We start from the raw sequence: 112,994 nt of genomic DNA, 5'->3' as shown, positions 1-112,994 counted from the left end.
CTCAAAATAATTAACTAATTAATCATAATAAATTTTAGAAAAACTTACACATAAATGTGTAAGTATTAAATCGAATAATTACCTCAATAACTAACTTAACTCTAACCAACAAACTAATAAATTAGTTAACTAACTTGAATAAATTTAAAAGAATTTAAAGGAAAACTCACATTAATATAGAAGTGCTGAAACCAAATAATTAACTCAACAACTAATTTAACTCTAACTCGTAAACTAACTTATTAATCAGAATAAACATGAAAGAGAGCTCATACTTTTATTTAGAAGTACTAAATCTAATAATTAACTTTATAATTAACTAGAACAATTCCCACACTTATATATAGTAAGATTCGAACATGGGAGATTAAAGTTTCAAGGTCTCAATATTGTCATTTAGCCAAGGAATATAATAACGGAAATCAAGTCATTTTATGCCGAGTCATGCATAAAATTTCAAGTTTTAAATTTTGTGGATAAAAATTTTTTGAAAGAACTTTATCCTTTTAAGAGTTCAATCAAATTCAACCTCAAATATAATTAAGATCTAAAGTGATTATAATAAAATGGTGAAGAGTCTAAAATTTTAAATTTATACATAAATAAAATAAAATAGGTATATATGTACAACTCATAAAAATATAATTTTAGGTTAAAATATGTCATTAATCTTCAAAATTTTGGAATTTAACCATTGCACTTTCATTTTTAAAAATTTAATCTCTTTATTTTTGAATTTCAAAATTTATTTTTGACCGCTAAAACTTTTTTTTTGTTTAATTCAAGTTCATTAAAATGTCAATTTTAATTACATGGTTACCAAGTGATTATTATTTTTATTTCAAAATATCACACTAATAAATTTAATAGTGTTAACATTTAGACCTAAATTTTAAAATCATGAAATAAAGAGATTAAATTCTAAAATTTTAAAAAATATATGGATTTATCTCATATTCATAATTTTACGAACGAGTATTTGGTACACTGTATACTTTTTATTTCATAAATAATATTAAAAATTTATATATGTTTTTATTTAAATATTTAAATATTTATTTATTTATAATATTTTACTATTTTATATTATATAGTACATTTGTCACCTTTCTTGCAGTCTAACAAAATAAATTCTCTAATAAAAAACTCGCAAGCACCCACTTTTATATACTGAAAGAGAAACTTGTGAATAGATGTTTTGCCATTGCCAAAACCAAAACGAATGTCCTTCCTTCTGCCGCTCAAAGCGAAGCTTAGGGCATTTAATCTTTAAATTAAAAATAAAAAAGCCCCTTCAATACACATTTCATTAAATTCTTGAATTGATTAATAAAAATTTGATTTTTTTTTACAGACCCTATCTATTCCCTTCCATACCCTGCATTATTCCTTTCCTAATAATTCCCGGGTAAAGTTCAATCTTTTGGTTTTGTGTTCTTTTTTTTTTAGTGGAATAATCTTTAGTGGGTATTGGCCAAATTCGGGCTTTTTGACTATGTCTTTGTTCTTTCGGGTATTGTAGGAGCTGCTCGTTGATGGGTTGGAGGTAAATTTCGAGAACTTTTTGTAATTTACTGTAGAAAATGAATAGTCTTGGCTTATTATTTATTTATTTTTGTTATCTTTTATATGGATAAATTTTGGGTTTATTTTAGTTTATATTGGAATATTTGGTTGACTTAAATGGCCAATTTTAGCATGTTTTTGCTGCTAAGCTTTTGATAGATATATGGAGTGAAGTTTTGTTTTTTGTGATATTTAGGATGTTATAGAGTTGAGTTTGGGAACTTTTAGATCTTAAAATAATGGACTTGGATTTTGAGAATAGTGTAATTGTGTAATAAAGCACCTGTAAATGTAATATTTATGATTATTTTCTTGAATTCGTGGATTTGTTGGATGCTTATTTAGTGGTAAAGTTGAACTACTAGTAGATATCTGTAAATTTAAAGTTCATGTTGTCTTATATGCATTCCAAATTCATGTTACCACATAGCATATAACTGCTGAAATTTTTATCCCGGCTTAATTCTTTTTCCTATTTGCTCTTATGGTTTTGCAGACAGTTCTTGCTGTCGGTGTTCAAAATCGGCAATTTAAGTTTCTAGATTCAAAGTGTTGCATCTAGTAACTTGTTACTAGCTGGTTGATCGAGGAAACGGTCATGCTTCTGTTCCAACCCATGATTTGCAGGTATTTGAACTTAATTAATTAGTGCAAGGATTTAACATCTTGCTTTATTGGTTTTTACTTGTTCCAGTAATTGCTTTATCGGTTTTTCACTGTCCATAATTTTGCTTAATCTGTTTCTTGTCCTATCCTCCATTATGATCGATTGGTTTTCACTTTTGCTTCTATTTCCACATACTGATGAATGTCAGCATGTGCATATGTACATCATAAAAAGGTAAATTCTTTGATTTTCTTCTTATTGGCAGAATCTTTTCATAAAACATTTGCGTATTTTGGGAATGGACTGGTTGTTTTTATCTGCCATCAAGATTTATAAATGATGTTCTGGGGGCAAAGGGCTGCAAATGCTCTTGGCATGTTTAGGTTGAGATGGGGTGGTGAATCCTCTTTGACAACAGGCTTACTAGGTGATGTGCCTCATGAGATTGAGGTGTCTGACTATGGAAGATTACCAGCTAGTCCTCGTAGCGAATGCCCTTCAGGGCTTCTCAATGGTGAGAGTCTAAATGTGGAACCGATTGCTGACTTGGACTTGTTTTTCGAGCGGCTCTATATCTACTATTGTGAAAAGGGGCTTTGGTGCATAATTATAAAATGGATAGTTGAACTTCTGAGTGTGGGCTTTACCATATGTTTCTCAGGGTTTTTCTTATTGTTTGTTGATTGGAATGGTCTCCACAATGCAAAATGTGGGATGGATGCGGTTGAGTCTGGAACTAAACCGTGTGATCTTGCTAAGGAAGCACTTCAAGAGCACCCATTAACTCCCTTAACACTTTCAAAAGCTATTGTTGTTGGATATTTGGTGCTTTTTTCCGTCTATTGGGTATTCTGTTTTTTGAGGTTTTTTGCACAATTAAAGGATACCCTCGGTATGCAACATTTCTTTTATAACAGGTAAGTTACAAGATTTGCATTTGGTAGAGCATTTACGGCAATAGTGCCTTATAATTGTTTAATGATTTTATAATTATTTTAATTTTATTTTGCAGTCTCCATATTACCGACAGTGAGATTCAGACCATGCCTTGGGCAACGATACTTGAAAGGGTTGTCCGATTACAAAGTTCTTCACAACTCTGTGTGGTCAAGGATCTTTCTACTCATGATGTGGTTATGCGATTGATGCGGAAGGAGAACTACTTGATTGGAATGCTTAATAAAGGAGTGCTTGCTTTTCCTATTTCACCTTGGGTTCCAGGTGCTGGTCCAACTGTCAAATTTGGCTCTGGTGGAACGCGACATCGTCTGATCCTGACAAAGTCACTTGAATGGACCTTAAATTGGTGTATATTGCAAAGCATGTTTGACCGGTATGTTTAGCTTTACATGAACATTTGGCTCTCTACTTTCTGACTAAAGATAAAATTGCTTATTTCTTCATTTTTCTAATGTATTATACTTACATTTCAAGATTATTATACAATCCTTATCATGTGAGGAAGTATAAGAAGATACATTTTTGGTGTTGAAATATGAACAAAAGTGATGCCATTGAATTGTTTTTGCTTTTCTCTAGATAAGTTTTGCGGGGCTTTTGTAGACAAGTTATCAAGATATGCAGTTTTTTCATATATATGCGTGTGCGTGTGCGTGTGCGTGTGCATGTACGCGTGCGCGTATATATATATATATATATCAAAATTCTGAAAGGTTTTACTGATCCATTGTCTTTCTATGTTTAGGAAGGAAATATTTTATGAAGTACTGCAAGTTTCAAATGTAACCCTGAAATTAACCTTGACATATTTATGAGGTGTTGCTGATATTAGTAGCTAAAAGCACTTGTGATTGGTTTTTCTTTTCTCTTCTTTTTTACTTTTAAGAAACAAAATACACCTCAATTCTGGGGTTTATAACCAACTTCCTTTTGGAATGCCTTTTTGTTTTTTTGGCAGAAACTTTTGTGTTAGAAGGGACTTCATTACTAATCCTAGAACATTGAAGAAGAGGCTTATAATTGTTGGGCTTACTATGCTTCTACTCTCTCCATTTCTCGTCATATTCATGCTGGTTTATCTCTTCTTAAGGCATGCTGAGCAATTCTATAATCATCCAAGTACAGCTTCTTCTCGAAGATGGTCTAATTTGTCAAAATGGATGTTTAGGGAATTCAATGAGGTATTATCATCTCCCCTTCCTCTTTGCCTATTTTCACAAGCTCGTGTTATTACTTTTTATCCAGTAATCTTAAGTGTTAGTCCATTGTTCAAGTTTATTCATACAGAAGAAAAGTTGTTTAGAATCTACCGTGAGAATAAGATGATAACAATTTGTTTCTTGCAATGGATATTTTACACTTATAGATTCTCTTGTTTCACATGCCGTCATGCTGTGTTTTTATTTATACTGTTTATCTTTTTTTTTTACAGGTTGAACATTTATTTAGGCATCGGATTAATAGCAGTGTAATGCATGCTTCCGAGTACCTAAAGCAATTTCCCTCACCGGTTATTTCCATTATCGCAAAATTTATCTCATTTGTATCTGGCGGCTTTGCTGCTGTCTTGATCATCATTGCCTTTGTGGAAGAATCTTTGCTAGAGGGCCATGTAATATTCTCAAGCTTTCACCCTTTCGAATTCTTTTATTTTCTTTTCCGTTCAACTGTTCTATATTTTTGCTTTTTAGTTATTTACATGTTTATTTGAAATTTGTAGATATTTGGTCGGAACTTGTTTTGGTATGCAGCTATTTTTGGAACCATAACAGCAATTAGCCGGGCTGCTGTTGCAGATGAACTTCTGGTCCTTGATCCAGGAGGAGCAATGTCTATGGTGGTACAGCATACACATTATATGCCGAAGAGATGGCGTGGTAAAGAAAACATCAAAACAGTCCGTATAGAGTTTGAAACTCTATATCAGGTAAACCCCACTTAATCCCTATTTTTGTTATACTCGTAATCTCGGAGTTGCATGCTTGTTTGATTATAAAAGTCCGGGAAATATTGTTTCATTCGAGTATTTTGCTACATCAAGTGCTTGTTTGAATCAATGTTGTGTCGTTGTGTTGCAGTACACTGGAATGATATTGCTAGAGGAGATGGCCTCGATTTTCCTCACTCCATTGTTGCTTCTATTTGTTGTCCCAAAGGTTTTATTTCTGTCTCTTTTCTTCTATTGTTGATTCTCACACCCTACATCTTGCTTTTCAAGTTAAAATGTTGACTGTTAGAATGTTCATTTTGCAGCAGGTGGATGACATTTTACAGTTCATTGCCGATTTTACCATAGATGTTGAAGGTGTCGGTCATGTTTGCAGGTAGACTGCTCTTTTTCTTCTAACTTCTTTTGGACCCCTTTATTACTAGTTATATCACATGCCTATTAAATGATATGACGTGCACGATTGTTCCCTTTGTTTTGCAGTTTTAGTGCCTTTGATTTCCAAAACCACGGAAATAGCAAATATGGGTCTCCACACAATGTGCCTCGTGCACAAAGGAGTTCCCAAGGGAAAATGGAGAAGTCATTCTTGAGGTATGATTTTGCTCTGTCCTACAGCTGCACTTAGAGCTATTTATGAGGTGAATGTAAATCGGAAAACCCAATATCAGCTCAAAATGTTATACTACTTATTACATTTGCCATGATAGAAGTTGACGGTTAGTCTCGGCTTTAACCTTAAACTGCTATCTGATGAGACATTATATGCTATTGGTTTGTACGAAATACTGTTTTTCTGCTACTTGCGATTTATTTATTGGTTGAGTGCTTCGAATGCATTCCTCTCCTTCTAGAGCCATGATTTCCCTTTTTCATGGTATTCTTTAATTATGGTGTTTTCCCTCTCTTTTCTTCTTTTTCCTCGTGTATAATTTCTTTGTTTTTGCGTGTGCAGTTTCCAGAGTAGCTATCCTTTGTGGGAACCGGATGCTCAGGGTAAGCAGTTCCTGTCAAATATTAGAATTTTCAGGGAGCAAAAGTTGCAAGGGCAAGGAACTGGACACACATATTCTGTGGATAGATTGTGGCGTGGTAGCCCACAGAGAGCTTACAGAGATAGAAACGGCCTTTCATCAAGAGAAATGCAACACAATATTCCGGGCTCCGGCAATGATTCGAGGTCTTCATGGATAATTGATGCTGTTCAAAAGAATCACCCGTGTCTTCTCGATTGGTATTATACCTCTCGACCTCACCATGTGAGAAGTCATAGGAGAGACACCACAACAAGGCAATTTGAACTGGCCGAGCAACAGCATGGGGACTATTGGGGGCCAACTAGCCTAGCACATAATGAAGGAATAGATGAAGATCACTGGCTACACCACTATGACAATTGGCCGCAGTCGCAACTTGAAGCTTCGACATCAGCTCCTTTCTTCCATGACAGTGTACTTCAGCATCATGATGCAAATGACTTGGCACACCATACATGGAGCCATTGGTGGGACCGAAGTGGCTTGCACGGTTCACAGCCCCAAGCAAGTTTTCTTGAGCCTCCCGATTTCAACCGCTATCCTGCAGACTGTCAGTACAATAACTTATCCGAGAGAAGCATACAAGGGCAAGATCAATACCTTGATTGGCGGGATTCTCGGAGGTTATCCCATATGTCTTACATGGACGATCTTGAAGCTGGAGGGGACATAAATCTTCATTTTGACGGTATCTATACCACATCTCCCGAATCTCCCACCGTAAATTTAAGGCCCCCGGGCTTCCATTAATCAAAGAAGCTTTAGTTTCTGGATTGGTACTTACCTTCAGATGAATGGAATGGAAATCAAATTCCAACTTTCCATATTCATTGTTGTATATATATATATATATTCATTAAGAGGTTCATTTCTTTAAGGCCTAAACTCCATTTTAGGGTAACATATTGCACACCAATTCAGTGTTAGCCTTTTGATATGTATAAACGAACAATTGTAAGCCATTGATCGATTCAAATGATTCATTCAAATCCATGTGTTTTTTTGTTTATGTTTACGTATTTGCCATGATTAAGCTTTTTTTTTTTTCTGGGGTTAATATCACTAAACATCCTCAAATTATTTCAAAATGATCAAATTGAATCATCAATATATTGGTATAGTATTAATTAGGAACATGTACGTATTGATAATTTGATTCATGTGTACTAAATATGTTGCATGTTATGTCTGAAGGACTGTTTAACGCCCAAACTAATTGTTAGAGGTGAAAAAAAGGTCTTAATTGATACAATAATGACACTTCCAAGGCTCAATTAAAATATTTTGAAATTTAAAGAACAATAAAAATCTGATTATAGTTTAAGGACGCATAGCACAATTAATCCTTTTCTTTGTTTGTCTTTTTGGTACTAAAGCATTGGGTCAAAGACAATTCTAATAAACAAAGGTAGGATTAGAAACGAAACGACAACGTTTCAGTGCTGTTTCCCTTGCGAAACCTTGAGATAAAAACAACGGGTTTTACAAGGGCTTTACAAAAAAAAAAAAAAAACCGTGCTCCAAAGCTTGTCAAAATCCCCAGAGAATTTCTCAAATTCAGGATGAAGAAGGCTTCAAAGCTTCAAATTTACTTTTATCAAAATTCAATCGTCAAAGATCCATAAAGGCCGCTCCTTTACTCTCGAGAGCTTACATTTCTGATAATTCTCCATCATCATCATCATCTTCTTCTTCACAGTTTCACTCAACCGGCCGTCACCTTCAATGCTGTGCAAAAACCCGAGGTTTAATTTTCAAGCTACACCAATTCAAAACAAACCCGTCTCGTAATCTCGACACACTTGTGGAAAAACCAACCCAATTTCCTTCTAGCCAGAGAAAACTCAGAGAAAAATTCGATCTTGAGGAAGCTTTTGAGTCTGCTAAAACCTCTGGGGAAATGTTCAGAGTGTTTAAAGATATGGAAGCTTGTTTTGACGAGAGAGAGCTGGGAATAGCTTTATTAAAAATTGGACTCAAACTTGACCGAGAAGGTGAAGACCCTGAAAAGGCTCTATCTTTTGCTGACAGAGCATTGAAAGTATTGGATCAAGATGGTAAACCTTCTTGACTAGTTGCTTTGGCTTTACAATTGATGGGTTCTGTTAGCTATGGTTTAAAAAGGTTTAATGATAGTTTAGGGTATCTTAATAAGGCTAATAGGTTGCTTGGTAGGTTAGAGGAAGAGGGTATTGCCAATGTTGAGAATATAAGGCCAGTGCTACATGCAGTGCAGCTTGAATTGGGGAATGTGAAGACAGAAATGGGGAGGAGAGAGGAGGCTCTTTTAAATTTTAAGAAGGCTTTGGAAATTAAGGAAATGACTCTTGGGAAGGATAGTAAGGAATTAGGGGTGGGATATAGGGATTTGGCTGAAGCTTACGTTTCGGTTCTAAATTTTAAGGGGGCCTTACCTTTTGGTTTGAAGGCATTGGAGGTTCATAGGAAGGGGCTAGGGCATAATTCAGTGGAGGTTGCACATGATAGGAGGATTCTTGGGGTTATTTATACAGGTGTGGAGGAGCATGAGAAGGCATTGGAACAGAATCAGTTGTCACAGAGGGTTTTGAAGAATTGGGGTCTTAGTTCTGAGTTGCTTCGTGCGGAAATTGATGCTGCTAATACGCAGATTGCATTGGGAAAGTATGATGAGGCTATTAATACTTTGAAAGGTATAGTTCAGCAGACAGAGAAAGACAGTGAGAATCGAGCTCTGGTGTTTATTTCAATGGGGAAAGCTCTTTGTCATCTGGAAAAATTTGCAGACTCGAAGAGGTGTTTGGAGATTGCTTGTGGAATTCTTGACAAGAAAGAGACTGTTTCTCCGATTGAAGTTGCTGAGGCATACTGTGAGATATCAATGCTATATGAGAATATGAATGAGTTCGAGACTGCAATTTCATTGTTGAAGAGAACATTGGCTATACTTGAGAAACAACCTCAAGAACAGCAATCCGAGGGAGGTGTTTCCACTAGAATAGGGTGGTTACTCTTGTTAAAAGGTGAGGTGCCACAGGCAATTCCTTACTTGGAGGATGCAGTAGAGAAATTGAAATACAGCTTTGGCTCCAGGCATTTTGGGGTCGGGTATATTTACAACAATTTAGGGGCAGCATATTTGGAATTAGATAGGCCTCAGTCAGCAGCACAAATCTTTGCAGTTGCAAAGGACATCTTGGATGTCTCTCTTGGTCCTCATCATGCAGATTCAATCGAAACTTGCCAGAATCTTTCTAAAGCTTATAGTGCAATGGGAAGGTAAAATGTTCTTTTAGTCTCTATGCATCTTGCCTTTACTAGTCCAATATCTTGCTTTTAATGGGGCCCGGTCATGAGAGATAGCCTGGTGCCATGCTGAAGTGAAACCTGTTCATGGCTGAGAGAAAATTGCATTTCAAAGTGGTATAGGTGATAGTCCAAGGGTCAATAACGGAAGTACCACTTTGAAGAATCTAAAATTTGATGTTTCAATAGAAAACTTTCATGCATGTTACACTGATTCATCTAGATGGACAAACATATGCGTTGCCTGCAACTATACATTCTCATGGTAACGTCAACTGAAATGAAAATCAGTTAGTAAATGTGTATTAAGCCTTTAGGGTTAAATTCAGATTGGAAGAATTCATTTTCTCCGATGTTGCAGTTACACCCTTGCAATTGAATTCCAGCAGCGAGTAATTGATGCCTGGGAAGGCCATGGACCAAGTGCAGAAGAAGAACCCCGAGAAGCTCGGCATGCTCTCGAAGAGTTAAAGACAAAAGCCCGTGGTACATCCACTAACCGAGTTCCTACAAAGGCCTTGCCTTTGCCACAACATAGTCTTGCTTCAAGAAATTTGCAACCCAGTATTCCTCTTACCCAAATTCAGCCAGCTCTATCCGGTAGACTTGGAGAATCGATAGCTTTTGCTCTGCTATCACATTTCACAGTCTGAGACATTTGTTTTTATCTTTAATTCTTGTAAATTTCGATATTAGTTTGATATGTCATTTATATATGTGCTATTTGCCTCAAGTATATACTTGCTTATACCAGTTCTTTTCCTTTTTGTCTTACCATAAAGTTCAAGTGTCAGTCATTATCAATGATTCAACTAATGACTATATTATGATTATTTTCGAATAATTGCGGAGTCAGACACCCATCTTTTTGGATAATCTATATGAATATGCAATGATTTGAAAATAATTAATTGGTTTCTGAAAAGGACTATGCAACTTGTTTTTGTCCCTGATATGTATATATTGGATTTTTTCAATCGGCTGAGCATCCTATACGAACCCTTTATATTGTTACAAATATTTGCATCATAATTATCAAAAACAGATCAAAGGTCTCAAGAGCTTGAACATTCAAGAGATGGAGAAGCTTGTTTCAAGCTGGTTCAGTAATAAAACCTTGCCCCAGTCTTACATATTCCCCCCTGAAGCAAGGCCTGGGAACCATGTCATTCCTAGATGCAATACCATTCCGGTAGTTGACCTCAGCAAGGCGTTGGCTCATGACCGAATTGCCATAGCTCAACAGATTCTGAAAGCTAGCCAAGAGTTCGGATTTTTCCAGGTCAGTGCCTTTTTGCTTTACTAAATTACAATTTATTGCAGAAAATATTTTGTCAATGATAAAAAGATGTTCAATCAGTCATCATATTGTTCTTCTTAAAACAGGTTGTTAACCATGGAGTTCCAGAAAACCTGGTAACTGACACCATGAATGTCTTCAAGGAGTTCTTCGAGTTGCCTGCAGAAGACAAGGTCAGCGTCTACTCCAACAATCTAAAAAGGCCTTGCAGGCTTTACACAAGCAGTTCAAACTATGATCACGAAAATGTTCACCTTTGGCGTGACAATCTGAGACACCCTTGTCATCCTTTAGAAGATTGTATCAAAATTTGGCCTCAAAAGCCTACTAGATATAGGTACTAAAACCCTGCACATACATACATGGTTTTTATTCCCCATTTCTCTTACCTTCATTCCATTTCTTATAACCTTTGCAGGGAAATTGTGGCTACATACTCGATTGAGGCAAAGAAACTAGGTCTAAGGATCCTGGAGTTGCTTTCTGAAGGCTTGGGGCTTGGTTCAGGGTTCTTTGGGGATAAACTAAGTGAATCGTCGTTACTATCAGTGAACCATTACCCGCCATGCCCAGATCCAAGCTTGACCCTTGGAGTATCTAGACATTGTGACCCTAACCTTTTAACTATTCTACATCAGGGAGATGAATATGGACTTCAAGTCTTCAAGGATGGGGAATGGATTGGTGTGGAGCCTTTGCATAACGCATTTGTGGTTAATATAGGTCATCAGTTGCAGGTATATCTTAATTAAGTCTAAATAGACCTCTCTCGGCTCGGCCTATAGACATTTTCATGTTGGATGCTGTTAATTTGGTGCCCCATAGCTTGACCTGATTTGAACTAACTATATGTTGGGTTTGTTTGCACTTTGAATAGATTATCAGTAACAACAAGCTGAAGAGTGCTGAACATCGGACGGTGACAAACTCGAGAGTTGCTCGAACGACGGCGGCCTTTTTTATTAACCCATCTGATGATTGCGTTATAGAGCCTGATAAATCTCTTATTGACACCAACGAGTCTCCGGCTTACAGGCCTTTCCAGTTCAAAGAGTTTCTGCTTAACTACTCATCCTTGATGGGGAACCCTGAAAAATGCCTGGAACCCTTTGAACTACATGCTTGATTAATGGCTCTGGACCACCTCCACAGCTTCCATAGCTTACCTCTTCTAAACGCAAAACTGTTATTTAATGATTATTGCAAAGACATCTTGCTATGTACTTTGATTGTTTTGGGGAATGTATTGGGTCAAAACCCCCCAAATATTTTAGGATCAAACATAAATCCCACTCGTTAATCTGTAGAATCATAGTACAGGTACATATACGCACATGTATGTATATATTTCTGGGTTATTTGCAGTGCCATGAATGACTCATTTTCCTTCATAGATTAACATATAGGTAAATCAGTAACACCGTGTTGAAGGGTGCAGAACATTGGGCCGTGATGAACTCAATGCTCAGATATCGGTCCCCTCCCGGTGACAGCATTATAGATCCTGCAAAATCTCTGGTTTTTGTGTTTCATCACAGCTTGTTATTATACATATGCTATTTGAATCAAGTGTATACTTTGCTTATGTGACAATAATTAATTGATCTAATTCTAACACTTTAGGATCAATATGTCAATACCTAGAATATTTCTTTTCCTTTCAGTTTTGTCTTATTAATTTGTCTTACCATCAAGGTCAAGTGCCAGTCATGATCAATGATTTAATTAATAAAACATAAGACTATATTAGGATTACTTCATAAAAAAAAAGGAATTTATACATATTATTATAATACTATGCAACTTGTTTTCGTTCCGGATATGCATGTATTGGATTTTTTCAATTGGCTGAGCATCCTAGATGAACCCTTTATATTGTTACAAAAGTTTGCATCATAATTATCAAAAACAGATCAAAGATCTCAAGAACTTGAACATTCAGGAGATGGAGAAGCTTGTTTCAAGCTGGTTCAATAATAAAACCTTGCCCCAGTCTTACATATTTCCCCCTGAAACAAGGCCCGGGAACCATGTCATTCCTAGATGCAATACCATTCCAGTAGTTTACCTCAGCAAGGCGTTGGCTCATGACCGAACCGCTGCAGTTCAACAGATTTTGAAAGCTAGCCAAGATTTTGGATTTTTCCATGTCAATGGCCTTTTTTGCTTTAGAAAATTACAATTTTTTTGCAGTCAAATCATCATATTGTTCTTCTTGAAACAGGTAATTAACCATGGAGTTTCAGAAAACCTGGTAAATGACACCATGAATGTCTTCAAGGAGTTCTTCGAGTTGCCTGCTGAGGACAAGGCCGGCATCTACTCTGAGGATCTGAAAAGGCCTTGCAGGCTTTACACAAGCAGTCCAAACTTTAATAGCGAAAAAGTTCACCTATGGCGTGACAATCTGAGACACCCTTGTCATCCTTTAGAAGATTGTGTCAAAATTTGGCCTCAAAAGCCAACTGGATATAGGTACTAAAACCCTGAACTTACATACATAGTTTTTATTCCTCATTTCTGTTGGGTTTTTCACACATTTTTATTCCTCATTTTTGTTGGATTTTTCACACAGGAAGAAAAACAGAATCAAGTTATCTGGATGAAATATGAAGCTCTTTTTGAAGCTAAAGCAACAAAACAATAATTCCGGATAAAGTATGAAGTAAGTTTGAGATTCAAGGACTTAGAGTTGCAACCAAACGAACAGAAGCAAAAGGGATGAGAAATTGAGAGAACAAAATTGGCTATATTCATTACATTGATCATTAATATATGATGTACATAAAAAGAACTATTACATTAGAAGAGCTGTAACACCCCAAACCCGGCCCAGACGTTATGGCCGAATCTGACGTGCCACATTGGAGTTTAAAACCCACGTTCCGTTTTAGTGTTTTAAAAACCATATTTTTTTGTTGAGTTAACAAAGTGTATGGAAGCTGAGCACCAGGTAGGTATCCGAGACAGAGGAGGTGAGCTATGAACGCCGCTTAAGTACCAAACTCTTTGATTGGATCCAATCCTAGACATGCCCACAACCATAGCCACACTTTGTTATATCGTGTTTAAATTCGTTTAAGTGGACGTCTTTGATAAATCGATTAATCGTGGCGTTGAGATATTTTGAAAACAAGTATCGTTTTGAAAACACGTCCTAAGTCTAGCCCATTTGAATAATTATCAACCAGGTTTAAAGTTATTAAAAATAAAATAATCCGAAAAGAAATAAAAGGAAAGTTAAAATGGCCTTATTACAACCCAAAATAAATAATAATTAAAGGAAATTTAATGAAAACCAATGCTTATTTAAAAGCCCAAAGACGATCACCGTGGCTACTCTGAATCCTCCGCCCAAGTCCCCACATCAAGGCTCACTGCGAGGTTAAGGAAAGGGGTGAGTTTGGAAACTCGATGTGCAACAAGCCCTTTCGAGCAGAAACAATAATAACTGTTGGGCTAAGCCCAAATCAATCTCAACATGTCTTTGGTCAGTAGCCCTTTTCATATTTCATATTTCATAACATTGGGCGAAGCCTTTTCATATTTCATATTACTGGGCCGAAACCTTTACTGTAACCGGTATGGCCCATAGGTCCATTTCAATATCACATGTAATGTCAATGAGAGAATGCAAGCCCATTTGGGGAGACTACTCAACCCACCATCTGCTACTCTCCACCTGTACCAACGAACACACCATGTGGGGATTAACTCGACCCACCCCGCCATAACTCTCCACTGGCAGCATAGCTGCTTTATCATATAACTGGAGGCCTAGCCTCTTTTAATAACTGGGGCAAAAGCCCTTTTAATAACTGAGGCATAAGCCCTTTAATAACTGGGGCATAAGCCCTTTTGCACTTCCTCCATCCATATAAAAGCCCAACCCAATGCATTTATGAATACATCATGTGCATATCATACATATCATGTGCATAGCATACATGTCATATGCATATCATACATACCATGTTTACTAAAGTCCCATGTATCAAAATTCACATTTAAACCCTAGGGGTATAATGGTCATTTTTACTTAGGGGCAAAAACGGTCATTTTCATATTATAAGGGTAATATCGTAATTTTACAAAAATTTAGGGATTTTTCCATGTTCATCATCAATTACTAACTATTCATTTGTTTAAGCAGTAACTTCGGCCCACTTTTAATAAACCAGAGTTATTGGGCCTAAAACCCCTAATGGGCCCTACTTAGCCGATTTTGTCATCTAGGCCCATTTAGCCCATATCTATAACAGTATTAACAGTCTTAACATGCAATTTAACAGATTTCCGTTTTCTACCAATTTTTCCCAAATGGGCCTGAAAGCCTATTGGGCCCTATTACAGCCCCTCGAGGCCCAACTTACCGTGAATGCCAAAAATCACGATCTTACCGTTTCCAATGTTCCTGATCATCATCACAATGAATCTAACTAACTAATGAGCGTTTGCTTGCTCACAAGTCCTCGAAATGCCAGAATTTCGGCATTTCGGCTTTTCGGTATTTATCGCTTTAAGCTATGAAAAAGGGTTTGTTACACACCTGTTTGGCGATATTCCTCGACGAGATCTCCTACACGATTTCTCCTATATCCATCGTTAATAATCAGCTTCCCATAATTGAACCAAACCAAAAATCATCTAATATTAATACTTACACATTCGGCCACCATCCATAATGGCCTTAGGAATCTTACCTTGCCGCGATTGATGACTAGGTCTAGTCACTCCGGTGATCCAAGCTACTCCAAGTCGAAACTACACCTTGCTGCTCCTCCACTAAATAAACAACAAAAATATTAAAAGAAGACCCCATAAAGCCTATACCCATATTCGGCCACCTCCCTAAACTAGAGGGGTTTCGGCTTTTGGCCAAAAGTTACTCTAGGAATCGTTTAGAGTTCGAGCACTTACCACAGTCTTTCTTCTCTTGAATCTATACGCCTAAAAGGTAAAGGAATTGAATGCCAACAATTGAAAAGGAAAGAAAAGGTTACTGGTCACAAAGAATCGGCACCCCCCTATCTTCACTGATTTCGGCTTTTTGCGGTATCTCGGTAGAAGTAGAGATAAAAGAAAAAAACAATGGGTGAATGGAGGGAATAGTGGGCTGGTTTGAAAGAAGGAGAAGGAAGAAAAGATAGAAAAAGAGATGGTAGATTCGGCTGCAAAAGAAAAAGAGAGAAAGAGACTAATCCTCCAGGGAGAAAATGGCACACAAATACCTAAGTGCCGAAAATCCCTAACTAAACCCTCTCTGAAAATCCCCCTCCAATCTCCTTATTCGGCCAACTCTATCTTCATATCAAATCCCTAAAATCTCTCCCCTTATCCCTCCTTAATCCATGCATTTGACTTGATCCAAACTCTCCTCTTACAGAATCCACTTGGATTCCAACACTTACACTTCCTGCACATAAAAATAAATACTCTTACTTGCCAACACAGGGAATCGATCCCCTGTCTTCCCTTATGCTTCACACGCCACCTTTTTAGGAGCTTAGTGGCGTCACCCTTGCCACTTTACTAAAGCTCTTTTTGTGATACATTTTACCCACAACTTTATATAAGGGCACCTAGCCAGAACCCCTAACTCCTAAGTCCAAAATTTAAAAATTCTACCAGATTTTGGCCAACTCATGGGCCTTCCATAAGCCCATTTACATACCCAAATTATGAATTCCATAATCACATACCAAATTTTAGAAACTTACTTAAAATATCAAGAATCGCGAAAAACCCAAAAATTAGGATGTTACAAGAACAATATTTTTGACTTGAATAAGTGAACAAACATTAAATGCATCCTAATGATATCCTAGGACCTGTTTAAAACTGAAAAGTACTTGACCAACTTTATCCAGTCAAAAAGTTTTCTGTCAAATCATAAACAGGTCGCTTGTTACAAAAAGGTACTTCATCCAGACAACATATGTACATTTGTAGCTGTTGTATTTCATCCGGGTAACATATATACTGCTGTTTGTTGCCACCTTTAATACTCCTCCTTGGCTACAAGACAATAGACTCCAATTTGCTTCTTCAAATACTCGAACCTGGTGGCAGCTAACGGCTTGGTCAAAATGTCTGCCAATTGAACTTCTGAGCAGCAATGGACCAAGCTAATCTCATTTGACAATTCTGCCTCCCTCACAAAATGGTATTTGATCTTGAAATGCTTAGTTTTGCCACGAAACACAGGGTTCTTGGTAATTGCAACAGCTGACTGATTGTCAACTTTGATCTTTGTTGCTGCTTGACCAACATTCAAGTCATCCAACAACTTTTTAAGCCAAATTGCTTGATTAACAACAGTAGTAGTTTCAATATACTCATCCTCTGCAGTGGATTGAGCTACTATCTGTTGTTTCTTTAAACTCCAGCTAAAAACTCCTGATCCTAGAGTGAAGAAATATCCTGATGTACTCTTCATGTCATCAACTGAGCCAGCCCAATCACTATCTAAATAACCAACTAGCTTTAGTTTTTCAGCTGTCGCAAACTTCACACCATAACCTAAGGTTCCTTTGACATACCTTAAGACTCTTTTTGTAGCTTTAAAATGAGCTACATTGCAACAATACATGAATCTTGATAGAAGACTAACAGCATACAAGATGTCTGGCATTGTTGCTATCAAATAGAGTAGATAGACAATCAAGCTCCTATACCTCTTTTCATCCACTCGATCATACTCACTGGTGCTTGAGAGTTTGGCTTGCACTTTGACATGCTAAATTTGCTTAGAACTTTCTATACAAATGCTTGTTGGCTTATGAAAATGCCATGCTCATTCTGATTCACTTCCATACCAAAGAAGTAGGTCATCAAACCTAAATCAGTCATCTCAAAAACATCTTGCATCTGCCTTTTGAATTCTTCAATCAGCTCATTTCTGCAACCAGTAACCAATAAGTCATCCACATAAAGTGAGACTATCAGTAAGGTTTCTTTTTCAGCCTTCTTCACATAGAGTGTGGGCTCACTAATGCTTTTCTCGAATCCCAACCTTGACAGGTATGCATCAATCCTATCATACTAGGCCATTGGAGCCTGTTTTAGGCCATACAAAGCCTTCTCGAGCTTGTAGACTTTGTGTTCTTCATCAGCAACCTTAAATCCATCAGGCTGCTCTATGAAGATTTCTTCATTGAGAACTCCATTCAGAAATGCTAATTTGTCATCCAATTGATGGACTTTCCACTGCTTCTGAGCAGCTAAGGCAAATAACAGCCTTATGGTGTCTAACCTTGCAACAGGTGCAAAGTTTTCAAAGAAATCAACTCCTTACTGCTGACTATACCCCTTCACAACCAGCCTAGCCTTATGCTTGTTCATAGACCCATCAGCATTGTTCTTGGTTCTGAACACCCATTTTACACCTATAATCTTCCTACTTACTGGCCTATCAACCAGCTTCCATGTGTCATTCTTATGGATCATTTCCATTTTAGCTTCCATGGCCCTTTTCCAACATTCTTCTTTAGCAGCCTCTTCAAAATTTGAAGGTTCAACAATTGCAACATTACATCTTTGGTATATGTCTGTAATGGTTCTGGTGCCTCTCACAGGAGCATCATCAAAGTCTTCATTACTAGGCTCGTTTTCAACTAGTTCCAAGCTGTTGTCAACATGATCTTCTTCAGTCAACTTTGCATCAGCATTGTTCCAGCTCCAAAACTTCTCTTCATCAAATATAACATCCCTACTCACCAATATTTTCTTTGTCGAAGGATCATACACTCTATAGCCCTTCTTAGCGCTGCTGTAGCCAACAAATATTCCTAGAACAGCCCTTCTCTCGAGCTTGGTTCTCCTTTCAGCTGGAATAAGAACATAGCAAACACAGCCAAACACCTTTAGGTGTGAAACAGAAGGCTTGATTTCATACCAGGCTTCAAAAGGAGTCTTTTCTTTCACAGCATGAATTGACAGCTTGTTGAGCAAGTAGACTGAGGTATTGATAGCCTCAGCCCAAATTTTACTTGGCAGCTTGCTCTCAAATAGCAAACATCTAGCCATATCAAGTACAGTTCTATTCTTCCTCTCACATACTTTATTTTGCTAAGGAGTATAGACTATTGTTAGCTGATGGTGAATCCCAGCTTGCTCACACAGTTTCTGAAACCTTTTAGACAGGTACTCAGTGCCATTGTCAGTTCTTAAAGCCTTAATCTTGCAGCCAGGCTGATTCTCAGCCAATGCCTTGAATTTGTTGAAGGCTTCAAACATTTCAGACTTATGCTTCAAGAAATAAACCCAGTAAAACCTGGTCAGATCATCAATAAACAGCACAAAATACTTACTATCATTTAAGAAAGTGGTCTTCATTGGTCCACAGACATCAGAATGGACTAAATTAAGCCTTTCTCGAGCCCTCCATGCCACATTAACAGGAAAAGGTAACCTGGTTTGCTTACCAAGCTGGAAAACCTTACAAACAGTGTCTTTGGCTTCAACTTTTGACATGTTTTCAACCAAGTTCAACTTGTGCAACTGATCAAGTGACTTGTAATTAACATGGCCTAATCTCCTGTGCCATAGACCATCATTATCAACAAGGCTGGTGTAAGCCTTCTTCTCAAGTTGATTGATATCAAGCATAAAACACCTATCAGTCATTGCTACTATGACCAACTCCTGACCATAAGAGTCTTCAACAATGCATGAGTCATTCTTAAAAGCAAGTGAGTAACCTTTTTCTACAAGTTGACCAATACTAAGTAGATTTTGATCTATGTTGGGCACAAAAAGTATATCAGAAATCACTTTGTTACCTGACTTTGTGTTGATCACTACATTTCCCTTGCCTTTAGCTTCAATCAGGTTCCTATTACCAATCCTGATTTTTGAGGGAAAGCTTCTATCGAGCTCCTTAAACAGTCTTTCATCAGCTGTCATATGGTATGTACATCCACTATCTACTAGCCAGTCACATCTGACCTTGCTTGAGGTTGCAAAGCAGGAGGCTGTAAAAACATGATTCTCTTGAGCTTGAAGATCCTCAACAGCCTGAGCTTGCATTTGCTGCTGAGCTTGTGCCTTCCCTTTGTTTTTGCACACCCTCTCAACATGTCCTAAGCATTTGCGGCTCCACTGACTGAACATCCGTCTGTGCTGCAGTTCTTCTCCAAATGTGAAGTCTTCTTGCAGTGAATGCATGGTGGAAACCTCTTTTTCCTGCATCTCTCCTTGATTTCTCCCTTCTATCGACCTAAGGTTTCTTCCCCTTTTGACTAGAACCTGAGCCTTTCTTGGCCTTTTTTTGGAAAGCTCTTTCAGAATGCTCTTCCTGCCTGTTGGCCCTCCTTTGCTCAAGTGCATATAGGGAATTTACCAACTCAGACAATGAGATGGCTGATAAATCTCTCGAGTTCTCCAATGAAGAAATCTTTGACTCAAATTTCTCAAGGAGAGTTGTAATGACCTTTTCAACAACTCTGCTCTCACTGAAATTATCACCAAGGAGCCTAATGTTTTTGACTATGGCCATTATCCTATCAGAGTACTGCTTGATGGTCTCTGACTCCCTCATCTTCAGGTTCTTAAAATCTCTTCTAAGGTTGATCAGTTGCAGCTACCTTGTCTTGCTTGACCCCATAAACTCCTTCTTTAGCTTCTGCCATGCTTGCTTTGGCGAGTCACAAGCTATTATCCGAGTGAAGATCACATCAGATACTCCATTTTGCAAGTAAGCCATTGCTTTATTCTTCTTGACACACTCTTCACTTTGTTGCCTCATTTGAGCAATGGTTGGATTGGCCATCAATAGAGGTGGTTTAGCATTATTCTCGATCACACTCCACAAATCATGTGCTTGAAGGTATGTCTTTATCTTAACTACGCAAATGTGGTAGATTTCACCAGCAAACACAGGTGGTGGTGATGGTGGTGGTGGTGTAAAACTCATCCTTGCAGCAAACAAACAGACCAACAAAAAACAACTTCTGCTTCTTTTTTCTCAAACATAACTCACCAACAAAACACAACCAAAGTCCTCAAAGACTTAGGCTCTTGATACCATTTGTTGGGTTTTTCACACAGGAAGAAAAACAGAACCAAGTTATCCGGATGAAATATGAAGCTCTTGTTGAAGCTAGAGCAACAAAGCAATAATTCCGAATAAAGTATAAAGTAAGTTTGAGATTCAAGGACTTGAGAGTTGCAACCAAACAAACTGAAGCAAAAGGGATGAGAAATTAAGAGAACAAAATTGGCTACATTCATTACATTGATCATCAATATATGATGTACATAAAAAGAACTATTACATTAGAAAAATAATATTTTTGACTTGAAGAAGTGAACAAACATTAAACGCATCCTAATGATATCCTAGGACCTGTCTAAAACTGAAAAGTACTTGACCAACTTTATCAAGTCAGAAAGTTTTCTGTCAAATCATATACAGGTCACTTGTTACAAAAACGTACTTCATCTGGACAACATATGTACATTTGTAGCTGCTGTATTTCATCCAGGTAACATACATACTACTTTTTGTTGCCACCTTTAACAATTTCTCTTACCTTCATTCCATTTCTTATAACCTTTACAGGGACATTGTGGCTACATACTCGATTGAGGCAAAGAAACTAGGTTTAAGGATCCTGGAGTTGCTTTCTGAAGGCTTGGGGCTTGGTTCAGGGTTCTTTGGGGATAAACTAAGGGAATCGTCGTTACTATCAGTGAACCATTACCCGCCATGCCTGGATCCAAGCTTGACCCTTGGAGTATCTAGACATTGTGACCCTAACCCTTTAACTATTCTACATCAGTGAGATGTATATGGACTTCAAGTCTTCAAGGATAGGGAATGGATTGGTGTGGAGCCTTTGCATAACGTATTTGTGGTTAACATAGGTCATCAGTTACATGTATATCTTAATTAAGTCTACATAGACATCTCTCGATTCGGCCTATTGACATTTTCATGTTGGAGGCTGTTAAATTGGTGCCCCATAGCTTGACCTGATTTGAACTAACTATATGTTGGATTTGTTTGTACTTTGAATAGATTATCAGTAACAACAAGTTGAAGAGTACTGAACATCAGGCGGTGACGAACTCGAGAGTTGCTCGAACTACGGCGGCCTTTTTTATTAACCCATTTGATTATTGCGTTAGAGAGCCTGATAAATCTCTAATCGGCACCGATGAGTCTCCAACTTACAAGCCTTTCCAGTTCAAAGAATTTCTGCTTAACTACTTACGCTTGATGGGGAACCCTGAAAAATGCCTGGAACCTTTTGAACTACATGCTTGATTAATGGCTCTGGACCACCTCCACAGCTTCCATAACTTACCTCTTGTAAACTCAAACTGTTATTAAATGATTATGGCAAAGACACCTTGCTATGTACTTTGATTGTTTTGGGGAATGTATTGGGTGAAACCCCCCCCAAATATTTTAGGATCAAACATAAATCCCACTGGTTAAGCTGTACAATCATAGTACAAGTATATAATCGCACATGTACGTATATATTTCTGGGTTATTTGCAGTGCCATGAATGACTCATTTTCCTTCAGAGATTCACATATTTGTAAATCAGTAACACCGTGTTGAAGGGTGCAGAACATTGGGCCGTGATGAACTCAATGCTCAGATATTGGTCCCTTTCCGGTGACAGCATTGTAGATCCTGCAAAATCTCTTGTTTTTGTGTTTCATCACAACTTGTTATTATACATTGCTATTTGCCACAAGTGTATACTTTGCTTATGTGACAATAATTAATTGATCTAATTCTAACATTTTAGGATCAATGTGTCAATACGTAGGATATTCCTTTTTCCTTTAAGTTTTGTCTTATTAATTTGTCTTACCATCAAGGTCAAGTGCCAGTCATAATCAATGATTTAATTAATAAAACATTGACTATATTATGATTACTTCGTAAAAAAAGGAATCTATATAATACTATGCAACTTGTTTTTTTCCCTGATATGCATATATTGGATTTTTTCAATTGGCTGAGCATCGTAGATGAACCCTTTATATTGTTACGAAAGTTTGCATCATAATTATCCAAAACAGATCAAAGATCTCAAGAACTTGAACATTCAAGAGATGGAGAAGCTTGTTTCAAGCTGGTTCAATAATAAAACCTTGCCCCAGTCTTACATATTTCCCCCTGAAACAAGGCCTGGGAACCACGTCATTCCTAGATGCAATACCATTCCGGTAGTTGACCTCAGCAAGGCGTTGGCTTATGAACGAACTGCTGTAGTTCAACAGATTTTAGAAGCTAGCCACGAGTTCGGATTTTTCCAGGTCAATGGCCTTTTTTGCTTTAGAAAATTACAATTTTTTTGCAGTCAAATAATCATATTGTTCTTCTTGAAACAGGTGATTAACCATGGAGTTTCAGAAAACCTGGTTAATGACACCATGAATGTTTTCAAGGAGTTCTTCGAGTTGCCTGCTGAGGACAAGGCCGGAATCTACTCTGAGGATCTGAAAAGGCCTTGCAGGCTTTACACAAGCAGTCCAAACTTTAATAGCGAAAAGGTTCACCTATGGCGTGACAGTTTGAGACACCCTTGTCATCCTTTAAAAGAATGCATCAAAGTTTGGCCTCCAAAGCCAACTAGATATAGGTACTAAAAACCCTGCACTTACATACATGATTGTCATTTCCTCACTTCTCTTGACCTTCATTCCATTGCTTATAACCTTTGCAGGGAAATTGTGGCTGCATATTCAATTGAGGCAAAGAAACTGGGTTTAAGGATCCTGGAGTTGCTTTCTGAAGGCTTGGGGCTTGGTTCAGGGTTCTTTGGGAATAAACTAAGTGAATCAACTGTACTATCATTGAACCATTACCCGCCATGCCCAGATCCAAGCTTGACCCTTGGAGTATCTAAACATTGCGACCCTAACCTGTTAACTATTTTACTTCAGGGAGATGTGTATGGGCTCCAAGTCCTCAAAGATGGGGAATGGATTGGTGTTGAGCCTTTGCATAATGCATTTGTGGTTAACATAGGCCATCAGTTGGAGGTACATATCTTTCCTTCCTTAAATATATCAAACTAGACTTGTCTCGTCTCGTCTTATGTTCATGCTGAAGCCTGAACTTGATCCGAACTAACAATATGTTGGATTGGTTTGCACTTTTGCATAGATTATCAGTAACAACAAGCTGAAGAGTGCTGAACATCGTGCCGTGACAAACTCGAAAGTTGCCCGAACGACAGCCGCCTTCTTTATCAGCCCATCTGATGATTGCATTATAGAGCCTGCTAAATCTCTTATTGGCACCGATGAGTCTCCGGTTTACAGGGCTTTCGAGTTCAAAGAGTTTTTGCTTAACTACATATACATGGAGGGGAACTTTGAAAAAAGTGTGGAGCCTTTTAAATTACATGGTTGATCATTAATTTCCATAACTTTACCTCTTGTTATTGAATCAAACTGTACTTTATAATGATTATGGCAAAAGCACTTTGCTATGTACTTTGAATGTGTTAGGGAATGTATTGGGTAACAAAATCCCAAAATAGTTACTATTTAGGATCAAAACATAAACCCCCACTGTTTAAGTGGTCAATTGATTATGGTGTACAAGAATATAACATTTCCACTTTTTTCTTTAATATCCCAATGTCTGTTCATCCAATTTGGGCTCAGTTGGGCATCTTCTTTGACTCTTGTTGAAATTAATTTTGAAACAAAAATGTCTGTTCATGGATAAGCTTATTTCAAGCTGGAATAAGGATCAATCTTTGCCTGAATCTTTACAAATTCCCTTCACATGTAAGACCTGTCAAGCTGTTTGTTCCAAGGTGCAACACCGTGCCGGTGATCTATGTGATACGCTTGTCATCTTTTAAGAGGACTACATTGAGTTATGATCACTGTAGTTCAAGACCTGTGATTACGAACTTGGAAAAATTCACCTCTGGCATGATGTTCTAAGATATCCTCATCATTCTTTAGAGGAGTACATCGAATTTTGGCCTCGAAAGTCCCCCCGGTTACTGGTATTTATATGCCTAAAAACCGATTTTTGAGCTGCTTCAGGTTTATCGTTGGCCTAATGACTTAATAATAACTTTGCAGAGAGGTAGTAGCAACATATCAAATTGAAGCAAAGAAATTAGGACTAAGAATCCTTGAGTTGCTTTGTGAAGGCATAGGCATCTAACACGGGTACTTTGAACACGAACTAACCAAAGATCAGCAACTAGGGGCTAACCATTATCCACCATGCCCTGAACCAAGTTTAACTCTAGGAATTCCTACATATTTTGACCCTGATCTCTTAACCATCCTACTTTAAGGACATATAAGTGGCCTTCAGGTCTTAAAAGATGGGGAATGGATCTGTGTTGAGCCTATTCCTAATGCATTTGTAGTTAACATAGGCTACGAATTACAGTTATACATATATATGTGTGTGTGTGTGTGTATTTGTGGGTTATTTGCAGGGTCATGAAAGGCTAATTTGTCTTACCATCAAGGTCAAATGTCAATCATGATCAATGATTCAATTAATAAAAACATTTACTATATTATGATTACTTCATCGAAAAAAAAAAGAAAAAATAAAAAAAAGAACAAAACAAGAGAATCTATACATATTATTATGATTGTCTTCAAGTAGTTGCAGACTCATACATCATTTTGTGGGATTAATTTATACCAATTAGTCCTTTTCTGAAAAGGACTATTCAACTTATTTTTGTCCCTGATATACATAATCTTGTATTTTTCCAATTGTCTAAGAATCCTATATGAACCCTTTAAATTGCTACTAATATTTCCATCATGATCATCAAAAACAAGATAAAAAATCTCAAAAAAACTTCGACATTCAAGTAATGGAGAAGCTTGTTTCAAGCTGGTTCAATAATAAAACCTTACCCCAATCCTACATATTCCCCCCTGAAACAAGGCCTGGTAACCATATCATTCCTAGAAGCAATACCATTCCGGTAATCGACCTCGGCAACGCGTCGGCTCATGACCGAACCCTCGTAGTGCAACAGATTCTAAAAGCTAGCCAAGAGTTCGGATTTTTCCAGGTCAATGGCCCTTTTTTTTCTTTAGAAAATTACAAATATTCTTATTTTTGCAAGTCAAATTCAATCATATTGTTTCTTCTTGAAAAGCAGGTAATTAACCATGGAATTTCAGAAGACTTGATGAATGACACCATGAATGTGTTCAAGGAGTTCTTCGAGTTACCGGCCGAAGACAAAGCCGACCTTTATTCCGAGGAGTTCAATAGGCCTTGCAAGCTTTACACAAGCAGTGCTAACTATGATGGTGACAAGGTTCATCTATGGCGTGATAGTTTGAGACACCCTTGTCATCCTTTAGAAGAATGCATCAAAATTTGGCCTCAAAAGCCAACTAGATATAGGTACACTTACATACATAATTGTTATTTGGAGAATATAACTTTTTGCTCATGAACTTGACAACGCCTTTCTACCAATAAATTTTTTTCACTTTGGTCCTTGAATTTAGCAACTAAACCATTTTGGTCCCTGAACTTAAATTTCATCAAGATTTAATTATATGACTAGTGTTACAGGAATAAGACCAGATCGAACAGATTGAGAACTTATTGATATAATGGTTCGAACAAGCAGTTGAACTGATTGACTCGAAAACTACTTGAAATTGGTAAAAATCGAAAACCAATAGTTGAAAAGGTTGAACCAGTCTAATAAAATTTATTATTTTTTAAATATTTTTAGATTTTTAATTGTTTATTTAGTTATTGTTAGTCTAATGATTTGACTGATTAAACTGATTGAATTGAGAATTGGTGGTCTGACCTATTCAACCACCAGTTCGATTATTAAAATCTTGAATGTGGCATTCAACGGTTAGTTGCCAAGTTCAAGGGCATTAGCCCTTGTTATTTCCCCAATTCTCTTGACCTTGATTCCATTGCAGGGAAATTGTGGCTGCATATTCAATTGAAGCAAAGAAACTAGGTTCAAGAATCCTGGATTTGATTTCTGAAGGGTTGGGGCTTGATTTAGGGTACTTTGGTAATAAATTAAGTGAATCAGTTGTAATATCAGTGAACCATTATCCACCATGCCCTGATCCAAGCCTAACCCTTGGAATAGCCAAACATTGTGACCCTAGCCTCTTAACTATTTTACTTCAAGGTGATGTCTTTGGTCTCCAAGTCCTCAATGATGATAAATGGATTGGCGTTGAGCCTTTGCATAATGCATTTGTGGTTAACATTGGCCATCAATTAGAGGTACATTATCTTTCCACTTGTCTCAGCTCGACTTATGTTTGAATTTGATCCGAACTAATAATATGTTGGATTGGTGCATAGGTTGTTAGTAACAACAGGCTGAAGGGAGCTGAACATCGGGTGGTCACGAACTCGACGGTTGCTCGAACAACGGCAGCTATCTTTCTCAACCCATCTGAGGATTGTATTGTAGAGCCTGCTAAATCTCTTATCGGGGCTGATGAGTCTCCGGTTTATAGGGCTTTTAAATTCAAAGAATTTTTGTATAATTATGTAACAATGGGGGGAAATTCTGAAAAAAGTTTGGAACCCTTTAAACTACATGGTTGATCAATAATGTTTAAATTATGGGCCATCTCTGCAAATTCTTCAAAGTTGGGGAGATGTATTGGGTAACAAAATCCCAAAATAGTTACTATCTAGGATCAAAAGAATAAACCTCACTGTTTAAGTGGTCAATTGATTATGGTGTACAAGAATAGATCATTTTCACTTTTTTCTTTAACATCCCAATGCCACATTTGACATTATATACATATGCACATATGAGGGATCTGCTGAACAAAAAGTAATTTTTGTTCCAATTTGGGTTGGTGATTTGCAAGATAAAAAATGAGTTAAATGGTGTCGGAGTTTGACCTCTGAAGCATCCTCCAATGAGAAAAAGGCACCTCCACCACCGGCTGCTTAATAGAGGGGAAGAAGGTTTAGTGTGGAAGCTTAGTTAGTTCAATTAATTCAGAAATCAAGGTTAGCAATCATGATTTTTGTGAACCCAAGCAATTTTTTTTTTTTATTTGGAGTGAGGTTTTTGGCTTAGACCGAATGTAGAGAGGAGCAAGGATGCTTGCTGCAAACCCTTTTTCAATTAGTTAAATTCTAATGTTAGATAGTACCATGGGTTGAACTTTCTTGTTGAGCATGTTCAACTATATGTGTGATTGATGAAATTTGAAGTGTACAAATGGCTTGGGTGATTCGGTTTTAAGGGTCTGCTAAATAAAAAAAAAATTGATGCAAAGATTTCTTAAATGTGTTAAGGAGAAGGAGGGGTACGAAACAAGAGCAAGGAGCTTCATAAGGAATGAAGCATGAGCTGAACGTTTTGGTAAGTAATTTACTTACAAGTAATGTTTCTTGTATATGCTTATATATATATATATGCATGATTGTTTGAGGCTGTTAATCTTGCTTAGTAAAAATGTATTCACTGTTCATGTATATGGCTTTATGTGTTATGGATAAAAGTTAGGTCAATGTTGCACCCTTCAAATTATATTGTATTCATAATTAAGAATTTTGCTAATTGGGAATGAAACATTGTAGATGTCTTGGTGAATGTGGATCCTTATTTTTGTGGACTTCCGAACTAGGAAAAGCATCACTTGAAGGAAATCCTACTTTTGCGATTGTAAGTATTTATATTGACCACATTCATGTTTCAATATTTATATTCGAGTTATGATTTGTTTCGGTTGTGAAACGGTGTAAATTTTTGTTGTATTTGACGAAATTGAAATTAAACTATAATAGAATGTTTAGTAGAAAAAAAAACATGGAAGAACTCGTTGTTGGAACATTTTCAAATATTTATAGTGTTCCAATAACTATAAATGAATGGGTGCAATTAATCAACAGATTATACTACTTGATTTTTTGAAAAAGAATTATAATGTTCCACTAACTAAAAATCAATGGGTGTACTTAATCAAACGATTATACTACTTGATTTTTTGAAAAAGAATAATAATTTTTTGATCAATTGCATCCATTCATTTATAGTTATTGGAACACTATAAATATTTGAAAATGTTCCAACAATCTCCTCCCATTTCCAAAATATTTAGATTTTGATATTCTTGGAAATCAATTTGCATAAATGAAGGTACCTTACGATTGAACCTTCATTTAGTGAAAACATGTTAAAGCTAATCGAAATTGCATGGTAGACTAAGCTTTGAACCAACTATTCCATTTGATTAGCTGAACACATCTCACACAATAATTTCAACATCAATCAATGCATAGTATCTACACAGTGAGGATACATTGCTCAGTGTGTAGTCGGCTATTCTCGTTAGTGCAAAACGCAAATAGTCATTGGCTTTATTGTATCATTGAGGTTAATTTGCTTGGAACTCGTTTGCACACCAAGGATAGGTGGGGGCGAATATAACCTTAAAGATAGTGGCTTGATACACACCTTGGAGCCTTGGAACCTTGTCCTATTTCTTTTTCTGTTCGAGTTTCGTTCGTATGTTAGACATTTTCCTCACCGGAGATTTATACTAACACTCATGAGTGTTGAAATGATGCTTGTATATTGAGAGAGGCATGTACAAATGATTTAGTAGGGAAATGAAGCAAGTAGGTGGCAGTCTTGCCATAATTTGAATCGTGGCCATTGAGACCACCATAGCAACATGGTAGCCATGCCACCACTGAACCGTGTCATTTGAGGCCGCTATGGAGTCATAGCAACTTTGCCACTATTGAACTGTGGAAATTAAGGTCATTTTTTAGGCCTTTATTTGACCGTGACAACAGTGTCACTACTGTATTTGCTGCCTAGGGGGGCTCCGGGAGGGGGGTTCACTATTGTACCATCGGTCTAGTCATTATAATACAAAGGCCATTGAGATCCCTGCAGAACCATGGTGGTTTGGTATCCGTTCCTAGGTTGATCATAGGCCACTCTTGGATCATATTCATGCATTTAAATGTAAAATTAGGCTCTATTTGGTAACATGTAAAAGCTTTTCCGTAAAAGCTTTTCAGGCTTTTCTGATGTTTGGTTGGGTGAAAATGATTTCCCAGGTAAAATATTTTACAAACACGGGGAAAAAGAGAGTCCTTTTTTAAGGAAAATGTCTTATCCTTTTGAATTCAGTAAGACATTTTCCGAAAAATGACACATTCTTCTCCCCTTCCCCTTCCCCTTCCCCTTGGGTTGCAAATCAGTTTAGTCAATGAGCTTTTCCGGTTCTTCCTTCATCCAGGTAAGGCTCCTTCTCCTTCTTCCGTTCTTCATTCATTTTCCTTCTTCTGTTCTTCATCTTCTCTTCCAGGTAAAAGTCCGTCGCATATTCTGTTCTTATGGAGATAAGTTTCCACATACCCAACGCCAACACCCAATTTGTTGGTGATGAAAATCATCCTCCTGCTCAGGTAAGTCTATTGTCACTTCTTTATTAGGAAAATGTGAATTTACAACTAATGATTACTTTGGTGATGCTATGTACCATTACCTTCTAGGTTTTTCGTGAAAAGATCATGTCAGTGGCTGATGTTGGTACTAGAGTTGAGGAAGCTGTTGTCACTTTTGAGGGCATTGCAATCCTCACACCAAGGTAGCACATTAACATTGGGATGAAAAATCACCTAATCAGAACCAATGTGTCATTTGTGTATATTTGATTTTTGGTTTGTTTCTTTTGGTTTATACAATTTTGTTTTCTTCCTTTAAATGTATGATTTAGTATGCTCTTCATATGTGGAATTCGGTATAGTGTTAAACTTCATCTGTCATTCTTGCGACTCCAAGGACAGGCTAATGATTTCAAAATTCAATATAGCAGTGTTGTACGTCTTTTTTTGCTTCCCAAGGTTCAATTCTTTTACTGATATAAAATAGTAATGTTCATTGGTATAAGAGAGGCAAAATGATAGTGTGGCTGAGATTCTTCAAAATGATGATGATGATGCAGTGGCTGAGATTCTTCAAAATGATGATGATGATGCAGTTGATCCACATCTTGAACGCATTAAGAACGAAGCTGGTGTGAATGAAAGTGATGATGAGGTATTTTTTTTCTTTCCCCATCTTTATTTAGGTCTTTAATATGCACATGGTTCTCTGTTTTTGAAATATGCATTGATTACTATTTTCACTTGCTCATCAAGTGACCCCTAAACACATTGGTTTTATTAGTAGTTATAGGAAAAATATCTAAACACATTCTAAATATTGACATCTGAGCTATTAGCTTCTGGCTATCCCTATTGATGAAGTTGTAAATGCAGGATGAGGACATTGTTATTGACAAGGACGACGAAGGTTCTCCAAACTGATGATTCTGGGGAGGAAGAATCTGATGCTAGTGAAAGTGGAAATGAGAAAGAGGTAAGTCATTTTGTTCCTTCACATAGTTTATTCTTGTAAATGGAAATTGTCGACAAAGTATAATTTGGTATCTCACATTGAATTGCCAATTATAGAAACCTGCGAAAAAGGATCAAAGGAAGGAAGCTGCTGTTGCTGCAGCTGCCTCTTTTTCTAAAGAAAGTAAGAAGAAAGGTAGAGATGGACAAGATGATGGAAAGAAGAAGAAAAGGAAAAAGAAGGATCCTAATGCACCAAAGAGGGCAATGACCGGCTTCTTCTATTTTTCACAGGCAGAAAGGGAGGTGGGTCTTATATATACACACACACATTTATAGTGAAGAAATAGGGCAACCAATGAACCGAATCCCTTGATTTGTAATGCTCATCTGCATTAAAACACACTATTTCGACTTACATATCTATCTACAGTGAGTAAATTTGGTAACACCTTGGGCTCTACGTCAAAGGTTTAACTTTGCAGGCTGCCTTAATCTGATGTATCAGACAGATAAACAGCAAGAACCACAATTACATCAAACTCTGCAGCTTCTTAATTACCATTCTTGCTTGATGTTTGTTCCAAATCGATCTTTTCTTGCCATGACCGATTCATGGTATTTAAGTTTGATATTAGTATTTAAGTTTGGAAGTAGACATGATTGTCTGGTCTTGATTGTTGTCACTCTGAGATTGATGCCTTGCACCATACCGGACAATCACTTTTGAAACAAATGAAATCAGTAATCACCCTTGTTAGGCGTGTAACTATGTGCAGCGCTAATTGTTGCAGGCCAATTTTGGCCCAAATACAACAAACCCATTTTACATTAATAACCACTACCCAAAAACCCCAAAACCCAAATACCTAGAGCCCAATTAAACCCAATGACTAAACCTAACCCAATACTAACCCATACCCACTAACCCAAACCTACCCTCAGCCCAATACTAACCCATACCCACTAACCTAAAATTTAGCCCAACAGAAGCCCAAATCCTACCAAACCCTAGCCCATCCTAATCAAATCAACAACCAAACCCTAGGTGCGCCGCACCTAGGGTCTTCAGTCTTCTGCCGTCTGCCATGGCCACCAACTCTCCTCACCTGCCCTCTGCCACCGGACTGCCCTACCTGCACAACAAATGAAACACGCAAGCAGCAAGAATAGATTAGAGAGCAATGTAAATGGCTATAAAAGCCGATCTAAACAATTGTAAAAAGGAGGAGGGTTCTTAAAAAAATATAAAAATCAAAAGAGAAAGGCAGGCCATTCTACATCCATACAAACAACAGATTTTAAAACAAAGAAATCAGTTCAAATCGAAGGAAGAAAAACAATAAAGCAAAAAACAGATTCAATCTAAGGTAGCCAACATTTTTCTTTCTCATACGCGCATCAATACATCCATATATACATAAAGATTTCATTTTTATACGTATATATACATAAAAACAAAGAACATATAAAATAAAAAAAGGAACTAAAAAAAATACCTTTTTTTAAAAGTCCGGCCACCGTGTACGGTGGCCGGCGGTGACGGAGGTGCGGCGGCGACGGTGACCTTCCGGGCCAGATTCTGGACTTAGTCCAGAGAAAATGGCTCCCTCTCTCTCTTTTTTTCCTTCAAGTTGCAGAAATGACTTTTTTTTCAAAAAATTTTAACTTATATAGGGGTCTGGAACAGCGTCGTTTTAGGCCCTGCACTTAAGCACTGAAACGGCGTCGTTTCATCATGGGTCGGACCAACCCGACCCGACCCGTTAGGATCCGCGTGTTTTTTATAAGGGAGGGGTTATTTGCGCGTTTAACCCCTCCGCTTTTTTGATGTTTTGTAATTAAATATTTCATGTTTTTTAATTTGGCCCTGAAGGTTTTCACGCCTTACAATCTAACCCCTACTGATACGCTGCGTTTTGATCAAGGGATTTATTCTGCTTTTGGCCCCTCCAGGTTACGCGCGTGTTGAAATTTCATCCTTTTCTTTTGTTTTTATTTAAATTCGCCCCAAAACTTTGATTTTGATTCAATTTTCATCCCTTTTCATTTTATTTATTTATTTATTTTATTCTCGTTTTTTATTATTGTTATTATTATTCCTAATATTAGTAATAATATTATTTCTATTATTATTATTATTATTAATATTCGGTTATTAACCTAATTATTTTCAATGTATTATTATTACTATTTTTAGCATTATTATTATATGTAATATTAGTATAGGTTTTATTATACATGTATGTATATATATGTAGTATTATCTTAATTACTTTATTTTAATATTATTATTGAACTATATTTACCTTTTATATTGCATCATTATTTTTAGTATTACTATTATGTATAATATTAATGCATATTTTTGTCATATATGTATATACATACTCTTTATATGTGGTAACATTATTATATTTACTATTATATTTACCATCTTTAATACATTATTATTTATTACTTTATTTCCTTACCTTACAATAATGTCATACTTTCTTTATACTTTTACTAATATTGTTATTAATATTATTTATTATTATTTTTGCTTGTATATAATATTCATGCTATCATTATCATTATTAACATTATTGTGAGTCTTCATTATATATAAATTCTTCATGTCTATAGTATTATCTTAACATTAATGTTTACTATATATGTTTACCCTTTATACCATTGTATGTATATTTCTATATTGTATATTTCTAACACCATTATTATTTATATATATGTGTATGTATTTACATGGTATATGAATAGTTTTTATATATTTATCACTTCTAATGTATATTATATATTTTATATGTTATGAATATATTTTAATGTTGTTAGCTACATAGGTTTCTTATACTATTCCATGTATGTATTTTATATCATCTTATGTATATATATTCTTAAATACTATTATATATATATATATATATATATTTTAATACCATATTGTGCATATATTATCATTACATTTGTTTATTCCTACTATATTTATTATTAATATCGGTACATATATTTTATTACACGTATATATATACTTCTTATTAGTATTATTATCGTATTATTCATTGGTATACATGTATACATATATATAGATATTTTTAGTACTTATTATAATATTTTCTTATTATATTATTGTGCATATTATTTTATTCATTTCTTCATTATTTTATTTATACTTTTAATACTCCTATATTCTTATATTACGTATATTATTATTTTATTATCATTATTACGTATATATATTCTTTTAAAATATCATAGTATTCATGTATTTTATTATATATGCATATTGTATATGTTCATTTTAAATATATTATGTATATATATATATATATATATCTATATTAGGTACCTATATTTAGAATTATTATGTAAGCATCTTTCATCTCTATGCACATACATCTTTCAATATATATATCATTATGAATATACTTTAACATTAATAGTTATGTATATTTTTATCACTCATGTATATTTGAATATTATATGTAGTATATTTCCAACATTATTACTAATTATATATATATGTATAAATATATATTATGTACATACTCTTAATGTCATTTTTACATATGTATATTCATTGTGTTCTCATTGTGTTCTCGTATTTGATACTATTGTTACATTTAATATCGCGTGCATTGTCATTGTCTTTAATATTATTGTCGTATGTATTATGTGCCTTGATGTATTTCCAACTATTATCTTTCGATTCCCGCCCATTTTTATACATTATCTCGTTGTTCATTATTTCAAAAGGTTTATTCGTGTTTTCATTTATTTCAATAAGCAAGGCAACGTACCGATTTAAACACTATGTCATCGGTTTCATCGCTATGTTGGGTGAATATCAAGTGACTCGTGTTAAAACAGTATGTCCTTCTCAAAAACATAAAAATTAAAATTTCTCGTCTTTTCAATTGGATCACGATTAAATCTTACATTGAACTCGTATTTTTTAAAATCAAGACAACTCGTGTTTATAAGATACCAATTTTGGGCGTCGCGAGGGTGCTAATACCTTCCTCGCGCGTAACCGACTACCGAACCCTAATTTTTATCTGGCTTTTAACGTAGACCTAAACTCGGCCTTCTTTTTGTTTTAAAAATAAATTTATTAGGTGTCCGATCATACCTATAAAAAGGATCGGTGGTGACTCCCCTTTTTATTTCAAAATCAAACCTCGGTCATTAAATCTTCAATCAAACACCCTAATTAGTGACCAAGCTAAAATTTTTACGTCGCTACACTAATATTAGAGTATAAGGCTCCTGAAAAACATCAATGACTGTCATTTTCTACTAGCAGCCTCGTATGTGGCTTAACGAAGTCCACCTATGTTCGCTACTAGTCTTACAATAAATACAAGAGTGGTTGTTATTATGTTTTTATTTCTCAGGTTGGAGTTAGACCTGTGTTTTACTTAAGAATTACTTTGAAACACAAATGAATGGTTGCTTTGATGCAGGGATCTCTTTCATCAACCTTTCCTATTGAGAACCAGAACAACCTCGTGACAATGAGGACACTGAAGAATCATCTAGATAGGACAAAGAGCCTTCCATTCGTGAAGTGTATCGCGGATTTCCATTTGCTGTTGTTTTTAGCCATGTCTAATGGCCTTGGTTCCGATGTTCTAGCACTAGCAGCGTGTGTTAGCACAGAAACAGCAGTACCAGAAGGTTACCATCTCCTAATCGAGTCCATGGCCAACACATCCTGATTCACTTATTATGCTTGGTCGTCTATTGGAAAATACTGTATATTTATGATCATAACAACTTACTCTTTGTCATTGTTTACTAGCATCATTACAAATCTTAGTTATTCCTAGAATCTTAACAGTATGCTTTACATTCAAAGCTGAAAATTGGTGAGCTATCTCTGATACGAAATTTATGATAAAAAAATGTTTTCAAGTAAGAAGCATAGAAAAATTTTGGCTTCAAAAATGTTCTCAAGATTGAAGATATTGATACTTTTAATGTGGTGTAATATTAGTTATGCACTTGAACAATATTATTGTTATTATGTGATATATTACTAATTATGCATTTGGATAATATTATTAATTTCTAGTATCAATTGTGGTTTGGAAGCTAATTTATAATTATTCAATCTTTGTTTTTTATTTTTATAACACAATTACAAATAATTTATTTGACTTTGGTTGTTTTTAATTTATGACGGTTTATATTCTAACTTAATAATTGAATATTATTATATGTTTAATTTGATTTATTTATAATAAATCATTACAATATATGTAAAAATAATTTAAAATATAATTTTATTAATATATATATATATATATTTATTAATATATGTAAAACAGTTTTTTCAGAAAATATTTTTAGGAAATCTGACAAAAAATAGAAAATATTTTACACAGATTCATCCAAACGTCAGAAAAGTAAATCATTTCCAGAAAAGTAAATCATTTTTCAGAACTCATTTTTCGGAAAACATTTTACTAACAAATAAACAGAGCCTTAGTGTGTTGGTTGCTTTATTTGCGATAAACAGGAATAAATCCTTGGTTATGTGGAATTTAAAACCAAAGTTCTATACAAGGAAAAAATCTCACTGTTTTAATGACCTTTTTATGTCCTTGGCATTAAATCTCTCATCCGATTCTTGAAATAAGAATAAAAATATGGGTTAGATCACTTGAGCGTGATGACTAATCTTCTTTACGTGGTTTCAGGTGGATCCGGTTTCTACTCGAAATAGATTGCTGCCAAGGAGTTGCCAGACCAAGCATGTGAGCAACAATTTTGTTATTCGGATTGCACCCCTATAGTACTCTCGGGCCTAGTGACCAGATTCAGATGTACATACCAAGTATTTATGAATGTTTTAGGTGCTGAGAGTTGGTTTTTGTGTATAAGTCGAATCACCCTTCTATAAAAAAATAAAAAATACAAATTGTTACCTTTAAACTTCAACGATAGTAAGATCATACGACTAAAACTAATATTGCGCTTTTACTCCATTTTGCCATTGTAAATGCTCAAATGATATTGCTAAATCTAATGATTTTGTATTAGTATATGTTATCAACAAGTCCGTAAGGCAATAAATATATATATATATACGAATTGTTTAAATTTAAAATATTTTCTCGAGTTATTGGTGATTTGGTGATTTAGGGTGTGACACGAATATTGTTAAGTTTGAGTTTGACTCGAAATTCCAAGTTTGATACTCTAACTCGAGCTCAATTGGATATCTATTTTTAAGTTCGAGGTTAGCTCGAGATATAATCGAGCTACTCAAGCTCGTTTACTAATTTTTGTACTCAAGCTCGAACTCATTAATTAAGCTTAAAGTTAATAGTATAATTAAGAGCAATAGGGTAATTTAATAATATTAAAATATAAAAGGTTCGATAAGTCTCACGAGCCGTTCGAGTCAAATATTATTAAGCTCGAATTCAGCTTGATTGATAGCTTGAGTTTGACTTGATAATTACCGAATCGAATTTGAATTTTTTTTCAAGTCAAAGTCAAATAACTTGTGAGTACCAATGTCTCATTTATATCCCTAAAAATGAATATTTATAAGCCATGTGTCACTTGCCCTAATTGGTGCCGAAATTCAACCGTTTCTACTTAAGCATCTTCCCGCATAGTTCAAAACGGCACCGGGGCAAGCAAGGGACTTGGGTTCTTTGCTCCCTAAAATTGGCAAATTATTTTTTTGTCTCTTGAAGTTATTAAAATTATAGGCTAGTTTAATGGTAAAGTTACACTTTGGCCTCCTAAAGATGAAAAATATTTAATTTAATCTGTTTAAAATCCTGAAATAATAAGCATATATAAAGATAAAATTATACTTTAATCCCTTTAAAATTTTATAATTTAATTTTAACCCCTAAAGGTAAACTTATTCTGGCTTCGTCCCTATCATGATAGTTTCTTGCTCTTTCATGAAGGCACAAGGAAGATACTTTGCCTAAGAGCTTTTGAGCTCTGAAGGAAAAAGTTCCCTAAACGAGACCTTTCAAGCCTATTCTCGTTATGCTATGAGCGGATAACTCTTATGGGTCTTTTTATGATTCAATTTTTATACTTGTTTAGACTTGAACCCATTTGTATTGTCTTTGGATCGAGCACATGTACTTTAAGTACAAACAATTCTCATAGCATTCAATGAGTTGGTTGAAGCAGAGACAGTATGGGCTATTTAGGGTGACCATTATTGTAAAGTGTCAATTTACATGGCAATTATTAGCTTTTTTTTTCCACTAAGAACCCTCCTTCCTTCAACTCCACCTATCCCCAATTTAAAAAAAAAAAAAAAAACTATTTATGGATAAGCTTGTTTCAAGCTGGTACAAGGATCAATCTTTGCCTGAATCTTACATATTCCCACCCCATGAAAGACCTGGCAAGCTACTTGTTCCTAGGTGCAACACCGTGCCGGTAATCGATCTCGGCGATACCCGAACCAATTTAGTTCACCAAATCTTGAAGGCTAGCCAAGAGTTCGGATTATTTCAGGTTCTTCCTCACCCAAAAAAATGTTAATTAAATATTGAACTTCTTACAACTTAACTGCTTGTTCTTTAAACAGGTTGTTAACCATGGAGTTCCTCCAAATATCATGAGTGAAACCATGAGTGTTTTCCACAAGTTCTTCGAGTTACCTGCAGAAGACAAGGCGAGCCTCACCGTACACACAAACGATCCAAAGAGATGCAAGCTTGTAACCAGCACTTTGGATTACGATCGCGAAAAGATCCACCTGTGGCGCGATGTTTTAAGACACCCTTGTCATCCGGACTGCATCGAATTTTGGCCTCAAAAGCCCCTTAGATACCGGTACTTTACGCTACGAAACAATTTTTCGGTCGTATCACGTTTATGGTTGGCCTAATGACTTAAAATTAACTTTGCAGAGAGGTAGTAGCAGCATGTTCAATTGAAGCAAAGAAATTAGGACTACAAATCCTTGAGTTACTTTGCGAAGGCGTAGGCATTGAACATGGGTACTTCGAACACGAACTAACCGAAGACCTGCTACTAGGGGCTAACCATTATCCACCATGCCCTGATCCAAGTTTAACTCTAGGAATTCCTAAACATTTTGACCCTGATATCTTAACCATCCTACTTCAAGAACATATAAGTGGCCTTCAGGTCTTAAAAGATGGGGAATGGATTGGTGTTAAGCCTATTCCTAATGCATTTGTAGTTAACATAGGCTACATATTACAGGTATGTAATTATGTATGGATTATTTGCACGGTAATGAATGGCTAATTTTGTTTCATTGATTTTACACATAGGTGATCAGTAATAATAAGTTGAAGGGTGCTGAACATCGGGTGGTGACGAATTCAAGCGATCATCGGATATCAGTCGTCTTCTGTATGAATCCGGCTGGTGATAGCAATATAGAGCCTGCGAAATCTGTGGTTACTGCAACAAATCCACCACTGTGTAGAGTTTTTCAATTCAAGGAGTTCATGGATAATTTTTATTCCATGGATGGGGACGCTGACTTAGCTTTACAGCCTTTTAAGCTGTAAAAGGCTTAAATTAATGATTGAATGAAACAAGTTAATTTTTTGTTATTAGATTATGTTATTTTATATTTTTCGGCATATTGTATTTCATATGGAATCAATATATTTTCATCTTCTTTATAGCTTGTTTGAGAACTTTGATTCCATTTTTATGCTTCAATGTATATATATACATATATATATATATGTTTCTCATGATTTATGATGGAGTGACATAATGTATCAATCACATAACCATGATGATCTAACAGGTAAAAGCAATCAAATTACTTCATCTCGTATGAAAAGCCAGAGTACATTCACAAGTAAATACAAATATATGTCAAAACAAGTATAATGTAAATAAATATAAAGCACACCAAACAAAGAAAATGAACAAAATACATACAAAGTATACACACATGTATATTAAAATCCAGACACTGCTGTAATCATCTTTTAATTTGTAAGTTATAATATGTACAATAATATAACTTCAAATTATCAAAATATACCCTAACCTTGATTCATTTTACATTTTAAAAATAAATTAATTAATTTCATGTTGAGTAAATATAATTATTTATTTCATATAAATATAAAAAATGAAATTTAGATTATTATAATAATAATAAAACCACAAACAAAATTGCATGATAAATAAATAATTTTGAATTAAACCAAGAAAAATCTTCAATCCCTTTTGTTGGAAACTTCGATGACTTATTTCTAAGAAACATGTTCAAATAGCAATTAGAATAATTGATTTAGAGCCGCTAAAGTATATCTTGTTTTATTTTCAATTTTAACATGTATAAAAATGTTGGGGATTGATCTGTATAAGGAATGAACAAGTAAATTAGAGAAGATTAAACACACAAATATTTATATGAAAAACTCTTTTAAAGAAAATAAAAATTACAAAAAATAAACCTAAATGTACTAAACGTACAAACCCAAAGCCCGAAAATAAAACTCTAACTCGAGAATAAAATTCTTCCCATAGTTCCACGAAAACCCTCACCAAAACTCATCTATGACTACATTTTGTTGCCCCCAAAATAAAACAAGATAACAAAGTTCAGTTGGGAAAAGATAACAAAGTTTAATTGGGAAAAGAAACTCGATTTATGTAGGGAACACGTTGCAACATCCCTATTCGCATTGTTCGTCATCGTAATGTAGAAAAGCTTCTTGTCGTGACGTCTCCATCTGTTCGACCGAAGATATGAAGCACACTACTCAAAAAATAATACTAATTATTTGTAACATCCCGTTTTCAGTGAAATCGGAATAGTGGTTTCAGGACCACAAATCCGAGTCCGAAAAGAAAAATTATTTTAATATTATTTTATGGTCTAAATTATGATAGAAATATCGTATGAAAATTTATTTAGGAAAATTTTACCGATTACATGTTTAATTGATAAAAGGACCAAATTGCATGAAATGCAAAAGTTGAGTTCTAGTAGCTATAAGTATCAAATAGCTATGGAATTCAAAATTGGAGGTCCTTATATGGAAATAGACCATTAATAGGAGTTAGTAGATAAGTATGCTTAGTCATCCATGGAAAATTAAATAAAGAAAAGGACTAAATTGGAAAGTAAAAATAATAATAGATGATAAATGATTAAATAAAGAAAATATCATCTTTTTCATCATCTTTCCCAAATATTTTTACATGGAAACCCTAGTTAGAAGAGCTTGAAGGTAGCAAGCTTATTTAGCTCAATTAGGAGAGTATTTAAGTACCGTTTTTAGTAATTTTTATGTTTTCGAGATCGTGATAACTTAATTGGCTATCTTGGGGATTAATTTGCAAAGTTAACAAAGTACTAGGGTTTTTCCATGGATGAATATAGTTGAATTATGAAGTTTTATGGTAAAAAATGAAAGGTTGTTTATAGATAAACAACTTTTGAAAAGGGAATTTTGATGAAATTATGATTTAGGGAATAAATTGAAAAGTTGTAAAATTCATGAAAAAAATTCTGAATTTTATGAAATGCATGGGCTGCTATTGTGATATTTAAAAACCGACTAGGCTTGGAACAAGGATTAAATTGCATGAATTTTATTTTCCGAGCCTAGGGACGAAATCGTAATTAAATAAAAGTATAGGGGCAAAATGATAATTTTGCCTAAGATGTGAATTGAATACGAATTGTATTAAATTGAGCTAAATTTACTCGTATAGATCCGGATAGACCAAATACGAAGCTAGATCGAGGTAAAGAAAAAGTAATAGATTAGTAGCATACAAGTTCACGAACATTGTCGGGGTAAGTTCGTGTATCTAAATTATATAATTATATGTTTGAATTGAATATTATGTATGTGTGTTGTGTAGTTGACATGTATGAAATTCAATCACATATCCTAAAATGTCCAATAAATATTAAGTCCCATTTTGATAAATGAAATTTGATGGATACAGAGTTCCCGAATTGGTTGTGGTCCTGCATATGTTGCGGACACACCATATCTCGAAAGAACATCCCGTTATTAGCCCTCTCAAGCTTGCTGTTATATGGTTCTTGCGAGCTTCCTATTAATAGCTCTTCGGAGCATCCCGATCGGTTGTGATCCTACATGTGTTGTGGACACACGGCAGCTCTTCATGAGCTTCTTGATTAAAAGCTCTTTGTGAGCTTCCTAATTAATGGTTCTCTGGAGCTTTCTGATATGGCTCGCTTGAACTTCCCGATATATGGCTATCCAGAGCTTCCCATTAATGGCTCTTCGGAGCTACCCGTTATTAGCTCGTATGAGCTTCCCGATATACAGCTTGGATAAGCTTCCCGTTATATGGCTCACATGAACTTCCTCTTATATGGCTCGAGAGCAGTGGCGAATACAGGGGGGCTGGCAGTGGCCCTGGCCCACCCTAAATTGGAAAATTTATGTTTAGGCCCTTGAATTTTTCTTAAAATTTTAAATTAGTAAAGGTAAAATTGTACTTTGGCCCCCCCTAAAATTATAAAAATTATATTTAATCCTTTAAAAATTATAAATATATAGACTATAAAAAATTAAAATTTCATTCGGCCCCCCCTAAAAATTTGTTCTGGCTTCGCCTCTGCTCGAGAGAGGGCTTCCCGTTTATGTGCTTATATGAGCATTCCTAAATATGAATTGATGGATTTTAATTTTGTACGCTTCGAGTGTACTACCTGTGTTCTCATTGATATTTCAAATAAATTCAACGGGCAAAGTTCTAACATGGATAATCTGAACTTGAGATGAATTATTATGGAAATGTACATGTTATATGAATATTTGAGTGGAAAGCATATATATTTATGAAAATTGTTACATGATGACCCAAGTCAGAGAGATACACGGGTACAGACACGGGCTAAGACACGGCCATGTGCCCCATTTCGAATGCCCACACGACTTGGGACATAGGCATGTGTACCCTGTACCTAGGAAAAAATTTGAAATTTCGCGAAAAATTTTCTGAGTACTCGGTTTCCGAACTTGTTTCTAATATATGTTTTGGGCCTCGAGGGCTCATGTAAAGGACTTTATGAATAATATCTGACATAGATGTTAAATAATTTGAAATGTTTGTTTTTGATCTATTTATTTTGGTAATGCTCCGTAACCCTGTTCCAATGACGGATGCGGGTTAAGAGTGTTACATTATTTATATTAAGCAACAAATGAAGGACGTGTTAAACATTTTTCCCTAGTTTTAAAAACAAGGAAACTAGATTTAAAAGAAGTTTTAATTCTCTTTCATATAACAATAGTTTTTAAGAGTAATGAGTTCAACTTTAACTAGAATTTCTTATTATCTTAAAGGATAAATTGTTGATAAAATTTAATATAAGTAGGAGACTTATTAGTCATGGAGCTTATCATGTTTACTTGATTAAACTTAATGAAGACAACTAATGTTATCCTAATTAATAATGGTAAACTCATTTAAACTCATTTAAAATTTTAAATTAATAATAGTAAAAATTATATTTTAGTCTTTAAAATGATAAAATTTTAATTTAATTTTTAAAAATTATAAAAATATAGATTATTAAAATGATAAAATTATAATTTTATTATCATAAAATATATAATTTAAGTTCGACCCCCAACAAATTTTCTGACTTCACCCCTATTATGCGTTATAAAACTAAAAAACAACCCTTCGTACGAAGAAAACTTTCATCGATTGAAAATTTTATCATAATCCAACTGTTATTTCTATCCAAATTTTATGTCCATTAAAAATATAAATTCATGTAATTTTACTCCATGCACGCATCATTAAAATCGTCATAACTTAAACTGAGAGTTAAATGAAATGACAAGTATCTCATCATCATGATGTAATATTAGGTCACTAAAACTAATAATCCATTAAAAACCTTCTGACCACAAACATATTTTTCATATATATAGCAAAGACGACGGCTACCCTAGTTGTGAAAAAGAAATCTAAAAGTTTCTATTTTTGGTCTAACTAAAATATACCCCAAATTCCCAATTCGTGAAATAAAAATGGAAACATTATTATTAGTTAAATTATAAGACTTTCTAGAAAGAGATATTTTTAGTGACGATATGGTGGATAAAGATTCATGCACTTACCTCGTCGCTGTTAAGTCACGTGGGAAGGAGTGTGGAGTACAATTGTTTGGCCAAAAACATGTTATATGCCAATGCCACCATCTTATAAACTTACTTAAATTAGTCCACTCTCCTACCTATTTGAATATTTATTTTTTATATTCATTTAATATACGTAAAATAATTGAAAAAAAATGTAAAAATACTATAGATACCCTTGTATTAGGAGTTTATTCATTTAATTCTTAAATGTTAGATTAAAGAGCACATTGATTATTTTTGTTAAGAACTGGTGTGACTGACAAAATAATCAAACAATTACACATAAAGTGCTACATATTCCTTGTTTTGATGTATAAGGATTGGTTTTTAATAATAGAAATAGATGAGTTTTTTACTAGGAGGACTAATTTGCTCTTTGATCTAACGTACAATGACTAATTTATCTATTTTTTTAGTAGAAGAGGCAAAATATAACTTGACTCCTAGAACAAGGGCTTCCATAATGCTTTTACCAAAAAAGAATAATTGAATATATGTATTTAATCTTTAAACTTGGCAACTTTTTCCAGCTTAGTTCCTAAACTTTTTTAGTCCACGTTAGTTCTAGAATGTGACACTTTAATATTATGTCACGTCATCACCTAAAAATATTAAAATAAGATGTTAATCCTTGTACTTTGAAAAAAATTGAGATTTAGTCTTTATATAAGTTAAAAATTAAGTTCTTTTACTTTTCTAATTTAAAAATCTCAATCCAATCATTAACATTGTTAGTATTTTCCATCAAAATTTATTAGCTTCGCATGTTGATTAAGTTATCTTCATATGATGTGACATGATTGACAGAAAATAAACATGTTAAGTTAACAAATTTTGATGAAAACTATTAATGACAACGATTTATTATACTATAATTTTTAAATTAGAAAAGTAAGAGGACTTAATTTTAAGTACCATGAACAAATCTCAATTTTTTTCAAAGTACAAGGACTAATGGCATATTTTAGCCCACCTAAAACTTATAATTTTTAATTAAAAAATTAGGTGATGACATGACACAATCTTAGAGTTTCTCGTTATCACATGGACCAAAATTGAAAAAGTTGACAAATTCCAAGATTAATGTGGACCTAAAAGAAATTTATGGACCAAATTAAAAAGACTTACTAAGTTCAAGTAATAAAGTTACATTATCCCTAAATGAAAAAGTATGTAAATTCATTGCAAAATGAAATTTTAATTGAATATTAGTATTTGATATTCATTTAAATTCAGTTTATATAAATAAAATTATATAAATTACTTGGAAAAAGAAAGAAAAGCAACCTCTAGCTAGCCATAGAATCAAATTTATCGACCCCACCACCAAATTGGATTTATTGAATTCTTTTTATATTTGAAAAAGTTCTTTTAAAAACAAATATTTTTATAAAACTTTCACTCACATGTTTATTTTTGTATATATTTTTACTTATCAATGTATCTACTGGAGTGAGTTCGGTAATTAATTTTTCACATTCTGTAAGTTCATTAAAGGGTAGATGCTGGCCACGAATTTTAAAATTATTGTATATCCAGAGCAAGAATTGAACCCTTAACTATTGATTAAAGTAAAAAAAACCCTTGCCATCTCATTTAACTCCTATGATTCAAATTTGTATATTTTGACGATCTATTATGATTAATTCTTTGGCATTAAACCTATTCACGATCAAGTGATTAAATCGAATTTAGACAATTATTTATTTTTGACTTAAGTCAACCAGATTCAAATTTAAATTTAATTTAATTTTAATATAATATTATGTAATTTTAATATTTTTAACAATGAAATGAGCTATTTTTGGGAAACCAAAAATCATGCTCTAAGCATTTTAATGAACTTTATGTTTAGTACTGGGTTGGAAAATTTCACTTTTTTTATTTCTCTTACTAATATTTGTATTTGTTTTACATATATAAATTAATTTTTTCAGCAATCTCAACCCTTAAATAAGAGGATAATACGCTTCAACGCATTCAAATCTACATCCATTTGTACTATAACAATAATGTCTATGAAATCAAGTTAAGACTCAATCGGCATAAAAATCAACTATTTGATAAAACATTTAATATGTCATAAAGCTAAAAAGAATATGTAATTTATATTATATTACATAAAAATATTAAATAATATCTAGTATGTAAATATAGCACGTTTATAATTATGTTTTGTTTTTAATGATATAGTTGCTTAGCCATTTAAATTTCAAATAATATATATCAAAATAAAATCCAACTAGTTATTTGCATTAGTTTTAATATTACAATTGTATTTAATATATTATATCTATATTTATTTATAATGGAAGTGATTAAGTCTTGGTGTTACTTCCAACTGGACTGACTTTACTTTTTTACAACTTACAATTGATATAAAAACAAATTAAAATTGCAAAAAGAAAAACATAATTAGGGGTATATCAACATTTTAATTTTAATAATAATTTATTAAAATAATTTCTCAATTAAATATCTTCTTATAATTCATTTTATTTTTCAAATATAATTATTTTTAAAAAATTATTTTCACCCCAAAATGGGTGTGGTAAATATACTATATTTATAAATTCCATAAATGTTTTGTATTTTATTTTATTTTATTTTATTTGGTATATATATATTACGTCAGACCCATTTGCTCAACTGAGTTACGTAGCGAGTGGTTCATGCACCTTGATTATGATAAACATATATCAGCCAGGACCACATCAACTTGCTTTCTGCTTTCATCATTGAATTTGAATAATAATATTATTATAATAATAGATTGCTTTGGTAGGTCCATCAAGCTAAGATAAGCTAGGTTAAATATTTAAATAGAAGTCCTACTTTTAAAAATTAGTCTTTTATATATTACCATAAGCTATAAAACATTTTTAATTTTATGATTATTTTATAAGTCATATTAGTTTTTAATAATAAAAATAGATTGAATTTTTAACAAAATGATCAGTTTGCTATTTGATTTAATGTGTTGAGACTAATTTGTCAATTTTTTAGCAAAGAAGGTAAAATGCAATCTGACTCCTCATATCTCGCTGAGTAGTTTTTAAAGTATCATTCGACGAGGATTAGCAAATCCTCTTTAATAAAGTTCAATATTGAGCTCTAAAGTGTTTATGTCAAGTTTTATCTCTCAATTTTGTCTCCCGCTTCCATCGAAAGCCTTGTTGAGTTTACGGAGAGGAAATACATTTACTCACTATGAAAATTCACAATTTATGTTTGGTGGAATTTGAACACAATGTTCTATGGCTAGATCAAGTAGTAACCTAAATTGTCCATTCAACTCCCTATATGTTAGCTATAGGACATAAGTTCAAATCCCACCAAACACAAATTATGAATTTGCATGATTGTCAAATTCTAGAAATAAAATCGAGCATAAACACTCATAACCAAACCTATTGAAAAAAATCATCAACTCTCAACAAACAATATTTTAAAAACTTTTCCGTCACATATCAAAATCCTATAAAAATTATAATAATAATAAAAAATCCTATTCTCTAACAGTCTATACAACTATATATATACTATCAATATTTCAAATATAGTGATATGTATCCTGTGAATTATCGAATTATTTATTTCCGGGCATAAACATTAATCCGTTGGTCACCGGAGACTGGCGGTAAAGTAAATGAAAGATGTCAAAAGTTGATGGGGATATATAAACCAGTCGTGATCGAGGGCTTACTAAATAAATGATATATAAAAATAATGGTTGATTTTAGAAGAAAAAATTTTAGAATGTCTAATCTAGGAACAGACCACGTACGATGAATCTATTGAAGGTGGGGTAAATTAGTAATGCCAAATCTTTTCAAGGTCTAATCCTTTTCCAACCATTTATTTTATAAACATTTGTAATCGGTTTGGGATAAAAGCTACGACAAATTGCTTTATCCATATCAATTTTTAATGATTATATGAATGGATTAAATTAAATCTCAATATAATTTTTTTTAAAATTTGTCATTATTTATTTAAATAAATTATATGTAAAGAAAAATTGATTTATGAACCCTTTTCACCATATCATTCATGATCTTTTTCAATTATTTAATAATATTTTAACAATTTTTTCTGTCATTAACACATAATTTTGATAATACTTTAACCTTGAACTCCGAATCCTAGTCCAGAATCTTGAATCTTAAATCTTAAGAGTTTAAGGTTTTGGATTAGAATTTAAGGTTTGGGGTTCAAAGTTCAAGTTTAAGATAAAAATTAAGTACCAATGACATGAGAAATTTTACTAAAATATCATTACATAATTAGAAAATAACCATAAATAATGTAATAAAAGAGTCCAAAAAGAATTTCTCATGTAATTGTTAAAAGCAAATGCTATCTCACATTAATTAAAATTTGAAATTTCAATTATATATTGACATTTATATATATTTAAATTGGGTCTCTGATTTTAATTTGAATGTTGAGAATGATATCAAATTTTAATTGACTACTTGATTGTTACGTGGTTTCTAGGTAATTTTCTCCAAGGGATAAGTCTCATTCTAGATTCTAAATTTAGTTGTTTTCTAACAAATGCCTTTTATTTAACACCATTAAGATTTAATAATATGATATTTTGGCATTATGCCACATTATCATTTAATTTTAAAATTTATGTATATTAATTTCTTATAAAATATTTTTTAAAAAAGTGATGATCACATCTTAACATGGTTAAAAATGAATAAAATTTATGACGAGATATAAATTTAAGTACCAACTTAAATAATAATAAAACTTAAAAACTCTAAAACCTTTTTTTTTTTGTAAGTCATTTGATTCTTATCTTTTGTTTTGCCCAGCAGCGATGTCAGCCTTCAGGTTGGCAATCGCCCATATTTTTCTCCCACCCACCCACCCTTTGTTTTGTTTTTCTTCTTATTCATTCCACATGTCTTCTCCATTTTCAGTTTGTAAATTTATTTTGTGAGTATCTTTATTGGTTCATAAGTTGTGATAGATAGATGACGGCACCTGTCATTCACTAAAACTCCACCGGCCACCAGTAATTTTTCTTGGAAAGTGGGTGGCTCTTCGTCAGCTCTTAATATGCTTCTATTTTGAGAGTATTTAGAACAATAAATGATTTCGCAAGTCGATTTGGACTAGTGCTGTTTTAAGTTTTATATGTTTTTTGTTTGTTTTTTCATTTTTTAATAAGTTTTCAGTTTTAGAAGTTTTTATTTGCTCTTGTAGCACATTTTTTGTTCTTACTTATGCATTTAACCTTAGTTTTACAAGTGATTTTAAGGATGATTTTGTTGTCGTCTTCTCTAGTTTGGCGAATGCTCGATTCTTTTGTCAATTTTTGCTTGCCGCTTTGGACCATCCGGGGTTGATTTTCTTATCGTATTAAATGCTTGCAATCACTCAAATATGTCGTACTTGAGTTTTGATAAAGCCAATTGTCTACGTGTTATGATGTTCTATTGATGCTAAGGCTAAAGCTTTTGTTATGTTGATGGAGCTTGTCTTTCACTATCTATAACGAGTATTTGTTATTTTTCCCCCCTGAATTATATGGTTTCATTCATTGAATGAATTAATAAATTTACTTTTAAGAAAAAAATACCAACTTAAATCGAAAAAAAAAAAACCGACTTGAGCATGTGACTTGTCATTTAAAAAAATATATATATTACTTTTAAAAAGAATTGGATGGCAAAGTAGAAGCCTACGAACTTTGATATTTCGGGTTGAAGTCCCACTTTTACCTATATTTATTTTGGATTTAAATTTTACTATGTTTGGGTTTTGTCTAGATTTATTTATATTTCAGTTATATTTTGCACAGTTAAAGTATCATGAAAGCTATTGTGCTAGGAGTCAAATTGTATTTTTCTCACTTTACTCAAAAAATGAACAAATTAGTCATTGTATGTTAGACCAAAGAGCAAACTGGTCATTCTGTTAAAAATTTCATTAATTTCTACTATTAAAAATTGGCTCTACACGTGTACCTATCTAATTGTTCTGTCAACCAAACCAATTTTTAATAGTAAAAATAGATGAAACTTTTAATATACTGGACTAATTTGCTTTTTGGTCTAACATACAAAGACTAATTTGTCTATTTTTTAGACAAAATGCAATATGATTCTTAGTACAGAGGCCTCCATGATAATTTTACTTATGTTATAGTCATTTGATTTTAGTTATAATTACTCGAACATGTATTATTTGTAATTGTATGTATACTTATAAACTTGTTAAAAAACCTTGGATAAAGCAATAAATCAGGGGTGTAGCTAGGGGGCTGGCAAGGGCCTCGAGTCCCTTAAAATGGAATTTTTTATTTAGGCTCTTTAAAATTTAAATTAATAAAAGTAAAATTGTACTTTAATCTCTAAAAATATAAAATTTTGATTTAATCCTTTAAAATTATAAAATATATACTATTAAAATAGTAAAATTATATTTTACTATCGCAAAAATTATAATTTAATTTTACCCCTTGAAAAAATTTTATGATTTCACCCTGACAATAATATGATTATTTTCAAAGATTAAACCTAATTTAATCCAAAAAGTTGATAATATGAAGAGCTTAAACGTTTTAAGAAACCCGAATATTTCTAAATATATGATTGTTTAGGGAGGCTGAATGTGGTCCATAATATATATTCTTCAATGAAACTACGACGGAAAGCACGCCCTGATCTTAGTCTTTTCATGCATGAATATTGACTTTCTTTTTTCATCTTTAGGATAAGTGATTTTCCTTTGTTAAATTATGTTGTAAGTCCCTATATTTGGATAAAATTTGAGATTTAATCATTATACTTAAAAAGTTAAAAATTAAATCCTTCTTGTTAAGAGTGAGTAGGCTCCTTTGGGAGAAGTCTTTGAAGTGTAAATCCTTCTTGTTAAAAGTGAGTAGGCTCCTTTGGGAGAAGTCTTTGAAGTGTCGTTTGCTGGTCAACCGACCGAACTTCCAACAACTAAAGGTATTGTCCTTAGCCTCCGCGGAAAGTTGTGTATGGTAGTGACCATTTAACCCTTAGGTTGGTGGTTCTAATCATCTCGCGCTCAAGTAGATAAATTATTATTCGCACGTCCTATACTAACACTTCTCTCAAGTCTTGCAAGTCATATCTCCACCAACCAAGGGGGTGAGGCACCTTTCTTTGTGAATCATACACAGCTTTTTGCGAAGGATAGAGACTAAACCCTGATACGAGGAAAATACCTTTGGTTGTTGGAGGTTCGATTGGCTACTCGATGGACAACACTTCGAAGACTACCCTCAACACACAAGGTTTTTTTATTTAATTATATCAGTCCAATTATTAGAATCGCTAGTGTTTTTTATCCAAATTTGTTAACTTAAAATTTTGATTATACTGTCCTCATATAATTAACAGAAAATAATCTCTAATTTTATACAAGTACGTACAATGACTAACAACAAGTTTTAATTTTTATTTTATTTTTTTATAGAACTATTCATAATCCCTTTTCAACTCTTAATTAAATAGGAAGATAAATGCATTTCAGTGCGTTCAAACCCATGTCTTCTTACACTGACGATAATATTAATACCAACTGAGTTAAAACTCATTCCATTTTTCTTTTTAATTTATTAAGTAAGAAAAAATGAAGAAAGAACCAAGGCAATGATCGCACTTGTCGTTTTCAAGGCCGTTTTTGTCATTTTCGATGTTGTAATTGTTGACACAAATTAGAGGTGGAGCATTGTTTAAGCTTACCCATTTTATTTAAACACTTAGATGGGGGGTCCCCTTTATCAATTAATTAATTAATTTTAGGCTTATGGAAACAATAGGTTAATTCGTTGTATCGAATTTTTTTTTACTGTTATTCGACCAGACAATCAAGCTTAACTTTTTGTATTTTTCTTAATATTTTTAATTATGCTAAAATTTAGAGTTGCAATAGAGAGACTACAGTCATTGAATTAAAATTGATAAAAGGACTAAATTTCAATTGTATAAATAGTACAGGGGCTTGAATCACATTATATATATTATAGCAATTTGAAGTTACAAAAAAAAAAATTATGTGGCGTGCTTATAATCAGCTGTTTATCATTGCATTATTCTACCATGTGTAATTATTTATCATATTTTAAAAAATTAATTAAAGGTAAGCTCTTTATTAATACATATTACCAAATTTGGAATAAAAAATTCTTTAGTAATCGTATTCATAATTATAAAATAATAAATTATATTTTTAATAAAAGATTTTGGTTTCAAAATTCCAAGAATCCCTACTCTTTAATTTTTTTTTAAAAAGTATTTTTATCAATTATATTTTATACAGATTAGATTAGAAATTAAAGTATTGCATCCGTTTTGTATAATAAAAATATTAAGTATATAGTAACTTTAAAACTCGTGACTTGCATCTACCCCTTAATAAGCCTAGAGAATATGGAAAATTAATTCTCGAGCTCAGATAAATACATTAAGAAATAATATATATATATATATATATTAGGCTATGTTTAATATAAAATTTGATTATAGGAATAAAAATTTTCAAATTATTAAAAATGTGCAAATCTAATAATTTAAATATAATAAATATTATTGTAGTATTTTTATTTGAATATATAGTTAATACAACACCCATAATTAACTATAATTTTTATTTGACTTTCTATTTTTTTTGTTAAATATCATCTTATATAAAGTTGTTAGTTGTTAGTTGTTGTTGAAATAATAAAATGGATTTGAGGTATTAAATTTCTCAGCGTTATGATATCTTTCAATTTCGAAACCCACTTTCCCGATACCTGTAATTATGTGTAGCACACTAATTCCTACTGTTTTATTACTTTATTTTACACTATCTACAAGTGAAATGTAGATGGAGTAGAAAATATACACGAGCAATATAATAAATGTATTAGATTTCTTTTTAGGAATTTTCCTTTGTATGGAATCACACCATTTTTAACTTTTTTATAAGTTTTAGTAGATTTTGGTATGAAATCGAAAAAAAGAAGTGAGAACTTGATGTTGATTGAAAACATTGTTGGTCGAAGATGATGTCGCGCATGATGGTTTATGGCAGTGGTTGCTTTTTTGAGAAAAGGAAGAAGTGTAGAAAAAAATAAGGAGTTTTTTAAAGAAAGAAAAAAAAAAGTGAAAATGGAAAAATGTAGACGATTCAAAGTCATTAAAGGCTTGATTAATGATAAAACTTCATGTAAGAGTAGATTTCGGAATCTAAATTTTGAGTTAACTTTATTTTAGATAATATGTTTTTACTCGGACATGAAATTTTAAAATTGAATTAATGTCACATTAGCATGATTTAAAAAAATTATATTATCTAACTTTAATGGGATTAACCATCAATGCTATCAATTTATAACAACTAATAACATTATAAACAAAAATAAAAGACCAAATCATACCAAATAAAAGTAAAAATTAAATTTTGAAATTTAACATAATAGAAGGACTAAAACTAGAATTAGACCGAAATAAGTTTATCTGAATTTATCAAAATTTTAGTCTTATTAAATAATTCATCCTTGATTTTTTTTTTAAAGAAATTTTATTTTTTAATAATTTCTCTGGTAGTCTCCAACTCCAACTTTTTTTTTCCAAAGCTCCTTCCACAATATTGTGACTAATGTCTGCCACGTAGGCAAAAAAAACCAATTATTCTGCCATGTCACTATAGATGCCCGCCGCCGTGCGTCATTTGACTCACGTGCGTAATTCTTTTCTTCTTTTTTTTCTTCTTGTTCAATATTTTTCTCTAACTGGTATATAAACAGAGTCCGGTCGTTGAAAAATGTCGTGAGACCAAACAAAAAAAAAAAAACAGTTCGCTACCACTTCCCGCTTAGAGACAACTAAAGCAAATACCATGGACGAGTCTTCTTTCTTTCAATACTCAACGACATCGGAAGTCTCGCCTGAGTCGTCATTTTGCTCGCCGGAGCCGTACAGTTCCGTTTTCTTCAACTTCAACGACGCAGAAGAACTGCTTTGGATGGATTTATTGGCTGAAGGCGGGCGACCCAAACCGGAACCCGAAGAGGTTACTTCCGAGGTTAAACAACCCGAACCGGAGCCCAAAGGGGAACGGAATTACAGAGGGGTAAGGAAGAGGCCGTGGGGGAAATACGCAGCGGAGATAAGGGACTCAACGAGGAACGGCGTTAGGGTATGGATAGGAACATTCGACAGTGCCGAAGAAGCTGCTTTAGCTTACGACCAAGCGGCGTTCGCTATGAAAGGAGCGTTGGCTACACTCAATTTTCCGATGGAAGTCGTTAAGGAATCGCTTGAAGAAATGAAGTATCGGTGCGAAGAAGGTTGTTCACCTGTCGTGGCTTTGAAGAAGAGGCATTACTTAAGGAAAAGATCATCGTCGTCGTCGTCGACGGTGAAGAACAAGAGAAATAAACGGAACGAGGTGGTCGGACAACAACAACAACAACAACGGAACCTGGTGGTGTTTGAGGATTTAGGAGCTGATTACTTGGAACAGCTTCTTAGTTCGTGTTGAAAACGGTGTCGACGACGATGGGGTCGTGGTATTTTTTTTTTAATCTCAATATTTTGATTCCATTTCAGATTTTCTTTTTGTTGATTTCATTCAATCTTAGTGCAGTCCCATTTTTTCCTTTAGGGGGGCTGATTTCGATCGGGGCTGTTAAATCTTGTTCCATAGTATATCTGATTCTGGTTTGTTTTTTGTAAAGTTGATCTTAAAAAAGAAGAAAAATAAAATTGCATTTTGTTACATTTTTGTATATTTTAATATTTCCGACATGAAATTATCCTCTTCTGGTGGTCGCGTATATATTTTTCTCATCCATTTAAATATTTAATTTAGTATTAAAATTAAAGGACAAAAAGAGCTCGTTTACTAAATTAAAAGTTGAAGTTAGGATAAGTAATGGAATAAAGTAATCTTAAATATCAAATTAAAATTTTTTAAATAATAAACTGAATATTAAAATTAAATTCAAATATTAATTTAAACATTAAAGGTAAACTTAAAAACAAATAATATATTTTTTAGAATAAACCCGACTTAATAAGAGAAATTTATCGATTTTTATACCCAAATCGTGATTATTTAAATCGAATCAATGAAACAAAGAATTTATTTAGAAAATCGTATCAAATCAATTAAATCAATGATTAAACTAATTTTTTAATATTCATAAATTTTGATAATTTATTTAATCCAACTTATGATACTAAAGAGCTTCACCCAAATATATTTGGATTATTTATAGACGCATCATCATACCCCGCGTATAAATGGCGCAATACTGTTGGCTGGAAGATTACGATCGTACTGACAATTTCGCAAATTTCGCAACTTTTTAAAACTTTGAAATCGGATTCTATATTTTTTTCCTTTCGACCTTTTAAATTTCGAAAGGGATCCGATCCGGTTCTCCAAAAGGTCCTTCCATCATAAAAAAGATTTGGGGAAAGCTCCACTTTAGGTTTTTTTTAGGGTTCTAAAATTATCTCAACGATTTCGCGCGAAAATATGGATTACGATGGTAGCCGTTACGATCCCCATTGTCTTTTCAATCTATTTTTTTTTTATTTTCATTGCCCTTTTTGTTATTATTAATGGATTGAAACCTTTGTTTTGTTTTTTTTAGGTCAAAGAGGATCAGCAACACCGTCAACAATGTTGGCTTCTCTGCTTAATAAAAGAGCTAAGCTTCAAGAAGAGCTACGAAGCATCGAAAGACAAGTAGTGATTTCATCATTTTTCTCCTCGTTCTTCTTTTTTCCTCCCGATTTGATTCGATTTTGTTTTTTTTTTTTTTTTAAGTTTCCTGTTTTTAAATGCAGGTATATGATATGGAAACAAGTTATTTGCAGGATCCAAGCCAATGTGGTCACGTTTTGAAAGGTTTCGAGGGATTCCTCTCTTCATCGAAGAATACTGCGCTGTATGGATTGCCTGTTCTAACACTCTTTTCCTTAGTTTATTTCTTCATGGAATGTAGAGCTGCTTGTTCATATATCCTTATAACGTTTAGTATTCTATCTTAAACACAAATTATTGAATGTGTCGAAAATCAACACGAATACGATTCTCGTGTTAAATGTGTTGTGCTAATTGTATTCAGATGTCTTGTATTTCTCATATTGTGTCCAAAATTGCCTGTTTTGTTCAATTTTATATATATTCAGGGTTTATTTAGGGGAAAAAAACATGATTTGTAAGTGTAGATTTCATTAGATGCATGCTCAAGGACACTGCGGCTTAGCTCATTTTTTAAAGTTCTAAAAGTTCCAATGCAAATTTATCTTATGGATTTGTATATTGAATATGAACTATGTATTGAACTTGTCTTGCAGCCTGAAGCGGTCCAGGAAGTTTCAGCCGGAAGATAGGCTATTCTCGTTGTCTTCTGTCACTTCACCCGCGGTGTGTGTTCTTGTTTACTTGCATTTCTACTATTTGTCATGTCAAATGAAGTAAGATAGGAAATTGGTTTCGTCAAATGCCAACACTGAACTATTGTTCTGTTATATAGAGTTGCAGATGGGGTTTGTTTTGCTTTGATTATGTGTTACTATTGCTGCATATAAAAGCACCATAGTTTATATGCCTTCATAAACCAATCCTTTCTCACACTCCTCAACTATATACATCAAAATTAATATATTGCTGTCCACTCTATAGAAGATCCTGCTAAATGTTTCCACAACGGCATGAAAGATGAATTTCTCAGTATGGTAGTTTTTTAGTGTTTACTGCAGCTATTTTTCCTTAAAAGTAATTGAATGGCTTGAATGGATAAATAATATGGTGTCCCCATCATGAGCAAGTTTTTCCGACTGATTTTTGTTCTGCCATTGTTTCTTTCAGGCTGAAGAGGTTGCCGCCGGTAGAGATGGTGAGTCTATAATATGCAAATGCATCAACAGATTTCCTTTCTTGATGTTTCATTGGTTGTTATTCCTTTGTGTTTAGCAGATGGGAAGTCGTACTACGGTGTGGGTCGGTCTAAGGGTGGAGGTTACTTTGCCAATGGGCAGTAAGTGCATTAATTCTTTAAAGAATTTACTTTAATCCGAAATTCTAAACCCGAAATGATCTAAAACTCATGTCTCGTGTTTTTTCTTTTTTTTACAGAGGAAAGCCAAAGAAGGGAAGAGTTAGAGAAGCCAAGAGAATAAGACACTCTAGTGAACCAGATTTTGACTATGATGATGATCCTGATGTCACATTTTGAAACCTCTTTTATCTGATGAAATGCTTCTTGGCCTTTCCCTCGAGCTTTTAACTTGTTCGTTTTGAAACGATCATTAATGGCGGATGTTATTTTCAGGATTTTGAAGTTTACGTTTTCATGGTGCTCAAACTGAATCATGGGGTACATATGGTTTCAATGTTGAATGGCAATGTAAATCAACTTTGTACAGTTGAAAGCTTCGGACCAAGTTTCAGGCAACAAGTTTCTTCTCTTGTTTCATTTTAGCAGTATTATTACCATTTCAACAAGGTAGTATTTTCAAGTTAAAGTGGTTTTGAATTTGAAAATTTTAAGTTTGATTTTTATTTATTTATCAAGTTTAGATTCAAATTGGTCTATCAAGTTTAAGTGATTAACTTTTTATGATAAAATGAAATGAATAAAAAATTCCATCGTCCACGGTAGGCATGCTTAGTTTCATCATTCGCTCCGTTGTGATGTGTAATTTTGAAAAGTACTATCATATCCGTAGAAGTGGATACATCCATTTTTTACCATTCTACTTTTTGCTATTAATATCTTCAATGTTTTTAAAATTGAGTAAATTCCATTCTTAATTTTTCATAAAATATATTAATTTCTTTTATAATATATCAATTACATTTTTATCATTTTAATAATTGAATATATAATAGACTCCACTATTGGAAAAAAACCACACTTACCACATTCAGCGTCTATTTTTCAAAAATTAAAATCCAATCTGTTGGAAATCGATTGAAAAATTCAGAAAATAAAATTCACTCCATTCAATTCAAATCAAATCAAATCATTTAGCCATCCATTGAATATCCAAATTCGGATAAAAGTAAACAAATTGCAGTAACTAAGGAGCCATTGAATTTAAATGATAAGATTTGTTGATGAAGTGCTAAATTCATCAATGAAGAGGAACATCATACATTGAACTGCAATTCACAATTTCAGGTAAACCTGATCTTAAACATAAATGAACATGAACATGAACATGAACATGCTTTGGTAACAATTCCTTTTATTTGCTGAAAATAATAAATAAAAAATTCATTTCATCAGCTAAAATCTCCCTGGTGAAGAAACTAACAAAACCCAGAGAGGATCATATCATCGGAAAAAATATTATCAAGGGGTCAAATATTACAATATCCATCTATAAGAGGACATCGGCATAAAATCGAGCTTTTAGATGAGGGCTTGTATACCAATTTGTTGCATTTCTCTAAGCTTCCATATTGGATAAAGAGCACCCTCTCCAAGTTCTTCTACATCCACTTGTTGCATGGCCCATGCATAATACACCGTGTGAATTGTATCCTAGTAAAAAAAAAAAGACAGTTTTATGATAAATAAAAGATCAAAATGTATTTTTCTTTCTTTTTTCGATCAATACAATATTAAGGGTGGACAGGGCGAAGCCAAAAAAATTTTCTGGGGGTCAAAATTAAGTAACATATATATTTAATTTTATGAGAGAACTAATCATTTTAATAGCTTATATATTTATAATTCTTTAAAGAACTAAATCAAGATTTTATTATTTTTTGGGGAGCAAAATGCAATTTTGCTATAAACTAGTTTAAATATTTCATAAATTTTAAAGGGGCAAAAATAAGATTTCACATTCTCTAGCACCACTTTTGGGCTGGAGAATGCTAAATGTCCTTAAACTTTGGTCCAGATTCTAAACTGATCCTCAAACTTCAAAACGTACATACTAATTGCGTCCTCAAAATATTAGAGACTATTTCTTTTTTGATAGTCAGATCCATAACGGTACACATTTAAACATTGATCCATGTATTTTAAATATGCTCCATGTCAATACCAACTTAACATTTAACGACCAAGCTGACAGAAAGACTTGCTTGGAAGTTTCAGGGACCAATTTAGAATCTAAGCCATAGTTTGGGAACCATCTAGTTCAATTAAAAGTATGACAAGCGGAAAAACAACTTTTCATTTACCTTTCCACCTTCTGTTATTTTGCCCTCTCTATTTCGTACACAATATATTTGTTGCGTTTGAAACTGCGAACATCAAAACGAGAAAAGGCCATCAGCATCAGCTTTAAAAACTTTTAAGAAACTCAAATTGATTAAGAAATCAAAGAAGCAAAAGAAGAAAAACTCGAACCGCCACTATGATAATAGGGGAAGTCCCCATCATTTTGGTCTCTCTAACTTCTACATCTGATATATGTAGAATCTGCAACAAAAAGTGAAGGCCTGAATTAGTAACAGCGCTTCATATCAAGTATCTAAGTGAACACAAGATTTAGAACCCGATCATCCCAACTTACCTTGTTATCGAAAAATATACCATGGCTCTGATAAGCAATATGCTCCGCTTTGCACCTGTCAATAACTTCAGGACTACAATACTTTTTCAAAGTTTCAACATCTCCCTGCATGTATAAAGTATTTATATATATATTAGAGAAAGCCACTATCCGAGACATTATTTTTTTTGGAAAATATAAAACTGTATAACATAAAGCCAGGAAAACCCCTTACTTTTATATAAGCATTCAGGACTGGTCTGATTGCTTCTTGAACTTCAGCTACAAACTCTGGCAAAGAAAATGACCTATATTCCATGCCCCAAAGAAGGTTGTAAAGAAATGGAACATAAAGTACTGAAGCATAAACAAAAGGAGAGGTGACCATACGGATCTCGTCGGCGTATTTCTTTGTATGATGCTGCAGCATCTGTTTCTTGAAAGATACTCTCGTTTATACTGTCAAAACATGTTATGGGATCAGCATACAAAAAGACTGCATCAATAACTTCCTAATTTGTAAGTTGAAAGATTACTAGAAAAGTAGAAGCGGAAAAGTATAGCATACTCCTGAATTTTGTGAACAATGGGGTTATCACTGGTCTCCCATCTTTCACGCATATCTTCTGCAATCTGCCAATGCAGCCATATAATAATTTCAAACAGTTCAATGGAAGGTTAGGGTATATAACTTTTCCTGGATTTCACGAATCAAGACAGTACAGTATAGGAAAATATATAGAGCATGCATCAAAACCGAAATAAATAGCAATAGGATGGAAACTTACCTCTTGGCCCTTCGTCACAACGGGTTCACTCATCCCGCTAACACGCTTGAATAATGGATGACCTTGCATCTATACAGAAGAAAACAAAGTTTGTTCAAATAAGAAGAAGAAAAACTTAAGTGATATTCAAGTAAAACTCAACACCTACAATAAACTTACTTTCTCTTTGAACGCCTCCCACTTTTTACTCCAAGGGGATTGCTTAGATGGCAAAACAACAATATCAGTTCTTGTACTTCTTTCACCTGTCGATGAAGGAGGTGGGGTATACTCCAGGTGTTTTCTCTTACTCGGATTACCACTTAACTCATCCTTAACAATGTCATAACCCTTCTTTGCTAAATCGACAACCTTTGCTTCCTTTAACTTTTGGAAAGCTGAAGAAACCTTTGGAGAAGACATGCGAGACTTAAATTTTCCAAATACAGTTTCCGTGGCATCACTCGTTCCAGGTTGCTGGTCATTTTGTTCTTTGGATGATGTTGTGCCTTCATCTTTTGCATCAGCACCCTGCTGAGCTGAAGTATCGGACTGTGAAAACTCTTCCTTTCCAATCCCAAAAGTTCCCTTAACCTAAGTCAGTGATATCGAATAACTTAATAAAAGCGGTCACGGACATAATATGTAGGTCAAATAGCTTGCTTTAAAAAAAAAATATACCTCCTCTTTGGCAGCTGAAATCTTCTCTTTCACATTGGCAGAAACCTACTACCAACACAATACCAATCAAATATGAATTATGTATCACTAACGTAACAAAAAAGCTCCATCAAAAGCTTCACATTTTAAACAAACAGAACATTTTTCACATCACACAACCAGGATAAAAATTACAATAAAACACTAATTTTATGTAGCAACAAGAATGCTGGTAAAAGTACCATGAAGGCTCCTCTAGTAGGAGTCAGATAGCAATTTGTCCCTTCTACCCAAAAAAATGGGCAAATTAGTCTCTGTAGGTTAGATTAAAGAGCAAATTGATCCTTTCTATTAAAAATTTCATCCATTTGTACCGTTAAAAATTGGAGTGGCTGATGGAATAACCATATAGTGACACATCATGCGTACCTCATGTCTGTTGAGGTATAGGGGCCAGTTTTTAACAATAGAAATTGATAATAAAAAAACCAATTTGCTCTTTAGTCTAACTTACAAAGACAAATTTGCCTAATTTTTGAGTAGAGGGGGCAAAATGAAATCCAACTCCTAGTATAGAGGCCTCCATGGTATTTTTACACAAGAATGCGAGATATGATTCTAGTCATATTGTTCCACATAACGACCAATATAGAATCCAAATTACCAAAACCCTGGCTTAATCATCATAATGTAACACACACTTATATATTTACAAAATAGTGCGATATAAAATCTAATTGAGGTCGCTTTTCAATAATCATCCTTAGCTATGGTCAAATTCTAGCATATTAACTCCACAAAATGAATTGTATACAGAACACACAATTAAAAGCTACATATAATTTATGGGTACTAAGAAATTCAGATAAACATGCATTACAAAGAAATGCGACTCGGAAAAGAAACATAACAGATGCATAACATATTGTCATTATAAATTAGTTTAAGTAAACAATGAAGAGAAGATAAATCTAAAACCCCAACCTTTTTAGCTGTAGCTTCGGCCCCTGTCCACACACCATCAACCTGTTTGTAAAGCTGCTCGGTTGTCTGCTTCGTTCTGCATTCGCCATTTCACCATGTCAGGCCAATCCCCTTGACATACAAGGGTATGTCTCAGCCTATTAACCCTAACAATGCTAATATTTACAACTAAAACATAACGTGGTTACTTCAATACAAGAGAAAAATTACCTAACTTTCAGCTCTTCCGCTTTCCCTTTTAGCTCCTCAACTGATTGCTTAAAATCCTGATTTCTACAATATGATGCAACCCCGTCAAAATAAAGATAAAAAAGACTTATTCTTAATCCTTTCTCAAAATGAAGCAATATATAATTAGCTTCAAATACCTGTTAGCTTCGCCTTTAATTTTCTTGGAGAATTCATTGAAGACACTGAACTGTCGATTTCTCGAATACCCTTTTCCAGATAGCAATCTTAATCTTACATTCGAACCCTAAAATACGAAAACCCCACCAAACAAAATAAAATATGGGAAAAAATTTAGGCAGAAATTTAAACTCTGTACCTGTTGAGACGTAAGGCGTTGAAAAAGGGGCTGTCTTGCAATGAGAAAATCACGAACCAGTTTCCTACTAGCCATAATTAACCAAATTTTTTTGAGAAAAACGTTCTAGGGTGTTTGTTCTTTTACAAATACATTTGAATGTGGTATAAAATTCGGATTTTTTTTCCAAAAATATGGGTAACCAAGGAGACTTCGATTAATTTTTATGTTAATGAAACTTTGGGGATTGTTCGGTTAATGAAATTAACTAAATTTTTCTTTGGAACTTTCCCTGGAAAAAAAGAACGATGGAATCAAGTGGCGCCTGTTGGTTAAAGAATAAAGTTTTGTTCTTTGATATGAAAGATGGGTTAAAAGATTAGGGTTTTCGTTGCCCATGTTAGGTGTGTGAAATTACTTGAAAGGACCCTCTTGAAGGTTTAAGAAAAAGTTAAAATCTGCTCAAAGGTCACTGTAGTTTTTGCACATTTAAAATTTAATCCCTCTATTTTAAAACAACATTGTTTTTAGTTTTTTTATTTATTTAATAACTTAGCACCTAATCCGAAACAGCATTCAATTAAACCCTTAATAAAATATAGGATAAACTACATCCAATGTCACTAAACTATTAGTAAATTTACGTTTTGATCACTTAACTTTAAAAAGTTATAAAATAGTTATTAAACTATTTAAATATTTTCATTTAAGTCACTATACCATTAAAATTATTGTTGTAGTACACCCTTCTCATTCCCACCATCTATACCAATCGAAAACTTTCCTTCCACTTCTCATCTACAATCCCAGATTTTTTTCATGAAACAGTTTTGAAAGACATGAATATGAAAACTAAAATCCAAATAGTTTTCTTCTCTGATCTAACATTGACCATCAGATCAATTTGGATCTAAAGTATGCAATTATACTCATTGATGGGTATTGATTTACCGTATTGAACTTCGAATCATAGTTGGATCTAGCTAACTAAACTTTAAAAAAATAAAAAATTAACAATCTAATGATTTAAATAAAAACTTTTGAATAATTTACTATTTTAAAACTTTTTAAGATTGAGTAACCAAATCATAAACTTACTAATAGTTTTTTTACCTTCCTTGGTTGTAGTGAAATGCAAAAATGGATAATGAATTGGGCCGTTTTAATATTTTCTTATGGGGCCCGGCAGCCTCTTAAACCCTTGATCCAAAATTGCCCATAAACAAAATGACAAATTACCGAATGAGTCCCTTATCAATGTCTCTCCGCTTATATATCATTTTATCAAACAAAAAAAAAAAAAACAGAAAACCCTGCGAAAAAGAATGCAAAACCGCCACAACGCTTTGTTTTGAAGCTTCACTCATGTCGCATGCACTTCATCTCGTCCCCAATAACATTCCTGGTAAAAATTCTCTCCTCCTTCTGTATTTATTTCTTTTGAGGTGTGTGGTTTTGCTTTTTGTTTGGTTACTAAGAAAATGAAATGAAATTGAAGGAAATGTTTGTTCTACTCGAGGTTGAGGGCTATGATGATTGTTTTTATGAACACCCCATTTTTTGTTAACGGGTGTTTTTCATTTTGAATTTATTTTAATTGGTACTTTTTTTTTTTGATTCAATAGTCTTATCCTCAGATTATTTTGACTGTTCGTTCTGGATTCTATGAAAGGGTTTGATGTTAGTCCAGGATGGTATGTTAAATTTGTTTAGATCTGTATTTTTGTGGTTTGGGAAGTTGCTTAATTTTTTTTTTTTGTTATTTTCTAATTGCACTTTGGAAAGAGAAAAAATATTGAATTTATGCTTTTGATTTTGAGTAAGATTGCATTTTGCCCCTTCACTAAAAAAAAAAGGGCAAATTAGCCCTTTACTTGGATCAAAGAGCAAATGGTCCTTTGTGTTAAACATTTAATCCATTTCTATTATTAAAAACCAGTATGGCTGATGAAATAACCAGTCAATTACATGTGGCGTGACACATAAGGACCAGTTTTCAATAGAATTTTTAATACAAGGATCAGTTTGCTCTTTGATCTCACATACAGGGACTAATTTGCTTTTTTAGTAGAGGGGGCAAATGCAATCCGGTTCCTAATATAAGGGCCTCTATGGTACTTTAACATGTTGAAGAAGGGAAAACTAAGTTGATTAAACTTGGCTTGGGTGGATGTCAAATATGAGTATATGTTCTACACGTGAGCATGCTTTGGTTGATTTGAAAGTTCATTTTCATCTTTTCCTGTTTAAATTGTTTGCAACTCTGTGGGTTTTACCCAAGGTAGTTCATGGTTCAGATTGTTGGTTTGTGATTCATATTTTGTTGTTTTTAGTTATTTGGATTTTTGGAATGTGATTTATGGGTAAAGAATTTTACCCGAAGATAATATTGCTTCTTAAATGGTTATTTTCTTTACTTTGGCTAACTCAGTACTGAACTGTTGTAGGTTATGGACCGACAGACTGCCGATATCTCTCCTACTCGGGCATTTCCGGAAGAGCAGTGACTCTATCTCCTTGCTCTTCACATAGTGACCACAAAATTTGTACACAGGTGAATGTTAGATCTTTGAAATGTAGTTCGAGGGGAATAATATCTTTTGTATGCAGAGCAGGTCCTGGTGGCCATAGGAGAAACCCTGACTTCTCGAGGCAAAGACCTGGGTATCGAGGGAAGAATAGACAAAATGAAGACCGGGAGAACTTTGAAAATCTAGATGAATCCGAAATGATATCTTCAAAAAATGGGCCGTTGCTTTCCCTTTCTGGTTCCACAAAATTTCAAGCCACTGCTGCCCCAGGTCCAAGAGAGAAGGAGATTGTGGAGCTTTTTAGGAAAGTCCAAGCTAAACTTCGAGAAAGAACTGCTGCTAAAGAAGATAAGAAAGCCGAAGCCTCACAAGGAAAGGGCAAAGAGAGTGAAACAGTTGATTCTCTCCTTAAGTTATTGAGGAAACACTCGGTCGAACAAGGTAAGAAAAAGAACAGCAATGGCAGCAGCAGAGACTTGAATTTAGATACTCCTGAAGTGAATGGCTCTTCGAATGAAGATAAAAGCTTTAGTTTCTTTGGTTCAAATGATAGAGTGAGGAGTGAGACGAAAGAATCCTATGCCCCTAGTTTAAGCAGACCAGCAACAAATTTCCGAAAGAAATCACCTGTTCCACAAATGAAATATCAGACACTTTATTCCGATGAGGAGATGGTAAATTCCGTGACACATGTCAATTCTGATAGGAAGAGAAATTTGAGTTTGGCCAAGTCACATCCTGCTGTCAATGATGTGCCTGAATTAGAGGAAGAACTGGAGTCTGAATCCGATCCTGAGCTTGAATCCGAGTCAATCTATCAAGAATCTGACATGTTGGATGAGTTGTCAGAGGATGAATCTTCTGATGTTGATGAGGAGGACAGCGAACAGCATATTGAGCATGAGGATTTGAGTGCTTTGAAACTACCAGGACTCAGAGCACTTGCAAAATCTCGTGGGTTAAAGGGATTTTCCAAAATGAAAAAGAATGATTTGGTGGCAATACTTAGTAGCTCGAGCTAGTTAGTAATGAAGCTGAAAAACTAAAGATCACTTACATTTTGATGGTTGTGATATGTGAGATTCTCATTTTGTTTTTTCATGGCACTTATTTTGTGTTTATTATTAAATGTATAACTAACCTGCCGAAAATCCTTCCAAGAGGCGGGAAGCTATGGATGTTTCGATATAGTTTTGTCAGGTTACCCTTTTTACAGTTTTCCGCAAATCATTTGAGGAATCAATCTTCTTTTATTCTGTACTTAACATGTTTCACCAGTCAGGTGTCATTAAATTTTGTTCTAGTCGCATTATGATGTAGTTGAATTCTATTTTTCCCTCGGTTTCTTTCCTTAACGTTTTACCTGCAATCGAATGAAGCATTTAGTAAAATGTATAAGGAAGGTGCTGGCTATTTGCAAGAATGGGCCAAGCTACTCCATGTCACATTGTCTCAGCCTGACCCACTGAAAGCAAAGGAAAAGGTAGGCAGCTTAGTGTTTTTTTTCCTATTATTCTGTTAAAGTGCTCCTTTGAGTCCTTTCCTTGCATTGTCTGCTCCTGTATCTGGGATATCAATGCGATAAGTGAATTTCGTGTCATACTTAACCAGTTAAGTTGAATTGTGATTATATTGCATATATGTGTGATGAACTCTATGGAGGGGGTTCTATGACTTGTCCAACTATTTATAGGGACATCAAAAAGGCACAAGGTTTTCTTGCAAAACTCAGTAAACCTTAAAAGTTGTGTTTGCTTTTTACTTGCAGGTTTGATTACTGTTTAATATAAAGAAAATTTTCTTGTTGCACATAAGAAATTACATGGTACATATATATATGTATATGCGTGTATATATATTCACTGTTGCAGACACTACATCGGGCACGACATGAAAACTGATAAATGGGTCCTTTTGTAGTTATGTTTCATGCAGTCTTTTAGTTCTCCAGCTATATACATTAGCATTATGATATTTATAATTTGCCACTTGTTGATACAAATTTTGGGTTGACAGATTGGAGAATATTCACCCCTGAAGGGTAGATAGCTGTAAAGCCGAGGGGTTTCGGAAGTATGGTGAAAAAGTGGACGGGCTTGTAGCTTCTACAAGAAGATGAGGACTCTCTCCAATTTTTTCCACCTCCCACGGGAGAATCCCCATTTTTAGGATCTCATAAACACCATGGAGAACTCGTCTTTTTGGAGAAGCTACAAGCCCCCCTTTTTCACCATACTTCCAAGACCAGTCGGCCGTTTGGCTCTCCGCCCTTCCGAGGTGAACCATCTCCAAACTCTCAACCCAAAACTTGTATCAGCACTACTATAATTTTCTTTAATCTGCTGCATATGTTTCCTTAAAAGCTTGGCTTATTAAATGTAGGTTTTCATTTTGTTTTCTTCATTTAGTTTAACTAATAACGGATAGGTTCAATAGTTTGTGTAGATATGTGGGTAAAAGGTCCTTGTATTAGGAGTCAAATTGTATTTTGTCTCTCTATTAAAGAGAAGGGGTAAATTAGCCTCTGTAAGTTAGATCAAACTAATTTTTCTATTAAAAATTTTATCTATTTCTACTATCAAAAGTTATCTTTGTAACTTTCTGGTTATTTTTTCGGCCATGTCAATTTTTAATAGTAGAAATAGATGAATATTTTGACAAAAGGGATCGGTTTACACTTTGATCTAATGTTCAAGAACTAATTTGATTGTTTTTTGAGTAAAAAAAGCAAAATGGAATCTGACTCTTATAATCTGTTATAGGAACTTGCTAAAGGATATTTTATCTCAAATGTTTCCATTTTCTGTGCATTTTATTCTTAAATCGGTGGTTCCAAAAGCATTGAATGCCATTCATGGCACAAACCAAAAACAAAGTCGAAGCCTGCCTAAGGTTATTCCTTAAAGCCACACAACTTATTTCCTCTTTACATTTCCCACTGGTTCATAAACCCAAGGTAATTCCATGAACTCAAATCATATAAATAGCTTGCATTTGAGTCCGTGATGCAATGAAATCTTGATTAACAAAGTTCTGGATTTGATCCTTCCTACCAGCTCGCAATTAGGTAGTTGGATAATACTGTCTTTTCGACCAGATTTGACGGACACATTTATTTATGAATTGATTCCCAAATTATCTTTTGACCAAGTATTCTTTTTTCATGTGAGGTGGTAGGAATTTGAGATTAGGACAGGCACGGTGGAAGTTAGATGTAAATTCATATTATTAAGTGGTGGATACATCTTTAGACCAAAATCATTAAATCTGGATCTAGGCCGGCCATTGGTGTTCTTATGGCTACCTCAAACAGTAAACACCATGATCTGCTGCTTATGGCATTTACATGCACGCTTAAGTTTTATGTGTATAGGGTTAATAGCACAAATGTACTTAAACTATGGTATAGATTCTAAATTAGTTTTTGAACTTAGTGAGTTATCGTTTTAGTTTAGGATAGACATATTTTGAAACACAGAGATCAAATTATAAATATTGTGCACTAGTTATATAAACAATTTAAATTTGATGTATTAAAGGACAACACTGTCAAATTGCTCCTATAATAGTTTCACTTACAAATTTTCAATTTAATTCATGTATTTTTTTCAACGAAAAGGATTAAAAAAACTAACAAGAAATAGCGTGATTCGAACACGCAAACATGCTATCCATCCTTATAAGATGATTGACCAAAGAGGGATACTATGAAATATCTGTATACCAACCGACACTTCCTTCATCATACCAACCAACGAGTGTGCAACGGAGTTGACCTCTCTTGGGATCTGCTTGAAGGCAACATTCCAATTATGACTTATTAATTCCCGAATTCTAAGAATTAAATATCTTTGAACACACTTTCTCAATTCCCTAATGATCTCTTTAAAGGCAAATGCATAATCTGTTTCCACGAAAATATCTCGCCATTGGGCATCCCATGTCATAATAAGTCTGTCATAGATCATCCAAAGCTCCGTTTGCTCTACACCATACCTACCAATATTTCTACCTATTCTACGAACCCAATTGCCAGATCCATCTCTTGCCACTATTGTCAAAGTTGCCAAACCTAATACTGAATCACGAGCCTCATAAGTGTTTAGTTTAATGGTACTAGTCGAGGAGGAATCCATCGACATCTAGTTAAATTTGAATTAGCATTTAATATTAAGTTGATGGTTAAAAACCTGATACGATATTAATACTTTAAATATTGAATTAAAATATTTTAAAATATAGATAACATCTGAAAAACTTATTAAGAAGCTCATCAATTATTTCAAAATTAAAATACGAATTTTGTTTTCTTTTGTTTTATGCGATCCAATTTGGTATTTTCATTAGAAAAGTCAATAAAAGAAAATATGTGGGCACCCAATATTTATGTGTTAGAATTAGAAACGTACAAGCTTTCTCAAACAGTCCTATTGATAAAATTAATGATATCCAGGTTGTACTTGGAAGATTGACTTCAATATATTTAATATGTTTGTGTTATAAAATGTATGGTTTGTCAATATTTTGTTTGGATAAATATTTTTAAGAAAATTTTAAGAATATTATTGTAAAATAGGTATAATGATAAATTTAATCTTTAGTGTTTATATTTTTCTTCGTCAATTTGATCTTTTTTTAATTAAATTTAGCTTTTAATATTTTAAAAGAGTTAAAGTTGATTCTTCACCTTTAAAAAGAGCCAAATTGTTAATTTTTTAATAGAAATATTGATTGAAGTGTTACTTTTAAACATGAAATCTCAAATGGTAACCCATATGTACTTTATGCTATTTTTGAATTTTTATGATTTTTTATAAATTTCCTTTTAATTTTTAATTTTTATAAATTTTAAATTATTTATTCACATGACATATAAGTTAAATAGCACTATGTCAGCATTAAGTGCATGTGGACTACCACGGATTGTCACATTAACGTTATTAAAAGAATAATATTTTAGCTAGTATTTCTATTAAAAATTCAATTTGACTCTTTTTAAAATAAAATTTAAAAATTCATGGTCAAATTGAAAAAAATATAAATATTAAAAATTAAATTTATCATTATGTCTATAAAATATTAAAATATATTAAAATTAAATAAAATTGATATCTTGTAAAGTTTTTATTTGTATGAGTTCAAATTTGTTCATAAAAAATCAATAATTTCATCTGGTCCTATTTGAACACAAATGAATTCAAGTCCGAAATATTTAAACTTGAGTGAATTCGAATATGAAATAACTTAAAAAATTTTAAAATATTCTAAATTTATAATCACTTTAACTGAAAAAGCTCAAGAACTCAAATAATTATATTAAAATAATCCAACTCTAAAATTCACCCTAACTTGAAGTAATCAAAACAAAATAACTTAAGAAATTTAAAGTTCAAATTACTCCATAAAATTTTATTCTATCAAAAATCAATCCCCATTGATATACCTACGAATCAATATTTATTTGTGTTATTTACAAGAACAAGGCAATGGAACACGTGCATGGCACACGCTATTACAAATCAAAGAGATTTACTACCGAACAAGCTAAATTTTAGACAAAGATACTATTCACTGACAAAATGGCAGGCAAAACTACAGTTCCAATATTTGTCGTCTTTACATAATTCACCCCACAAAAAAAGTTTGAAAAGTCGAAAATTGATTTCAACCTTGGTTTATATGTTTAATCTTATGGTTATGTAAAATTTATTTTTATTGCATTTATAATTAATGTTACTTTTATTATATAAAAATATTTGATATTTAAAATAGTAGAAAATATTTTTAAAAAACTCTATAAAAGTTAGTAATTAGTTTCTTTAATTAAAATTATTATTCTTTTAAAAAATTCACCAAACAGGATTTAGAAAACTTTCAAATAATGTCTCCATGCTATAAAACAAAGTCATCTTGCCAAAATGAAATTCAAAATCCCAAAATTAATATAAAAAATTAAAATTGAACTAATTCAAATAATTATAAATAATTCAAAATTTTAAAATACTCGATCAAATTAAATTAAACTCATTTCTTTGTTAGGGTAAATATAATATATTTTATATAACTAAAATATCATTTATGTTAGTGTTATTATACATGAAAATTAATCATTTTGGAGTTTATAATTGTAATTATCAACTATATTTCTCTCTAAAATTTGAATTTAAATTTTTTAAGACAATGTGTATTATTATTACACTAAACACTTATTAATTTGTAAGATTGAATAATTAGATTTAGCGAATTCAGACAGATTAATAATAAAAAGTATATTTAAAATTTGTTGAATCGATGGTAAAATTTTCTCCCAACCAGTATTTCAGTCTATTTATAATCCAGTTCGTCGATCAGTCTGTTTCTGATTATGTCTATATAACTTTGAATCACTTAAAGAAGTGCTCTTATCAATCTTTCTTCTTTTCCCGTTTTAGTTAATAAAGAAAAAAAAAATCCAACAACAGGTTTCATTGTAGACGACAATGGATTCAATTCAAGAAATGGATAATAGCTCCATTTCCCAAGACGGTGTCGCTTCACATGCACCATCATCGTCGTCTTCAACCGCGAGTCGCTACGAGAACCAAAAGCGCCGTGACTGGAACACATTCATGCAGTATCTAAAGAACCACAGGCCCCCACTGGCACTCTCTTGGTGCAGTGGAGCTCATGTCTTGGAGTTCCTCAGATACCTCGACCGGTTCGGCAAAACCAAAGTCCACACTCCGATATGTCCTTTCTATGGCTACCCGAACCCACCGGCTCCTTGTCCATGCCCGTTCCGTCAAGCCTGGGGTAGCCTCGATGCTCTCATCGGCCGACTCCGAGCTGCTTTTGAAGAAAATGGAGGAAAACCCGAGGCGAACCCATTTGGGACACGAGCTGTGAGGCTTTATCTTCGTGAGGTACGTGATTTACAGTCAAAAGCAAGAGGGATTAGCTACGAGAAGAAAAAACGTAAACGACCATCGTCAGCTCATCAACAAACCCCATCTCTGTCATTGCCGAGGCCGCGGCCGCCACCACCAGGTGCATGTTGAAACATGCATTAGCCAAACCCTATATTTATGTGTGCAGTTTAGTATATGAATATCTACAACAATGAGTAAATTGAGATCGAGTCCGATCGGATCAAATCCTAATCGGATCTTGACTCGGGTTATATATTACTTGGTTAATCTGCTTTTGATGCAAACAGTGTTAGTATCCGTAATTGACTTGCAAATAGTTTGAAGACTGAAATAGTACTTAAAAAAGCCATTTTTTTAGGTACTTTATTAGTGTTCATATTTGCCATTTGCTATGTTCATCATTTTAACTTTTAATATTTTGAGAAGAATTTTAAATATGGAGAGATTAGGTTTGATGATAATTTTTTTAAGAAGTTAAATATAATTAGTTATGAATAATCTTCCGATGAATTTCAATATTCTCTTGTAGAACTTTCACAACAATAGATTTGGGAGAAAACTTATGAGTTTTCAGGCTAATAAAATCTTATCCTATTATAGAATCAACAACTATATTTGCTGTGCATGGAATATACATCAGGTTCACAGTCCATTCCCTAGTTAACAATGCTTTAATAATTCACACTAAACTTGCATCAATTTCCAATGTATTATCATTAAGCATATTAACAACAATCAAGTAATCACTCTCTACCAATAACTTCTTAATACCTCTCTCATCCAACCTATCCATAATTGCCCAAAGTTTTGCATTAAAAGCTGATCACACACCTATATTCCTACTATAACATGTAATCCACTTACCTTAGTGATATTAAAACAAACCTCCAGCTAAGTCCCGACCTGTCATCAAGTGCATTAAACCATCTGTGTTCAGTTTGCTCCAATCCCTTAATGGTTGAGACCAACCCAATTCACTTTGTTGACTTCTCTTTTTAATCGCCGTAGTGACTGATTTAGCAAATGCTAAAATTCAAGTTAAGGTGTTTATATCCCTCTACCTAAAATTTTTAAAGTTTTTCATTTTCATGTTTGTGATTTATCGAAAATTCTTTAGGAAATCAACTGCTATAATTGGATATTAATATAGGAATATACGGATGTCATTAATCATTGTATAGATTAACTATATAATATATGTACTTTTTTTATTATAGGATTCTATGTTTTAAATTATACAAATAGGTACCCTTTGCATGTCATTATTACCTTTTCTTCCTCCAACTTGGTGGTACCTTATTTTAGCCCCCATTACTTCTTTAAGTTGCTAATTTAGCCAAAAGCTTTTTCGACATCTAGCATATAAGTTGATCGAGTTTAATTGTTAACTATAAAGAAGTTAAAAGTTTTATATTAACGAATCAAATATTAAAATATAAATTTGCCAAACATTAAAGCATAAATTTTGTTGTATTTTTTAATCAATAAAACCTTTAATTTTCTAATTTTTAAAAGAAAAGATCCCTACTTGCCATCTTTGGAATCGCCCCTGATTAGCTCGTTGGCGATGGTCACTCTCTAGCTCTACTATCAGCAACAATTTCGATCCAAAAAAAAAAAAACATCATTCTAAAAACATGTTAATTAAAAGTATAATACGCCTTATTACTATGCTCAATATTTACTGCAAATTGCATTGTTCTCTACTAAAGTTTTTGAGTGAGACGAGCACTTTTGATCTTCAACTAATCTTTTGAAAGGTATTAGGCCATATCCCTCGACAAACTATGATTGAGAAAATATGTTTAGAAAATTCAGAAGTTGATTTAAACCATATTGTTTAATTCGTTTCGACTAAGTTATTATTTCAATGTAATCAGTTCAATTAAATTCCATTATTTTTTTATATTCAATTTAATTCTATTACTTTTTATAACTAAAATTTTGTATGATAGCAATTACAAATTTATTCAAAATGTTTTGGATTTTTTTAAATTTATATTTAATATAGTAGTATATAATAGGTAATCATACATCATCTAAAAATTTTAAAATAAATACATTTTTCCAAAAAATTATCTCGATAGCCCAACACTTTGGGCCTATATTAAGGTGGATTTGGATGGGCAGTGAGGTGTGGTACGGTGCGTTTAGCTTACTTTTTGTCTCATAATACAGTATCGCTACAGTATCTAATCTCACCGCCATTACTGTTTTTACATTATCCACAGGTAAACGCACCATCCATCCAAACCCACCCTTAATCTTCATACTTCAATGATAAAAAAAATTCAATAATTAAATATATATATATATATACATTTGAGCAATCTTATTATAGGTTTTTATCATATTTGTTCTTTTTGATATAATGCTTAAAACTATCCATATGTACTGTGCAGTCCATTTTAACCTTTAAATTTAAAGAAATATATATTTAAATAAAAAATAGTAAAAAAATTGCTTTATATATATATAAATATAATTTTTTTACAATGCCCAAAATTATATACAATAAATAAATAAACCCTAAACCAAAATACACAATCTTTCTATTTGTATATCGTCCCAAGACAAAACACCATACCCAACATCACAGGTCAACAATACAATCAGTTTTCATAGGAAACCCACATTATCATCATCCTCGTTATTATCGAATTTTATGTCTTCCAAGTTGTTTTCTACCGTGTTGATGTCCCAAAAGAAATCGAATTCATCTTCAACTTTGGAGCTAATTACTTCATTGGTGTAGGGATTATTGTTGTTATTTTGCTGAAGCAAGCTCAACAAGCTTTGGCCATGGCTTGGATGGGGTTGTGGGAAAGACAAAGAGTTGGCTATTTGTTGGAGTTGATGCCCATAATGCATGCTTGTTTGGTCTCTTAAAGAAAAGGCACGAGACGATGATGTCTCCAACATCGTGGTTGGGTTGTTGTTGATGTCGTCTCCCTTATTTTTGTGAAAAATTCTACATAAAACCCAATCTTCCTGTCACAAAGAACAACGAATGAAGAACCAGACAAAACTCAAATATAATATATGACACACATACATAATAGGACAAGAGACTCATGTATCGCAATTATATATGGTGGAGATTCAAATTTAAGTGTTAAAGGATCCAAGGCTTCTGCCTTAACCAACATTAATACCAATACATATGTATATATAAATGAGTTGTAAATTTGTGTTGAGTTGCATCATGAGACACAAATTGGAATTGTTCTCTTTTGGCACTAACTTTCAAAGTTTTACTATTTTTAGGTGTGTCTCTTATGTTTGAATGCACAATCTCCTATATAGAGGAGTGCTTTTTTTTGGAATGATTATCCAATTGATCTAATGCCTTTTTATGTCACGATTAAGCCTTTCATCAAATTGTGTCTTAAATGCATAATTCAAAATTGCAAGCCCCTCAAGCTTTTTGTCACTCTTAATGGATTAATTGATATTCATTCTGCAAAGTGCTTTCCTTTATATATGAGAATGTGTGTTTGAATCTATGTAGACACACCTAAAAAAGATATTAAAACGATGAACTTGTAAGTATTGAAAGGAAATAATTTCGGTTTGTAATTGACAACGAGACTCAATAGGTTATACATAATATATCAAACCGAAACAATCAAAATCCAACTGGCTTATGTTGTTACCTCAAGAGATCATCAAACTTTCATAATATCAAGAAAAAAAATGAATAAAATAATTGAATTCGATCAACATACTGCATACAGGGACGGATCCAAAGAGAAGCAGTTCACCCTCTTACGGTAACATTGAAAAGAGCAACGAGTGAAAACTAACCTTAGGAGGCATATGCGGGGTTTCTAGACGAAACTCATGCATGATCCAACCTGTTTTGATTCCATTTGGAGCTCGGTTCTTGTGAAACACCAACGTCTTCCTCATCCCTACCACCTCTTGTGTTCTTGGGTCGATCACCGTCCGATCCTTTCCAGTTGCTTTCCAGTAACCAGATGCCGTCGCTCGATTCGTTCGGAACCCCGTCGCGTACTTCCGATCTCGGAAGCTGAAGAAATACCACTCGCTCGCGTTTAGCTTTGCCACCTCTTTCATTAAAAAAAATCAAAGTCCCATCATACACACAAAATTACATAATTTGTTGAATATTATCTTAGTACATCATGTTTAAGTAAAATTATTACTACATTTGATGATAAAAGATTAAGTCTAATTAATTATGAAATAAAAAAAAATGGGCAAACACTTACTATTATTTAATTTGAGTCCAGCAATGTTATATTCGTAAAAATAATTTTTACATGAAAATATATTTTTATTCCTTGCACTCTTACAAAATTTGAAATTTAATTTATTATGGTACATTAGAAATTAGGGCAGGGGATGTCATTGTCGGGATTTGAACCTTAAACCTCAAATGCCAACGGAGAGCTCTTACTAACTCCCTTAAAATTGTTCGTTCATTAAAATTGTTAGTAATTTTAGGAAAAATTATAAATTTAGCATATTTATTTTTAGTCAATCATATGACAGATCATACGATGGTAATATAATTAACATGTCAAGTTAATTAATTTTGACAGAAAAAATTAACAATTTTAATGATTGAATTGAGACTTTTAAATAAAAAATTAATTTTTTTATTTTTTAACTTTTAAATATATAAAGTTAATCTTAAATATTATCCTAATACAAAAGTGTGTAACAAACAATATAGGCATAGTAGATATATATTGTAGGAAAAGAAAGCATTTCAACTCTATCCCTTATGACTCCAAAATAAATATTATGATCTCCTTTATCCAAACCATTAATTAAGTTTGACAATTATGATATAAGGCCCTATTTCACAAAGTGAAACTTATGCAAAAAGAAACTATAAAAGTTTGGTCCAATTTAAATTCTCATCTTTTATTTTATTAAAATTTAAAAATAGTTCTTTTACTTTAATTTGTCAAATTTTACCTTTTATACTTTATGAAAAGATGAAAAATTAATTCAGTTGTCGGCAAATATGAGAACTTGAACGATTGATTTATTTTTTATTTTTATTTTTGCAAATTTATTACATAATTCCTTACGCATAATTACTAAACTATTGATTTTATATGAAAAATTCAATGAAAAAACTTTATAGTAATTTCTTAGCTTTTGTAAAGTATGAGAACCGACGGATATGAAATCAAGTCTGTATTTTGATGTGTTATATTTTCTATAATTCCTAAATTACTTATATACCCCTCAAATGTTTAAGATATTACTGCATTCGAAAGATATGAAACGTGTTTATTTATCGGCTGTGCTGTTTCTAACAGATAACATGGCTTAACAGCAGTCGCGTACCCTGTAAAATTTTTCCCCTCCTTGGAATTAAATTGTATATTTATATGATAATAAAAATATAATTTTATTATTTTAATAGATTATACTTTTATAACTTTTAAAAGATTAAATTAATTTTTTATTATTTTTAGAGAGTTAAAGTATAATTTTATTATTATTAATTTAAAATTTTATAAATTATAAAGATTTTAAATGATTTTTTTTTTCCTTTTAGGACCGTGGCTCCTGTCTGGCCCATTCGCTCCGCCAGGAAAATATCACCTTCCTAGTTTGCTTAAATATCAACCAAATAATTAATGTGGTTTTGTTTCATGATTATATAACTTTTAATTTCAGCCAAAAAAGTAAAGCCCGAAACCAGAAGAAGCCATTCAGTGAGAAGTAAGACAGTAGAACCATAGAAAAGCTATGGAAAAAATAAATAAAAGATTCTAAAGCAACCCTAAAGCATGGAAGAAGAAGAAGAAGAGGAAGAGATGATGATGATGGTGTACCAGGAAGCTGCCATGGCTCACATGTATGCAAATCAATATCAACCAAAGTACCCTTCAAGATTTCTTCATTAGCAACCTTTTTGAAGAGATAATGGCAAACCAGCTCTTCATCACTTGGATAAAATCTAAACCCAGGTGGCAGTGTTGCTCCTATATCCCTTAACCCCATCTTTTTTTTCCTCTCTCTCTTTAAGCTAACAATGGCAAATATAAATGGGGTGGCAAATAAATAATTTTTTTTTAAAAAAAGAAAAAAAGAAAGAAGAAAAGCTTTACTTAAACACAAGGTATTGTGTGATATGATATGGTCATATATGTATGATTGTATGTATGCATGTTGTATGATGAGAATTAAATGGCTTTGATCAGTTAGAATTTCTTACAATATTCTATTTTTCAAATATATGGTGTCATGCTTGTGTAATTAGTTAGTTATAAATGTGAATGAAAAACCAAAGTTACAAGAAACCTAAAAAATCCAAATTATTTTATCAATACAATCATTCCAAAACACCCTTTTACCTCTCTTTTATATTTAGATGAACTTTTTTTAATGTAAGATAATAAAGAAAGAAAGAAAATCTTGGGAATTGTTACATACATATTTATAAAATTCATTATAATATATTTCGGATAAAATTATCATAGGATCTTGTACTTTTCACAAATTTAAAATTTGATTTTTATATTTTATGGCGTGATATTTTGAAATAATAATAAAAATAGCGTTGTAAACCTAAATATAACAATTGTTCCAAAATTTTAAAATCTGAAAAATAAAAGAATTAAATTCTTAAAAATAAAAGTACAAGGATGAAGTTTCAAATATATGAAAAGTGGTTTAAAAAATAAAATTTTAAAACTAAAATATTAGTGTATAAAAAGGAGCTCAGTTAAAATATACTTAATTTATCATAAATTAAGGAAAATCCAAGGATGTAGGAAAGGGTTTTGTTAAAATATTGGTAAAATTATAGTTTTGTTCCCAAAAAATTTAAAATTCATTAATCTTGATTTTTCAACATAAAATTCTTGAATTTACTCAAATATTTCATAAAACCAATTCTAACCAAGGTAGGATATTTAATTTCCATGGTCCTTATAACTTTTTTAATTGCAATTCTATACTCTATGTGGTTTATAAGATTCATTTAACATTTTGAACTTCTATGTGAATTATATTACAACTTGTGGGGAAAAAACAAAAACAAAAAAGCGGAAAAGAGAAAGAATTTTGAAGATAAATTATTTTATTGAAAAGAAAATAAAAGTAGAATTAGAAATAGAATATTTAATACTCAGCACTACTTTAATTAATTAATTAATTAATTAGTTATTATTATTATTATTATTAAGATGATACCAAAGTAAATACAAATTAGAAATGGAATATTCAATATTCCATATAAACTAAAAGAATACGAATTTTAAAAATCAAAACTAAATATAAAATAAATTAAAATAGCATTAAAATTTTGTAGCCCGCCATTGATTAAGGATTGACCGACCTATCAGGAATTTTTTAATATATGGTATAGATAATAATGAATGAAAAATAATTATAAAATATATGCCAATAAGATCCAAGTGTCACGGCTGACATTTTTTATAATGGTTGGCAATGATTATTATCAATTTTCATATATATATATATATATGTAAGGCATAAATAATTAACGTGGACGTGTAAATGATATGTTACCTCATTAAAAATTATACGTATTTTTAAATATTTTTAAAAATATAAACTAACTAGAGATGAGAAATATCATAATTAATTGGACTATAACTCACGAATTGGGATGATTGACTAGTACACATATCTTAAAAGACTGGTTAGGAACTAAAATAACAAAATTTATATTTAATCATGTGCTTTTTTAACACAATGTTTGGAGTAATAATTTTATGGTCTGACATTTCCATCAAAGGGTCCAAAAAATCTGACCCATGAGATTGATCGGAGCAATAATAGAGACAAATCAATCAATAAATAATTGGAAGTAGATGAATTTATAATTAAACACGGATTAAAGTGATATTTAAAATTAATAAACGTTTAAAAGGAAAATCATATAAAATTAATTAAACAATTTGTTAAATAGTCTATAAATATCAATTATTGAACCCTAACTATAATTATTATTATTATTATAATAAATGTCAGTAATTGATAATCAGAGAGAAATAGAGAGAGAGAAAGTCCAAAGTGATCAAATTTTGATGAGATAAGAAAATTTTTGGATGGATTCAAACCAAAAACCAGTGGGCCATATCCTGATGGCTTGTCTTTGATATGGGTCCACTAATGATGTACTTATCATCAATATTATAAAGGGTAAATTGCACCTAAGGTTATTAAACTATTAGTAAGTTTATGTTTTGGTCATTCAACTTCAAAAAGTTATAAAATGGTCATTGAACTATTCGGAAGTTTTCATTTAAGTCACTAAGCAATTAATTTTTTTTTTAAGTCCTACCAACGAGCTCTGAGCGACGATTGGTACAATGGATCAGTATCCATAGATGAGTAAAAAAATATACTTTAGATCTAAGTTGATCTGACGATCAGTATTGGAGATTAAAGAAGAAAGTTGTCTAGATTCTGGTTTGTAAAATTGTGACGTTCAAAGTTGTTTCATGAAAAGAAATTGAACTGTAGAAGAGAAGGAGAGTTATAGCTTTTGATTAGTGCAGGCGGTACGAACAAAGAAAGTCACACAACAATGATTTTAACAACACAGTGATTTAAATGAAAACTTTCGAACAGTTCAATAACCATTTTGTAACTTTTTGAAGTTGAGTGATCAAAACGTAAACTTTCTAATAATTTAGTGACTTGAGTGTTTTATTAATAAGGGGTAAATATACTATTTGGTGTTTGTGTTTGGTTTTAATAATTAAATTGGTATTTATGTTTTCTTTTGTTCAGATTGATTACTTTCATCACACATTTTTATCCATTTTTTGCAATTCTATTAAAGTTAAATGATTGGACCAATCAGGTTTAGACACATGGCACACATGCCACATCATTAGTTGATTACCTGTCACGTGCAACAATATGATTGGTCCATGTCATCCAATTTTGACAGAGTTACAAAATGGACTAAAATGCGCAAGAGAAGCCAAGTTCAGGTACTAATTTAAACAAAAAAAAAACATATGTATCTATTTGAACATTGAAGCCAAACTCATATAAAAAAATTACATTTACCCTATTAAAAAACTATATGGTACACTATGAATGAAGTTCAAAAATTTCACAAGCAGAATTGATGGGATAATATACAGTTGTAGAATTAATATATAGTAAAAAATATAAATATATATGATAATTATCTGTTATACTGGTAGTAGAGTTATTTTAACTCCACAAATGAGATTAAGAAATTGCAGTGCGTATCCTTAATTGATACTTAAAAAATAAAAATAAATAAATGCAATGTAAAACTTTTTAACTCGTGCTTGTAACGTTTAAGAAAAAAAAAGCCTTTCACCAGACTGTAACAATGAAAAACTTCATAATCGAGTATAGAATATTGTCATGATTCTTATTTGTTTTCTTTTATATTTCTGTAAGGAGATATGGCAATACCTTACACTCGCTTATGAAGTTTTTTTTTTATTTCACTAACAAGTACAATAAACGATTAAAATGACACACTACAGTTATTCAAAAACAAAAATTTTAAATTTTTTTAGAATAAAAATTTTATAAAATTAAATTTTATAAAATAATACTAGTAATACCAATAAATCTATAAGTGGTTGATCAGTTAAAAAAGGAAAATAATAATTAAATTAATTATTTTGAAAGAAAAGAATAATTATTAAAGAAAATGAGGACAAAAGGATATTTGTCACATAAAACATACCATCTCATGACAATAACATATGGTAATAATTAGAGGATAGTATATGATACATAATAGATGATGACTGGATTGGATGTCACCAAATAATCAATCCAATTTAGATTCTAATAATTATGGAACTATAATTTCATTATCACTGCCTTATGAATTACGATGATGTGAAATTTATTTATTTTTATTTCTCATCAAATTAAAAGAAAAACAATAATATGCGTTTAATGAAATTAAAATTTTACTTACAAATTAGATATCTATTTATAAGAAAATTATTATAAAAGTATAATAAATAATGTCAACCTGTTACATTTAGAGGCGAAACCATAAAATTTTATTCGAAGCTGGATTTTAGTTGCATATTTTTATAATAAAACTAAAAATATAATTTTATCATTTTAATATTTTATATCTTCATAATTTTTAAAAATTAAAACAAAAATATACAATTTTAGAAAGTCAAAATATTATTTTACCGTATGTTAATTTAAAATTTTATAAAAAAGAAGAGATCAAAGTTGAAAATTTTCATTTTAGGAACTGGTGTATACATGATTTGCATGTGTTGTTGAAACTTTCTTAAACATCAGATCTCAAGTTTAAACCTGAAAACACGCTTTTTTTATAAATAAAAATTTTAAAAATCTGAAATTAGATCTATGTGTTGTTGAACACAATAATTAATTTGGATAATCAAGATTTTTATTGAAAAAATCCATGAATGACTGATAAATAAACAAAGAGATAAATATTGGATTAGATTATTCTAAAAATAAAATAGAAAAATTAAGATAAATAATTCAAATGATTGTGAATTCTAGGGTTAGGGTTTATATATATATATATATTAAATGTGCAAGAGGAACTTGAGTTAGGCGTGGTTTGATAGTTTGTTGTATTGTTGGACAATGAGTGACGGCTTGATATTCCTCTTTAGAAATAATTAATAATAATAAATACTTCAAAAATAAATAAATATTTAGAAGGTTCTTGTGTTTGGAATAATTTAATCTCCGGATAAATATTAAAATTATATAATAACTTTGATATAATTTATAATATTTTATATTAATTTTAATTCGGTATATATATATATATCGAAATTTAGTTCTAATTCAATATTTACATTTCACTAGCTTTGTTATCTATGTGACACAATTTTCGTTAAATTATGTAAATTGTTGACATGAAATTTTATTACGTTAAAAACAAACAAACAAATTTAAATTATTTCCACCTGAATTAAAAATAAATACACTTGGGAAGAGGATTTCTCATTTTCCCCAAAAATCCTTTTTTTAATCTAGGTGGAAATAATTTAAATTTATTTTTATTTTAACCAAATAAAATGACATGTCAGCAATTTACATATGATTTAACGAAAAATTAGACAACAAATAATGAGGTTAGTGAATGTAAAATTAAATTAAAATTAAAATTTGATATATACAAATACACCAAATTAAAATTGATGTATAACATTGCTAATTGTATTAAAATTTATATATAATTTTAAAAATAAAATTCTGTTATCAATAATGAAAATACTAAAACATTTTAAATATACTATTTTTATTATAAATGTAGTAAGTTTGGGTAAATAAAAGTTTTTGAAGAAAATATATTTTTGGGTTTAATTGTACTTCAATTTATTAATTAAATTTAAAGTGTATTCAATTCATAAATTTCGATTTTACAAAATAATTTTAGTACAAATAACTTTTATTATCTTCTAATTTTCACATATTCTCATTTTTAGAAAGTATTTTCAAAAAACACGTTTTTCTTAATATTTTCCAATTTTCAAAAAAATGAAAACGTAATGATGTCTATTTTCTGAACCCAAACAGGGTCTAGATTGCTTCTGATGAATAACGCATGAATTTTCAAATAATTATTCTTAATAAATAATTTATATTATTAAATATCTTATTCAATTTGGTGTGATATTAACTGATGAAATTTAGAAAAAATTTAAATCAAAATCTAATTGTAGTAAATTTGTTGTGGTAGGGTGATATATATTGACTCTTTGAACAACTTTGGTTATCTTTTTGTTCATGATTCATTCGTTTGGGTTGTCTTGTGATTTGGATGCTCTGTTTTGCAGCAACAATGTCCATTTCTTGGGGGGGTTTTTTACTGAAATAAATTTTAAAAAAAAATTATATATCAAAATAGGTTGTCAGCTGATATTATTTATTAAAATGGGTTATTTTTTTCATTCGCGCCTATCTGACAGGCGCGACTTTTTTTTATATTAAAATATATATTTTTTGTTTTTTTAAATAAAATATTATTTTTTTTATCTTTATTAAAAATATTTAAATTTATATATATGTAAAAATACGGTCAACGAGTCAAAATACGGGTAAAAAATACATTAGAATGGGTCGCGCCTGTTAGATAGGCACGACTAATCGTGCCTGACAGGTAGGCGCAAATGGTACTGTTCCGCACAGTGTACAAACAGCCCCCTGCGTGCCATCTGCTACTACTACTGCAAAGTCATTTCATATTTTTTATATCAACTTGGATATAAATTTGTCTAAGTTTAATCATAACAGACTCTTTTCATAAATTTATATACTTTAAAATTATTTTTATAAAAAATGATTGTAGAAATATTGAAGAATATAAATCAAGTATGAACATACCAATACTTAACACAACTTAAAAAAATTAAAAATTGATAATAATACATTAATAGTATCAATTAAAAGCGTTTCCCGAACTCATAATTAAGAAATATTTTGAATAATGGGAGTAGAGTTTTGGCTGTGTGAAAAATATGGGATATGGATATTTATATCTACAATAACAAGTAGGATATGAATCTTGAATTCCATTTAATGCCTTATTGATTCTAAGTATGAATTAAGCTATTGACAAATGCTTTTATTAAAATTATTTAAAATTTTAATTAAAAATTTAACACCCACAAATATCAATGTTGTGTTTAGTTTAGTATCTGGTGAATTTAAGATTAAATTATAAATTATTTAACACCCACAAATATCAATGTTTTAGTATTTTGTATTTTTAATGTAATTTTATATAGTGTAATTTTATTTGATTTTTATTTTATTGACAATTTTTAAGGTATATATAGGAGTAAAATTAAGCAATTGTGGGCCCCACCATTTGCGCCTCTGAGATAGGCACATTAGTCGCGCCTATTAGAAAGGCTCAACTAGTCGCGCCTCTGAGATAAGCGCAACCTGTATTCGTATCTATACACGGGTCATACTAATCTGAAAATAAAAAAATAATATTTTATTTAAAAAAACAAAAAAAATATTTTTTAATGTAAAAAAAAGAGTCGCGCCTATCAGATAGGTGCGAATGAAAAAAACAACTCATTTTGGTACATAATCCAGCTGATAACCTATTTTGATATATAATTATTTTTTTATAACTTATTTCAATAAAAAAACCCCAATTTCCTGTTGGCCAAAAAGAAAAAATTTACAGTAAATTTATTAGGTAAATAATAAACAACATTTTACAAATAATAAATATCATTTTGAGAGTGTTTTAATCTCTTTTATTTTATATATAATTTATATTAAATCAATTTAAATCAAAATATAGCGACATTTAAATACAAATCATCATGATTTTCAAACTTTAATTTAACCAATTCCATTAAATTTTATTTTTTAATATATAAAATAAATATTTATTATATAATTATTTTCACTCCCAACCATCCTAATAATAATAATAATAATAATTATTCCTCCCATAGCCATTTCCTTTCCCTTTCAAAAGTGAGTCAATTGTACTTTTATACATTTCCATAAGTTATGGTCTTAATTATTATTTGAATTTATGGGATAATAAGCATCAAGTCATCCATTTCCTCCAAAAATTTTCAATGTCCTTATAATAATTAATTACAAGGAATTATTTATTTAGTTTTTTTTGGGTAAACTATATCCAAGGTCATTATCTATTAATAAGTTCACGTTTTCATCATTCAACTTCAAAAAGTTATAAAATGATCACTAAATTATTTACAAGTCTCTATTTAGGTCATTGAGTTGTTAAGCGTGTTTTTTTATATATATGTCTAGCTATCGAGCTCTAAACAATGATTTACCGATTGGTACAACGGATTAGTACCCATTAATGAGCAAAAGAACATACATTAGATCCAAGTCAATCTAATAGTCAGTGTCAGAGATTCGAGAAGAAAGCTGTTTGGATATTGGTTCCTAGATTTGTGACATTCAAAACTGTTTTATGAAAAAAAAAACTTAACTATAGAAAAGAAGAAGAATGAGAACGAGAACTTTCAATTAGTGCAGGAAGTGTGAAAAAAGAAGGCTATATAATAGCGATTTTAACATTCTGGTGATTTAATTGAAAACTTTCGAATAATTCACTGACTATTTTGTAACTTTTTTTAAAATTGAATTATTAAAATAGAAACTTATTAATAATTTAATAACATTGGGTATAGTTTATCTTTTTTTAATGCGGTGGCCCACCTTATTTGATTCTCTTCCAAATATATTAAAGCAAAGTATTGATGAGTCTCGAACCTTAGTTTATCAAGATGTTGATGAGTGAATAGAATAGGGTAATCCCTATTAATCTTATTGATTACCCTATTCTTGTTACGGTATCAAAAGCCTATGTTCCCCTTTTTATTTATTTTTTTCTTCTCCAAGACATTTGCTTCTTATTTTTTGTTTTGTCCGACCGAGTGGCGATGTCAGCCTTCGGGCCGGCTATCACCCGCCTGTTTCTCCCTCCCACCAACATTTTCTTTCTTTCTTTTCATTCACTTCACATGTATTCTCTCTTTTCAGTTTGCAGATATATTTTGTGGACGGTGCCTGTCGTTGCTAAAACTCTAATTTATTTTATTTTCGTGCCCTTTTTGTTGTGTTTCTAGCTTTGTTCTCTATTTCCCGTGCTTTGGTTGTCTATCACTCCAAGCCATATTCTTATTTCTCAATTTAGATGGACAAACACCTATTGTTGATGGTTGGTCATCGTCCTCCTTATTCTGATCTGATGTCATGACAAAAATAGGGTAATCCCTTCTAATCTTATTAATAAAACTCAAGAGTATACATAATATTTATACTGCAATAGTCATGTAGGAATAGGAAATTTATATAATATATTCCTAAATAAATGGAAAGATATATAATTTACTCCTAGATATATGCCTAAAAGTTTACGATAATATGTAATATATTTAGATATTATTATATCCCATAATAATATCCTAATAATGAGTATTTAATTAATTCGATGAAATTTTTGTAATTATTATGGAAGTTAATATGTTGATCACAATTCATAATAACTTGGTTAACATGAAAAAAAAGTACCACACCCATTAATACAAGTCCAATTTTTTCTAACAAATTTATTGGTTCAAAAACAATCACAAATAAAACATATTTACTTTTGTCCAAAAAAAAACTTTAAAAAGTAAGTAGGGATTATATATATATATATATATAAAGATAAGTATGATCAATAAGCGGTTGGGTGCAATGATAAGACACATTATGCATTCACAAAGAGAAGACTCAAGTTTAAATTTTGAAGACGACATTGTTAAAAGGAACAATCACAAATCCTGAACATCCGTTTATAAAAGGAAAAAAAAAAAGGAAAGTATAGATGGCAACGAAGTGGAGTCTAGGATGGACAAAAGCCAACACAATTAAGTAAATAAATATATTTATTTTTTGTGCCCAAAAGATATAATATATAGTATATTTGTATATATATATATAAGAAAAAAAGAAAACTAGATTTTATATGATGGATTTGAAATTCATGTGTTTGAAAAAAATTGAAAGTTCATAAAATTCAAAAGAAAATAGCATGTAGTATACGTGAATTGTCATGCGAGATATCATGCTTAAAAAATTGTTTTTTTAGTCAATATTTCTATTAAAAAATAATAATTCGGCTCTTTTTGAAAGGTTTGAAATTCATGTGTTTGAAAAAAATTGAAAGTTCATAAAATTCAAAAGAAAATAGCATGTAGTATACGTGAATTGTCATGCGAGATATCATGCTTAAAAATTTGTTTTTTTAGTCAATATTTCTATTAAAAAACAATAATTCGGCTCTTTTTGAAAGGTTGATAGTCAAATTCAACTCTTTTTAAAGAGTTGAGAGCTAAATTTAGCTAAAAAAAAAAGGAATAAGGGCCAAATTGCCAAAAGATGTAAACTTTAAGGGCTAAATTTAACATTATACTTTTTTTTCAAAGGGTAAACTACGTCATTAGCCACTAAACTATGGGTAAGATTTCATTTTGGTCACTAAACTATTCGAAAGTTTTCATTTAAGTCACTAAAATATTCAAAAGTTTTCATTTAAGTTACTAGGTTGTTAAGTTTTTTTTTTCTTTTAAAGTTCTGCAGTGAGCTCCAAACGACGATTTGATGATCTGTATGGTGGATCAGTACACATCGACGAGTAGAAGAACATTCATTAGGTCCAAATTAATCTAATAGTCAATATTGAACATACCTTATATCCAAGTCAATCTAATGGTTAGTATTGGAGACAGAAGAAAAAAATAGTTTGAATTTTAGTTTCAGATTCATGACATCCAAAGTTGTTTCATGAAAAAAATTGAACTGTAGAAAAGAAGAAGAAAGAGAACTTCCGATTGGTGAAGTAGTGCGAACAAAGAAAACCATATATTATTGATTTTAACAGCCCAATAACTTTAATGAAAACTTTCGAATAGTTCAGTGACAAAATTATAATTTTTTTAATTAAGTAATGACTAATAGTGCACTTTACCCTTTTCAAAATAATTGTATGAGCTACCATAACTATGCATGGAATTTCTATAACACTTTATATTGATGATAGATTTATCCGTGGTATCCCATTTTTATTTTTTTAATTCTTGAATTACTGTTAAAAGTATCGATTATATATTTGAAAAAACAACCCTGAAATTATAGGATGTTAATTCAAAACTCATCCGTTAAACATTTGAAAAAAAAAGTTTCTTTTTGAACAATCTCATTATAGGTTCTGATCATCTTTATTCTTTTTGACACAATGCCTAGAACTATCATAACCTCTCCTCAATCCATAAATAGGAGGATAATAAGCTTCAACGCACTCGAATCCACATTTTCCTTCATTAACAACAATACCTATATCAATTAAACTAAAACTCAATCTAAAAAAATGAATATTTAGTTTTGAAATTTATACCAAGTTGATAAGATCATTGATGAATTCCATTAATAACAAATTCTACTGTGAATACATCGTATTCTATAAAAGAAAGTTTATCAAAAGCAAGCTTTTCTTTTGCTTTTAATTTGTCAAAAAAAAAAAAGTGTTGGTTTTTTTCTTAAAGGTGTTGTTGGGGTATCATTGTTTGAAACATAATTTGTAAAGACAAACGTTCAATTCATAATTATTGGAGCAAAAATATACATCTTGTCATTGGACTTTTGAAATTGATTGTTTTTGTCTTTTTTTTTTTAATTTGATTTTTTTTTTCAAAAAGAAAGAAAAAAAAGGTAAAAAGACCTTTTCAATCCCTTTCAATTTTAATATTGAGTAAATTGGTCCCTGTCAAAAAAATCGAAGCAATTTAATCCCTTTCAATTTCAAAAGTGAGCAACTAAGGACAAGTAATCACAATGTTAATGTTCTTCGTGAATTTTACATAAATTTAGATTGATATAATAGTAAATTTACACATTCTATCAATTTGATTACGATTTAACAAATTTAGCCCACAATATTTTTGCAAATGTGTAAATGTTAAGGCTAAATTTGTTGAATTTTTTTTAGAATCAGCATCATATTAACAAAATATGTCAAAATCAAGGACTAAATTTATTATTATACCAATTAGAATTATGCACAGTTGATAAAAGACATTAACACCATGATTGATTGTTCTTAATTACCTATTTTCAAAATTGGGAGGGATTAAAATGTTTCAACCTTTTTAGGGACTAATTTACTTGAATTCAATTTTGAAAAAGACTGAAAAGGTCGTTTTACCAAAAAAAAAAAAAAAAACTAATGGGTAGTTCACAAAATCTAGAAAGATATTTGCTAAGAATATTGTTGTTGATTTATAACCCAAAAACCAAAAAGTGATACTTAAAGGTAAGTCTAAGAATTGAAGGTATAGGAACAAAGTAGACACCTCGTTTTTCAACAAAGCTAGGTAGATTTCTAGTTTGTGCAATTGAAATTTTTGGCCATTACTCCATCAAAAGGAATTTCCACGAGTGGAACTAAATTTTGCTTGTTGGAATAATAAAAATAATGGTAAATTGCATTTAATGTTTGGTCATTCCATTTCAAAAAGTTACAAAATGATCAATAGAACATTCGAAAGTTTTCATTTAATTCACTGAGCTATTAAAATTGTTATTGTATGGCTTTGTATATTTGCATTGCCTACACCAACCGAAAACTCTCATTATCCTTCTCTTTTCCAGCTCATTTTTTTATTCATAAAACAACTTTAAATGACCAAAACGTAACAACCTAGTGATTTAAATTAAAGTTCTCCGATCTCCTACACTAACTGTCAAATTGGCTTAGATCTAAATTATGTTCTTCTACTCGTTTTGATGGGTACTAATCCATCATATCGGTCGCTAAATCATCACTTCGAGCTCGATAGCTAGACTTTTAGAAAAAAACTTAACAACCTAGTTGTCGAAACCTTTTTTTTTTGAAAAATGGGTCGACTTTGTTTGAAAGCGAAAATTAAAACGGGAGTCACCACCAATCTTTTTTTTATGAGGTGTGATCGGGTCACCTCGTAATCTGGTTGTTTTAATAAAATATATCGATTTATCAAAATAACGATTTTGGTCTACAAAATTCGAGAAAACAGGTTCAGGATTTGGTTACGTGCGAGGAGGATTAGCACCCTCGTCACGCCCAAAATTGGTACCTAATTGATTAATTGGTGTCTTAGTGTCGAAAGCAGAAAACTTGGAAAGAGTTTTAAAATACGATTCCTCTTTGTATTAATGTTAATTTTACAAAAAATGCTTAGATAAATCGAGATAGATGTTTAAAGACCTTCTTATCCCAAAGTAATGACACATCTAGTTAGTTAGGACACGATATTTTAAACCCCCAAGAATGAGCTTGTTCTTTAATTTTCAAAATTCATGTATTTTAATTCTAAAGGATATTTGGTTATTTTAGGTCAAACGAGTAAAATCGAAACCCAGTAAGTTAGGGCATGATCTCTCGAATTTCCTAATACGAAATATTGTCTTTATTATTTTTTAGAAATTCTTACCTCAAGGTACCAATATGTCACATCCAGTAATTTAAGACACAACACCTTGAATTCTCGAGAATAAGCTTTTTATTCAAAACTCATGTATTTGATTCTAAAAAAATATTTCACTATTTAGGTTAAACGAGGAAAAATCAAAACCTAGTACGTTAGGGCACGACTTCTCGAAGTTTCAAATGCAGAACATTGCCTTAAGAAAACTTTTTATGAATTTGGGTAAAAATTAATGAATTATTAAAAATGATATACACTTAATTCGTTTGAGTATGGCTAAAACATAAACTTGTATTTAATAAATGATGATGCAATGTGGATTTATGATGATAATGGCACAACATGCTTGATAACAAATATAAGATAGCAATCATGAATCAAGTATAAATATGCATAATCGAAAAAATGAGTGCGATAATGTAAATGATGATAATAAGGGCAAAATGTAAAATATGAATAAAATAAATGAATAAGATAAAACGAGCCAAAAATAATGATAAATGAATAAATAAATATTAAGTAAAAAGATTAAAAATGATGATAATAATAATAATACTAATAATAATAATATATAAATAATAATAAAAATAATGATGTTAATACATAAATAGAAATAGAAATATAATACATAGAAATATAATAATAATGGAAATATAAATAGATAAATAAAAATTAGAGAAATAATAATAGTATTTGAATAAGAAAATATATGGAAATGTAATAATAATAGTAATAATATATTAAATTTGTTAATTTGATAATAACATAGCGAAAATAATTAAAAAAGACTAATTTGAATCTTAAAACAAAATTTTGGGGCAATATCGAAATAAATAAAAGATAATGGACCATTTTATAACTTTTAAAGTTAAGTGACCAAAACTTAAACTTACTAGTAGTTTAGTAACAATAAGTGTAGCTTACACTAAAAATAAAATTATGGTATTGATTATTGAAATTTGGTTAAACTTAGTAATAGTTTAGTGACATTTAGTCTTTGTACTCTAATTTGGATTTTTTTTAACCCATGTGCTTTTCAATTTTTAAATTTCAATACTCTTCAAATGATATTTGTTAAGTTAAATTATGTTATTTTCAAAATCTTATGTGGCAAACTCACAAACAATTATCACATGTGTAATACCATGTTAACTTGCTTTTTATACATGATCTCACAAAAAAAAAAACCCACTTCATTTTAATTAATGAATTTAACGACTACTAGATTGAAACTTCAAAATTTGAAAATTTTAATGACTACAAATGAAAAAATTAACAAATACTAAATTTACAGTTTACACATAGTATGAGATTAATAGCAAAATCTAACCTAATGAATTTAATAACTGCTATTTAAGTCAAGATTGAAATTTCAAATACAAAAACTAAAATAAGTTAAATTATAATACAAAAACTAAATCAACGACATTCACATAGTATATGAACTAATAGCAAAATTTCACCTACACCACCCTCCAATGGGGTGTATAATATCATTGGATTTATGTTTGTCATTTTTTTTTTAAATTTATATTGATCACGTAATCATATCTATGTGGCACAGCTTATACGTTGCCATTGGCGCACTAATATGACAACAATTGTAGTTAATATGATAAATCTTTGTACTTATCAAAAAATTGGAATTTAGCTCATGTAAATTTTTTTTTTAATTTTATCTTTTTACTTTCCAGATTTTAAAAATTCAAATTAAATTGTTAAAATTATCAAACTTTTTATTAAATGATGGATGTGACATTTTGAAATAAACACTTAAATAGTAATGAACTAAAAATGTCGTTACAATATAATTAATTAAATTTAAATTTTAAAATCTGAAAATTAAAATAATTAAACTCTTAAAAATAAAAATACGTAAATTAAATTTTAAATTTATAAAAAAATAGATTTATAACTTATTTTAACCTAATAATAATAAGAAAAAAAAATTAAGGAAGGGTTTGTGATGGGAAGAGAAAAGTAGGAAACGTGTATGGAGAAAGGGTTGACGTGATTTATGAGAATTTAAGACGCTAGCATCCGCCGCAATATGTTCTTAAATGAACCCAAAACCAGAGACATATCGATGGAAGAAAATATGAAAAGATCTTTTCTTTCTTTTTAAAGGAAAACCATGAAAACTTTTTACTTTGACAAAAAAATAAAAAGCAAAGATTCCATGCATCATAATTATCGCATGAAAAGATCCTTTGGTTTTTTTTTTGTCAAAATCATCCGAATTTTACAAGTCCCACATATCCAAAATCACCCAACCATAAAATATTAGTGTTTTCTTTTTTATTTTAATTTAATTTTAAAGTGGATGAGATTTGCTTCCATCCCTTGGGTTGATAGTAAGGTTTCAAAACTAGATTGATAGTCGAAGAGATATGAAGGAGGGTGTAGTGGTATTGATGGGAGTTGGTTCCTTCAGTTGAGACGAAGAGCTAGAGATTATAAAGAGAAAAGGTGAAGGAAGTAAGGAGATTGAGTGTTGAAGACAAGTTGTCAGAGTATAAGGAAGTATTTTGAAGAGTCGATCCCTTCTTCATCGTCTTGGAGGCTATTTATAGGTGGGGTCCCGTGTAGGATGACGTTAACGTGTTGGACCCACAATTAAGCCATCATTGTGGGACGTGTGGGGTGAATATCTTTGATTGCACAAGGATGTTTGTGATGAGGCGTACCCTATCATTAGTTCTAATTCAGTGATATGGAGTAGTTGAACCCACATGAGATTTGGTTACCAAAAGGATCACGTTCTTAGCAGAAGACTGGGTGCTTGGAGGAACAGGTGGTTAGCTTCCTTGAATGGTTACTTTTCACTTGTCCAGGTAGTTAGAACGGGAGGTGAAGCTCTTGGTGACCTTTCGATTTGTAGCAGGTGGGGTACATCACTTTGGTGCCCCTCCGATGAGTCCGATCTACCATGTGTCCCATTTGTTGGGGAGGTATAACAAATTCAATTGAATAAATTATTAAAAAATAAAAAAATATTTTAAAAAATAAAGAAAATTAGACGATTTTCAACCACCAATTCAACTAATTTTTTAACCCAATTCAAATAGTTTACGAATCAACCAATCCAATCCCTTATTTCAGATTGATACTTAACATGTTCTTGATCTAACCAACATGATCCAATTTTGAAAATAATGGTTAATAGTAATAAAGCAAAAGAAAATAAAGTAAGTGAGGGAGATTAAAGGAAAAGGAAAAAAAAAAGTATATTATTTTCTTTGGATAATTAAAATTAATAAAATTAAATAATTTTATTTAGTTAAATAATAAAATTACTCATTACAATGGTTTTTATATTTGTAATTTTTGGGAAGGAACTTACTTACATTAGTGTAAAATAACATGATTTTACACCATTTAATAATTTTTTCTATTATTGATATTTTATCCAATGGCATGGCCGAAGGGGCAGGCAAGGGTCTTAGTCCCCTTCGCTCAATTGGAAAATTATTTTATAACCCTCTACCTAAAATTAAAAGATTCAATTTAATCTTTTTTAACCTTTGATTAAATGAAAATTTTATAATTTTAGCTCTTTTGAAAATTTAATAATTTAATTTAAGCATATTTAATACAAAAAATTTAGCTTTGATCCCCCCAATTTTACAATCTTATCTCGGCCTCCAAAACAAAATTTCTTGCTTCGCTCCTGATCCAATCATTATATTTCATGTTCCATTTTTATAAATCATACATGTCAAATTTGGAGTAAAGAAATTATTTTAACTATTTGCCTTATGCAAAAAAAAAAAAATTCAACAGTTAGATACATTTATTAATATAGATAATATTTTAAATTAATATAATAAAATGCCAAATTAATTTGAAATTTTGCATACATAGCAAGTACAATTATATTAATAAATTCACCAATTAAATTATTAAAATATCAATCGTAAAAAAAAATTAAAGGATATAAAACCATATTAATTTTACAATGGTATAAATGAACTACTCTCAAACTTTTTATATAAAACATATATAATTTAAAATAATACTCCATCCAAACCTAGGATTAGTCTTTTCCTTCTCTCATTCTAATCCAAACATTGCATTATTATTGCTAAGTAATTTTCTGTGGAACATTAAGTTATTTATACATATTATCACTATTCATGGACTTAACCCCCACTGTTCATGGGACTGATATCCTGAGTAGACCTCGGGCATGTTGAACACGTGTGCCGTTCTGGGTCACCTGTTAGACCTCACAGCCCCCTACATGAGAACTCCTCGGGTATATGTGAGCTGGGATTGCAAACTCCCCTAGACTCGTGTGAGCTGATATCACGAGCTCCCTCGCTATCCTCTCGTTGTATGCCTTGCATATACCCATCTAGTGGGGCTTGACCAAGTCGTGGGTAGGCGACCTAGATCTTATCCAGATTTCGAGTTGATGATGATTTGTGTATAACAACTATAAATCTGAATTTAAAGCTTTCCATCCCATATCCTAATCTAAACAGGTTACTGTAAACATGATGTTAAAAGCTTTTTGGCCCCCTAAAATATTTATAAAACAACAAACTCATCTCAGATCATCTGATGGTCATGGAAGTGAGCGAGTTATTGTTCTTTTACTCTTGTCCCTGCTCTTATCTTGTGATTAAGCAGCTTAAACCTGTTTCCACTGAAATCTAAGCTAAATGTTTGTTTGTTTCCCTAATAATTTAAATCAAAAAAGTCTGTAGGCTAGTACTTCTATATTCAATAATGGAGAAAAGATAGGAAGATAAATCATATAGGAGAGGGAAAGAGAGAGAGCAATTAGACTCACGGTTATAATGATCATCGTCATCTGGGGGGCATCCGTGATGTCTAAGCCAAGAAAGATCATTATTTTAGAAATAATGGAAGTATGGATTGCCTTGGTTCCACGTAAAATAATAACCATAGAAAACTTGAAGGGATAATATAATTTTTGGTCCCTAAAATTGACAACTAGATTCATTTTGATCCCTAAATTTAGATTCTATTAAGATTTGTGATGTGATCATTGTTCTTGGAATAACTGGATTAGTTGGTTGAATCGTTGGCCACTTGAATTGGAAATTGCTTGAAACCAATAAAAAGATTGAGACAAAAACCAATAGTTGAACAGGTTGAATCGATTTAATAAAATTTTATGTTTTGTAAAAATTTATGAGTTTCTAATTAATTATTTAATTATTGTTGATCTAGTAATTGAACTAATCAAACTGATTGAATCATGAACCAATGGTTTGACTGGTTTAATCATTGGTCTGATTATTAGAATATTATATACGACATTCTAAGATTGTACCACATCATCACTTGAAAATTTATATAATTTTTTGAAATTTTCAAATGATGATGTGACGGAATCTCAAAATACCACATCATCAAACTTTTATAACTTTCAAGTTCAAAAATCAAAATAAATTTAATTGTTAAGTTTAAGTACCAAAACAGATTAAAAAAATACAGGTACTAAAATGTACCTAATTGCAAAATTTAAGAATCAAAATTTATATTATCCCAAATTTAAAACAAAAACACCACTTTTAGACATATAAGCAAAATGTAAAATAATAAAAAAATATTTTCGTAAGTGAAATAAATTGAATAAACTAATCATGACTCCAAGCCTTATAAATCATACATCAAATGAGAAAAGTAAGAATTTTAGACATATAAACCTATATATTCAATAGATGCAAGTATTATATATATTTAGTAAATAACCTAAGACAAATTCCTCTGTCAGCTATGATCATTTGAAAGAAATTTACATATATAAATCAATTAGAATAATAACTACATGCTTATAACAAGTAAAAGAATTTACTCCAAAGAAGACATGTCTCTATCTTGAACTGCTTTGCTGTCCAAATATCGACAAACATACTAATGTTTTCAATGATGTATCTATCAATCAATCAATCTGAGATTCTATATAATGTAAACATGTCCTACCAATTCTCATTATTATTTATTAAAATTAAGAAAGGATACATATGCAATAAAAATATTATAATTAAGTTATATTAGGTGTTAGATTATTTATTTCTATTATTAAAATTTGACATGACTGATAGCATAACTAAATGGTGACATGTGACGTGTCATGTGTACCTCATGATTATGTATAAAGACTGATTTTTAATAGTAAAAATTGATAAAATTTTTAATAGAAGAACCAATTTACTTCTTGATCTAATGCATAAAGATTAATTTGAATATTTTTTTTTTTGTAAAAGAGTAAAATACAATCTATCTATAATACTTTTACTGCCATAAATCTGTCCTAAGCTAAGCTAATAACATCTTTCAAGTCTGTGATGGCACCATGGATTTAAACCTTGGGATTCAAACACAAACAAGAAACCTAATCCAAAACCAAAATTATTAAGCTTGTATGTTCAAATTCACCTATTTTGTTCTACCATGTCAATTATGATTATTTTGGCAGGTAGCTCCTATGAACTAACCTACAATCAATCCAACTTCTTGTGATGCAATCGTTCTACTCAAGGAATCAATTCCGTTAGATTGATTAGAAAAACTTAATGTTTAATCAAAGCTCCTTAAGTCATTGGATCTAAAGATTTGCAATGGAAATGATTGAGTAATTAAGGTATGAACCACCTTAAGTCATTGGATTCATATCACAAACTTGAGGTATGTTAGTAGGGAAAATATTTTTTACATTTTTTTATGTTTCTTTACTGCAAAATAATTTATTAACAAAAAATAAACATAATTTTTAAAAAATGATTTCCCTCCTAAAAAAGATTTGTCTTTTTTTTTTTAAATAGTTTTCAGTAAAACAAATATATATATATATATATATTTACTAGGTCGGGGTTTCAACCCTATCCTCAACCCCACTTCATACTTCGTTCTTTTGGGTGCGTAGAGTGTAATTAAATGAGGCATATTCAAATATTTGTCAAGTCAAATTCGAGCTAAAATAGAGATTCATCAATTTTTCTGTTTTATTTTTAATTAATTTATAAATTTCCAATTTAAATTTAAACTCAAATCTAAACTCATAATACAAATAATTGAGTTTGAAGTCCAACATGAAAATTAAACACATTTTTTCCTAGATAAAAGAATATAATTAAGCATCAATAATTTAATTTTCATCTCAAATCGAACTCAAACTTTAAAAATGAAAATTAATCGAGCTTGATTCAAATTCAAATTCAAGTCATGTTCATATTGTCCGGCTCAGGCTTTTTACGAGTTAAGCATGACTTGATTAGATTACACCCTAACAATACAAGTAAGCTTTTGACAAAAGTTTCATATTCCCAGCCCCGCGAAAAGAATTCAATTATAGCCTTTTCTTAACCCACACAAAACACAACAACAACAATAACAAAAATAATATATAAAATCATATAGCAAACCGTTTAAGCTAGTATTGTTTGAATTAAACAGAAATCAATTAGAGTATTGATATGATAAGAAGGGTTGAATTGGTTGGCCTACGAATGGGTACGAAAAAATTAAATTGAGCCAAAATATCAGTTGAACTGATTTTCATTTAAAAAAAATTGTAGAAACCCAAATTACCCAGGCCCAAGTGCAATTAAACCCACTAATCCCCCTAAGACCCACTTACAACCCAATTACCCATTTAACCCATCTTCAAACAAAAAAACTAAACCTACCCACCCAACTAACAACCCAAATTCTAGCCCAACAAACAGACCCAAATGCCACCTATCATCAAACCCTAGCCCATCCCTCTCAAGTCAGCAACCAAACCCTAGGTACGCCCCACCTAGGGTCTTCAGCTTTTGACTTTCAGCCACCCTAACCCGCCACTTGCCTCTGCCAAGGCCGACCGAACCCCCACAATATCTCAGCACCGCCTAAAGTCCCTGCAACACATTGAACGGACGAGACAGAAAGCTAAAAGTATAGAGAACAACTTGTAAAAAGAATGGCTATATAAGCCGATTGAATTTTTGTAAAAGGACCCCGGATCTTGATATATAGAAGCAAGTTTTCACATTTCCATTACTCTAAGAACAAAAACACTAAAATTATAGATACAGTCACAGTGATATCGCAGCGAAGGGAAAACCCCGAATCGACAAAATCCAAAAAAACAGAATACCAAAATAGGGTTCAAGGTGATTTTTGCTTTTTAATCTTTAAATCCATCGCATGCATATACTTTAGGAAAAAAGAACTAAATAAAAAATAAAATATTTCATACCTTTTCGACCACAAGACGCTGTGGTGGCAGGCTTGGCCGCCATGAGCCCCGATGACGGCCCGTGACCGAATCCTTCCTTCCCCCCCTCTCTTCCTCTTCTCTCCCTCTTCTTTTCTTTTTTTTTCTTTCCCGCTTCAAATGAACTTTTAAAAAAATTTGACTTATATAGGGGTCCAAACGCACCGTTTTGGACCCCTGCTTAAACTAAACGACGTTTAGGGCTTGGTCAGTCAACCCGACCCGTCCGCCAGTCCGCGTGTTTTGAAACGGAAGGGCTAATTGCGCGATCGGCCCTTCCGCATTTTTGCTATTTCACAATCAGGTTTTTTTTTGCTATTTTTAATTTGGCCCTAAAGATTTTCTCGCCCTACAATTTAGTCCCTCCGTGCTGCGCTGCGTTTTGGTAATGGAGAATATTGCGCCCTTAGTCCCCATTGCTTTCACGTATGTTCATTTTGGTCCTTTATTTCACTATTTCTTTTTAAATTTCCCAAATTTTGTTCTTAGTCGATTTAGTCCTTTTCTTCGTTTATTTTCATTTTTTTACATATTATTAATATTATTATTTTTATTTTATTAATATACTAATTATTTTTAAGGTATTATTATTACTAATGATTATTATTTCTAGTTCTAACATCATTATTAATATTAATATATGTATATTTTACATGTATATATCCATACATTTATATATAGTACTATCTTAATTACTTTATTTTAACATTACTATTATATTATATTTGTCTTTTTATATACTTCATTATATTTCTAATATTATTATTAGTAGTTGTTATTTGTTTCTAATATGTATATACTATGTAAATGTTTTAATATTATGTGTATTTTGCACATACGTTATGTATATAAGTTTTAATATTATATTTCACATATATTATTATATATATTTTAATATTATTAGTTATATTTTTCTTTTATACTATTATATATATATTTCTAATATTATATTATATATTTCTAATACTATTATATATATATGTGTGTATGTATTTGTGTAGTGTATAAAATAGTTTTTTATTATTATTATCATTTCTAAGGTATGTATGTATTGTATATGTTCTATATATATGTTATGTGTATATTTTTAATATTACTAGTTATATATAACATTTCTTATACATTTCCACATACATATTTTCTTCTATATACTATGTATATACCTTTAATACCATATTATTTGTATATATATTCTTCTATATATATAATTACATTAAATGCCACGTCATATACATATTATGTCGTGTTTTGATACTATGTATATACTTTAACATTAATAGATGTACATTTTTGCCACTTCATGTATAGCTCGAATAATATATATAATATATTTCTAACGGTATCCTTTGCTCATATATAGATGTGTTTTGACGTACATGTTCTTAATGTTTTATGTATATATATTCATTATTTATCGTATTTGATATGATAATTACATTCGATCTTGCATGCATTATTAGTGTTTTCCTTCAACATTATTGTAATATTTGTTATTTGTTTCAAATATGTTTATATTTCTTCCACTTATTGATTCTTATTTCATATCAACTTCGTTTCATGGTATTTGAAAATCATATTATTGTTTTGCTAATTAATTTCAATAATCAAGGCAATGTACCGATTTAACATTAAGTCATCGAGTTCATCGCTATGTTGGGTGAACGTCAATTGACTCGTATTAAAGCGATATACCCTCCTCAAAAAAAAAGGGAATAAACTAAAATTTTCGTCTTTTCAATCGGATCACGACTAAATTTTACATTGGACTCGTATTTTTGAAAATCAAGACAACACGTGTTTATGAGATACCAATTTTGGGCGTCGCGAGGTGCTAATACCTTCCTCGTATGAATCGACTCCGAACCCTATTTTTCTCTGGATTTTAATTCACTTTCTTTTCATTTCAAAATAAATTTATAAGGTGTCCGATCACACCTATAAAAAGGATCGGTGGCGACTCCCCTTTTATTTCAAAATCGAACTTCAGTTTCCAAACTTTTTCACTAGATCGCCACAATTAGCGACCCCGAAACCAATTTTTACGTCGCTACAGCTGGCGACTCCGCTGGGGACAAAACTTGCTAGTCGAGTCGAATTAAACACGTTTTGTCAAAATTTTCAAATTTCTTTGTTCAAAGTAAATATTTGGTCGTGATCTGAAAATCTCGTTTTCAAAATTCATGCATTTGTATCGTGTTGTAAATATTTCTTCTAACTTGTTTTTGGTTGTTTTTCAGTTTTCAATTTTATGGTTTTAATTTTGGTTTAGTTTCTTTAAGTAAAAGCGTAAAGGTTTATGAGTTTTTCCCACACACCGTGCACTTGCATTTTCGCATAACATGAGTTCTCTACCCGGCTCTCATGCTGTTTAAGTGAAAGTAAACGCTACGCCTTCGTGAGTTAACTCGTCCCTCCGCATGAGCTAGTGAATACTTTCGGGTTACATATGACTTATGCTTTCGTGAGTTAACTTGTCCCTCCGCATAGGCATAAGTAAATGTAATCCCTCGAATTGAACTCGTGAGCCTGTGATGGGTTATGACCGAGGCTTCGTGCTGATCTTAGCAGATGATAGTATAAGCAATTCAAGTACCTGTATAGAACCGAGGCTGCATATAATGAACCATACGAGCTATCCAATTAGAGCCATGCCGAACCTCTGTCCGCTTATAGTCACCAAAATAAGTACACGGGGAAAATGCCTTTTGCCTTTCATTTACACTGTTTATGCAAAAGAATTGGATTGGGTAGTTTAATTTGTTTTTCAAATTATATTTGTTGTGTTTACTAACCAAGTTTGTTTGTTTTTATTTTTATTTTCATCATGCATCATAGGCATCATATTAGGAAGGTGTTGATTAAAGGTTGGTTGCCAAAAAACGGGTTTCTGATTGAGGAGTCAATTACACAAATAACCGAGAAGAATGCCGTGGTTCGGGACTGGTCTCTAAAAACTCAGAGAGAAAAAGGGGATAGTCTAGTGGAAGGGTGTGTTGCCAATTTGCCCGAACATATAACTATATATGTTCGCCAAAATAACTTTGAGGCAGCTGTAGAAGCCTAAATTGCCCGGGCCCGATTATATCAAAACCCAACCAAACCTCTAAACCCACTAAAACCCTTAACCCATGACCCATTTACATCTACCCAAACACATTACAAAACCCAAATATTAAACCCAATTCAAAAGCCCATTAAGCCTCCCCCAAAAAAAACCTAACCCAAAAAAAAAAGAAGAAAAACCTAACCCCCCCAAAAAAAACCAAGAAACCCTAGCCACCTAGCCACTTTCCCACTTGCCCCATTTTTCCTCCCATTTTGATATCCATTGTCTACCACCACCACCTACAAAATAGAAAAAGAAATAATAGAAAATCATGTAAAAGATGGCTATAAAAAGCCATTCAAAATCATGTAAGGGGATTTTACAAAGATTGAAAAAAAACACAAAATCCTTCAAATTTTGAACACAAAAGAAACATCAATAAAAGGTTGCATCTTTTCTTTTTCCTCTTCTTTCAATTTTTTTCTTTTTTTCCGTGTTGTTTTTTCTTTCTTTATATATACATATATTGTTAAAAATTTTACCTTTTCCGCCACTGGCGGGTGGTAATGATGGCCGACGATGATTTGCGACCAACGATCGATGGTGACCGCCCCCTTGGCCGGATTTCTTTCCCCTCCCCCCCCCTCCCCCTCCCCCTCCCTCTCTTCTTTCCCCTTCTTTTTTAGGTATTTTATATATATTATGTATATATTTTTAATGCCATTAGTTATATATTTCTTATGTATATATTCTTAAATACTATTATATACATATATATATATTTTAAATACGATATTGTGTATATATTATTATTACAAATTATTACTATTGCTAGTATTATTATAACTATTATTATATTAGTGTATATTTTATGTACATATGTATATATATATATATATTTTTGCACATATCATTATTTTATATTATTGTTGTAAATTTTTATGTATATATTTTTATGTACGTTTCCTAATATTTTCTTTTATTGTAGATATTATTATTATTATTACATACTTTTATTATATGCATATATATATGTATTTTATGTACATATTATTATTTTATATTATTATTACCAAATATATCATTTTCCTATTTTATTATTAGTACATGATTTGTTTTTATTTTGTAAATATCATTATTATTGTTATTCTAATATTCTAGTATTCCATGTTAATATTTTTCATTAATGATATCATTTTTTGCGTCCTTTATCTATTTTAACTTCTCACTTTAGGAATATTTTTCTCATGTTTTAATTAATTTCAAAAATAAGGCAATGTACCAATTTAATAGTAAGCCATCGATTTCATCGCTATGTTGGGTGAAATTAAATAAACTTGTGTTAAAAAACAGGACACCCTTTCTAAAAAAAATCGAAAACTAAAAATTCTCATTTTTCAATCGGATCACGATTAAATATTATATTGAACTCGTATTTTTGAAAATCAAGTCAACACATGTTTATGAGATACCAATTTTGGGTGTCGCGAGGGTGCTAATACCTTCCTCAAGCGTAACTGACTCCCGAACCCCAATTTTTCTCTGGACTTTCATGTAGACCTAAATTTGGCCTTCTTTTTGTTTTAAAATAATTTTATTAGGTGTCCGATCACACCTATAAAAAAGGATTGGTGGTGACTCCCTTTGTTAATAAAATCGAAAGTTGGTTTTCAAATGTTTAATAAATTGCCACAATTAGCGACCAAGCGAAACTAAATTTTTTTTTACATCGCTACAGCTGGCGACTCCACTGGGGACCTCCATTTTTGAGAGTCAAGTTGAATTAAACGCGTGTTGTCAAAATTTTCAAATTTCCGTATTCAAATTAATATTTAATCATGATCCTTAAGTTTTGTTTTCGAAAAAAATCATACATACGTATCTCCTAATTTGTTTTATCTTTCGTTTTAGTTTTGTAGTTTTAAAATAAATGGAAGGATTGCAAGTTTCTCCCACACACCGTGCACTTGCATTTTACATAACATAAGCTCTCTACCGGGCTCTGTCGTTTAAGTGAAAGTAAACGCTATGCCTTCGTGAGTTAACTCGTCCCTCTCTGCAGGCTAGTGAATACTTTCGGGTTACATATGACTTATGCTTTCGTGAGTTAACTTGTCCCTCCGCATAGGCATAAGTAAATGTGATCCTCGAATTGAACTCCGAGCACTGTGATGGGTTATGACCGAGGCTTCGTGCTAATCTTAGCAGATGATAGTACGAGCAATTCGAGTACCTGTCTAGAACCAAAACCGTATATAGTGAACCATACGAGCCACCCAACTAGAGCCATGCCGAACCTCCGCTCGTTTAGTAGTCACCGAAATAAGTACACGGGAAAAGCACATCTTACCTTCTATTTCTTTTACATTTGTGCTTTCTAAGCAAGGGAATCGAGTCCACTGGACCAAGTAGCTTAATTTGTTAGATTTTCCATAGTTTTTCTCTGTTTATATGTGTTGCGCTAACCAAGGTCGTTTGTCTATATTTTTATTTTTCATCATGCATCGAAGGCATCTTGTTAGGAAGGTGTTGATTAGAGATTGGTTGCCAAAAACGGGTTTCTAATGGAGGAGTCAATTATACGAGTGACCGAAACGTTGTGTAATACTCCATTGATTAAGGAAATGCCTAAATAGGGGCTATCTTGAAATTAACACCAAATTTTTGCATATTCATTCATGACTGACATTCATTTGACATTCATGCATTCATTCATGCATTCATTCATAAATTGCATATCTCATACTCGGTCGCTGAAGATAAAATATATAATTCGCAGTTGTAATACCACAAGACTGGAACCACGTCATCCGTATAAAACGCGCCGACAAGCTAGAGTAATGGAGGCTGAATTCAATGAGAGAATTGAAAGGATGGAAAGGGCTCAAAAGGAATTACAAGAGCAACTGGCCAAATCGCAACAAGAAACGAGAGACCTAATGGTGAGATCTCGAGAGGAATCACTCGAGCAAAGAGATCAGATGGCCAAAATGATGGAGATGATGACAACTTTGGTCAAAGGAAAAGGACCCGTGCAGAACCCCGATGTTATGGAACCTCAGTCAAGAATTCACCACGATCAGGATCCACTCTATCCCCCGGGATTCACTCCACCACCCGCATATACAACACAAAGAGGGTATACTCAAGGGGAACCCACAGTCTTGGAACAACGACCTATGCCACCTGCTCCACCCACTAATCTGGGGCAAGGAATATTCGTGTCGAACCCAGGGGCAAGCCCTGCTGATCCACTAGTTCCAGATCTGGACGACCCAGCAGAGGTAGCCAAGTTGAAATTGGATAATCATGATGCAAAATATAGAAGTCTAGAGGAAAGACTCAAAGCAATAGAAGGCACTGAAGTCTTCTCCGTACTAGGTGCCAAAGAACTCAGTTTGGTACCTGATCTAATCTTGCCTCCGAAATTCAAGGCGCCTGATTTTGAAAAGTATGATGGGACAAGGTACCCAAAAGCACATCTCATCATGTTCTGTCAAAAAATGACCGGTTATGTGAACGAGGATAAGCTACTTATACATTGCTTTCAAGATAGTCTAACAGGGTCAGCTCTTCGGTGGTACAACCAACTCAGTAGAGAAAAGATTCGATCTTGGAAGGACTTGGCGTCAGCATTTTGCGAGTAGTACAAGCATGTGTCAGATATGGTGCCAGACCGGATGACCTTGCAAATGATGGAGAAAAAGCCATCAGAAACCTTCAGACAGTATGCGCAGAGATGAAGAGACGTCTCGGCCCAAGTGGAACCCCCACTAACAAAAACGGAGATAACCGTTCTCTTTATCAACACCTTAAAGGCGCCGTTTTATGACAAATTAGTGGGAAGTGCCACGAAAGAGTTTGCGGATATTGTAATATCTGGTGAGCTCATAGAGAATGCCGTAAAGAGCGGTAGAATGGAAGGCTCAGAAGGTTCAAAAAGGGCAGCACCTATGAAGAAGAAAGAACCAGAAGCCCACATGGTGGGAATGGGAAGTCGTTATGCCTCTAATCCATATCCGAACCAACCCCGACCTCGAAATTATCCACCTCTAAATTTCTATTATCCCCCTCAAAACCCTTACTACCAAGCACCACCTCCTTCCTATCCCGTTTACGCCACGAACAACCAAAGACCCATCACCTCATTCCCACAAAACACTATACCCGCTCAAAGCCAACCCAGAAAAGAACCAAGACCAGCAAGGCCTAATCCCGAGAGACCGCAGTTTACTTCCATCCCTGTGTCGTATGGGGAATTGTACCCAAAACTTTTAGAGAAATAGTTAATATCCCCCCATTACATGGCACCCCTTAAACCTCCATACCCAAAATGGTACGATCCAAACGCTAGTTGTGCATACCATGCTGGGAATCAGGGGCATTCTACGGAGAACTGTCTTGCCTTCAAAAGGAGAGTTCAAGGACTCATTGATGCGGGCATTTTGCGATTTGATGGTACTAGCGGTACAACTGGGAATCCATTCCCAAACCACACCGAAGGGGATGTGAGCGCAGTAGGAGAGGAAAACGAACGGCAAAGTAGAAGATGGGTTTCTGAAATAAGAACACCTCTGCAGAAAATCTGGGAGGTACTAGTTGAAAAAGAGTTGCTCTGTCGTTTTAAAGGAATATTTGAAGGAAAAGATGCAAAAGGTCACAGTTTTTGTGAGTTCCATGGCATTGAAGGGCACGACATTCAGTCCTGCGAGGAATTCAGAAATTTACTGCAAAATATGATGGATAAGAAGGAGATTGGGATTTTTTGTAAAGCCAAAGAGGCCGATAGTGGAGAAATATGTGCCTCTGACAATCAATCATCAGGTTTCCCGTATAGCACCGACCGACCGTTAATAATTTATTACGACGCGAAGAAGGAGCCGGTGAAACCAAAATTGATAATCGAGGTACCATCTCCTTTCCCCTACAAGGACAATAAAGCAGTACCATGGAAATATGACGTTAATATCGTCACACCTGAAGATGAAAAACCCAAAGCCATGACTGGAAATGTCGGGGAAGTAGGTCATTTCACTCGTAGTGGAAGATGTTATTCGAAGGAGGTGAAGAAGAACAGTGACTTGAAACAAAAAGGAAAAGCACCGATGCACGTGGTGAAGAGGAGCATGAAAGCGTACTGAACAAGAAGCTAAAAAGCACGTGAGCGAGGAAGAAATGCAGAATTCTTAAAATTTATCAAGCACGGTGAGTACAACGTGGTAGAACAATTGAGCAAGCGATCGGTAGCGAATCTCGGTATTATCTCTGCTGTTGAATTCAGAACCACACCGGAACGTTCTGCTGAAAGTGTTAAATCAAGCTTATGTGGCAAACAATATATCCGTTGAAAAACTGGATAGATGGATGAACAACTTGAATGCGGATAATTTTATTTCTTTTAATGATGATGAAATACCGCCCAATGGTAGAGGCTCAGTGAAAGCATTGCATATCACAACCCGTTGTAAGGGCTATATAATACCGAACATGCTTATCGACAATGGATCGGCACTCAATGTTATGCCTTTGGCCACACTTTCCGAGATTAGATGGATTTATCCTATCTAAGGCCTGTCATTCTGATGAAGGGCATTCGATGGAACAAGACGAGAAGTTATGGGAAAAATTGAGATCTCTCTAGAAGTGGGTCCCTACATATACAATGTTGAGTTTCAAGTCATGGACATTACACCATCATACAATTGTCTCTTAGGAAGACCTTGGATACATTCTGCTGGAGCAGTCCCATCATCCCTCCATCAAAAGGTGAAATTTATCATGGATGGCTGTTTGGTCACTGTCGAGGGAGAAAAAGACATTATAGCATCTATTTCTGCCGACGCACCATATATTGAAGTGAGTAAAGACGCTCTAGAATGTTCCTTCCGATCTCTTGAATTTGTCAATGCCACATTCGTCATTGAGGGAAGCAATTTCGAGCCAAAGCTGTCGAGAAATACCAAGATGGGTGTCAAGTTGATGTAGGAAAGGAGCCGAGCAAGGAAAGGTTTGGGAAGGTACACGCAAGGAATAGCTGTGGCTCTAAAGCCATTACATCACAAGGCCGATCGGTTTAGGGTTCCAATGGGACATGCGTCAAAGAAGAAAGCAGTGGAAGAAAGATCAGGAAAGAAGGATCGCAAGAACACTAGGCCGAGAACCAAAATGGGAGCCCATGGAATTCCCTCATTTATCAAGAATATTTACGTCTGCGGGAATGATATACCCAAGGCAGTATAGTGCACAAAGCACAATGTTAATGATCGAAGAGGGTTTTCGAATATCGATATAAATGTCATTGACAAAGGGTGACACAAGTAAAGATGTCTCAAAGATACGCCTTCATCCCCAGGTTTTATGTTGAACAATTGGACTCTCAAGACCTTCTTGTAGTTTATAAGTCTTGAGTAATGCTCAAACATTAACATTCTATTGTGTCCTTAGATATAATAGAATTCTTTTGTAAGAAACTTGCATTCGCTCTTTATCATGAATATTAATGAAGATGCATTTTGTCATGATCTTTCGCATTACCACTAATTTCATAATCATTTTCTCATTTCATAGCTTTGTCCTTACATTTGCCTCATGCCATGCAATAACATTTTGTTTGGATGCCCCTCTATAGTTTCCTTTTCCATTCAACTTTCAGGTGCTCAGATGTCAACAGCATGAACAAACCCGTTACGAGTCCTGAAATCGATTTTGAGAAGGTTGTTTGTTTAGGAGAATTGAGCCGAAGAAAATCTGAAGACTATGTCTCGTCTCGACTTGCTAAGAATGGTGGAACAAGAGGATAAGATTTTGCCTCATCAAGAATCTGTTGAAACAATAAATCTGAGGGCCGAAGAAAGGAAGCAAGAAGTGAAGATTGGGACTTCTATTTCGGGGCACCAGGCATAATTTGATTGTTTTGCTCATGAGTACAAAGATGTATTCGCATGGTCATATCAGGACATGCGAGATTGGATGAAGATGTAGCGGTCCATAAGCTCCCATTAAAGCGAATGCAAGCCCATTCAACAAAAGCTAAGACGGATGAGGCACGAGATGTTGTTGAAGATAAAAGAGGAAGTCAAGAAGCAATTTGATCTTGGCTTCCTACAAGCCTCAAATATCCAAAATGGGTGGCTAACATAGTCCCGTACCAAGAAAGATGGCAAAATACGAATGTGCGTGGATTATCGTGACTGAATCGAGCAAGTCCTAAAGATAATTTTCCTTACCACACATTGATACGTTGGTGGATAACACGACAAAACATTCATTGTTTTCTTTCATGGATGATTCTCGGGTATAATCAGATCAAGATGGCCCTTGAGGATATGGAGAAAACTACCTTCGTAACAATGTGGGGAATATTCTGCTACAAGATGATGCCATTTGGGTTAAAGAATGCTGGAGCAACATATCAGAGGGCTATGGTGACGTTATTCCATGACATGATACATAAGGAAATAGAGGTCTACGTCTACGATATGATTGCTAAATCCCGAGGGGAGGAAGAGCATGTAGTGAACCTGAAGAAATTGTTCGACAGACTGAGAAAATTCCAGCTAAAGCTCAATCCGGCCAAATGTACGTTTGGGGCTACCTCGGGAAAGTTGCTAGGCTTCATTGTCAGTGAAAGAGGTATCGAAGTTGATCCAGATAAAATAAAAGCCATCCAAGAATTACCACCTCCACGCACGCAAAATGAAGTTAGAGGATTTTTAAGAAGAATAAACTACATCGCCCGATTTATCGCTCAATTTACCAACCAATGCGACCCAATCTTTCGGCTTCTTCGAAAACATAACCCGGGAGAATGGAACGAGGAATGCCAGGTGGCCTTTGATAAGATAAAACAATATTTGTCCAGTACTCCAGTACTAGTACCGCCAACTCTTGGAAGACAATTGATATTGTATTTGACTGTGTTCGAAAGTTCAATGGGTTGCGTACTGAGGCAACACAACGAGTCAGGAAAGAAAGAAAAAGTGATCTACTACATCAGCAAAAAGTTCACTGAATATGAGGCAAAATATTTGTCCATTGAGAAATATTGTTGCGCTCTGGTTCGGGTAGCTCGGAGACTCAGACAATATATGTTGTATCCACGACATGGCTAATTTCAAAGCTGGACCCAATAAAATACATGATGGAATCGCCGGCACTATCAGGAAGAATGGCATGATGGCAGATCCTCCTTTCAGAATATGACATTGCCTATGTAAGTCAGAAGTCGATAAAAAGGAGCGCAATAGCTGATTTCTTAGCAACTCAAACGACAGAGGAATATGAGCCTTTAAGATTCGATTTCCCAGACGAAGACTTAATGTGCATCACAGAAATAGAATCCGAGTCATCAAAAGAGAAGTCATGGAAGATGTGCTTTGATGGTGCGTCAAATGCTTTAGGCGTGGAATTGGAGCAATCTGGTATCACCAGACGGGAATCATTATCCGTTCTTTGCCGGTGAATTTCTTACGTACCAATAACATAGCGAATATGAGGCTGTATCATGGGACTTCGTGCGGCTATTGAGCGAAACATCGAAATCTTAGAGGCGTCGGGGACTCGGCCGAGTGGTTTACCAAATCCGTGGAGAGTGGGAAGTGAGGGACCCAAAATTGATTAAGTCTGTTGATTTAGTGGCTGAATTGATCAAAGAATTCAAAGAAATAACTTTTCATTACTTCCATGAGAAAAAAACCAATTGGTGATGCCACAGCCATCTTGGCTTCAATGTTCAAAGCAAGTAAAGAAGCGAAATAATACCCTCAAAATAAGCATATCGAGGTCCCCGCACTTTGTTGTAGCATTGAGAAAGAAGCGACGGACGGCCATGGTTCTATTATATCTTAGAATATATCAAGAATCAAAGCTATCCGAACAAGCGAATGAGAACGACAAAAGAACAATCGGAAGAATGGCGGTGGATTTGTTCTTGATGGGGATATCCTGTATAAAAGAGGAAAGGATCAAGTACTTTTGAGATGCGTGGATGATGTTGAAGCCAGAAACATACTTAAAGATGTCCATGAGGGAATCTGTGGGACACATGCCAATGGTTTCAGTATGGTTTCAGCGGGACTATGAGACTCGGTTACTACTGGTTGACGATGGAAAGCGACTGCATTAGTTTTGCCAGAAAATGCCACAAATGTCAAATCTACGGCGATAAAATTCATGTAGCCCTTCGCCCTTCACGTCATGACTTCTCCGTGGCCTTTTTCTATGTAGGGCATGGATGTCATAGGCCTATTTTCCAAAGCTTCTAATGGACATCGATTCATTTTGTGGTCATTGATTACTTCACAAAATGGATAGAAACCGCTTCGTTTTCCAATGTGACCAAGACTGCAGTTTGCAGGTTTTTGAAGAAGGAAATCATTTGTCAATATGGTTTGCCTGAAAGAATCATTTCAGATAACGCCATTAATCTGAATAACAAGATGACGAAGGAAGTATCGAGCAATTCCAAATAAAGCATCATAACTCCTCGCCCTATCGCCTAAAGATGAGCAGAAATTTTGAAGCGACCAATAAAAATATTAAGAGGATCATTGGGAAAATGGTAGAGACGTTTAAAGATTGGCACGAGAAGCTTCCATTTGCATTGTTTGCATATCGCACATCTGTACGAACATCTACGGGAGCAACTCCTTTCTCTCTGGTTTATGGAATGGAAGCTGTGCTACCTATCGAGGTTGAGATCCCTTCTCTACGAGTCTTAATAGAATCAAAGTTAGAAGAAGCAGAATGGGTACAAGCTCGATATGATCAGCTGAACCTCATTGAAGAAAAGCGTCTCAGGGTAATTTGTCACGGGCAGATGTACCAAAAAAGAATGATAGCAGCCCATGACAAGAAGGTACGACCAAGAGAATACCATGAAGGAGAACTTGTGCTGAGAAAAATTCTCCCAATACAAAAAGATCTGCGAGGGAAATGGGCACCAAACTGGGAAGGACCGTACGTCGTAAAGAAGGCATTCTCAGGAGGAGCTTTGATCCTTACCGAGATGGATGGGAAAGGGTTGTCGAATCCAGTGAACTCAGATACTGTGAAGAAATATTATGCTTAAGATGAAAACCCGAAAAGGGCATCTTAAAAAAAAAAAAAAGGGATCAAGGCGAAAACCCGAAAAGGCGTCTTGATTAGTACAAAAGATTAGGATGAAAACCGAGAGGCGTCCTAATGAAACAAACTGGCGGTCGAGCGATAGGTCAAGCGGTGAGACTACGATGATTGAAACATTTAAAGCTCGAAATCTTCTACGCAAGAAGCGCGCTCGAAAAGATTTTGATATAGGAGCGAGGAAGAGTTCATGTGTTGAATATCTAGAGCATTTGTATCCGATTGAATCGATCCTTTCTTTCTTTTTGACATAGATGAATATGAAATATCCTTTTTTCCCTATCGACCTTTTCATGCATCTCATTATGTGTTTATTTACATGATAAATGGTGAAATGACATACTCTAAACAAAAGAAATGTTAAGCATTACGGATGAAAATTTGATAAGCACAAGAGTCTCAAAGTAAGAACAAAGTTCAATCGAGGCGGAAGAGTGATATCGAGAAGCGTCGATTACTCGTGAAGCTTGAAGGCAGGTATAAGGCTGAAGAGAAAGTCGAGAATCAAAGCAATGAACACGGATCCTCAACAATCGTGGCTAAATGGACATCCG

General features: G+C 32.7%; 13 protein-coding genes and 1 pseudogene across 17 annotated transcripts; 12 read left to right on the top strand and 2 right to left on the bottom strand.

Annotated features, from left to right (window-relative positions):
• Window positions 1–1,122: 1,122 nt before the first annotated feature.
• LOC108467738 (autophagy-related protein 9-like) lies at window positions 1,123–7,109 on the top strand. Of its 2 annotated transcripts, XM_017768489.2 has the most exons (12): window positions 1,123–1,408; window positions 1,523–1,546; window positions 2,063–2,193; window positions 2,439–3,090; window positions 3,186–3,506; window positions 4,092–4,314; window positions 4,566–4,745; window positions 4,854–5,060; window positions 5,212–5,289; window positions 5,387–5,457; window positions 5,565–5,675; window positions 6,037–7,109. In XM_017768489.2, exons 4-12 carry the CDS (start codon window positions 2,510–2,512, stop codon window positions 6,866–6,868), a joined length of 2,604 nt encoding a protein of 867 aa, XP_017623978.1. In that variant the 5' UTR covers window positions 1,123–1,408; window positions 1,523–1,546; window positions 2,063–2,193; window positions 2,439–2,509; the 3' UTR covers window positions 6,869–7,109. The 2 variants fall into 2 exon arrangements, with proteins under 2 accessions (XP_017623978.1, XP_052874405.1); XM_053018445.1 differs by having other exon boundaries at window positions 1,123–1,546.
• A 417-nt stretch (window positions 7,110–7,526) lies between these two features.
• On the top strand, window positions 7,527–10,136 carry LOC108467389 (protein KINESIN LIGHT CHAIN-RELATED 2-like). 2 transcript variants are annotated; one of them, XM_053018131.1, is made up of 2 exons: window positions 7,527–9,376; window positions 9,793–9,816. In XM_053018131.1, exons 1-2 carry the CDS (start codon window positions 8,214–8,216, stop codon window positions 9,797–9,799), a joined length of 1,170 nt encoding a protein of 389 aa, XP_052874091.1. In that variant the 5' UTR covers window positions 7,527–8,213; the 3' UTR covers window positions 9,800–9,816. The 2 variants fall into 2 exon arrangements, with proteins under 2 accessions (XP_052874091.1, XP_017623478.1); XM_017767989.2 differs by having other exon boundaries at window positions 7,533–9,376; window positions 9,765–10,136.
• Window positions 9,765–12,320, top strand: LOC108467391 (hyoscyamine 6-dioxygenase-like). The gene is made up of 4 exons (XM_017767991.2): window positions 9,765–10,685; window positions 10,790–11,040; window positions 11,122–11,440; window positions 11,581–12,320. The coding sequence occupies exons 1-4, from the start codon at window positions 10,482–10,484 to the stop codon at window positions 11,827–11,829; spliced, it is 1,023 nt and encodes a 340-aa protein (XP_017623480.1). The 5' UTR covers window positions 9,765–10,481; the 3' UTR covers window positions 11,830–12,320.
• A 273-nt stretch (window positions 12,321–12,593) lies between these two features.
• Window positions 12,594–21,975, top strand: LOC108468229 (hyoscyamine 6-dioxygenase-like; annotated as a pseudogene).
• A 685-nt stretch (window positions 21,976–22,660) lies between these two features.
• Window positions 22,661–24,289, top strand: LOC108467392 (hyoscyamine 6-dioxygenase-like). Its single transcript, XM_017767992.2, has 4 exons — window positions 22,661–22,985; window positions 23,061–23,311; window positions 23,396–23,714; window positions 23,839–24,289. Exons 1-4 carry the CDS (start codon window positions 22,698–22,700, stop codon window positions 24,085–24,087), a joined length of 1,107 nt encoding a protein of 368 aa, XP_017623481.2. The 5' UTR covers window positions 22,661–22,697; the 3' UTR covers window positions 24,088–24,289.
• Window positions 24,290–25,461: 1,172 nt separating this feature from the next.
• LOC108467390 (hyoscyamine 6-dioxygenase-like) lies at window positions 25,462–27,448 on the top strand. Its single transcript, XM_017767990.2, has 4 exons — window positions 25,462–25,741; window positions 25,832–26,082; window positions 26,625–26,943; window positions 27,025–27,448. Exons 1-4 carry the CDS (start codon window positions 25,538–25,540, stop codon window positions 27,271–27,273), a joined length of 1,023 nt encoding a protein of 340 aa, XP_017623479.1. The 5' UTR covers window positions 25,462–25,537; the 3' UTR covers window positions 27,274–27,448.
• A 3,207-nt stretch (window positions 27,449–30,655) lies between these two features.
• On the top strand, window positions 30,656–31,493 carry LOC128296441 (FACT complex subunit SSRP1-like). Its single transcript, XM_053031651.1, has 3 exons — window positions 30,656–30,745; window positions 30,967–31,066; window positions 31,162–31,493. The coding sequence occupies exons 1-3, from the start codon at window positions 30,729–30,731 to the stop codon at window positions 31,381–31,383; spliced, it is 339 nt and encodes a 112-aa protein (XP_052887611.1). The 5' UTR covers window positions 30,656–30,728; the 3' UTR covers window positions 31,384–31,493.
• A 6,660-nt stretch (window positions 31,494–38,153) lies between these two features.
• On the top strand, window positions 38,154–39,694 carry LOC108468991 (hyoscyamine 6-dioxygenase-like). The gene is made up of 4 exons (XM_017769863.2): window positions 38,154–38,544; window positions 38,618–38,865; window positions 38,943–39,261; window positions 39,333–39,694. Exons 1-4 carry the CDS (start codon window positions 38,353–38,355, stop codon window positions 39,573–39,575), a joined length of 1,002 nt encoding a protein of 333 aa, XP_017625352.1. The 5' UTR covers window positions 38,154–38,352; the 3' UTR covers window positions 39,576–39,694.
• Window positions 39,695–53,958: 14,264 nt separating this feature from the next.
• Window positions 53,959–66,441, top strand: LOC108470316 (rho-N domain-containing protein 1, chloroplastic-like). Of its 2 annotated transcripts, XM_053031476.1 has the most exons (3): window positions 53,959–54,005; window positions 63,925–64,022; window positions 65,065–66,441. In XM_053031476.1, the coding sequence occupies exons 2-3, from the start codon at window positions 63,983–63,985 to the stop codon at window positions 66,168–66,170; spliced, it is 1,146 nt and encodes a 381-aa protein (XP_052887436.1). In that variant the 5' UTR covers window positions 53,959–54,005; window positions 63,925–63,982; the 3' UTR covers window positions 66,171–66,441. The 2 variants fall into 2 exon arrangements, with proteins under 2 accessions (XP_052887436.1, XP_017627108.2); XM_017771619.2 differs by lacking the exon at window positions 53,959–54,005 and having other exon boundaries at window positions 63,871–64,022.
• LOC108469288 (ethylene-response factor C3-like) lies at window positions 54,014–54,929 on the top strand. The gene has a single exon (XM_017770183.2). It carries the CDS (start codon window positions 54,048–54,050, stop codon window positions 54,690–54,692), a length of 645 nt encoding a protein of 214 aa, XP_017625672.1. The 5' UTR covers window positions 54,014–54,047; the 3' UTR covers window positions 54,693–54,929.
• On the top strand, window positions 55,401–57,753 carry LOC108468879 (uncharacterized). Of its 2 annotated transcripts, none has more exons than XM_017769746.2 (7): window positions 55,401–55,707; window positions 55,813–55,907; window positions 56,009–56,109; window positions 56,522–56,591; window positions 57,036–57,063; window positions 57,144–57,204; window positions 57,303–57,753. In XM_017769746.2, the coding sequence occupies exons 1-7, from the start codon at window positions 55,695–55,697 to the stop codon at window positions 57,400–57,402; spliced, it is 468 nt and encodes a 155-aa protein (XP_017625235.1). In that variant the 5' UTR covers window positions 55,401–55,694; the 3' UTR covers window positions 57,403–57,753. The 2 variants fall into 2 exon arrangements, with proteins under 2 accessions (XP_017625235.1, XP_017625234.1); XM_017769745.2 differs by having other exon boundaries at window positions 57,141–57,204.
• Window positions 58,280–63,027, bottom strand: LOC108467636 (mitochondrial import inner membrane translocase subunit TIM44-2). Its single transcript, XM_017768345.2, has 14 exons — window positions 62,639–63,027; window positions 62,460–62,566; window positions 62,302–62,364; window positions 62,092–62,167; window positions 61,129–61,173; window positions 60,628–61,041; window positions 60,469–60,537; window positions 60,249–60,313; window positions 60,071–60,139; window positions 59,916–59,988; window positions 59,702–59,806; window positions 59,536–59,607; window positions 59,367–59,429; window positions 58,280–58,716 (listed from the first exon to the last, which is right to left on the bottom strand). The coding sequence occupies exons 1-14, from the start codon at window positions 62,711–62,713 to the stop codon at window positions 58,585–58,587; spliced, it is 1,428 nt and encodes a 475-aa protein (XP_017623834.1). The 5' UTR covers window positions 62,714–63,027; the 3' UTR covers window positions 58,280–58,584.
• Window positions 66,442–71,392: 4,951 nt separating the features above from the next.
• LOC108469277 (protein G1-like6) lies at window positions 71,393–72,554 on the top strand. Its single transcript, XM_017770174.2, has one exon. The coding sequence runs from the start codon at window positions 71,628–71,630 to the stop codon at window positions 72,183–72,185; it is 558 nt and encodes a 185-aa protein (XP_017625663.1). The 5' UTR covers window positions 71,393–71,627; the 3' UTR covers window positions 72,186–72,554.
• A 1,938-nt stretch (window positions 72,555–74,492) lies between these two features.
• On the bottom strand, window positions 74,493–78,186 carry LOC108468996 (NAC domain-containing protein 21/22-like). Its single transcript, XM_017769869.2, has 3 exons — window positions 77,879–78,186; window positions 75,864–76,129; window positions 74,493–75,047 (listed from the first exon to the last, which is right to left on the bottom strand). Exons 1-3 carry the CDS (start codon window positions 78,045–78,047, stop codon window positions 74,676–74,678), a joined length of 807 nt encoding a protein of 268 aa, XP_017625358.1. The 5' UTR covers window positions 78,048–78,186; the 3' UTR covers window positions 74,493–74,675.
• Window positions 78,187–112,994: the final 34,808 nt, after the last annotated feature.

The sequence above is a fragment of the Gossypium arboreum genome, chromosome 8, assembly GCF_025698485.1.
Source record: "Gossypium arboreum isolate Shixiya-1 chromosome 8, ASM2569848v2, whole genome shotgun sequence".
NCBI lineage: Eukaryota > Viridiplantae > Streptophyta > Magnoliopsida > Malvales > Malvaceae > Gossypium > Gossypium arboreum.
This window is presented reverse-complemented; position numbering and strand designations above follow the sequence as displayed.

What these genes read in the sequence shown, in the direction of transcription:
- LOC108467738 (XM_017768489.2), top strand. Translation starts at nt 2,510, where the DNA reads ATGATGTTCTGGGGGCAAAGGGCTGCAAATGCTCTTGGCATGTTTAGG. An exon ending in TTGCAAAGCATGTTTGACCG is followed by an intron (nt 3,507 to 4,091) that starts GTATGTTTAGCT and finishes TTTTTTTGGCAG; the next exon opens with AAACTTTTGTGTTAGAAGGG. An exon ending in GGTGTCGGTCATGTTTGCAG is followed by an intron (nt 5,458 to 5,564) that starts GTAGACTGCTCT and finishes TTTGTTTTGCAG; the next exon opens with TTTTAGTGCCTTTGATTTCC.
- LOC108467389 (XM_017767989.2), top strand. Translation starts at nt 8,214, where the DNA reads ATGGGTTCTGTTAGCTATGGTTTAAAAAGGTTTAATGATAGTTTAGGG. An exon ending in GCTTATAGTGCAATGGGAAG is followed by an intron (nt 9,377 to 9,764) that starts GTAAAATGTTCT and finishes CCGATGTTGCAG; the next exon opens with TTACACCCTTGCAATTGAAT.
- LOC108467391 (XM_017767991.2), top strand. Translation starts at nt 10,482, where the DNA reads ATGGAGAAGCTTGTTTCAAGCTGGTTCAGTAATAAAACCTTGCCCCAG. An exon ending in AAGAGTTCGGATTTTTCCAG is followed by an intron (nt 10,686 to 10,789) that starts GTCAGTGCCTTT and finishes TTCTTAAAACAG; the next exon opens with GTTGTTAACCATGGAGTTCC. An exon ending in ATATAGGTCATCAGTTGCAG is followed by an intron (nt 11,441 to 11,580) that starts GTATATCTTAAT and finishes CACTTTGAATAG; the next exon opens with ATTATCAGTAACAACAAGCT.
- LOC108467392 (XM_017767992.2), top strand. Translation starts at nt 22,698, where the DNA reads ATGAACCCTTTATATTGTTACGAAAGTTTGCATCATAATTATCCAAAA. An exon ending in ACGAGTTCGGATTTTTCCAG is followed by an intron (nt 22,986 to 23,060) that starts GTCAATGGCCTT and finishes TTCTTGAAACAG; the next exon opens with GTGATTAACCATGGAGTTTC. An exon ending in CCAAAGCCAACTAGATATAG is followed by an intron (nt 23,312 to 23,395) that starts GTACTAAAAACC and finishes TAACCTTTGCAG; the next exon opens with GGAAATTGTGGCTGCATATT.
- LOC108467390 (XM_017767990.2), top strand. Translation starts at nt 25,538, where the DNA reads ATGGAGAAGCTTGTTTCAAGCTGGTTCAATAATAAAACCTTACCCCAA. An exon ending in AAGAGTTCGGATTTTTCCAG is followed by an intron (nt 25,742 to 25,831) that starts GTCAATGGCCCT and finishes CTTGAAAAGCAG; the next exon opens with GTAATTAACCATGGAATTTC. An exon ending in CAAAAGCCAACTAGATATAG is followed by an intron (nt 26,083 to 26,624) that starts GTACACTTACAT and finishes ATTCCATTGCAG; the next exon opens with GGAAATTGTGGCTGCATATT.
- LOC128296441 (XM_053031651.1), top strand. An exon ending in AAAGTGGAAATGAGAAAGAG is followed by an intron (nt 31,067 to 31,161) that starts GTAAGTCATTTT and finishes TGCCAATTATAG; the next exon opens with AAACCTGCGAAAAAGGATCA.
- LOC108468991 (XM_017769863.2), top strand. Translation starts at nt 38,353, where the DNA reads ATGGATAAGCTTGTTTCAAGCTGGTACAAGGATCAATCTTTGCCTGAA. An exon ending in AAGAGTTCGGATTATTTCAG is followed by an intron (nt 38,545 to 38,617) that starts GTTCTTCCTCAC and finishes TTCTTTAAACAG; the next exon opens with GTTGTTAACCATGGAGTTCC. An exon ending in ACATAGGCTACATATTACAG is followed by an intron (nt 39,262 to 39,332) that starts GTATGTAATTAT and finishes TTTTACACATAG; the next exon opens with GTGATCAGTAATAATAAGTT.
- LOC108469288 (XM_017770183.2), top strand. Translation starts at nt 54,048, where the DNA reads ATGGACGAGTCTTCTTTCTTTCAATACTCAACGACATCGGAAGTCTCG.
- LOC108468879 (XM_017769745.2), top strand. An exon ending in TACGAAGCATCGAAAGACAA is followed by an intron (nt 55,908 to 56,008) that starts GTAGTGATTTCA and finishes TTTTAAATGCAG; the next exon opens with GTATATGATATGGAAACAAG. An exon ending in CTTCTGTCACTTCACCCGCG is followed by an intron (nt 56,592 to 57,035) that starts GTGTGTGTTCTT and finishes TGTTTCTTTCAG; the next exon opens with GCTGAAGAGGTTGCCGCCGG.
- LOC108467636 (XM_017768345.2), bottom strand. Translation starts at nt 62,713, where the DNA reads ATGGCTAGTAGGAAACTGGTTCGTGATTTTCTCATTGCAAGACAGCCC. An exon ending in ATTAAAGGCGAAGCTAACAG is followed by an intron (nt 62,365 to 62,459) that starts GTATTTGAAGCT and finishes ATCATATTGTAG; the next exon opens with AAATCAGGATTTTAAGCAAT. An exon ending in CCCCTATTATCATAGTGGCG is followed by an intron (nt 59,430 to 59,535) that starts GTTCGAGTTTTT and finishes TGATGTTCGCAG; the next exon opens with TTTCAAACGCAACAAATATA.
- LOC108470316 (XM_017771619.2), top strand. Translation starts at nt 63,875, where the DNA reads ATGTCTCTCCGCTTATATATCATTTTATCAAACAAAAAAAAAAAAAAC. An exon ending in CGTCCCCAATAACATTCCTG is followed by an intron (nt 64,023 to 65,064) that starts GTAAAAATTCTC and finishes GAACTGTTGTAG; the next exon opens with GTTATGGACCGACAGACTGC.
- LOC108469277 (XM_017770174.2), top strand. Translation starts at nt 71,628, where the DNA reads ATGGATTCAATTCAAGAAATGGATAATAGCTCCATTTCCCAAGACGGT.
- LOC108468996 (XM_017769869.2), bottom strand. Translation starts at nt 78,047, where the DNA reads ATGGGGTTAAGGGATATAGGAGCAACACTGCCACCTGGGTTTAGATTT. An exon ending in TGAGCCATGGCAGCTTCCTG is followed by an intron (nt 76,130 to 77,878) that starts GTACACCATCAT and finishes TTTTAATGAAAG; the next exon opens with AGGTGGCAAAGCTAAACGCG. An exon ending in CCCCGCATATGCCTCCTAAG is followed by an intron (nt 75,048 to 75,863) that starts GTTAGTTTTCAC and finishes TCTTTGTGACAG; the next exon opens with GAAGATTGGGTTTTATGTAG.